The following is a 144,179-nucleotide window of genomic DNA, read 5'->3' on the forward strand; positions in this document are numbered from 1 at the left end:
GCGGGTACCGCGGCAGCATTATTCCCGGCGTCTTCGTTGTCAGACATACTCGTATTAGTAGTTCGGTCACGTCGGGGTCACCAATGTGGAGTTAGAAAACAACGAGACAGGAGACGTGAGAGTAGACGTAGTCGAGGTAGTTTACTAGCTCCAACTTAGCACGTCATACATCTGACAACGACACTGAACTGACGGTGAAGCGGAAGTGCATTATCTGACCCCTCGCCTCGTCCCTTAAAGGTACACCGTCCTCTTAGGGTGAATGTCTCTCGATATATAGATGTGGGTCACCACACCCCGCTCTGAAGCTGTATTAACTTTCTTGACGTCACCCCCAGAACGTAAATCAGCCAATCACAGCAGCTCCCTAACTGAGATCCCGGATGCACGCATTTCTCGCCAATAGAATTTCGCAATAAAAGTCCTTATCAAGCACACAGAAATCACATACAATCGGAACTGGAATAAATCTCATTATTATTATCAATACTCAGATTCACTTATGTAACTAACAATTCAAACAATGTTACAATTTAACTACATGTAAACGAAATAACTTTCACAAGTTTGTACTTAAACTAAACAAAAATCTCTGACTAAACACAACTCAAATCCAACCACCTCATAGAAAGTAACACACACACACAGCTAAAAGCACCCAAGAATGGATAAGAAAACTTTGGACTATTCTGAAGTGGCCTTCTATGAGTCCTGATCTGAATCCTATCGAACATCTATGGAAAGAGCTGAATCAAACCTTAGACAACCGCAGCAGTTTACTCAGGAAGGGTGGGCCAAAATGCCTGTTAACAGGTGCAGAAGTCTCACTGAGAGCTGCAGAAAATGTTCGATTGCAGTGATTGCCTGTAAATGTTGTGCAACAAAATAGTCGGTTAAGGGTCCCATCATTTTTGTCCATGCTATTTTCATTCGCTTTATTGTTTACAATTAGGTTCAATCAAAAATCAAAAGCAAAGTGATTTCTGTGAAATATGGAACAAGCAATGTGGATGCCAGTTACTTTCTGTCAGTTTCCAGAATTTAAAGTTTCAGAGAAAATTGTGCATTCTTCGTTTTTTTTTTGTGTGTGTGGAGGGTTACCAACAAATTTGAGCACATCTGTATGCTGTAAAATATGTCCCATGTTCGTTTGTTGAGATCATCTGTTTGAATTATGGCCTTATCATCCTCTTTTCTTTTTCATTTCCTCCCATTTAGATTCGAAGCTTATTTTGACTTCACCCTGGAGTCTTGCATCCTGAAGAAAGCAGAGGAAATGACTAGACGTTGCAAATATAACCAGCATGGCACGCAACATGTCTCTTTGAGGAAATAAGGTATTCAGGATAATCGGGGTTACTGCTTTAACTAGCAGAGTACACTCAGTAGACTGCCAGGCGTACCTCCCCATCTCTGGTGCTCGACAAACCAGCTAAGAATTCAGCACTCAATTGCGGCATAAAACAGGTTTTTTAAAAGTTTTGAGTCCCCACAGCCACAAGAGGTCCATGATCATACAGTCATAACGGCGCAAACATTATTATTAGGCTGATAGGCCGGACAGATACACACACACGGACAGAAAAAAAGTGCCATTATAAGACCTGTGCAGTGCCCAATTCGATTAAACGGGGGGGGGGTTAATATGCAACGATCAAGCTTTAAAAGAAAATCTACCTAAAAAAACCGTTTTGCTCCAGCATCCCCGTGACCCTGAGAGCAGGAATGAGCGCTTTGGATAACGGGCGGATGCCTGTCAGTCTGTGGATGTGAAGCCTCCTAAGATCCTCACTCAAATGTGACCCGGTCCAACATGAGCTTGCACTTTTCAAAAAGAAAAGGTTTGCTATGCGACCGTTTTGGTCTAACCCTAACCCTGTCTTTATTTTCATATTATAATAAAGCTGAGTAAACAGTTTACGCTCAAACATGTGCCACTCATCTACGGTTGGCTCAGATCAGGCAGCGACAAGTATATGCATCACTTCCTGTTTTGTTTTTTTGAGGGGGTTTTTCTCCCCTTTTTTTCTCCCCAATTGTACTTGGCCAATTACCCCACTCTTGCGAGCCATCCCGGTCGCTACTCCACCCCCTCTGCCGATCCGGGGAAGGCTGCAGACTACCACATGCCTCCTCCCATACATGTGGAGTCGCCAGCCGCCTGTTTTCACCTGACAGTGAGGAGTTTCGCCAGGGGGACGTAGCGCGTGGGAGGATCACGCTATTACCCCCAGTTCTTCCCCCCCAATCAGGTGCCTCGACCGACCAGAGGAGGCGCTAGCGCAGCGACCAGGACACATACCCACATCCGGCTGCCCACCCGCAAACATGGCCAATGTATCTGTAGGGACGCCCGACCAAGCCGGAGGTAACACGGGGATTCGAACCTAAGATCCCCGTGTTGGTAGGCAACGGAATAGACCGCTGCACTACCCGGACGTGCAACACTTCCTGTTTTGACTGCAATTTAGAGCACGTTGTTCCGTTATAACGTTCTAATTTTTGGGATAATCAACATTTTGTTTTAATTACTTTTGATCATGTCACTGTCCAGTCTGTCAACCATAGGTAGATGTGAGTCGCGCATGCGTGAGCACAAACGGCTTATTTCAAAATGTAATTCGAGGATAAACCCCTTGAGATGCACCGTCTTGTTTTTCAATGAGGTTTACCCAGCTTTGTTTTTTCAGATCCCTCCCCCCCTTCTCCCTAATTGTATCCAGCCAATTACCCCACTCCTCCGAGCCGTCCCGATCTCTACTCCACCCCCTCTGCCGACCCGGGGAGGGCTGCAGCCGGTACTACTTGCCCTACATGGCCTTGCTCTTACTTAAATCACTGATTTACTCACACCTCATGAGCCTGGTCGCTGCCTGCCCTCCAGGCGGGTCCTTTTTGCCTGTTCCCTCAGCCAGCCTCCTTACTAAAGGTGACCGGGCGTTTTCTGTAAGAGCCTCACAGCTCCCTACCTGAGGAAATTAGGCTAGCATACTCACTGCCTTCTTTTAAATCACTTATTAAAACTTTTACAGGAATGCTTTTTTTATAGTAAATCCATTGTTGTCCAATTTTTATTTATTCATTTAGTGTGTGTGTGTGTGGGGGGGGGGGGGCGTGACGGCCTGGCAGCCTGTCCAGGGTGTCTCCCCGCCTGCCGCCCAGTGACTGCTGGAATAGGCTCCAGCATCCCCGTGACCCTGAGAGCAGGATAAGCGGTTCAGATAATGGATGGATGGATTTTTAGTTTATATTGTTTATGTCTTGTACTTTTATAATTTTACATTTTAATTCTTTATATTTTTGTGTTTTTCTTTCATCACCTTTTGTTTTCGTCATAATCCTTGTTTTATCGGCTCTAATTCTCTTTGTTTTGATTATGCTCTTGTGACTTCATCCTGACCGTGTTTTACCTTGTTCTGTGGAGCGGATCTGGCATTATGTCCTATATTCTCATTGTATTTTGTTGTTTTATCTTGACTATGTGCGTTATTTTATCCTGTTGAGTAAGGCACCTTGTAATGTTTAGAAAGGTGATATATGAAGAAGTTTGTTATTTTTATTATCTGCTTTATTTTCATGATCAGATGCCCCCCCCCACACACACACACACATACATACATCTGCATAAACACACAAGCTCAGACATTGCTCTTTGTTGGCTTTTCCCAGTTCTATTTATTTTTATTGTATTTTATTTTATTTTGATTTATTTCTTATATAAAAAAAAAAGTCCACCGAGCCATGATCCCATGCTGCCACATGGCTTCTCCCCCACCCTCTCCTCCTCTCATGGCTCCAAATACAAAGGATTCAGTTGTCTATGGATAAAAAAGGGCACAAGCCCCGAACTATCTATCTACCGGGTTCATGAATAAACTAGACAGTCAGCTGAGACTGGTGAAGTCACTTAGATGAGTGATCAAACATTTCTCCCACTGTCCAGATAAGCTGATTCAACTTTGTGGGATCATTCCTATTATTGGCTTGTTTCTATAAAACATTGGAAAATTGGAATCTGAAACGTTCCTGCCATGGCGGACGAAAAATAAACCTAGATAAATCTTACAGTGAAGTGAAATGTTGACTTTGACTACTATGACTACTAGAGTTAAAGAAATTGTGTTTGAGTAGACTGTTCAACAACGGATTCTTCTGGTTTCCGTCTTTACATAAGCTTGGGGCTCACTGGTCCTATGTCAGACTCACTACATTAAAGACTTGGACTTGACTTGAACTCGTCCCCCTTAAGACTTGGTCTCACCTTGGGTGGTTTTGACAAGGCTAGTAGTTCCTTTCTAATAGTCTGATGACTTTTGTGAGTAATGACAGTGATACTGGCTTCACTCTGCCACCAGATCCTTTACTCAGGAGGCTTCTTCCATCATTAGCCATCTAACCCCATGGTGGGCAGCCTGCATCACTGTGCTCCCCGATTCAGTCAGCACCTAGCTGCAGTCAGCGACGGTTGTGAGATTTTCTACACTTTCCAGTCAGGATAGTGTGCTGAAGGTCAGCTGGTACCGAGTCTCATTTAACCTCCACAGGTTTGCATGTTAGCCTCCAATTCAATCATGCTGATGTCCAAAGAGAGCTGAAGCAGGATTAGGGTTGTAAAAATGGATATGGATATGGAGGATGACTGCAATAGGGGATATCCAAGGACACGGTCCAAATGCTTTCCCCTGAATCTGATGAGCTATCTTGGGTAAAGGCAGGTGTAGGTTTTAGTGTGGGCGGTCTTGGAGATGAATGCTTATTGTTCAGAAAAAAAGGCAGAAATGTAGGTAGGTTCAATGAGGAAATGACAGAGGGACAGAATGTAAATGTGATTGAGAATTATGGAATCCAGCGCTCAACCAAAAAGCTCAAGTGACTCAACTCAAAAAGGCAGACAACCCACAAAGAATAGATGTTTTAAATCATTCTTTTGTGAGTGTGTCATTTGAGTTGATCTCTCATTTATTCAAAAATAATTTGTACAATGTTTTGATTTTCTTTTTTCTTTGGAGTAGATAGTAAGAATTACTAAACATATGTACTTGTTCATTGTGCCTGAATATCATTGTGGCAAATCTATGCCACAGCTGGGGCTATCCGTCACAGAGATACATACAGACCAAGGTGGAAGCGGAATGCACAACAGCCCATTTATTGAAATACAAAGACTAGAAACACTTGATTAAACTCAATTAAGACAACCAGACTGTCTGTCTGTTGGGGAAAGAGCTAAGGCGATCCAAGTCCCTGCAGCTTTCAGCTCTTTCCCAGTCTCTGGGTGGGGTGTGGGGTCAGTTTATCTGCTCTAAATTCATTAAACTAACTCAGGACAGCTAGTCTACACCCCACTCCACCACAATTACATATATACAGTTTGTTTTTTATTTAGTGGGATATGAAACATGGAGCCTAAATTTACAATCATTAACACTTTCACGAGGCATCATGACTTAAGTGTCCCACTGTGGATCAAATATTCTCAAGTCTCTGTTTCGAAAATGGGAAAAATCTACTGATAACTCAAAACTGGTAAAATTATGGTAGCATTCCACTTGTTTTATATGAGTTCATCAGTTTATTAGATTTATAGGGGGATTGGTGGGGGAAGCTGACAGAAAAAAAAAGTCCCCTATAATTTATGCAATTGACTGCTGGGCGTGAAGGTCACCCTAATGTAATAGTTATTTTAATCAGTACTAATCCAATGAACACCTAATACAATCGTGTAAACACAAACAAGAATGCATCCTAATACAGTAATTACTCAACACTGGGGGAGTATCGTCCACACCTATGGCCCGTTAGGTGGGGGTCACATATCACGGTGTAAGTGAAATAAAGAATACCTTTGTTCAGCTGACAGCTTAGCGAGTGGGTTCCTCGCTCGGGGATGACTAAACATCTTCCGATGGCATCATTGTAAATCACATCAATGTCCCATACCTCAAAGTTCAGCTGGTGACCAAGCTCCACTGAGCCAAAGTCATAAGTCACGTTCCATACCGGGTCATTGTCATCCATTATTGTCTCTGTCTCCTCGTATAACCCATTAAAGAAGACCTTCACGTACGCATCCGTTTTCGTGAACGTATCTGCCTTAAGACCTATGGCTCTGTGGATCTTGAGCTGGAGAGTTCCTCTGCCAGCCCGCAGAGGACAACAGTTGTGGTCCAGATTGGGGGTCGGGGAACAGTTCTTAAAACGAATCTGGTCCTCCTGAAGCTGGTTCTCCTTAATGTACTCTGTGACAGTCACCCTCAGATTATCACTGATATCTTGGTCTTCCACCAGATGATGTAGAGGGAAAATACCATAGGAAACTATATCCGGGTTTTCATGGAGGCTGTTCATCCAGCTGTGGTATGCCTCAGATGGATCCTTCTGATTGAGGATATCCGGGAAATACCTCTCTCCTCCGATCACCTCGATCTTATGGGTCATGAATCCTTGATAGAAGCCCATGCTCATATTGCCCTTTATGAGATTATCACATTTGCTGGAGAAGGATGCATTGACAGGGAGGAAGCCCAGTGCCATCCGAAGTTCGACGTTGAGACACTGTTTGATGTTTGTCTCAGAAAAGCCCTTCAACGTTGCCAGGCAAGTTCTGAAGGCAGTGACTCGCCTCACCTTACCACCAAGCTGGATCTACAACAAGAACAGACTTTTCATTTTATTCAAAAGAAAATTTGGTAGTTTTTAACATAAACTCTTTTATCCAATCTTTAGCGATCAAACCAAGCAATGAGTAGGATTGATTCAGTACTGAGCAAGCTCGTGTTATCTGACTGCAGCGCACCAAGCTGCAATGTAATCCTTCATGGCAGTAAAACTCAACAAATAATGTCTATCAAACGAGCTCTTTTTTGGCCCTAACAAGCTCACAGTGTTTGAGAAATGTATGATTATGAAAAAACAAACCGAGTATAGTCAGTCAGCGCAGGGGCCTTGTTTCTTTTTCTTTTTTTTTTGCATTTTTTTTGTACTTCTCTCTAACTCTACTACTTTCACTGTTGTTTTTCTGCAACAACTCACTTCTCCAGACCAGAAGTCTTGCTATCTAATTGCATGAGGCATGCCTCTGGGTTAGAAATGGATTGATGTCTATATTTAGATATATAAACATATATAATTCCATGGTTGATTTCGAGGCTAAGGCTTTTTAGACTTCTCTCATATTATTCTGAGCCTGTTGGTGCCAAAAAAAAGCTCTTTTAATGGCTGTTATTTGGCGAGCATCATTGCCGCAAAGGATTACATTGCAGCTTGGTGCATAGCAGTCGGCTGACATGAGCTTTCTCAGTACCGAATCAGTTTGAAATGTTTTGCTACCCATCAAATGGTTTGACTCTTAATGATCATTGTGATAGTCATGAGGATAAGTTTTTCAGCCTCTCCGGGCACATTTTGCAGGATTGTACCAACACCACTGGGTGTAATGTTCAGTGTTAGAATGCATTTTTTGCATCGGATATCCTGCCCTGAGCAAGCCAGTGACAGTAGACAAAAAGTTGGTGCTGAAAAAAAATCAAAAAGGTACTCTATAGGTGCAAGAGGTAGGCCCGGTCTGCACATGGTTTATATGTTTTGACACAAAGCATTCTGACCTGGTGTATGTAGTGTGTCCCATAGGTGTCTATGAGCCGTCGGTACAGCGCTTTGCTGTGACGCGTATCGATGCTCCGTGGGAGTCTCTTCAGATGCTTGGTGAATTCTGCACTGAGCTGTGGGTGGTCAGCCAGTCTGTAGCTGAGACAACAAAAAACATGCAGGGTTTCAACCAAAATACACTGGAAAAATAGTCTTAGATAAGCGGTTGTGTTGCTCAAAATGATAAACAACTGAGTTTGCTCAGGTCTCAGCTTTTTAGATGATGTAATTTGTTTGAATTGGTACCTGGATCAACTTTTGTGTTGTTTTGATTTGTTGTTTTTTTTGTTTTTGTTTTTTTCCCATGTCCCGGTCACTGCTCCACCCCCTCTGCCGAGCCAGGGAGGGCTGCAGGCTACCACATGCCTCCTCCGATACATGTGGAGTTACCAGCCGCTTCTTTTCACCTGACAGTGAGAAGTTTCACCAGGGGGACATAGCGCGTGGGAGGATCACACTATTCCCCTCATTTACCCGTACCTCCCAAACAGGCGCCCGACCGACCAGAGGAGGCGCTAGTGCAGCGACCAGGACACATACCCATATCTAGCTTCCCACCTGCAGACACGGCTAATTGTGTCTGTAGGGACGCCCGACCAAGCCGGAGGTAACACGGGGATTCGAACCGGCGATCCCCGTGTTGGTAGGCAACGGAATAGACCGCTACGATACCTGGACGCCCTTCCCTTCTTTTTCTATATCATACACATGTGTGAGCTAAATAGTAGTAGCTGGTGCAGAGGAGAGCGACATTGTAGCTAGCTTGTTAGCGTTACCCTTCTCCAGATGTGCTTTCGGGGAAAAGCAACAAATGATTGGAAAAGGAAGGCCAGCTCTCGCTCTTGTCTCGCCTGTGCTTCATCACCTCACCTGTCTGGTGTTAGTCTGTGTATCCACCTCTTCAGTTGAGCGGCCTTTCACGGCCCCCTAAAGCGCATCAAGACGCACACCAGAAACACGACGGGACAGGGTCGACTGGGAGCTTTGGCCCTGATAGAACTTAGATCCAACTTAGATCCAAGGACAAACTGCATGATGCTGCCATTGCCCACTTCACAAAGAAGGACCGACGGATGGACTTTATATTCAAGTAGCCTAATAAGGTCAGCTGCCTAATTTTATTTTACTCCAAATCAAAGCTGGTGTATTCATTTTACATATTGTTATGGCACTTCATAGCTGGTTAATACCACACTTTGCTCATGTAACGTTAGGCCTACAATACTCAATATCATGGCGTAAGGTTTGGCATATTTTGCATATGAAGTATTGCAGCTTTGCTCATGGCATATTCTGCATGTGAGGGTTGATTTTATCGTTATTGCTATTCTTTGCTCATGAATTGCTTTGACTTGGTTTGGTCAGTTTGTAAAAAAGAGGTTTTATGATGCTGCATGCTAGCGCTGTCCATGGTGATGCTATGGGCCAGAAGCAGAGGCCATGTCATGTGCATTTTCATTGTTTTCCAAGTATGGAAACCCAATGGATTTGAATCGGTGTGTATATGTGTGTGTGTGTGTGTGTGTGTGTGTGTGTGTGTGTGTGTGTGTGTGTCTTAGAGATTTTCACCCTGTGGTGCTGCGATGGGTGCACTTTGTGTGTGTGTGTGTGTGTGTGTGTGTGTGTGTTAGAGCTGTGTCGGAGTTGTTCACATATTAAAAAATACCCCCAAAATTTGGCTAATTACAATATCATTGCGCCGTTGAAGGCCCACTGCCAGACCCCACGGTTCGCTACTGATCCATTTGTACACATGATCTATGTTTAACAACACCAGGCCTCTATAGGCGCTATAGAGGCCCAACCTAAGCTAAATTGTCACATTTTGATTAATGTACTATACACACTTTTTTAACAAGTTGCACACTTTTATCAGAAAATCGTTATCTATCTATCTATCTATCTATCTATCTATCTATCTATCTATCTATCTATCTATCTATCTATCTATCTATCTATCTATCTATCTATCTATTTGTATGTGTGTGCATGTGTGTGTGTGTTTTTGTTCTCTACCACAGTCACCTGTAGTAGGTGCAGCTGATTTCATGAATAGCGAAGGTGGCCTTGTCCAAACTGTGCTGTGAACGGGCGAAGTTGGCCATGTCTGAGCGGCTGCCTCCCATTACTCCCCTGCCTATGTCATCCAGACTGAGTCCCAGACCCCAGTTGTTGTTGACTAGGGAGTTGGAGCTCCGCAGCAGGGAGTCCACAGAGTGGTGGAGGGCACTGGACAGCTGCTTGCTGCAGCGGCTGAATGGACGCCAGTCCAACACTGCAGCTGGGAGCCGCTGAATCTGGGAGGGAGATCAGGTTAAATGATTTTTTTGAAAAAAAAAACAACATTGTGATGGGGGGGGGTTGTGACATGTATTACAATATTAATTGCAATATTAAAGAAAAACAGGAGTTGCATTCTGTGTTTAACTGCATTACTACATTTAGAAAGAATTTATCACCCAGTGGAGGTTGCAGTTCTTTTCACCAGCAATTCTTTTTGACTGTTTAATTCTTCTCCTCACTCATTTTAAGGTTATATCGCACAAAATTGTGCACGAGACACTTAAAGATGCTACGAGGAGTTTTGGGATTTTTCTTGACTTTGCACGACCCTGCGGACAAACGCGTTAGTGTTATGTTGAAGAATGACTTCATTGTCACAAAGATCTACATTCACCCTCTGGTAGCTTGAGCATTTGTTTTTGAAGAGAAGAGTGAGAGATGTAGTGGTGTTTTGGAAAGACACGTGTTTGTAAGATGTACAGTGATGAGGTGATGCATCTCTAATCGTGGCTATGTATCCCGCCTGTGTGCCGTAAATCGTTTTGGCGGATTTCTCAGGGAATCTGGCCTGGAGACAAGCATTTAAAGTCATAATAGAGCGATGTTTTAATCCTCTTGCTGATGAACTCATTTGCTTTTGTCAGTCAAACAGAGGCATCAAAATTGAATTGAGACTGACAAATGATTAGTGAAAAACTCCTAGTAGCAACTTTAACTTGTTTTTTTTTCATTGTTGCCATCAATTAGTATGTTAATGAGAGCAATTGTGATTGTCCATTTGCTGTATAAGCAGAGCATGCATGCAAGAGCGGTAACCAAGGAGTCATGAAATCAGACCAAATGATGGAACTCATCAGCTGATGCAGACCAGTTTCCTCAAAGGATGACCATGAAAAACATGAACCTTGTCCGGGTTTCTTTTCAATCAAGCAGTGAAAAAGTTTTAGCATAACGTGACTAACGGGCCCAATTTGCCTTTCACTGCATCCTTTGCAATTTGACTGTTGCACATGCAATACCGTTACGTTGAGGCTGAAAAAATATGTTATTCAGCCGAAGAGGGGAAGAGGGGGGAGCGGGAAGGAAGGGCGCATTAGTAGAGGGAGGAAGTTTGGAAGAAATGAAAGGAGTCAGGGAAGTGCAGGTGGGAGAGATTAAGGAACAAATGTTGCTAGGAAAGGACGACAAAAGGAAAAAGGAATGGAGTCAGATCGGACGTGACTAAAGAACTGAGGAAGGATAGACTGAATGGAGAAAACACAAAAAGATGAACAGCCGGTGCTTCTTAAGTCTCTCACAGTCAGCTGTTCCTGACCTGTCCTTTTTGGAAGCGGTTGGTACAAAGTGTGCAGGTATGGTTGTCAGTGGGCTGGGCTTTGACGTTGATGACGTATGCTCCTGTCCGACGCATCCGCACCACATCAAAACCTTCCCCGGCCAGGTTGTGGCCCGGGACAAGAGGAGCTTTGTCACACTCGGACCCTGAACCAATCTGACAACACCCGGTCCCACGGAGCTCCAACGCGATTGTCAAAGTCAACACAAACAGGAAGAAGGGACTCGGTCGGATGACCTCGGCTGCCATGGTTACTGAAATGTAAACAACATAAGAAGAAGAAAAAAGCTCAAAAGTGAATACACCCTGCAGCTCTATCCAAAGGAGCTGAATCAAGTGCAACTGGACTTGGTGTTGCACTTGATTCAACCCCTTTGGATAACCATGACCTGGATGAGTGAGAACATTCACAGGCACCCTGCAGCTCTGCTTATATCTTGGTCCTAACATTTACATTCAGTGATTTGCCAGACACTTTTATTCAAAGCGACTTCCAAGGGAGTCAGCGACTAGCAGAAGAAGACGAGTGAGTGTAGGCAGCTGGCATAATAGAGCGATACACAGTGATTATATTATAGCCAAGAGTGTACACAAAATCGTGACGTTAAGTCTATGTGTGCTGCAGATTATGAGACAATAGCACAAAAGGAAAAATCAAAGTGCAAAAAAAAAAATCAAGTACAAACACCGATAAAGCAGTGAGGCAAGCAAGTGCAAGTAGAAAAGGGGTTTAGAATAGACGCCAGAAAATGGTGTGTAATATAATACTTGGCAAAATGACATCTGCACAACTGAAATATCCCTTTTGAATGAATGGAGTGCTGGTTGTCATTAAAAGGCTCCATGTATAAATCATTGATGCAATAGTTGCTTTATGAAGAAAATAGGATGTAGACTGTCAAGGGTTGTGGGCTCAAACTGTGTCCATTGCAGAATAAACGAGGGCACAGCTCTAATCCCCTCGCTCGCTCGCTTTTAACAAAGTGGATCATGCAGTCCACCACAGCTGTCAACATGACAACTGGGCACGAGTCAAACGTGCGCTGGAAAATAGTTAGTGAGAAAACGTGCAGCCTTACCTTGGAATGTATCTGACTTCTTCTCCTGGTGTTCTTCTGCATCAGCCCCCCCCCCCCCGTTTTTCTTTTTCTACAGACAGCCAAAGTGTCACGCTGTGCTCTTCTTCTCCCACAGAAGTGCCTCTCAATGGCTGACAAATAAGTGTTTGTTGTACGTCTCCTTCTTTACATGTGGAGCGGCACACTATAAATGAAACAACGAAGGTTGGACTACAAACTGCCTGAACGCCCTTCCCCCTGTCACAGCTGACAGAATTTGGGTTTTGGCTTGCTGGCCATGCTGAAAGCCTGCAGACTGTATTCTTTTGTGTGTCCTCCTCCTTATGAAGGGAGTGCCGTCCGGCTCTGTTTCTCCAGTCACCCCCCCTCCCCGCCCGCTCGCATTCCCTGACTTCCTGAGGTCAGACAGATTTCCTCAGCATGACTGCCTTTATTTGATGTTCAAGAGGCTGCTGGATGAATCCCCCGCCGCTGGGTGTGTGTGTGTGTGCGTGCATGCATGCATGTAGGGGGAAGGGGAAGATTGAACAGTCACGAGAGATGAGATGCAGATTGGCATAAGCATAGTGCGGGAAATAGATGTGCATGTGTATGTGTGTATGTGTGTGTGTCTATGTGACTGGGCACGTGTGTGTTTCTAATGTCTGAGCCAACCTGTCTGTGTGCTGATAGCCTAACAAAACTCATAGTGTCAGCCTCTCTATTGTCTATTTATGGATGAGGGTAGAATGTTGTGGTTTTGTGGACAAGGTTGGGAGAGATAAGTGGTACTCTCCGTATACAGTGCATCCGGAAAGTATTCACACCCCTCCACTTTCCCCACATTTTGTTATGCTACAGCCTTATCCCAAAATGGATTAAATTCCTTTTTTTTCCTCATCAATCTACACACAATACCCCATAATGACAAAGTGAAAAAGGTTTTGTAGAAATTTTTGCAAATTTATTAAAAATGAAAAAATGAAATATTGCATGTACATAAGTATTCACACCCTTTGCTATGACACTCAAAATTGAGCTCAGGTTCATCCTGTTTCCACCGAACATCCTTGAGATGTTTCTACATCTTGATTGGAGTCCACCTGTAGTAAATTCAATTGATCAGACATGATTTGGAAAGGCACACACCTGTCTATATAAGGTCCCACTGTTGACAGTGCATGTCAGAGCAGAAACCAAGCCATGAAGTCAAAGGAATTGTCTGTGGACCTCCGAGACAGGATTGTATCGAGGCACAGATCTGGGGAAGGGTACAAAAAAATGTCTACAGCTTTGAAGGTCCCAAAGAGCACAGTGGTTTCCATCATTCATAAATGGAAGAAGTTTGGATCCACCAGGACTCTTCTTAGAGCTGGCCACCCAGCCAAACTGAGCAATCGGGGGAGAAGGGCCTTGATCAAGGAGGTGACCAAGAACCCGATGGTCACTCTGACAGAGCTCCAGCGTTCCTCTGTGGAGATGGGAGAACCTTCCAGAAGGACAACCATCTCTGCAGCACTCCACTAATCAGGCCTTTATGGTAGAGTGGCCAGATGGAAGCCTCTGCTCAGTAAAAGGCACATGACTGCCCGCTTGGAGTTTGCCAGAAAGCACCTAAAGGACTCTCAGACCATGAGAAACCAGATTCTCTGGTCTGATGAAACCAAGGTTGAACTCTTTGGCCTGAATGCCAAACGTCACATCTGGAGGAAAGCAGGCACCTCTCATCACCTTGCTAATACCGTCCCTACAGTGAAGCATGGTGGTGGCAGCATCATGCTGTGGGGATGTTCTTCAGCGGAAGGAACTGGGGGACTAGTCAGAATCGAGGGAAAGATGAATGGAGCAAAGTACAGAGAGATCCTTGATGAAAACCTGCTCCAGAGCGCTCAGGACCTCAGACTGGGGCAAAGGTTTACCTTTCAACATGACAACGACCCTAAGCACACAGCCAAGACAACGAAGGAGTGGCTTCGGGACAAGTCTGTGAATGTCCTTAAGTGGCCCAGCCAGAGCCCAGACTTGAACCCCATTGAACATCTCTGGAAAGACCTGATAATAGCTGTGCAGCGACGCTCCCCATCTAACCTTACAGAGCTCGAGAGGATCTGCATAGAAGAATGGGAGAAATACCCCAGTATAGGTGTGCCAAGCTTGTAGCTTCATACCCAAGAAGACTTGAGGCTGTAATCGCTGCCAAGGGTGCCTCAACCAAGTACTGAGTAAAGGGTGTGACTACTTATGTACATGCAATATTTCAGTTTTTTATTTTTAATAAATTTGCTAAAATTTCAACAAAACCTTTTTCACTTAGTTACTATGGAGTATTGTATGTAGATTGATGAGAAAAAAATTGGATTTAATCCATTTTGGGATAAGGCTGTAACATAACAAAATGTGGGGAAAGTGAAGGGGTGTGAATACTTTCCGGATGCACTGTGTCAGTAACAGGCCTCTTTTAAACAGGACCAGAGAAAACGGACACATATTCAGTCTTTACTTCTTCGCGTAAATCAATTTGAACAGGAAAGGAGTAAGTTTTCAGTAAACTATGGAAGTAGTTCCCGGTTACCACAGACCTTGTAATTTAATGAATCAAATGTAGAGAAATGTTTCCAAGATGTCAGTGTCTATCCACATTCTGCTGATCTGCCAAACATTTTGCCAAGTTTTATTTACACAAATGAATAAAATTTGACTGAAATGTTTGATAGCGAGAAAACAAAAATGTTGAAAACTAAGAGACTGCCCCAAGTATTTCATTTACTTTCAGTTCACTCCTATGAAGTTGACTGTATTCTTCCTCTGCGTCTAGTATAGCTGCATATGATTTCCAGAGGTTGTAAAACGCCATCTGATCACAGGGAAAAAAAGCGTCAGCTCAGTAATGACATTTTCTGACTGACAACGCTGCAGTTTAGCCGTCCCCTTCCACTTTCAGACTTCTTGCTATTGGTTTCATTACGTTGTTTAGGTGATTATTTCCCAAGCTGAAGTTGAGAATTTGAGATGTTTTCAGATTTTGTTGTTAACAGGCATGTCCACCTCCATATAGGTGCACCCTACTTTTCATCTTTTGAAAACTGGGACGGTTACATTGAGTTTCTGCCAGGTGAAACTCAAACCTCTTTTGCTGTTAACATAAGAAAGTAAAATGACAACAAATATAGTGTCTGACTCCCGTAATGTCTGCGTAGGACTTGGTACTAACACCGTAGTGGTTGGGTTAATAGTTAAAATGTTAACAGATATTTGAGTATAACCCATGAGTTATTTTGAAATCAGTGGGGCACAGTAGTTAAGCAAAAAAACAAACTTTATTTATAGTACAAAATTATAGGTTACAATGTGCTTCATAAAACAAACAAGCAAACAAGAAGAACAGGCAATTAAGAGAATGAACACATTAAAAGTCAGGTTTTTAAGATGAATAAGGGCCTATAGGGAGCTTGTGACACTATCTGGACCATGAGCCAGCAGCAGTTGGATGACCTAAAAGTCCATCCATCCATCCATTATCCAAACTGCTTATCCTACTCAGGGCCGCAGGGATGCTGGAGCCTATCAAGTCCTTTTATGTTAATTTCATGTTAATCACAAGTAAATCCAACTGTCATTTTAGCAATGAAAATGTGCAATGCAATGCTATTTGCTCACCAAAGGGATTCTGTGTGGCACATTTAAAGTGCGAGGTTTTTCAAATCTTAACATCAAAGTAGTTCAAAGTCAAAAAGAGAGCGCTTGCTAGGCAGGCTGCCACATGAGTGTGTTCACCCTCACCACCAGATGGCGCTGTTGGCGTGCTGCCCGGCACCTGCCTCTCTCTTTTACCTAGGCTAGGGTATTCGTTTCCCTACAAGCACACAACTTTTTGGATCTTTTCTAGTTATACTTTCACCGTCTGTTATGACATAAGTGTAATATAAAACAAAATTTATAACACAAAGGGTGAAAAATATGGAGAGTTAAAAAATATGCATGGCAAAGAATGGGTATAGGGGGAGAAATTCTTCCAATATGTTTATCTCTAAAGCTTAAAAATTGGAAATAAGCGTTATTTGTTATGCAAAGCAGTGAGCACTCCTTTTGTCAACGTTTTATTGGTATGTAAACATTTCAAAGGAATAATAATCAATGCAAATTCCAATAGATTTAAATTATTCATTAAAAAAATTATTTCAAGAACAATTATTAATTAATACATTATGCTGATGCTCTTATCTGCTCTCACATCAGGATACTTTCATTCTCCACAAAAGTAAAGAGTAATGTTTGAAATGTGTTTAAAACAAGCTACCAGAGCTATATCATATTCAGCTCTAATTCTGGGGGAAGAACCTCTATGTTGTGTATACCGCTGAGGTCTCCTCCTCTGTCTCCTCCTCTGTCTCCACCTTTCCTTCACTATCATCCACCTCTCCTCTTATTTCCATATAGCTCCTGTTCCTCATGACTCCAGACAATAGCCTCTGCTTCTTCCTCAGCAGCTGCACCACACCTACAACCGCCAAGACCAACAAGGCAATAACACCAAAGGCAATTCCAGTCTTTGCTCCCTCAGACATCTGACCTGATGCTGAGCCAAGTCTCTGTATGGTCTCCTTGATTTCCTTGGGGCTCGCTAGTTTCCACATCTTGGTCTGTCCTACTCGGATCCAGCTCTTCTCTCCCTCAGTCATTACCATGACCGTGTTCGTGGCGAGGCTACTAACCAGTGGGCGTCGGGTGAAAGGAGGCAGACGAATTGGTAGCAGTTGCCCACCAGTGAACAGCCCTGACTGGACACAGTAGAGAATCTCACAGCCATCACTAACAGTGGCCATATGCTGACTGAATTTAGCTGGGCAGCGCCGCTGACCACCAGCCAGGGGGTTGGTTGACTCGCAGCTGAAGAGGCCTCCAAACGGCACTGAGTATTTGGTGCCAGCCTCATAGTCATTACTCACACAGATCATCAGACCATCAGAGAGGAACTGTACTGGAATAAAGTTAGCAGGGCAGCTCTTGGCTTTGGTCAAGGGATTCTGAAGGGAAGGGCCATAAAGGCCTCCAAACAGGTACCCTGAGTCCTCTGGGGCCGTTCCATTTACAGAGCACCAGAAGGTATTGATGTGAGCAGAGCGAACATAGTAGTTGTTCTCACACACTTGACGATGGCATCTGGACCATCCAAAGAGCCCACAGTGATGACTCTCATCATGGCACTCATACAAATTATAACCCTGCTGTCTCACTTCTGATCGCAGCAAAGTTGCTCGGTAAGGCTGACGGCATGAGAAGTCACCTGTAGCTGGGTTCTTCTGGGCCAGGGCCTGGCACAGGGGGTCTGCATCTGCGCTGAGTTTTGTACACATTTGATAGACACCTCCAAAGCTGAGGTTGGTGGCAGGGCCCTCACAGGAGTTGTCATCCACATTAGCCTGGAAGTTGAAGTTTTGGGAGTTAATATCAACACATCCGCGGTGGGTGTTGACTCTGTAGTAGCACTGTATGGCCTGACTCACTGACAGAGCCACCTTACCAACAGTAGGTTCTGGCAGATCAGGGAAGGTGTTGGTGTTTATAAAGTAATGTAGCGGTAGTCCTGACCGATCGATGCCAACCAGGTTGTTCCTGATACTCTCCTGCCACTTCTGCAGAGTGATGCCAGGGTAGAACGGTGAACCTCCGTGGCTCTGGATGACAGAGTACTGGATTTTAGACTGGTATGTTTGAAGCACTGAGCTCTGTTCTGCGTTCTTGCTGCTGATGTCAAACTTGAGTTTGTCGAAGAAGTTTAAGCCAGCCAGTGATGTGACAGAGGAGCTTTGTGACGTGCTGTCAGACACGTAAGAGGTCTGCAAGTAGTCTTCTTCCACTAATGAAGCCCCGGCATCGACACTGGTTATTACATGGGTCCCATAATCAAGCACCATCTTCTCAGAAAGGTATGCCGCATACTTGGTGCGGTTGTTTTCAATGGCATCCGAAATCTCTGCTACTTGCTGACTAAAACGGGAGTCCATGGTAAAGTCAGGATAGGCCTTTACTGTATAGATGAGGTTTCGAACCTGGGAAGGAAAGAGTTAAACATCATCATATTGTAGAGAGGCACTTTTGTAGATGCTGTGCCTTTTCCGTTCATTAAATATCCATTTGAATTACACAGGATTGCTGACTCAATTTGCATGGAGTCACAAAGGACCTAATTCTTTATCTAAATAAAAATTAACATTAATGCTTTTTCTGTGAGAGAAAGACAGGTTTATGATACATCCATCCATCCATCCATTATCCGAACCGCTTATCCTGCTCTCAGGTTGCGATTATGCTGGAGCCTATCCCAGCAGTCATTGGGCGGCAGGTGGGGAAACACCCTGGATAGGAAAATTATGCTTTACCTGATACTATTGATTTTATTTTTTCCCCACCAATTGCCTAGTGAGCACAGCTTCACTAAAACCTCTGGTAGCATTAGCTAATGCATGCCTCATGGACTGCACATATTCCACGCAATGAGAGTCCACTTTCACTTTTATTCAGTCAGTGTCAATTTCCATCCCATTTTCCTACCTATAAATCCACACCCAGGCTTGTAATGGGAATCTCTGGTTAAGTAAAAATGTTAGAATGCTCCAGTTGTAAACAAATTCACCAATTTTGATTTCATACAGAGATTCTCCCAGATGGCTTTAAAATCTATCTGTCTATCTATCTATCTATCTATCTATCTATCTATCTATCTATCTATCTATCTATCTATCTATCTATCTATCTATCTATCTATCTATCTATCTATCTATCTATCTATCTATCTATCTATCTATCTATCTATCTATCTATCTATCTATCTATCTATCTATCTATCTATCTATCTATCTATCTATCTATCAGTATATTGTGGAGGTTAAAATGTCTTTGGTTTCCTTTCATTACTTTCACATTGTGAAGTAAGCAAAGACAAGCTGGTCGGAGACACACAGTCAACATTGAAATCTAATGTGTGGGCACACTTCGTGTTATATTCTGCTGAATGAACTAAAAACCTCAACAAAATAGTTGATTGCTTCAATTGTAAGGACTCAGGCTCTGCATTATGCACTGCTCTGTTGCCATGCTTTTTAGAGAGCCGGCCATCGGTAGGCTACTAAAGCTGTAATAGTTCATGAACATATTTTCATCTTTGCAACTCAAAGTCAAACTAAATTGTGCATTTTCCAAATTATGAATGAATTCTCACTCACTTGAATGTCATACATAATATGGCTCTTACAGACTTACCTGTACTCGGGCTGTTGTGGTGGACAGTTTAACCTGATGGGTTTTCATCCTCTGATTCTCCACAGAGTACTTGGCATTCAGTATCGAGAGGAAGGATCCATCGGAATTTATCGTGTAGGATGTGGAGCTCTTCTGGTCCAGCCAGGAGCTAATGATATCTGAGTTGGTCTCCACACCCGTCTCCTTCTGGGGGATGACAAAAACCTCATCTGGGATGAGGTAGAGTCCGTCCTCGGTGGTCTGGCATTGGGAGTAGCTGAGGTTCATAACACGGCCCATGTCCATGTTGCGCAGGTTGTCCCAGCCTCCACCTGGCAGCACCTCCAGGGCCAGGATGGAGAGGTTAGAGGAGGCACGACAGTTTCGGAGCCAATTGGGGGGGCGGATGAGAGGATGAGGGAGGCAGACGTGGAGAACAGAGAGAACCAAGAGTGTCACAGCTCTTTGAGCCATGGCTGTGTTAGAGACAAGAGCCGGGTCTGCCGAATCCAAAGGTTTATACAGTTCAAGCCAAGTTCCCCTTACTGAGTCATTAACACATGACAAACAGGAACTGGTTTGGCAGGTTGGTTGGAGTCAGGATGAACTGAGATTGTTTTGTTTCAGCTGTTCGAACACATGCACTTCCCCTCTGCTGCCCACAAAACAACGATAAAACGATTTAATGATAAAATGCGAGAAACGAACGATAAGAGACAGGAGTTAAAATGTACTTTATTAATCCCCAGGGGGAAATTCATCTTATGCATTTAAACTCCAGTTCCTCCTTCCATTGCTTTGGTCAGGCTCACAGGCAGGAGTATTAACCCTAACATGCATGTCTTTTTGATGGTGGGAAACTGGAGCACGCGGAAGAAACCCACACAGACATGGGGAAAACATACAAATTCCACATGGAAAGGATCTGGGATTTGAATCCAGGACCTTCTTGCTGTGAGGCAATAGTGCTAACAATTGGGTCACCATGCTGCCCAGGTCGGTTGTATTCGGTTCATTTTGATCATGTAGTCTGGATACTCTCCTTGTGCGTGTCGTAACTCCTGTCACCTTATCACAGGGGCATGTTACCTCATATCACATATATCCAGAGTTGTAAAAACCAGGTCCAGAAATTAAATATCCAAACCGTGTATTTGCTCCAACCATGTTACTAAACCAGCTGATTTCATTAGCTAGTTTCCCTACCTAGTTGAGGAGTGGTGTAGACTAGACTCTGCTGGTGTAGTGCATGAGTGGAGCAAATACAAACCCCAATTCCAATGAAGTTGGGACATTGTGTAAAACGTGAATAAAAACAGAATACAATGATTTGCAAATCCTTTTCGACCTATATTCAATTGAATACACTACAAAGACAAGATATTTAATGTTCAAACTGATAAACTTTATTGTTTTTTGCAAATATTCACTCATTTTGAATTTGATGGCTGCAACACGTTCCAAAGAAGCTGGGACAGGGGCAACAAAAGACTGGGAAAGTTGAGGAATGCTCAAAAAACACCTGTTGGGAACATTCCACAGGTGAACAGGTTAACTGGGAACAGGGGAGTGTCATGATTGGGTATAAAAGGAGCCTCCCCGAGAGGCTCGGTCGTTCACAAGCAAGGATGGGGTGAGGCTCACCACTTTGTGAACAACTGCGTGAGCAAATAGTCCAACAGTTTAAGAACATTTCTCAACGTACAACTGCAAGGAATTTAGGGATTTCATCATCTCCAGTCCATAATATCATCAAAAGATTCAGAGAATCCGGAGAAATCTCTGCACGAAAGCAGCAATGCCCAAAACCAACATTGAATGCCCGTGACCTTCGACCCCTCAGGTGCCACTGCATTAAAAACTGCCATCATTGTGTAAAGGATATTACCACGTGGGCTCAGGAGCACTTGGGAAAACCCTTGTCAGTTAACACAGTTCGTCGCTACATCTACAAGTGCAAGTTAAAACTCTACCATGCAAAGCCAAAGCCATATATCAACACCACCCAGAAACGCCGCCGGCTTCTCTGGGCCCGAGCTCATCTGGGACGGACTGACGCAAAGTGGAAAAGTGTGCTGTGGTCTGACGAGTCCACATTTCAAATTGTTTTTGGAAATCATGGACGTCGTGACCTCCGGGCTAAAGAGGAAAAGGACCATCCAGATTGTTATCAGCGCAGAGTTCAAAATCCAGCATCTGTGATGGTATGGGGGGGTGTTAGTACCCATGGCATCATGGGTAACTTGCACATATGTGAAGGCACCATTAATGCTGAAAGGTACATACAGGTTTTGGAGCAACATATGCTGTCATCCAAGTGACGTCTTTTTCAGGGACGTCCCTGCTTATTTCAGCAAGACAATGCCAAGCCACATTCTGCACGTGTTACACCAGCGGGGCTTCGTAGTAAAAGAGTGTGGGTACTGGACTGGCCTGTCCGCTGTCCAGACCTGTCCCCCATTGAAAATGTGTGGTGCATTATGAAGCACAAAATACGACAATGGAGACCCCGGACTGTTGAGCAACTGAAGTCATACATCAAGCACAGTATCTTCAAATGAATGGGGCAGCGTCCGAATTTTGTCCCAGCATCACGGTCGCTATGGACGCGTCACAGGAAGTCAGACATGCGGAGCACATTGGACAGTACAGCAGGGCTGTGTTAACAACACCAACTCACGTATATGCTGCTACAAATCCGATAATATTAACCCCAAATATTATCCCCGCAAATTACAACAAGGTGCTTACTTCTAATGTAGTCTAGTGCATCAGATGTCTGACTTGCGGTTGCTGCGAAGCTTCCACTTCCACTCGGGAAGGGCTGAAGAATAGCTCATGAAACACACAACAGCGGTTACTTAAATGCGGATGTAGTCTTTTTTTAATGGTCTCGTTCTTTTGGGAACACACACGAAACAACATGTAAGAGTCTCATGCTTTATGTCAGCAAAGTACAGTGGATAACACTTGACCAACTTCCTCATCAGGAGTTTTTGCTGTCAGTTTCCAATGTGTGGACAGAGAGATTTGCTGAAGGGGAAGTGTATTCAGGGTCCTGATGTGTGTGGGACAGCTTTCACCCGTGCCGGAGTACGCGACTGGGAATTTCCCACAGCCACAAGAGACACTTATGGAAAGTACCAAACCTGACTTCAACTCACACAAACAGAGAGATGAATGGAAGAGCAACCGTTTAGAAATTGATTAACCAAAATAAATAAATAATTGAGTTTTACATCCATTGCCACTTTGGTCAGCGTTCCTTCAGTGAAAAAATTCAGTTGACAGAAGTATTCGTGCTTAAAAGCTGCAGACCTCAGTGTACAAAGTACAAAGGATATATGGGATTTTTTATACAATCTTGAATGTTAGCTGATTTATTTATATTTATACATATATCTATATATTTCAATATAATATATATTGTGGCAGGATGAGGAAAAAACACAGGAGACGAAGGCGAGTTTGCTGTTTATTCCTCAGCTCCAAAACCAAACTACAGCAGGAACAACCCTGCACCAGCAAGCCCGGGAACGTAAACCACGCCCCCAGCTCACAGTCCTCCTGGGTGAGAGGCATAGCCCCTAGTGTCTGCCACAATATATTAATATATATAAAATAGGGTAGATCAAAAATACGCAGGGGGTCCAGGACCCCAAAAAGGTTGAGAACCACTGCCCTAAATAAGTCGTTGGTATCGCGAGATCGTGCGTACGTTCACTTTAAGCGGAACCAGATCGCTGCAATCCATTTCACGTAAGGCGATGGAAAATAGCAATAACAACAAAACAAAAACAAAAAAGATGATTCAAACAACATAGATGTTGTTTGAATCATCTTTTTTGTTTTTGTTTTTGTTTTGTTTTTTTGTTTTTTTACTAATCACAAATTGTTATCCCGGTTTTACAAACTAATTACCGAAAGGACAGGCGTTTTATAAACTGCACTTCACTTGCTACTTTGTAAAATCACGTTGATCATGGACTGTGTAAAAACATCGTAGCGAATTCGGGGGGACAACGCAACCACATGAACTGCCGCGGCCGGGAAGCGAACCCGTATCGCCCGCACCGAAAGAGACATCGCTAACCGCTCGACCAAAGTGTTAACTGCGCTAGCCAGCGCGCTAGCGTGTCTTCTTATGCATGCGCGTTACACTACTAACCAAAAAAAAAAAACGTGTTTCTCATACAGCGCCGCGCTCGCTCCCGCGGTGCCGTGCCCGTATGGGCTACACCAGTGTTTCTCAACCGGGGGTCTGCGGACCCCTAGTGGTCCGTGGTGTAATTGCAAGGGGTCCGTGAAAATAAATATCTTTAAAAAAAAGATCCTATGACATTTATAGAAATAGGATTATTTTACTCAAATGTGACTGAGACCTTTATCTACCTAAACTATAAAGGGTAACAGGACTTTTTTCTCTAATTACATCTCTTTCACAAGTGTAATTTATTGTATTTTAGTAAGAGATCTCGCTCCCGTTTGCATTGTGAAAAGTTACTGCATAAAAATTCTGTTGTTACATATATCTGAAAGTTACTGAATACATATTCTGTTTTGTTACATATATCTGAAAGTTACTGAATACATATTCTGTTTTGTTACATATGTCTGAAAGTTACTGAATACATATTCTGTTTTGTTACATATATCTGAAAGTTACTGAATACACATTCTGTTTTGTTACATATATCTGGAAGTTACTGAATACATATTCTGTTTTGTTACATATATCTGAAAGTTACTGACTACATATTCTGTTTTGTTACATATATCTGAAAGTTACTGAATACATATTCTGTTTTGTTACATATATCTGAAAGTTACTGAATACATATTCTGTTTTGTTACATATATCTGAAAATTACTGAATACATATCCTGTTTTGTTACATATATCTGAAATTTACTGAATACATATTCTGTTTTGTTAACTATATCTGAAAGTTACTGCATAAGAATTCTGTTTTGTTACATATATCTGAAAGTTACTGTATAAGAATTCTGTTTTGTTACATATATCTGAAAGTTACTGAATACATATTCTGTTTTGTTACATATATCTGAAAGTTACTGCATGAAAATGCTGTTGTTACATATATCTGAAAGTTACTGAATACATATTCTGTTTTGTTACATATATCTGAAAGTTACTGAATACATATCCTGTTTTGTTACATATATCTGAAAGTTACTGAATACATATTCTGTTTTGTTAACTATATCTGAAAGTTACTGCATAAGAATTCTGTTTTGTTACATATATCTGAAAGTTACTGTATAAGAATTCTGTTTTGTTACATATATCTGAAAGTTACTGAATACATATTCTGTTTTGTTACATATATCTGAAAGTTACTGCATAAAAATGCTGTTGTTACATATATCTGAAAGTTACTGAATACATATTCTGTTTTGTTACATATATCTGAAAGTTTCTGCATAAAAATTCTGTTGTTACATATATCTGAAAGTTACTGCATAAAAATGCTGTTGTTACATATATCTGAAAGTTACTGAATACATATTCTGTTTTGTTACATATATCTGAAAGTTTCTGCATAAAAATTCTGTTGTTATATATCTGAAAGTTACTGCATAAAAATTCTGTTGTTACATATATCTGAAAGTTACTGAATACATATTCTGTTTTGTTACATATATCTGAAAGTTACTGCATAAGAATTCTGTTTTGTTAACTATATCTAAGTTACAACTGAAAGCTCTTATCTTTGCCCCAAAGAGTGAATAAATGCTATAATGCAATTTAAAATGCAGTTTCTACTGTTTCTATCAAATTGCAACCCCCCTCCCCCAAGATCAGGTGGAGGGGTCCTCAGGGTAGATCAAAAATACGCAGGACCCCCAAAAAGGTCGAGAACCCCTGGGCTACACATTCTTTCCGCGGTACACAATTGTCGGCAACCCGCCCGTCGCCGTTACGCGGCGCTGTGAAGCGCGTGACCGCTGACGCCGGGCCGCGTGACGTCGCGCAGCGGAGCGCGCCTCTCGGGAAACTTGTGACCGCGGAAATCACGCAGCTCGACGCGGCCCCGGTGCGCTTGAATATATTTGGGCGCACAACTCCGCCGCCCCGAAGTCTCCACTCTCGCTCCTTCTCCGCCGGCCGACATGGACTGCGGGATTATTACTTCCAAGACGATCCTGCTGCTCCTCAGCTTGACTTTCTGGGTGAGTGGGCGTAGTAAATGTTGGCCGTGTTACGGGTCGTGAAATGCGGGGCTTTCCGGTTGCCCGGGGCGCGGCGGCGCGGAACTGGTTTGACCCGCTTCGCGACAGGTGCGGCGCGAGCGGCGGTAATGGCCGACTCGGTTTCGTTGGTTCCTCGCACAGCCGGAACCCTGGTCGTATCGCCGGTGGGTTGTTGGTAGTTCGTCCCGGGTCGTGGGGGCAGTGTGGGAGGATTTGACCTGAGTTTCATGAAAGCGCCAACTAGAGTTTAGCCTCCTGGGTGCGTGTTGAGTTGGCCATTAAGCCCCCTTACTCGTTTCCTCTTTTAAGAAAGATGGAGTGCGTTTGCTCCACTTCAAGGGACCCTGGCCCACATACAGACTTAAGCCTGGTTCCGGACTGGAATGAAAATTGGTTTTGGATGGAGAGCCTCCTAACAATACTGCGGGTTCTTCATACAGAAGTCTGTTTTAAGACCTAAACGGTGTCGTGGGAAACCGGCCCGCGTGTTCCCCGAACCTCTGGGATGTCTGGTTCTGTTCGGGAACGGCCCATAAAGCCACGTGGCTGCTGCTTTTTAGTTCCTTGGTATTTAGACAGTTTATCTGTTGTTTTAAACAAAACAAAAAAAAGTTTTTTTCCTCCTTGTGCGCCTTTTCTGGAGAACACGTGACCTCAATTCATCTCCTGTTTCCCCTGTCCTCCCTCTTCTGGTGGTGCGCTTTCTCTCGGAACCGGTCGGAGGTCGGGCTGGTTCTCCCTCCATGATGTGTTTGGACTGTGAAAATAGGAGCAATCGTGTGGTGGAGTTGGTCACCAGCGCTCATGAAACTTGGTTTAGAAACCCTGCTGAACAACAGTCTGTCTCTCTCTCTTTCTCCCTCTCTGTCTCTGTCTGTCTCTCTCCCTGTCTGTCTCTCTCTCTTTCTCCCTCTCTCTGTCTCTCTCTCCCTCTCTGTCTGTCTCTCTCTCCCCCCCTCTCTGCCTGTCTCTCTCTCTTTCTCCCTCTCTTTCTCTCTCTCTGTCTCTCTCTCTCCCCCTCTCTGTCTGTCTCTCTCTCTGTCTCTCTCTGTCTGTCTGTCTGTCTGTCTCTCTCTTTCTCCTTCTGTCTCTCTCTCTGTGTCTCTCTCTCTCTCTCTCTCTCTCTCTCTCTCTCTCTCTCTCTCTCTCTCTCTCTCTCTCTCTCTCTGTCTGTCTGTCTCTCTCTCTCTCTGTCTGTCTCTCTTTCCCTCTCTCTCTCTGTCTCTCCCTGTCTGTCTGTCTCTCTGTCTGTCTGTCTTTCTCTCTCTCCTTCTCTCTCTCTCTCTTTCTCTCTCTCTTGCGCTCTCTCCCTCTCTCTCTCTCTCTCTCAAAATTCAATTCAATATGTGCTTTATTGGCATGACATACGTTTGTGTACATATTGCCAAAGCATGTAAAACAACAACAACACAACAATGTTTATAATAATAACTGCAACAATGATTATGATATTAAGCAACAACAGTAGCAATAGGTGCCGTCACCCACTGTCTCTCAGGTTGTGGCAAGATAATATAAATCTTGCTGCAATGCTCGCCGCTGGCCCCCCTCCCAGGACCACCCGCAGCTTACCTGGGTCGTCCATTTCCTGGTTCTCTCTCTCTCTCTCTCTCTCTCTCTCTCTCTCTCTCTCTCTCTCTCTCTCTCTCTCTCTCTCTCTCTCTCTCTCTCTCTCTCTCGGGACAGCCCATACATAAACCATGTCTCTGACCGATAAGGTCATTTGATTAGAGCGCATTAGAATCCGTGTCTCTGTTTATTTATTGTGGAAAACAAGGAGTTGGTTTACTTTTTTCTTGTCAAAGCCACGTTTCCGTTCCTGACATACTCGCCACCTTCCCCGTTTCTCTCCCTGTCGGAACATTATCTCGCCTCATTTCTCATTTGACCCCTCTAAATTGAAGTAGGTTTACCGTGTACTGTCCAATGGCTTGCCTCGTCTATCACTATCTTTCAGTGTCAGTCCAGTCTGCTCCTCTGTCTTGCCCAGCCAGTCAATGCACACTGCTTTTATCTAAATTTCAACTGCACCCTGTGGCCAAAGTCCATTAAACCAGATTGTAGCTGAGTTTGTGTGGAAACAATACGTTTGTAGATAACAGCGCTTTCATATTATAGTTGATCAGTTCTTTCGCCTCCGGCTTATTACAGCACTCCTCCTGGACACTATAAAACACATGGCCACCAGCAGTGTTTTATTAACAGCTGTGTCTGAGACAAAATTTTAATCATCACACACCCAGTTCTGATACACAATCAGCTGACTCACTATCTGAAGAACGATGTTGCAAAATGTCAGCTGTAATCTAGCATCTGAGAAGCTAAGACTGCATTTGATAACATTTATAGTAAAAATACAAGGCTAGTGTCCATTACTTGGGGTGTCCAATCAGTTCAGTTAGGTTTTGTTGTGCACTGAGTAAGTTGAAACACAAAATGAGTTTGTTTTGGTGGGATGCTCAACATAAAGATGAGACGTGATCAACATGTTTTTAAAGTAGAAAAAAACAAACTGCGAAGAACATTTGAAATTAAGTGTAAAAGTATATGGACATATCTAAATATCTAAGTAGGGGTTAATCGTGAAGTATATTGGTCATTCCTTCATATTGCAGTATTGGAGTGTACAGTATTCACATTTGGTTTTACACGTGACATTATTGTAATGATAACAAAACATCTTAGCATAAAACTAAACGTGGGGATGCGCTCCCTTTTTATCAACTAAAAAAGTGTCTGGGTAGACGAAGAGTCTCTGAGGACTAGTGCTGGTGTATACAGTGGGATCACATTTGTCTTTCTCCTTATAAAGCACACTAAAAACTACCACATAGTTGCCCTAAAGCTTTCCTTGCATACCAGAAAAGCGACTTAGTACATGGACGGCACTGCTATACGCTCTGTTAGCTCCATTGTCCTGTTTTCCAGGCACAAGATCGGAGTTCTTGGTAAGATTAAGGATGAGAGAGGTTGAACATGATGGGGGTGGGGGTTGGGGGTGTAGGGTTTCTACTCCTGAGAGATCCCGTGACTATGGAGTGATTAAGAGTCATGCGGTACAGCAAAGGAGGGGTTATAATTCAATGAAAGAGAAAAGTGACTATTAGGTTGCACATCCATGCCTATACATACACAGTCATAGCGTTTATCCTGCCATAGGGGCAAGTCATTTAGTAAGTGCTGCTGACTCGTATCCTCTCAGTTGAAATGGTGACTTGTAGTCCGCTTTGGGGCGCTCCGTGGCAAAAGTTACAGTTTCACAACAGTACGGCCTGAACTCCCCGCTATTCATTTCATGATGCCCGATTACGAACAGGGAGCCAAGCCTGCTGTGCATTGTGACAAAGTGTGACGGCACCAGGGTGCACGAAAAAAGCTTTTCAACCCTGACCGACTGATTTGAATTTGCCTTACGATATGACAGAGGCCATGCAGTTAGTCCTGTGGTGAAAGCCGGCTGCAGTTGTCATGCACAGGCAGGAGATATTGACTTAATTAAGGCCAGTGGCATCTCCTGCTTGCAACAAATCATGAGTTTGTCAGTGAGCAACTCGAGAAGTAGACAGGGGAAATGAACTGCTTTTCCACCATGTGTTTTGGTAAGCTTGCTTATTGTTAGTTTCGTATAAGAGATGGTGGTGGTGGGAGTATTAGCAGTTGTTGCATCAGTAAGATGTTGTTGTAATAGTAGTAACGTGATGCCATCTGCTGAGACTTGCTTCAACAGGATGTGTTTACGCCGTGGATGCAAATACAGGGCCAGCTAGCATGTAAAGTGCAGGCTACATCCATTAAAAGCAATTTCATTTTCAGTTCAGATGATATGGTACGCCACGAGTGAGTTAGTGGTTAAAAAAAAAAGGGTGAGCGTGTTTTTTCTCTCTCATTGTCTTGAAGCCGTCAGTGACTTTATTTTCCATTTGTCAGGTCGATGTGTGCGTAATTGTTTCATGCGGTGAGTCTTAGGATTTATTGGGCAAGTTCCCAAAGCATGACATTATGAAAAGCGCTGATAATGTTGTGACTGGACCCACCCACTCTTGACTTGTGTAATTCACAACCACAAGGTGTTCTTATTCATATGAGAGATGACGAGACAAAACGGTGGTGAATAGACCTCTGTCTGTTTTTCTCTCAATGTTATCACAAGCAGTTTAGTTTCCAATTTCATTCAGTCATGTGATGGCATTCATAGAAACACTGCCGTCCTGTGTGCCCTCACAGGAAAAACACCAGGGATCTCTGTGTATGTACAGTAACGGTGTTTTCATCTCCAAAGACATAGTGATGGTCACCACAAAGCCGGATGACTGACACGTGTCCCTTGCGCCATGATTTCTAAATATGTTTGGTCTCTTTAAAAAAAAAGATTCTAAAAAAAAGGTGGGGGGGTTTTGAGGGAGTTGTTCCTTTAGCCGATGCGAGGGTCTGAGGACAGGATGTTGTGTTGCTGTAAAGCCCCCTGAGGTAAGTTTGTGATATTGGGCTATACAGATAAATTTGACTTGACTTCTGAAAAGGCAAAAAAAAAAAAGGCCTCTTTTTTCCGCTGCTACTAGCTATTGCTGTCTTCTGGGAAAACCAGTGCTGATTCATTTTACAGCTATACCAAAAACACCCAAATCTGAAGTCCCCATAATGAATAGCATTCAAGAGTATCCATCACTGAGATCCAGTTTGGATTTCCGTGCTTGATAAAGGTCGCCTTTTCTTTCTTCTTTTTTGGATTACCCCTCTCCCCCTTTTTTTCTCCCCAATTGTATCTGGCCAATTACCTTACTCTTCTGAGCTGCTCCACCCCCTCTGCCGATCCCAGGAGGGCTGCAGACTACCACAGGTCTCCTCCGATATGCGTGGAGTCACCAGCTGCTGCTTTTCACTTGACAGTGAGGAATTTCGCCAGGGGGACGTAGTGCGTGGGAGGATCACGCCATTCCCCCCAGTTCCCCCTCACCCCCAAACAGGTGCCCCGACTGACCAGAGGAGGCGCTAGGCGCAGCCACCAGGACACATACCCACATCTGGCTTCCCACCCGCAGACACAGCCAATTGTGTCTGTAGGGATGCCTGACCAAGCTGGAGGTAACACAGGGAGTGAAACCGGCCATCCCCGTGTTGGTAGGCAATGGAATAGACCGCCACATCGCCCAGACACCCAAGGTGGCCTTTTCTTGCATTATCATTTATCACACAGAGTAAAAAAACAAGAAGACTTTCTCCTGTATCATTGGATATAATAGATAATCGAATGCAAAGTCTGGACATGGCCGCGGTTCAGCTACACTGTGACTTATATGTATTGATGCATCTGATACAGCGCTGGTCCATCGATGATCACAAGAGCTGGAGGCAGCAGTAACCTAACATCAAGTGTCTTCTTTCACAGGAGCAACATGGGGCTAAAGTGTGTGGGGGGGGGGGTTGTTTTTTTTGTTGTTGTTTTTTTTTTTTTTTTCACTGAGTTACAGTGGAACAAAAGAATCTCCGGGCTTATATGTTGTTCTGGTTTTTGAGAGCCAAGTCTTTGACATACAGGTCAGAGCCCAAAGTGCTTTCAGTGGTCCTATTTCCTGCACAGAGAAAAGATGAGAGAAACGAATAGGAAAAAAAGTTGTTCTCTCGTCGGTCTTGATAGGTGTCAAGGGTTAAACCATGTTTCTGCACTGGCAGCGAAGAAGAATATCCTGCGTCTACTGCCCCAGTGCTTACAGTATTGACTGTATGTCAAAGCTGACTTGTTTAACAAGCTAATCCATCTCTTTCACGATACTTGACCTGTGTTTTAAATGTAAAGGATATAGCTGGGATACATGGTTAATGGTTATCCTCCAGTTGAAGTGTCATCTGATGGTATTGTTTTTAAAAGATGACATGTCATTTATATCTTGCTGTTTTTTCTCCAGCCCTCTGTCTCCTCTTAGAACAAAGAAATCAGCAGTTATAGATTAAAACCCTTCTCTTGACTCAAAAGAAACTAACTGATAGTGAAGTGACAACCCTTGAGCCTCATCTTAGTTTAGTCTGGTTAGGTTGCATCATTGCGTGGTCGGCGTTATCCTGTTTAAATGCAGTATGCTTGACTTGAATGTCTGAGAGACCTGTACACAGAACCTTAGTGAACAGGTCATTTGCACATTTACACATGTGCAAAATGTTATGTCATCGCCATTAAATGGATAATAAACCACTTTACAGATATTCATGAAGGGCTTGTGCTGTTGTATGAAATGATAGTGTCAGTCATCCAGTCCAAACCCCAGCTCACTGTGGGGTGACAATCTACTCATATATTTTCGGAATGTGTGTGTGTGTGTGTGTGTGTGTGGTGTTAGTGTGTGTGTGTGTGTGTGTTAGTTAGTGTAGATAGCGGGACCGAAAACTAAAGCATTTATGATCCTAATTCTTTTTGGAGGTGCTAGGTATTGTCTCAGAGAGTAAGGGAAAAATCCCAGAAAATTAAAATTATGCATAATTATGCATAAATGTGCAAAATATGCATTTTTCTAAAAATGGCTAATAACCACTTTTCTCGGCATTTCAGATGATTCTGAGCATCTTTGATTTTTTTTCACCTATATAAAAAAAAATTCTGGGACAAATGTTTTGGCATTATGCAAAATAAATGCATTTTTGCAAAAATGTACTTATGATCCTAATTTTTTTGGAGGTGGTAGGTATTGTTCCAGAGAGGACCAGAAAAATAGCAGAAAATTAAAATAACTATAATAATTATGCATAATTATGTAAAATATGCATTTTCTAAAAATGGCTAAAAACCACTTTTCTCGGCATTTCAGATGATTCTGAGCATTTGAGGGGAGGGAGTTGGAGTGGAGGGGGTTTAGGGGCAGGGGGAAGGCGGTTAGCTGGCAGGATGAAGAGGAGGGAGATTTAGACGGGTGGATAACCAAACCGCTACATTGTAGCGGGGTTCTTCTAGTAAGCATTATATTGTTCAGTTTATTTCTGAAATAGCAACTCAAACGTTCAGCAAAAATTAGGAAGTAAGTGTGGCCATGATAAGTTTAAAGACATTTTGTATTCTGTTAAAAAAAACCATTTTCTAAAATATTGCAACTATCTTTGTAACCATAGCCTATTTTTGATCATATTAATATAAAAATGCTGTCTTATCCATATGTTTTTTTTTCAATCTGATCAATTCTTCATACATTCCTGGCGCCCATAGCACCAGCTGTAACTTAAATGTTAACCTTTACTTGTTTGTTGGTATTAATGCAAACTTGATTTATTGACTTCAAGTAAACTTTTTTTTTTTTTTACTTTTTTCTTTCTGCAGGCTGCAGGAGCTGCCCTGGCCTATGTAGGTTGCTATGTGATAAAGAGCTACAACAACTTTGGCAGTTTCCTGGAAGACAAGTACCAAATGATCCCAGCCGCCATCATTCTAGGTTCTGGCATAGTGATGTTCATTTTTGGCCTAGTGGGATGCTGTGCCACAATTCGAGAGTCCAAACTCGGCCTCGGCTTCGTAAGTATGATAACTGTATGCATACACCTGTATGTCTGTGGTGGCGGTGAGGGAGGGCAGGTCAGTTTTAGTTGTTTAATAAGACTTTCTTGTCTGCTGGGACAAAATATGACATGTTTTGATTCTTACCTGCCATTGTGGCATTCTCAGACCCTGTGTAGTGTAGAAGGAGAAACTAAAGGTTGCTTTGTTCAGTCACTAAAACCAGCAGCAGTAAGCTTAGGTCTTTCGTTATTTTTTTCTTTTAGCCCTCTAGTTTTCCTTTTGATTCTCCTCAACTTTTCACTCTCTTTATGTTCTCTGACTCTCTGTGTCTCTCTCTCTCTCTCTCTCTCCAGGTCTCTTCATTTCTCCCTTCTTGTCTCAATCTGTATCTAATGGTCTATCTATGTGTTTATTCCAGTTCTTTCTGATCATCATGATTATCTTCGCAGCTGAAGTGGCTGCTCTGGTACTAGGTTTCGTCTACCAAGGCAGGGTGAGTCATGTCTTTTTTCCACATTATTTTTCATTCATTCATTCATTCAGAGACTACCATTCTCCTAAGATCAAATCTCTATCAAAATCAGCTTGTAAAATGAAAAATAAAATAGAGTTTGAAATAGTTGTGATATCAACTTTCTCTAAGGTTAAATTCATGGACTTGGGAAAATATTCATGTATTTAACTATGCTCATTGAGGGTTTTTAACTTTGCCAAATATATGCTAATTCGGGCATCCGGGTGGTGTAGCAGTCTATTCCGTTGCCTACCAACACAGGGATCGCCGGTTCGAATCCCCGTGTTACCTCCAGCTTGGTCAGACGTCCCTACAGACACAATTAGCTATTTCTGTGGGTGAGAAGCTGGATGTGGGTATGTGTCCTGGTCACTGCACTGGCACCTCCTCTGGTCGGTCGGGGCACCTGTTTGGGGGTGAGGGGGAACTGGGGGGAATAGCGTGATCCCCTGTACCCCTGGTGAAACTTCACTGTCAGGTGAAAAGAAGCGGCTGGCGACTCCACATGTATCAGAGGAGGCATGTGGTAGTCTGCACCCATCCCCGGATCAGCAGAGTGGGTGGAGTAGCGACCGGGATGGCTCAGAAGAGTAGGGTAATTGGCCGGATACAACTGGGGAGAAAAGGGGGGGGGGGGGATCCAGGAAAAAAACAAACATATATATTTATACACACACACACACATATATGCATGTCATTATTTGTGACTCCACAAGTGATCATTGTGATCCTTAAAACCATATTTTAAACATAAACAATCTAAAATATACTCGTATTCAATCACTTGATGTACAGAACTACCAAAACCACTTGTAACGTTTTGTTTGTTCTCTTCCTGCCCAGATAAATGGAGACCTGGGACGCTCTATGAATAATACGTTCATGAAGTATGACGGAAAGGACACGGAGAGCCAAGGTGTCGACTACCTGCAGACCCAGGTCAGCAGCACATGCCACTGTTACACATCTTTGTTTCCCCAATTTGCGTGTTTGAACTTAAGAATCTCTGAAGTCACACATTCTTACTTCCTTTCATTTTTACTCCACAGCTGCAGTGTTGTGGTGTGCAGTCTTATACCAACTGGACCAACACCCCCTGGTTCACGAGCCATAACAACACCGTGCCTCTGTCCTGCTGTAAGAATGCTACCAACACCGAGTGCACTGGCAGACTGGATCAGCCCGACCTGCTTAATACAGCGGTATGGTCCATTTTACACTGTTTAGTCTACTGGAAAACAGTTTTTCATTTTTGATTGCTTAATATTCACCAATATATAAGTCTTGACATACAAAACCCATTATTATTTGATTCGATGTTTACTTTTGCATTCTCACGGCCAAATATTACAAACTAAGATGATACAAATACTACTAATGGATTGATTATTGTACGATAGCAACAACTTCTCAAAGACGAAAATTGAAACACTAATATTTTCTAACATGATTTATAACTTTAATTGTCATGCATTTTGTACATGACTTATAACTAATCATCATGCATTTTGTACTCTGTCTTTCTATGTTAAAAATAAGTATGAAAGGTAGAGATCAGTTTTTCTATTATTCTCTTTTTAAAAGAGCTCCCCCAATTCCGTCTCTCCCAGCCAATCTTATTTCAAGTCAAGATTTCATCAGCCACTAATTTATATAGTCAAATCAGAAGATGAAGCCTCGCCCACCCTTACTGCCAACCCTTGCTTGTACTTGTAACTCAAAGCTTATGAATATTAGTATCAGCTTATGAATGTTAGTGAGGACTAGACTCCTTCATTGTGCCTGAGGTGGTTGAGAACAGTAATGGATACATGCATAAAAAACACAATATTAGACATTTACAAGTGGGAAAATTTGTTGCTGATTATTTTATTATGCTGTGTTCAAGGTCCTTGGGCATGAATGATAAAATCTGATTAGTGATTTCGGTCCGGCTTTAAGTATTGTGTATTCTACCTTTTAGCTTTAAGGCTGAAATCTACTACTACTGCTTTTGGCTGCTCCTGTTAGGGGTCGCCACAGTGGATCTTCCGTTTCCATTTCTTCATGTCCTCTGCATCTTCCTCTGTCACACCAGCCCAACTGCATGTCCTCTCTTACCACATCCATCAACCTCTTGGGCCATCTTCTTTTCCTCTTCCCTGGCAGCTCCATATTCAGCATCCTTCTCCCAATATACCCAGCATCTCTCCTCCACACATGTCCAAACCACCTCAATCTTGCCTCTCTTGCTTTGTCTCCAAACCGTCCAACCTGAGCTATCCCTCTAATATAATTGTTCCTAATCCTGTCCTATTTCGTCACTCCAAATGAAAATCTTAGCATCTTCAACTCTGCCACCTCCAGCTCCTCCTCTTGTCTTTTCCTCAGTGCCAGTCTCAAAACCATATAACATAGTTGGTCTCACAACCATCTGGTAAACTTTCCCTGAACCAAATAACTCTAAAATAAAAAGTATCCTGTCAATAAGTTTAACAGGTACTTGATTAAAAGACCAAAATCCCACTGAAATAGCGTGCCATAATGTGCTTGATGTAACTTAGCTAATGTTAGCTAACATTAGAACAACCAAGGCTGTCAATTTGATGGTTTTGGATTTTCCAAGTTTAATGACTTTGTGGGGGGGGGGGGGGGGGGAGATAAAGACCTGCTGCTCCCTGGATGCCCCTAAAATTGCATATATTTCCATTAAAATGAGTTTTAGATCAATTGCACACAAAAAAAGTTATAAGATCTATCTAAGACGACTGTGACTGGTCAAAATGACTGCATGTAATTTGCGTGTGATCATGCTAGGCCTGTCAGATAGCATTTGAAATTCGAATGTACATTCGAATTATGGTAATAATATTCGAATTTGAATATGAAAATATGAAATTCGATTTTTTTGTAATATATTTTTTTAATATATTTTTCCCCCTTATTAATATTATTATTATTAATGCACACACGTTTAAATGGAAATAAATGATGGTTTCGTGAAACGTATTTTATGAAAATAAGCATAGCCTACATCCGTAGTAAAACCGGAAATTAAAAAGCTCTTGTCAGTTCCCACGCCGAGCGGGCGGGCTCATAGAACACAGGAAATGGCGGAATCCGAGAAGAACGTTGGCTGTGACCCAAGCGCTAGCACTAGCACTAGCACATCTCCTGCGAGAGTCATTCATACTCCACAACATCTGAGAAGTTACGTATGGAAATTCTTTGGGTTTTGGGCTGTTAATGGGAAAATCGAAGAGAGAATATATCCACACCTCGGGAAGATGGCTCAGAGATACCTCGCCGTGCCAGGGACATCCGTGCGCTCTGAGCGTGTCTTTTCTGATGCGGGAAACATAGTCACCAAAAAAAGGAGCGCTCTCGAGTCTGAACACGTGGACGCTTTGGTTTTTCTCGCAAACCACTATTAGCACAACTTCTTATACTACTACAGTGAGTAGGACTCTTGATTTTATTTTTTTAAGCCCCGTGGGTCATGGATAATTTACTATGCCTATGTTACTTACGGTAAATTCGTTAACACCATCTGGCCTTTTCCTAGTCAGATTTATTTTACTTGTATGTTACTTAGAGTAGGCCCTAGTTAACATCATCTGGCCTTTTCCTAGTCAGATTTATTTTATGTTTAGGGGTGCTCAACAGTTTTTGGACTAATATGTGCGGACAATGTGCTGGAGTTGTATGTTGTCATAAATATGCTGTTAATAAAAACACGGGCTACAATAGACTTACTCTCTCTGTATTGATTTTTGGGGGTGATATGCAAATTCAAGGTATTCGAATGCCATTCGAACCTCAGTGTGTAATATTCGTTATTCGTTCGAGGCCTATTTTTGGCATTCGTTCACAGCTCTAGATCATGCACGTCATGTACTATTTATGATGTGTGTTGGTCGCATCATTTCCTTCGCGAGGTTCATTGCTCTGATCTAGAAACAAACTAGCGTTCTCCAGTGCAGAGTAATAGTCTGAACTTGATTTTTGATTATTGCCAACGTGTCTGGGTACAGATGCCGTTTCAGATGCACCATGACTACCACCGCAGCATTACAGTATTTACAGGCGTTGGACAGTGGTCATTTGAAATTGTTTGAAAAATAGTATTATAGTTGTTAAAATTTTAATTTTGGTGTCAGTCGTTCCTTAATAGACATACCAACATTTGTAATGCATTAATATCTCAGTTGAGTATTTATCTTGACAGAATAGAGTTTAAAAATGGTCGTTCTAGTAGTTTTTAAGTTCCGGTCGTTGTTTGAGACTGTTTCAATAGTTATTTTCAGTTCTTTTTTTACATTTCACTTTTTATAGACCTTGTTACATTTGTTAGATTAGCAATATGTATTTTCCGTTTTGTTTTTCAGGTAATATTTTCACTTTTTCAATTTTGCTATTCAAGTTCGACCATGTCTCTGAAATTTAAATTGTTTAAAAATAGTATTACGGTTGTTGAACTGTTAATGTTGGTGTCAGTCGTTTCCTAACAGGCATACTAACATATGTAATGCATTAATATCTCAATTGGGTATTTATCTTGACAGAATATACAGTCTAAAAACTGGCGGTCGTTTCGACCGCCCATGATCATTTTAGGTAGGAGTGAAATCCCGGTCGTTCTAGTGTTAACTCTTGCTGATACCCTTTTGTCATAAATCACTCCTGACATTCTTCTACACCCGCTCCACCCTGCCTGCACTCTCTTCTGCACTCCCCATTACTTTGGACAGTTGACCCCAAGTATTTAAACTCGTATGCCTTTGTCACCCTTGCATCCTCACCATTCCACTGTCCTCCCTCTCATTCACGCATAGTTATTCCGTCTTGCTTCTTCTGACTTTCATTCCTCTTCTCTCCAGTTTTCTCCAGTTTTTCTCCAGCTTTACAGCTGAAATATTTTCTCTAAATAGATGGTGGCACATACTTTAGATGAACATTACATTCGTAGTAGGCTGACAAGTGCTTGAATGAATGTGGCAGGTAACTGGGAAGGGGAAAAAGATCAAATTGACATATAAAACTGATGAAATGCCTCATAACAAAATATTACAATGTAGCCACATTAACATAAATTTCTTTTGTGTAGCCAGTATTCATCAACTTGAGCTGACAAACAGGAACTTGGTACAGTCAAGTTGAAAGCTGGTGTTGAACTGAGCAATATTAGGGCCTTGCAACATTAGTACAGTTATGGGCAGTGTAAAAGACTCATTATGCTGCATATATCCTGCATTGGTAGTGCATATTTTCTAAACTTCTTTTGACAGTAGTGCAACGAGTATTAAAAAAAACGGGCGTCTGTGTTGGGGTGGCTTGGTGTTTTGCTTAGTGTTTTGATGGTTAGCACTGTTGCACAGTGAGAATTTCTGTGATTTGATCCTTCCACTTGTGTGGGGAGTTCTAGCTGTTTTCTCATTGGCTTTCTTCCACAGTTCAAAGTTGGCAAATTGAAGAATGAACTCACAGTCACTCATTATAAAAGAGATAGCAGTGTGGCAAATGATGCCAGGTTTGGACTCTTGGTTGCTTCTTTTTTTTTTTGGAAAGAATAACTGATGTTCGAAATGTTGTGTGTGTGTGTGTGTGTGTGCATGTGTGTCTTCATGTGCATGTAGGGTTGTGAGCTCAAGCTGGAGCGGCTCATTCAGGATGTGTTTAGTTATGCCATGCTGGTCATCCTGGGCTTTGCCATCATCAAGGTAAGGATAACAACTGTCACTATAAGGGCTTTCACACTTGTCCAGTTTGTTACGGGTGTACTGCATTGTTCCTCTTAGCTTTCACACTATAAATCAGTCACTTGAATCCCAGAATTGCGGCAAGTGACTTATTCCTTTGTAATGGCTTGAATTGATGAAACATGGCAACAACCAGAGAGAGCGCCCACACTTGACAACAGTCCTTCATTAGATCTGTTTTCTAAACATGGATGCATCACAGTACTGAGGCCCTTTCCCAAAAGACAAGGTCGAGGAGGATATTGTTTTTCTTGTTCAAAGTTTTCCATTAGTCATTAGTGCCCCTGTAGATAGGGCACTGTGGGTAAAGCACAGTCCTCCATTTGGTGGGATTGCATAGTGAATAATGGGCCTCATTCATCAATCATTCATATGTACACATTTGTTCTTACATGCCCATGGAATTTTTTAGCCCTGAAGTTTGTCTCAGAGACCAGCATAGAGCCTGGATAACCCCTGAATTTAGACACCAATTGGGTAACATTGATGTCTTTGCAAGCCTGGGTGATTGCTCGTTGCAAGAGGTAGACAATAGATGTTAGGGGGTAGGAATTACAAATAACCATCTTCTGACTGTCAGACAATCTTGAGAGCTAAAAAAATTCCACTGGCGTATAAGAACAAATTTGTATGTACAAACAGTTGATGAATGAGGCCCATAGTCTTAAGCGAGAGAGACTGGTTGGAAAACTGGAAAAGGATGTCCGATAACTTTTTAATCGCCTCTGCAACACATTGAGACCTAAGATTGGAAAGAAAGAGACAAGATTTTGAAGGTTAGAAAATGTAGACATGCACTGATGAGCCAAAACATTATGACCGCTCACAGGTGAACCAGATAATGTTGATCATCTCCAAACAAGGGCACATGTCAAAGTCTGGGTAGATTTGATGGTAAGTGAACAATCAGTTCTCGTAGTCAACGTGTTGGATGCAGGAGAAATGGGCAGGAGTACAGACCTGAGCGACTTTGACAAGGGCCAGGTTGTTATGGCCAGATGATGGCGTCAGAGCATCGCTGAAATGGCAAGGCTTGTGGGGTTCTCCCGGTCAGCAGCAACAAGTATCTACTGACAGTGGTCCGAGGAGGGACAAACCGGCAACAGGGTGTTGGGTGCCCTAGGCTCATCAATTTACGAGGGCAACAAAGTCTCTCCCGTCTGGTCTGAACTGACAAAAGGTCTACTGTGGCACAGGTCATAGAAAATGTTAATGATGGTAACGGGAGTAATGTCCCACAACACAAGATGCATGGCACCCTGCTGTGTGGGGCTGCGTAGCTGCAGACCATTCAGAGTGCCCATGATGACCCCTGTCCACTGTCAAAAGTGCCTTCAATGGGCACACGAGCGTCGGGACTGGACCTTGGAGCAGTGGAAGAAGGTCACCTGGTCCAATGAGTCCCGTTTTCTTTTCGATCACGTGGATGGCTGTGTACGTGTGCGCCATTTACCTGGGTAAGTGCTGGCACCAGGATGCACTGTGGGAAGACAACAAGCCAGTGGAAGCAGTGTGATGCTGTGGGCAATGTTCTGCGGGGAAACCCTGGGTCTAGCCATTCATGTGGGCGTCAATTTGACACGTACCACCTACCTAAACATCGTTGCAGACCAGGTACACCCCTTCATGGCAATGGCCTCTTTCAGCAGGACAATGTGCCCTGTCACACTGCACACGTTTGGGAATAGTTTGAAGAACATGAAGGGGTCCAAATTCTCCACATCTCAATCCGACTGAGCATCTGTGCCATGTGCTGGATTGACAAGTCCAATTCCACAGTGGCTGCACCTCGCAACTTACAGGACTTGAAGGATCTGCTGCTAATATTTTGGTGCCAGATACCACAGGACACCTTCAGGGGTCTTGTAGAGTTCATGCATCGGCAGGTCGGCGCTTTTTTGGCGGCACATGGAGGACCAACAGCATATTAGACAGGTGCTCATAATGTTTTGGCTCACCAGTGTTATAGTCGCTAGTCTGGACTGACACTATTATTATTATCGTTATAGGTAATACAGTGAGCCTTTTGGTTGTCTTGTAAATATGCTTGTTTTTCCACACACCCCTTCAATTTTTTTTTACAACATCCCCTCCCAAGAATATCCAGCAGTATGGTTGTCTCCACGTGGTCCAAGAATCTGCAGCCATACCCGCCATGCCTCTTGGCTGTTTTACTATCAGTTGGTGATTTAAGGAATTATTCTCATCTGTTTATTGTTGCTAAGGAAACAAACATTCTACCGGACTCATCCGGGTACCATGCCATCCGGATGTGTTCATTAGCTTTCATTCTTAAAATAGCAGACGGTACTGGACCAATGTGGATGCATTCCATAGTGTGAAAGCCCTATATCACACTGCTCTCTAGTGTGAAACAAGCCGTAGAAGAACTCTGATATGCGTGGAACTGTAAACTATTGTGACACTTGTTTCTAGCTAACACCACAGTAATAGACGGACATTTTACCCTAGATATTTAGCTGGTGTGGTAACTTTATTTGAAAGGACATTAGAAATGATTACTTTGCAGGTCAACATGAAACGTAGAAAGTTACATGACGCCTACAAGGCTAACGTAAAATCTTTGTCAGGTTTAGTTGAGTAATGCTGTTAAATTTGTGTGTCGTTGACCTTTTCTTTATCTTTGCAGTTCTTCGGGATGCTGAGTGTGTGCGTGATCACATGTAAGACTGGCAGCCACAGGAGTGGCTATGAGCCCCTGTATGCCTGAACACCTTCCTGTTCAGTGGACAGAAAAGAAATAACAGAGGATGCTTCAGAAGATCAATTCACAGCACCTTAACTGCAACCCCATATCTCTTTCATCATTCTCTTCATCCCACGGCTGTGAGACAAGTACCGTCTACAGTCCAGTTATGAAATCTCTTCATACTCATGTAGTGATGCACAGAAACAACCATCCCCACTTTTCCTGTTCACTGTGTACATTTTTTTTATGCTACCATATTACTAATGTTACTTAAGATCTCACAAACATTATTTTAACCTAAGAGCACTCTAGTCTCCCTCCTCACTTAAACCATATGCTTGAATATTAGAAGACTTGAAATCCACGACACCGTCATTTCGCAAAGTCTTGGCTTTCAGTTCAGGGCAAAAGCAATAGCACCCCCCCCCCCCCTCCGCAGATTGGTAATGATAATGAATGTGTTGCAGTTAGGTTCTTCATGTTTTATCTTTGGCTTCTCTACTCCAGTATGTCCTTCTGTTAAATTAATTTAAACAATGATAATAATGCGTTTTTTTTTTTACAAATTGAATGTCAGTGTAGCAAGTTGAAATACATAGTTGTGCTTCTTGCATCACTGGCCGATTTTGGAAGTAGTGGCTGCACCATAAAACCAAAAAACGTCCTCGTAGTGAACAACATGGGACTCATCACTTAAACCAGTTAACCGGATATTGAAGAAATATTTTACACCAAACCGGCCGCTTGACAGTCCCATGGAAATTATTTGAATTATTTATATCTATTGTAGTTAGCTGGAATGAACCTTTACACTCAGATACTGGTAGATTCGGGTGATTTGCTTGATTTTTTTCTGTATGCTGATCTATGAAAGCTGCAATGAAGATAATGGATTTCCTCTCATGTAAGAAAGATGGACATTTAACCAACAGCTTTAACATTCTTGGTGTCCATGAGAGGAAAGAAGCAATTGACTTCTTTGGAAATTAAAACTTCATCACATGTAGGCTTTGTTTTAAAGGATACTACTGTGCAATATGTTATGATGGAGCTGTCTCAATGAGCTGTAGATTTTGATTGAAGGAATCCAATATGTACTATAGAAATATTGACCAAGGGCCTAGTTTTTAATGTTGTATAAACTGCCACCAGGTAAATGAATGACTAGCCGACATTATAAGGTCAGTTAACTCTGAGTTTGAGTTGAGCCACATGGAGTATGACTGTGTATATTTTATTCCTGTATTAATAAAGAATAAATTGCCATCAGAAATTTGTGGTTGTGTGTAGTTTTCTCAGGTCCTGCTTTTGCAGATACAAAGCATGTTATTTCTCTCTCTCTCTCGCTCTGTGACAGAGCTGATAGAGAGGCTCTGGCTACTGTACATTAAGATAATGTACATTTTCGATAAGCTGTTTCAGGACTGTAATGGCTACACGAGGAAACTGGCTCCTGTCCAGACCCTGAGGCCCGTAGCCCTCACTTGTTGTGTACAATGCCCCAAGCATGTCCCTCTGATGCTGCAGAGCGACAATGGGCTCAGTTTCCCCTGCACTCATTCTAATGTTAGTCCTTGATAGGTTGGTTTGTAGTGAACACAGGGTAAGATGTTGTTTTAGTCCCCTTCCTCACTTTCGTGGAAGTTCAGAAGCTAGAGAAAAGGTGTTAAAATTCAATCTTTAACCTTCCTTAGATGTTGGCTACTCCTGGCTAAATGGTGTTTAACACACATTTCTTCGCATATCTCTAAACTGCATTTGTTGCTCTGTGACTTTTTAATTGTAGTAGACAAAACTCACCTGCAGGGTGCGCTAAAGGCCCGGAACTAGTTTGAGAGGCTTCAGCGAGGTTCAACAACGTCCAAACCTGAGTCACCACAAGGTCTGTATGAAAGCATCTTCCTCACATCATCATCAACATTATTATTGGTTGAGATGAAAACTGTCCGTATGTAGAGAAAAACTGAATTAATTAGCAAAAAAACAAAAAACCAAAACAAAACACTGACTTGTCCTATATGTGTTCAAATAGTTGGATGTCCAGGAGTGGCTTTTTTTTTGGAAGTATCAACAAGTAAGTTTTTGATATCAATTGGGGGGGGGTAAATCATGTCTAAAACAACCTTTATATCAGCCCTTTTGAGAATACATTACCTTATTTACAGTTTTAAAAGAATATCAAGAATTCATGAGTCATACTGACGTTAACCCCCCCCCCCCATTCTATCTCAGGGCCACATAATATCTCATTCAATACATATCCTCACCGCTGTCACGATGTGTTGACATTTTGACCGGCTGGTCCTATTCAGAGAGGCCTGTTGGTGCACATACACGGCTAAATAACCTTGCCAGCTCTGAGGCCTGTCCCCCCTCTCGCCTGGCCTCTATTACGTTTCCCTCTCTGTCTGTTTATCTTTCTCTCTGTCTCTCTCTCTCTGTTTGTCTTTCACCCCTCCTTCCCTTTCTCACTCCTCTGTTGCTGTCTCTCTGTCTGATTTACTTTTGAAGTGTCTGCATGTCTATCTTTTACATACACACACACGTCTCCACTTCCTGTGTTGCTTTTCTCTGTCTACTACTGTGTGGTATCTTCTCAGAAGGTTGCGTGTTCAAGTCACGTCAGGATCGCCACTTCTCCTGGATCGCCACATTGTCGTGGTGGAGAAGCTTGCATGTATTATTGATCCCAAGAGCTATACCGTCCGGAGCTTGGCTCCAGGTAGGGCGGTTAGGTCAAGGGGGAGTTTGCAGACGAAGCGCGATCCAACAAAGATCTCAATGGAAGAACTGGCAGAAGACAATGCCAGTGAAGGTGGATGAAGGCTGCTTACAGAGAGTGGTCCCCAATCGTCTTTGTTCTCCATGCCATTGGACTCTGGCCTCCCCCTGCCAAGGACCGTGTGGTGGCTGCAGGCGCATCAGCCACTCCATGTAAAAAGCTGTCGCATGCAGGCATCCTTCCATTATGCAGCTCTAGGATCGGCCTCCACACCTACCCGAGGACCAAGAGGGACCTCCGAGTGACCGCCAATGAATGGTATCTTCTCAGCCAGTGTTGACCCTAGATACGTATCTGCTGGAGATAGCACCCCAATTCAATAACATTCATGCCAGCAGTGTTAAAGTTGCTCATGGAATTTATGCAGAGGGGTTTGCCTTGTGAGAGAAAAACACACACATGGACCTGGTTTAAATGTTGATTAACATCACAAACCGGGAGTAACCTCTGTATCACCAGACCTGGTGATCAAAGCACGAATTTAGAGGTTATGATGGTAGCAGTTATGAACTGCTTCCATTAATCAGACGTTTTGAAAAGAATTTACTGAAGGTCAGTTTATGTATTTAAAGAGAAAACCAGATGGTGGTCGATCGTGTTACCCAGCGGAGTCGCTAATTGAAGCTAATTCTTCAATGAGAACAACAATTTTTAAAAAGCGTAAAACGACATTTTCTGTCCAGCTGGCACATCCTTCTTCCAGCCCACTCATTTAACACTGATGACCATTACCCAAGGAGTGGACATGATTGATGAGGGGTTTCAGATAGTTGTGCTTTATCACATGAAGTTTTCTTTAAGAACATTCAAGTATTTTTCTATGCAGATCTACAGATGCTGCCCCCCTCTATTTTTTTTTTTTTGCTATCGTTTTTCTTGATGCAGTCAGCTTAACAATGAAGACACACACACACACACAGTGTAGTCAAATGTCCTCACAAGGAAAATTCAGCCCGACCTCTAATTTATTTATTTCCTCTCCTACTTAGATAGAAATGTTGAGGGCAGGTAATCCGAGGAGCACACACACACACACACACACACACACACACACACACACACACACACACACACACACACACACACACACTAAGCCGCTGCTGCTCACTCTGTTATTTTGTGCTGAGCCCAGACATAAACACGCTGCTCTTCCTGGCGCTGTGCACCGATCTATCGACTCTTCACACTGCCCATTTTTCCCACTACGCGAAAATTGCTTTGTCTCCCTCATGCAACATTTCTTAGAATAGAATAGAATAGAACTTTATTGTCCGGCTGAGGCCAGGAAAAAACCTTTGGTCTCTCCAGATACAATAAAAACATCACATTACGTCAGTACAGCAAATCTCAAGACATCACACTCAGTTGTTCAAGACTTAATACAACACACACACAGTGCACAGCGTACATTCAATGCAGAAGAGTGCAGATTAATGCAGTGTGTTCATGAAATGCATTGCAATAGGAATATTTAAAGTTCCTCTGTAGCACCCCCCCCCCCCCAGGGGAGCAGCTCCACCTCAGTATGGAGGGGATGTCTAGTGTTGCATCTCTCTCTGAATGACGTCTTCTCCTTTCTCTTCTTCTGTGTGTGTGAGTGGTGTGATGTGAGTCTCCCTTGCGTGCACATGCAGTATGTCCTCCTCCCAGGTCTCCGTTGGTCACCACCTGGACACTGCTTGGCACCCCCCACCCCCCAATCAGATTTATATATATATACACTACCGTTCAAAAGTTTGGGATCACCCAAACAATTTTGTGTTTTCCATGAAAAGTCACACTTATTCACCACCATATGTTGTGAAATGAATAGAAAATAGAGTCAAGACATTGACAAGGTTAGAAATAATGATTTGTATTTGAAATAAGATTTTTTTTTACATCAAACTTTGCTTTCGTCAAAGAATCCTCCATTTGCAGCAATTACAGCATTGCAGACCTTTGGCATTCTAGCTGTTAATTTGTTGAGGTAATCTGGAGAAATTGCACCCCACGCTTCCAGAAGCAGCTCCCACAAGTTGGATTGGTTGGATGGGCACTTCTTGCGTACCATACGGTCAAGCTGCTCCCACAACAGCTCAATGGGGTTCAGATCTGGTGACTGCGCTGGCCACTCCATTACCGATAGAATACCAGCTGCCTGCTTCTGCTCTAAATAGTTCTTGCACAATTTGGAGGTGTGTTTAGGGTCATTGTCCTGTTGTAGGATGAAATTGGCTCCAATCAAGCGCTGTCCACTGGGTATGGCATGGCGTTGCAAAATGGAGTGATAGCCTTCCTTATTCAGAATCCCTTTTACCCTGTACAAATCTCCCACCTTACCAGCACCAAAGCAACCCCAGACCATCACATTACCTCCACCATGCTTAACAGATGGCGTCAGGCATTCTTCCAGCATCTTTTCATTTGTTCTGCGTCTCACAAACGTTCTTCTTTGTGATCCAAACACCTCAAACTTGGATTCATCCGTCCACAACACTTTTTTCCAGTCTTCCTCTGTCCAATGTCTGTGTTCTTTTGCCCATCTTAATCTTTTTCTTTTATTGGTCAGTCTCAGATATGGCTTTTTCTTTGCCACTCTGCCCTGAAGCCCAGAATCCCGCAGCCGCCTCTTCACTGTAGATGTTGACACTGGTGTTTTGCGGGTACTATTTAATGAAGATGCCAGTTGGGGACCTGTGAGGCGTCTGTTTCTCAAACTAGAGACTCTAATGTACTTATCTTCTTGCTCAGTTGTGCAACGCGGCCTCCCACTTCTTTTTCTACTCTGGTTAGAGCCTGTTTGTGCTGTCCTCTGAAGGGAGTAGTACACACCGGTGTAGGAAATCTTCAATTTCTTAGCAATTTCTCGCATGGAATAGCCTTCATTTCTAAGAACAAGAATAGACTGTCGAGTTTCAGATGAAAGTTCTCTTTTTCTGGCCATTTTGAGCGTTTAATTGACCCCACAAATGTGATGCTCCAGAAACTCAATCTGCTCAAAGGAAGGTCAGTTTTGTAGCTTCTGTAACGAGCTAAACTGTTTTCAGATGTGTGAACATGATTGCACAAGGGTTTTCTAATCATCAATTAGCCTTCTGAGCCAATGAGCAAACACATTGTACCATTAGAACACTGGAGTGATAGTTGCTTGAAATGGGCCTCTATACACCTATGTAGATATTGCACCAAAAACCAGACATTTGCAGCTAGAATAGTCATTTACCACATTAGCAATGTATAGAGTGTATTTCTTTAAAGTTAAGACTAGTTTAAAGTTATCTTCATTGAAAAGTACAGTGCTTTTCCTTCAAAAATATGGACATTTCAATGTGATCCCAAACTTTTGAACGGTAGTGTATCTTAGAAATCCATATAATTTTGTTGTCCTGTTTCCATGTTATATCCTTCTATCACTCGGACGTGTCGTGTGACTAATGTGTCGGGTTTTTTTCCCTCCCTGTTAAAGGGATTTTTTTAGGGAGTTGTTCCTTATCTGATGCAAGGGTCTAAGGACAGGATGTTGTATTGCTGTAGTGCCCCCTGAGGCAAATTTTTAATTTGTGATACTAGGCTGTACAAATAAAATTTACTTTTTTTTTTGTGGATCCCCCCCCCCCCAATTCTGTCCGGCCAATTACCCCATTCTTCCGAGCCGTCCACGGTCGCCGCTGCACCCCCTCTGCCAATCTGGGGAGGGCTGCAGACTGCCACATGCTTTCTCCGGTACATGTGGAGTCACCAGCCGCTTCTTTTCCCCTGGCAGTGAGGAGTTTCGCCAGGGGGACGTAGTGTGTGGGAGAATCACGCTATTCCCCCCAGTTCCCCCTCCCCCCCTGAACAGGTGCCCCCACTGACAAGAGGAGGCGCTAGTGCAGCAACCAGGGCACATACCCACATCTGGCTTACCGCCCGCAGACACGGCCAATTGTGTCTGTAGGAACGCCGAGGGAACACGGGGATTCGAACCGGGATCCCTGTGTTGGTAGGCAACGGAATAGACTGCTACACTACCCAGACGCCCCAAATAAAACTGATTTGACCGACGATGAGCGAAGCTTTCCTATTTACAGATGTACTGGAAGGGTCATCCAACGACTTTTGTTGGCGGCCTACTAATTTCCCCGCTGTTTTGACCATCCCGGCCGGCTTGTTGTCGTTTGTTAGTGTCAAACGTCCATACAGACGGAGAGAGATGTTAAACACAGGAATACTCTCCATCAGGCTGACATACACTCCTTCCAAAATGTTATGGTTGACCCCAAACCCCTTCAATTTCCTGATTTAAAAAAAAAACAAAAAACAACCCATCTCTGACCAGATATCTTATTTTCTTATTCCCAGAAGGTTTTGCAGGCTCTGTAAGGATTGTGTGTCGAGCAGCTTTTAGGTCAGAGATGAGGGAAAGCTCTGTTGGATTCAGCAGCTGGCCTTTGAAGCGTTTTCCAGGCTTGATGAAAACGTTGGGTCGAGTCTCTGAAACATAGAGACATCAGTGTTCGCTGTTCCCAGGTACCACCCGAAAAATATGAAAGGGGTATTTTTCCATTTTTAGGATTGAATAACAACAACAAAAAACTCAACGGGTAACAAACTGTCAGTTTTGGAATGGTTTCCAGAAGGTCTGTGTTGCTTTTATTTCATCTTACTCATCGTTGCATAAGGATGACACATTTTCCAAATCAGCAATATATTGAACCACGGGATGCTTGGAAATACGGGTCTGAAAAGCGACATCCCTTTCTTTGCTCTGAATCAATTACACATTCACACACACACACACACACACACACACACACACACACACACACACACACACAGAACAATGTCGCAATTTTTCATAGCATTGATCTCCTTGGCCTTTTTTCAGGATAGACTGCTGAAAGATATTGACCACATGTTTTAAAGACCAGGTGCAGTTGACAGCCTATGTATGTTTGTGTGTTTGTGCATGCTTGTGCTTGTGGATTAGCGTATATAGCAGACAGAGAGAAAGAGTGTGAGTGTGTGTGTGTGTCTGTGTGTACGTGTGTGTGCTTCTGTAAATAGCCGCCCACCGGAGCCACTGATGTCTCCATTTGTCAGATGCTATCAGTGTTAATTAAAGAGGACACGCAGAAAAGAGAGAAACGGGAACAGAACTGTGCTGCAGACCTGGATACCAGAGAACGGCAGGAAGCTACTGAATAGGAGGCGTTTATTGTGCGACCGTTTCCCACCGTCTAATTCACCAGTAGTGTACGACTCCATGTGAACTCCTTCACACCAGTGAGAACCCAGAGTCTTGGAGAAGTCAAATCTCTGCTTGCTTCTCCCTCTCTTTTCATACTTTCTTTTTAAATGTTGTCCTTCTCCCTTTTTTCCCCTCTCTATTCTCTTTTTCTTCCTCGTGATCTTTTTCCTTCTCCGTGTCTTTGCGCGAATCAAAGCGTTTTAACTGTGGTACTGCAGAGAAGTGGCGGTTTTAGCAAGTTTTACCTGGGGTGGCAAAAGGGTGGCATGAGGTTCTAGCTTGGCGGTGGGGGGGGGGGCGCAGCGGTTATCTCCTCCAGACAAATGTCAATTTCAGAGACTCGATTTCGAGTGGTTTTTCTAAGCGTGTGAATCACCGAATAATGAGACGACGTAAAATCAGCTTTTACGTTGAGCACTTAACCTTGTCCTCTTTATTGCTGAAAGAAGTTTAAGCAACTATCGGAGATAACATTTATGTTTTGTCACACATGCTATAAAGACTCACAGTTTTTTCTGCCAAAACATTTTATTGAGTCTTTTTATAGATAGGGAGCTTTTTATTGTCCCCTAGGGGAACTTGCAGTCTGCAGCAGCGTCACAGGAAAATACAAAATATTCATCACAGTAAAAAAAATGCTATGCAAGTCCCAGATACTCAGATTCAATATGCAGCCCAATATACACAAGAAAAAAGAGATACACTGCATGTATATAGAACAATAATATAGCAATAATAGTCCACCCTCCCATTACCTCACCCCCCCCCACACACACACAATTCAATTCAATTCAATTCAGTTTATTGTCATTAAAAACAATGCAGGCACGTGTTAAAAATGAAATGAGGGCTGTGGCTTCACCAAATGGTGCAAGACAAACACAGTATAAGGTATACACATATGAAGACCAAAAGTTAAAAATAAGTTCACAAAAGAGCTGGAGTACAAAATATTTAAAAGAATATCTACAGACATTCAGTGGGTGGTCAGGTTCAGGTGGGCAACAGCTTGTGGAAAGAAGCTGTTTTTGAGCCTGGTAGTGCGGGCTCTGAGGCTCCTGTAGCGCCTCCCAGAGCGCAGGGGGGAGAACCGTCCATGGCTGGGGCGGGTGGGATCTCTCTGCTGATGCTCAGACCCCTTCGAAGGGGTCCGAGCATCAGCACGAATGAAGTATTGAAGTGTTTCTAACATCAAATACACTTCTGTCTTTGCTTTTTTTTTGTTTGGAAAAAGCTGGCTATGCTACAACAGTTCTTCCTTTTCATTTTTTTTTTTGCAAATATCTGCTCCTCTGACCTACAGTATTCAAGAAAGATTAAAAACAAGCACGAAACTGTCCGGACCCATGGTGCGCCTGTGCCGCACGTGAGTAACTGCGAGCTCGTCCTACAGAACGTCCCTCTCAGGCCGTCCATGAGTGAGTGAGTGAGTGACGCACAATTTGTGACGCACAACCGGTGGCGACAGTTGCGCGCACCGTGGGAATAATTTGTAGGTTGAACCCCATGCCATACATTGTATTGAGTACATGATTCATGAGATGAGCTGCAGCTAGGCTGTGAGCTGGCTATGAACAGTCAACCACCGCTGTTGTAGATGTTGTGATTTCCATTTTGTTTCTTACACAGGGCGGCAAACTCTCATGCGTCGAGCGTGAGACGCTTGCGGTTGAGCACTATCGCACATGTCACACTGTCAAATTCTTGTAAAAACATTTTAAACATAGATAAATGAATGAAAACACCTTACCTGTCGCTTAGTGCCGGCGGGAGCAGCTCCCATCTCACTGGTGGAGAGCGATCACGGAGAGCCAACGGGCACACAATGAGATGAAATAGCGGTGACATCGATGGGTGGGTTTTGCCAGGTCGGGTGGCAGTCACAACTGGCTTTGTTTTTCTTTACTCGGAGGGGCAAAGTGAATTCTAAACTGGTGAGTAAAGAAGTTTACACCAACTGTGGAGAAATAATCATGGCCTTTCAACGCCATTTTTTTATATATATTAATTGCCTACAAAATAGGGTGGGTGGCAAGACCTTTTCGGGGGTGGCAGCTGCCGCCCCTTGGAACCGCCACAGCTTCAGAGGCAATGTTGTTTGACGGATAACACCAATGTGCTCTAGTCGTAGTCTCACCTGCGGTGGCTAACGGCTTTCCACATACCCCCGTCAACTTTAATTTACAAGACATTTTGAATTGACGTTAACTCATATCTGTTGACACGTTGGCATGGTGTTTCGTACTGTTACCTCGCAGCAAGAGGGTCCTGGGTTCGAGTGCAGCCTTTCTGTGTCTGGTTTACATGTTCTCCCTGACAAGGTTAGCAGTAAACTATACAAATGGTTAGTGATTGTGTGGGTCTGGTGATGGACTGGTGAGCTGTCCAGGGTGTCCCCCCACAATGCCTATTGAGATAGGCTCCAGCCCCCCCCCCTGCAACCCTGAATTGGATTAAACAGATTTCACAGATAGATGATGGACAGCCTTACCTTATGAAACTGCTTGGAAAAAAAACACTCCAACGATAGGCTTCCCCCCCCCCTCATCTGAACAAGATATATCTTTCTTTTCTTTTTTTACCATTGTTTCAGTTATGCTGTAAAGCGCATGCTGAAGAATCCCTTGAAAACTGCTTTGAAAAATGATGGGCATCCCAAACACAACAAAGCTGATATGAAGTCCATGCATCTAGGCATGCAGTTAAAAAATATTTCATAATTACAAAACAGCTTCAACTGCCAGTGTCTCAACTTTGATTATCAATAAAGATAAGTTGTTATGTTACAAAATATAAGACAATAGTTTTGCACAGTGTAATTGTAGTGCACACCAAATGTAAACTATTGTAGGTGATTTTTACATGCTGATGCTATTGCAGATACACACAAACTGCATTGCAAAGCAAGCCTACTATCACAAGGCTAAATCTCCCACACACACTGCGGGTACATTAAAATAGTGAACCTCGGATGCTGACATCATTCTATGACACTTGTATGTCACATTAACGATGATTGTATTCTTGATACTCTTTTTGTGAATGAGATTTTATAGCTGTGCTTGCTGAAAGGACCTGGACTATGCACATACAGAGTTGTGAGTCTGATTCTGAACAATGACCTGTAGTGACCTCGAGAGCATGAGTCAGAGTAAATGCCCATCCAAAAACAAATAAATTACAGGCAGTTTCTTGTTAAATAACAGCCACCATGCCTTGAGGAGCACCTTAATTGAATTCCCCTTGTACAGATGTCGTCGAGCACTTCAGTATGAAATGGTCTCCTTCGTGCTTTCTGAGCCTCTCCAGCTTACCAACATAAAATGGGGAACAGCCATGAAACTATTTGACAATATCCCCTCAGCTACAGTCTCTCTTTAACCCTTACCGTGCCTCCGACAGTGAAATGCAACAGCAGGATGAGTTGCACTGCCACACACACCGGGGGGCGGGGGCTGTGCAGCAGGGCAAATACCACAGCTTTGTACCCTTTGCCGTCAAATTGGTTTAATTTGACTTTTGGCCATCTGACAAAAAGTTTTTCTGCCAAGCCATCGTGAAACGTTTGCTACCAGCTTTCCAGTTACAAAATTGCCCCTCTATTCACAAGGATGCCACTGTTCCCATTCACGTTTTATTTCCACCGATGATGAAGAAGAAGAAAAGGAGGAAGAAGAAAAAAAATCTAAGGAACCAAGGTTACACCAAAACCCAAAGCATTAAAGGAAGGTAAAGCACCTTAGAAATCTATGAGTGATTTTACATGAATTATTGAAGCAATTGTATTGATTTAACCTTCTTAAGCTGTGCAGGCAAATTGTGAAGTCTGGGAGCCCTAATGGCAAGGGCCTGAATCACCTCTACATTTCAGTGTCCGCGTCCTCTGCTTCCAGTCACATTTTGACGATCGAAGAAGAGAAACGTCCAGGCGAATGCTTTTTGGATGGCCCAAGATGAATCACATTTTGAGCTAAACCAGATAGCCATCTACAACGCCAGCAGTGTCAACGTCCTTCTAGTGACCCATCCATCCATCCATCCACCCATTATCCAAGCCGCTTATCCTGATCAGGGTTACGGGATGCTGGAGCCTATCTCAGTAGTCATTGGGCGGCAGGCGGGGAGACACCCTGGACAGGCTGCCAGTCCATCAAAGGGCCCGCACACACACACACACCTAGGGACAATTGCGTACAGCCGATTCACCTGACCTACATGTCTTTGGACTGTGGGAGGAAACCGGCGCACCCGGAGGAAGCCCATGCAGACACGGAGAGAACATGCAAACTCTGCACAGAGGGCGACCTGGGACGACCCCCAAGGTTGGACAACCCCAGGGTTCAAACCCAGGACCTTCTTGCTGTGAGGCGACTGCACTAACCACTGTGCCACCTTGTCGCCTCCTAGTGACCCTGGGACCTTAAGTATGGTCTATTACCTCTGATACATGTTTCCCATACTTAATGATTTGTCTGCCACCTTGTAATTTCTTTTATAAAATCACAATCCTCCCCTTAACTATTCCTCTAGTGGGGTCACTGAGAGCCATTAGACCTCCTCTCACCTCTCTGTCCATCCTTGTAAACTGTACCACTTCAGCATAATTATTATCTTATCTCTCCCCCGCTCTCTCACATACCAAATATCTGCCCAGGGCTCTGAAATTTTGCATGCTCTCATGTGAAGCAAGATCCTGCGCCCTAAACCTGACTGTTCACCACAGGCTATGGTGAACAGCCGAGACTTTGGACAAAATTGCACGTTTTAGCCTTAAGTAGGTCGTTCTGGAGAACAAACAGGAAAGTTGAGCACCCTGTATCGGTTTCATTCTCGGAGTCAGTCAGGTTTCTATCCCGATCAAATATTTGGCCACAGATCGTAGGACTGATATTGTTGTACCTGAGAAAGACTCTCCTTTCAAGCAGAAATGCGTGTATCCTTCATTGTAACAGGAGTCATTCACACTTGCAAGGACTTACTGTCTCCTCCTCTTGGGGTGTGCCCCAAACTCAGAAATCCTATTTTCCGCCGGAGTGAGACGGCTGTGCCTTTCGAGCTAAATCAGGATTCACTCAGCTGCAGGCTGGCTATTCTTCTAGATGAGTTAGTGCTGCTGACTGATGTTGCTTCAATAACACGTTACTGGCATCGTCCCATTTTACTATATATGCTGGAGTGACAGCAAGGTGTCTGAGGATCCCTGGAGAGTTGAGCTGAGGAGGAACCCCTAGTATAATAGCCCAGAGAGAGAGAGAGACAGAGAGGGGGGGGGGGTAGAGAGAGCGCGAGAGAGAGACGTAGAGACAGAGAGAGGGGGGGAGAGAGCGCGAGAGAGAGAGAGAGCGCGAGAGAGAGGTAGAGGTATGTGGGCACTTCATCATTCGTGGTGCAGCGTTAAAGGCAGCCCGTCGCTGGGTGCTGCGAGCACTTTAACATCTAAGTCGTGCTGTAATCTTCATTTTCTTGTCTCTCCCCGGATAAATGAGCGGTACAGGCTTTGAGCGAGCCAACAGTTGGACTCGCTCCCAATATCCACAATTGCCAGCCGTCTCTCCCCCCCTCCTCCTCCCCCCCACCTCCCTCTCTCTCTCTCTCTCTCTCTCTCGGCGTGTCTCCCCCATAGTGAAAACCCTGTGGTTCGCTTATCATCCGAATCAGGCGGCGCGTTACTTTCTGTCGCCGATCTGTTGAAAGCTGAAGACTTGACGACTCGCCCCCCTGCCTCCTACCATCCCGGGATGTGTGCTGGACGGCGGGCTGCGGCACGCAGCAGCGGCGGTCCGGTGAGTGCTGCTTCTTGCTGTTGTTATCTTTGATCCTAGTCTCCCCCCCCCTCCCCCTTGACGGGCCGATAGGTTGGGATAGAGGCGCAGGGTTAGGCGACTCCAGTAGGAGATAGCGGTACTTCTCCCCCTCCGTCCCGTTGGCACTTCTTGCACTTCCCCTGCAGGGCGCACGGGGATCTCGTGAAATGCGCTCGCGTTGATCCGATACGAAGGGCGCGCGATGTTTTTGTTCCCGACACGGGCGCCACGGCGCGAGCACACAAAGGCGGCCGGGCGAGCCGCCGGGATGCAGCCGATCCCCCGGCAACGGCGCGCCGCCTCTCGTCAGAACGGGGAGGCGGCGTGCGCGCCGGCGTCCCCTCGGCCGCCACGCGAATCTCATGTTCTCCCGTTTTGAGGGGTACACCCGAAGCCTTTCGCGAGCCATTTTCAAAGCGCGCGTGTCTCGCCTGTCTAGAAGTGCTGCCCCGAACAGCCGGCGAGGCTGTTTCATTGTCGGGCAGCGGCCGCTGTTCTTCTCTCGCGGCGCGTGTCCGTGTTGCGTAACCCGCACACATGCGGAGGGTAAAGCCGCACCGCAGCTCACCGAGCGCCATGTCGAGTGTTGATACATTATTTATAAAGTTACCCCAGCGCCGCACCTCCCACCACTGTCAGCGCTCCCCCCTCCCTCCCTCTTTCTCTACCCCTCTCTCCCTCCCTCTCTCCCTCTCCCTCCCTCTCTCTCTCCCTCTCTCTCACTCTCTCTCTCTCCCTCTCGCTCGCTCGCTCCCCCCTCTCTCCCTCTCTCTCTCTTGCTCGCTCTCTCTCCCCCTCTCTCTCTTGCTCTCTCTCTCTCCCCCCTCTCCCTCTCTCTCTCTCTCCCTCTCGCTCGCTCCCCTTCTCCCCCCCCCCTCTCTCTCTCTCTCTCTCTCTCTCTCTCTCTCTCCCTCTCGCTCGCTCTCTCCCCCCCCTCTCTCCCTCTCTCTCTTGCTTGCTCTCTCTCCCCCCCTCTCGCTCTCTCTCTCCCCCCTCTCTCTCCCTCTCTCGCTCGCTCTCTCTCCCCCCCTCCCTCTCTCTCTCTCCCCCTCTCTCTCTCCCCCCTCTCTCACTCTCTCGCTCTCTTCTCTCACACGCTCTCTTCTCTCCCTCTCTCTCGCTCTCTCTCTCTCCCTCTCTTCTCTCCCTCTCTCTCGCTCTCTCTCTCTCTTCTCTCCCTCTCTCTCCCTCTCTCTCGCTCTCTCTCTCTCTCCCTCTCTCTCTCTCCTCTCTCTCTCTCTCTCTCTCTCTCTCTCTCTCTCTCTCTCTCTCTCTCTCTCTCTCTCTCTCTCTCTCTCTCTCTCCCCCTCTCTCGCTCTCTTCTCTCACGCGCTCTCTCTTCTCTCACGCGCTCTCTCTTCACTCTTCACTTAACACTTGAAACAAGAAACAAAAAGACAGCCTGATAGAGAACAGGTGACATTGTGTACACGCACACAAACACACGCACACACGCACACACAGAGTCATTGTAAGGCTAGAGAGAAATGAATATTATTCAGTAGAATTTGTTTGAAGAAGACTCGGCTTCTCACACCCTTTAGATATAGCGGTGCAAATATCATTGCAGCAGCTTAATAGTACACCCAGCACCCAGACATCATTGTACCAGCTTGATGATCCTTTCTAAGCGTGTTATGCTGCTGATTTAGATTAGGTTGCGCTACCACTCAGTTATGTAATATCCTATCACCCCCCCCCATTTCTCTCTCTCTCTCTCGCTCTCTTCACTTAACACTTGAAACAAGAAACAATGAAAGACAGCCTGATAGAGAACAGGTGACGTTTTACACACACACACACACACACACACACACACACACACACTCGCTCTCTATTCTCTGAAACTTTCCTGACTTTGTCTCTGCTCTCTCCTATCCCTCCCCCTCTTCTGATCCCCAGGCCTCTCACTTACACGGCCCGCTGCCCAATCCACCATCCACACCTCACTACCACCATCCCAGTAGCAGCAAACACAGCAGATGTGTGAGTGACATGTTGATGATGCTGCTAATAACAGCTGGCTTACTCTGGCTATGTGTCTCTTCACAGCAACAAGGACACTCTGCCTACATGAGAGGTCATCACGAGGCAGAATACTGAGGGATTACAGACACATGCACTATACAATATGCCAGCGCAGGCGGGACCACATAACACCACGCTTCTGGGATTTGAACGCTTTCCAGGAACGAGTCCGATTGTCAACGCATTACTGTCCATCTGCGCTTCTGTCTCGCTTCCTGGCCGTCCGACTCCACCGAGACTCCCCCTGGTGTGATGGAAGAGGAGGAGCTGTCGGAGTCTCTGTGAATTGAGTTCAGTAAACCCCTCCTTCCCGTCCCCTGCCTCGCTATCGGGAACAGCTGTCCCGTGATGCATCTACATGTGTAACAGCAGGATCAGCGCATGCAGGACTGTTGCTATGGAAACATTTGCCCCGTCCTCCGGCGGAGAGCTGTTGGTGTCTCTGTAGTCAGTTTGAACAATGGTAGCGCTGTTATCAGTGCTATCTACGATCAGAGGCGACACGTAAGCCCAGACTGGAATTGCCCGATGGGTGCGCGCAGCATTCTCGCTCACCAGCAAATGACAGACTCGCCACATCTCATCTGAATCACAGAGGAACATCATCGCCAAGATCACCAGCGAGCATCGGGACGACGATGTTTCCCAACAGAAGCGTCACAAGTAGATTTAAGTGCAGGACGGCCTCCACGCGGATAACTTACTAATACCTCTCGTCCCATATTTCAAACCTGTAGATTGCAAGTCATAGAGCAACCCTACACCCACCGAATCACAGACTCAGCCAAATGTTTTATTTCTTCCCCCTTGGTTTTATTTATTTCGATCCTTTCTGAGTACTCTTTTGCCCCGCTGAGCACCGAGAGCCCCCCCACGTCCTAGACAAGGAAATAATGCTTTTTGTTTTTTACTGAGATTCCTCGTTTGTCCTGTTTGGGAAGTTTCCGTGAAAAGGGGGAAGGCTGGAGGACCATTGGGTCTAGTCGTAAAAGCTCGGTGCGGTGAGCGTTTTCCTGCAACAGGACTAGAGGAGGAGGTGGGAGACGTTTCAGGAGGACGTTTATAGTGCCCGCAAGGGAGTGTTTAACTCTCCGGGCAGCATCTAGTAAAAAACAAAAACACTACTGTAGAAATAAAAAAAATTTGCAGAAAAATATCGGCTGATACCTGCAGTCGGCCAACAGATCGTTGAAACTCTGATAGTGGTCCCGTCTTGGACGCGCCAAAAAGATGTGACACTGGGAGGATGAGACCCTGAGACCCCTTAAACACTTATAATCCAGACTTTCCTCCATTATTACCCACCTATCTCACCCCCCCACCTCCACCCCTCCCACCTCATCATCCTACCGTGCCTATACTTTTGAGTTCCCATGGCTAGACAAGACAGACAAACCACCCCTCTCTTCCTGCACGGCTTCGACCTCGGGGGTCACTTCGTTGACCTTCAACCTCTCGGCACAGGCGTCACGGGCCTGGTCCTCTCAGCGGTGGACCAGCGCACCGGGCAGCGCGTTGCAGTGAAAAAGCTGGTCATGCGCGACACGATGACAGTGAAACACGCCCTGCGCGAAGTCAAAATCACCCGCCGCCTACGCCACGAGAACGTGGTCCGGATCCACGAGGTCCTGGCACCGTACGGTCTGCCACTTCCCCGAGACCCAACGCAGCTCAGCGCCCTGTACATCATCCAGGAGTGCATGGAAACGGATCTGGCCCGGCTACTGGAACAAGGACCGCTACCCACAGGTATCAGAGACACACAGGAAAAGAGGAAATACGGCGCTAAAACAGCTTTCCCTTATGTTTGCATTTGCTGTGGAGAAAAGCTGACTTTTATTGTGAGATATAATTGGTTAAATTCTCCGTTTCTTCAATAATATATGAATAGAAGCAGTTCATATTTGTTTATAGTTTGCATTTAGGTTTTGTTCTTTGAAAAAAAAAGTCTTCAAAATTCAACTGCAACGCCCTTAACGATGTCCCAAAATGAGAAATGATATCAATTTCGTGTAAATTGACTTTAATGTCACTGCAATATAACTCTGTTGGATGAAGCCTCGTTAAATTGAATGAAGGCCGGAGAGCTTTGAGTTTTTCGTGCCGTTCCCCGTTATTTTTAGTCTAAATAATGAGCGTGAATAACACCGAAACAATTTAAGTCGTCCCTCCATCTGTTGACGCCAGAGGGGAAGTTGGTTGTGTGGTCTCAGAAGGAATTAAGACTCTGAATGTTTGGTTTGAGCTTGTAAAGGCTCGTGAGCTGAAGAGCCAAGATGAACTCTTTTGTTCCCTCCATTATTAACAGGTCACGCTACTTTGCTGTTCTACCAGCTGCTGAGGGGACTGAAGTTCATTCACTCGGCCAACGTTCTGCACAGAGACTTGAAGCCCGCTAACATCTTCATCAATACAGACCAACTTCTGCTCAAAATTGGAGACTTTGGGCTGGCCAGGATCGTTGACCCTCACTACTCTCATAAGGTAAGACAAGTGAGACATGTTAACACACACACACACACACACACACACACACACACACACACACACACACACACTTGGGGGGAGACCCCAGCATGTGTGTAGGTACCACAGCACACATTCCTCACACACACACACACACACACACACACGCAGAGCATTGCGGCACCCCAAGTATTTGAGAATCAGGAAAACGAGAGATTTTGATCTCAACATTGATCATTGATATTTCACATGGTACAACGCAGAGGGATGAACAGCATGAAAAGGATGCTGGTCCTATGACTCAGGCTGGCACCGGTTCCCTCTTATCAGCAGTTTAGTGTCACTGACGTTTCCCCCCCCCCCCTAAGTGGTTCATTTAGACATTTATATCATGATTAAGTTCTCCTTTAATAAAGTCATTCTCTGTAAAGCTGACAAGGTCAGTGAAGACAGTGCGTTAATTGTCATTCCCTTTATGTTTTCCAAATGGTGTGGGCACACTAGACAGTAAAAGATGAACGCAGGAGAATCACTGTAACATTAAATAATTTCTCTCTCTCTCTCCCTCTTTTTAAAGTGGAGATATTGTTGGGGTAGATAAAATGACTTCTCAGTTCGTGGCCTTGTGCAGTTGCCAGGCAGCCTTGTATAACTCTGGAGGAGGATGTTTCTTAAAAAGAACTGCAAAAGCTTTATCCACTTTTGTGTTTTTATCTGACAGCGCTCCAAAGTGCTACAGCATACATATACATGCGCACGTGTAGTTGTCCATATGTCTAACTCGTGGTCTTCCTGGACCTTCTGAGGTCTACATTAGAAACAATAGGCGAGCCTTTGCCTTTGCCATTACGGCTCATAGGCTTTGGAACGACCTGCCCGAGATCAGGTGCGCAAAATTATGATCACCTTTGAAATCACTTCTTAAAACTCGACCTTTATAGAATCGCCTTCATCACTTGATTCTTTGCACTTCTAATTAAACCGCTGTTTGGTTTTGTCTTGTAGTTTGGTTGTGCTGTATAGTCTGTACTGTTGCGATATGTTTCTCTTGCTTTTTAATTTTGTATTTGTGAAGCAGTTTGTCACCTTGGTTTAGAAAACTGCATTATTATTATTATTATTATTATTATTATCATCAACTGTTTGTGTACATGTGTATATCTGTCTCTTGTTCTATTGCGCATGTGTTTGTGTGTATGAATTCTTGCCCCCTCTCAGATTGTCTCTCCTTTGTATGAACGAAAGTGACCACCCCTTTATCCCCTAAACTGAGTTTGGCCCGAGCAATGATGTGCTTGTAGTGAAACCTGGCCTTTTTTTCTCTCCCTACAATGGGTCATCACAATTAATATCCCAGTGACTGATGCCGCCAGCCTTTGTCTTTCACAATAGGCCTCCTCTTCGTCCCAAACCCTGGTATTAAGGGTTCTTCTCAACCCTGGTATCAAGTTATGCACCAATCAAACCCAGTGATTAGCCTGTCCACTGCAGATGAGGAGCTCTGAGAGATTAATGTGACAGTTTACTGCTCCTTTGTGCTGCTTTATTATGGGACGAAGATCTCCGCGCAATACTGTAACACTAGCAGGCCAGGATGTGCTTGTTTATCTGTGTGTGTGTGTGTGTGTGTGTGTGTGTGTGTGTGTGTGTGTGTGTGTGTGTGTGTGTGTGTGTGTGTGTGTGTGTGTGTGTGTGCGTATGTGTGTGTGTGTTGTAGTGGAGAGGCGCTGCACTGAAAGGGGATCTTTGTCAGCTCAGAGCACGGGACTGTGCATCACTAGGGTGCAGACGCAGTGGGTAGAGTTGGTGGCGGTGGTTGCTGGGGGGGGAGCAGAAGGAAGATGGGGTAACAGGGGGTAGAGACACTGAGTCATCAAATACTGAGAGAGAATTTAGACGGCACGAAAATTGAGCGGAAGAATGTTGAAAAGGAAAGGAGGGAGAGAGAGAGAAGAATGGCAAAAAAAGGGACATAGAGAAGAAGAGAAAAAAAGAATGGAGGTACCTCGGGGTGTGAGGGGCAGCAGAAACAAAATGTCCCAGACCACAACAGGGTAATAAAAAAGAGGCCATCCAAGGCTATCTACTCTATAACATCAGCTCCTACCAAGTCCTGCTGCTTGTGAAATAAGAAAAACCTACAGGGGTACTTTTTTGATTCTCCCTTTCTGTCACTCCCTTACTTTTCTTTTTTCCGATCTTTGCTGAAAGAGTGAGCACTAAAGTGTGTGTGCGTGCGTGCGTGCACGTGTATGTGCAACATATGTGTGAGTGTGTGAATCCAGAGAGAACAGAATGTTCAAACCTGAACTGCACTAACAAAAATGTTGATTCATACAGGAGGGGTGATAGAAAAAGGAGCGAGAGAGAGAGAGAGAGAGAGAGAGAGAGAGAGAGAGAGAGAGAGAGAGAGAGAGAGAGAGCATTATGTAGAGGTAAATAGAAACTGACAAAGTCCAACCAAACAAATACATAATTAGACAGACAGTCACACACATATACAGTGATAGGAAGAAGTCAGGAAGAGCAAGTAGATATAAAGTACGGACTGGAAGTCTGGGACTTCTCCCTCCTCTCCTCTTTCTTCGTCTCCTGCTCCCTCTGTCGCTCTCTCACTCACAGACACACCTGGTCCCCTACCTTCTACCAGACGCACCCTGCAGAAGACTGCATGCATATTTACCAAAGAATAAAAGGCAAAGACGGCGAGATAGAGGGATAATTACACTGCTTCTGTCGATCTATCTATCTATCTATCTATCTATCTATCTATCTATCTATCTATCTATCTATCTATCTATCTATCTATCTATCTATCTATCTATCTATCTATCTATCTATCTATCTATCTATCTATCTATCTATCTATCTATCTATCTATCTATCTATCTATCTATCTATCTATCTGTCTATCTGTCTGTCTGTCTGTCTGTCTGTCTGTCTGTCTTCGTGTTGTTTGTAAACCCTAGCAAATTGATGTGTATTTTCACTTCCAGTGAGATCTGAATGTTATTTTGAAAATGTTTTCAACTGGCGTGTGTACATGGTTTGTACAGGCATACACATGCTATATACTGTGTGCAATTTACCTTAGCGGAGCTTAAGACCAGGTTGTCCTGATAGCTTGCAATCATTTTCACATGTTTTACCTGTTGCATGGAGGACAGCTGTGACATAATGTGTGATGTTGATGTGTGACAGTACAGATGTTGTTGAAGCAGATATTTTGAAGTGTATGTGCCTGCCGTATACAGCACCTCCCTTAGATGTTGAGAAAACGATGCAGAGAAAACACTTTGAAGGAATGCAGATGTTTAAAATGTGCCTTCATGCATGGGTACTGGAAAACAGTTCAGACATCCCTACCAAGCTTCGAACACTCCCGTCCATATTACACGTAAAAGTGTTGGCATGGTGGCCCAGTGGTTAGTACTGTTGCCTAACAGCCAGAAGGTCCCGGGTTTGAACCCAAGGCTTGTCGCAGGTCCTTTCTGTGTGGAGTTTGCATGTTCTCCCTGTGTCTGCGTGGGTTTCCTCTGGGTGCTCCGGTTTTCTCCCACCATCATAAAGACATGCATGTTAGGGTTAATACTCCTGTCTGTGCCCCTGAGCAAGGCAATGGAAGGAAGAACTGGAGTTGGTCCCCAGGCACTGCATCTGCCCAATGCTCCTATACAATAGGATGGGTTAAATGCAGAGAACAAATTCGTTGTAAGAATACAATGTCAAATAAAGTGGATTTCATTCGTTTTCATTCAAAATGTGGCCGGTGTACTGTATCATGGCCAATCCAAATTCAGATGTGACAATCAAGCCTAGATCAAACCTCTCTCAAAGCTAGAATATGACCTTTCTTAATGACCCCTGCTTACCTCTCCTCATCAGATTATATCCTCTCTCCTCCTATCACTCTAATTGCTTGAAACACCTCTTATTGGGGGGATTGTAGATGATATCAGGACATTAGACTGGTCCGTGGCAAGAATTAAACTAAAGAGGGGACTTCCGGTGATGTCGGAAAAACCTACAAGGGTACCTCCGCTCTCTCTCCACCACTGCTCTTTCTTCCTCTGTTACCTCTATCCTCCCTACACCCGAATCTTTCTCTCTCCTACCCCCTGACACTGCTACTGATCTTCTTCTCTCTACCCTCTCCTCTTCTCTGGACAATCTCTGTACCCCCACCTCCAGGCCCGCACGCCCAACTCCACCTGCCCCTTGGCTGACCGACTCAGTACGTACTGACAGACAGAGCCTGAGAGTGGCAGAGCGCAAAAAGAGAAATTGCAAACTCCCAGAGGACCTTCTCAACTTCCAGTCTCTTCTTTCTACTTTCTCCTTCTCCCTTTCTGCTGCTAAGGATGCCTTCTATCGCTCTAAAATACTATCCTCTGCCTCTAATCCTAAGAAACTCTTTGAAACCTTCTCTACACTTCTTCAACCCCCACCTCCTCCTCCTACTTCCTCCCCTCTCCCTAATAACTTCGCTAACTTCTTTGACAAGAAGGTAAACGACATCAGATCCTCCTTTTCTCACCACCCGGTTAGTGCTGCTTGCACTATCCCACCCTCTGCACCCTCCTTCACCTCTCCACGTCCCACTCTATTCCACCTCACTCTCCTCTCCCCCGACGAGATTCTAAACCTCATCACATCCAGTCGCCCCACCACATGCTCCCTTGACCCGGTCCCCTCTCCTCTTCTTCAGTCTATAGCACCTGAACTCCTTCCCTATCTAACCCACCTCAACAACACCTCCCTCCAGGCAGGATGCTTTCCATCTGCCTTCAAGACTGCTAGAGTCACCCCCCTTCTCAAGAAACCATCATTTAACCCCTCTTATGTCAAAAACTACAGACCAGTTTCCCTTCTACCCTTTCTATCCAAAACTTTCGAACGTGCTATCTTTGACCAACTTTCTTTGTACCTCCACCAGTACAACCTCCTGGACCCCAACCAGTCTTGGTTCAGGGTGGGTCACTTGACAGAGATTGCCCTCCTTGCAGTGACAGAATCACTGCACTCTGCAAGAGCAAACTCTCTCTCCTCTGTCCTGATACTCCTGGACCTGTCTGTTGCGTTCAACACAGTGAACCACCAGATCCTCCTCTCTAACCTCGAGGGGCTGGGTGTCACAGGCTCTGCACTCTCAATGTTTGCCCCCTACCTGGCGGGTCGCTCCTACCAGGTGACATGGAGGGGATCTGTGTCAGAGCCTCGCAGACTGACTACAGGCGTTCCACAGGGTTTGGTTCTGGGTCCTCTCCTTTTTTCCCTGTACACAACATTCCTGGGTTTTGTTATTCACTCGCATGACTTCTCTTACCATTGTTATGCCGATGACACCCAGCTGATCTTGTACTTTCCTCCCTCTGACACACAAGTAGAGACACGCATTGCTGCGTGCTTGACTGACATCTCTGAGTGGATGGCGACACACCACCTGAAGCTCAATCTGGACAAGACAGAGCTGATATTCCTCCCGGGGAAAGGTTGCCCACACCGAGACCTGGCCATCACCATTGACAACACCGTGGTGACGCCAAATCGGACTGTGAGGAATCTGGGTGTGATCCTGGACGACCAACTGTCGTTTGCTGAAAACGTTACATCGGTTACTCGCTCCTCCAGATTTCTCCTATAACATCAGGAGGATTCGCCCATTATTCACCAATGAGATGGCACAGGTGCTCATCCAGGCTCTGGTCATCTCCCGGCTGGACTACGGCAACTCCCCCCTTGCTGGTGCCCCGGCGTCGGCCATCAGACCTCTGGAGCTCGTTCAAAAAGTTGCAGCTCGTCTGGTGTTCAACCGCCCTAAGTTCTCCCACACAACTCCCCTTCTCGTGTCCCTACACTGGCTCCCAGTAGCTGCTCACATCCAGTTTAAGACTCTGGTGCTAGCCTAAAGGGCAGTGGAAGGAACAGCGCCTTCCTATCTCCAGGCCATGGTCAAGCCCTACACCCCCGCCCGACCACTTCGCTCTGCTGCCTCGGGAAGCCTGGTTGCCTCGTTGCTTAGAGGCCCTTGCTGCCGATCGACCCGGTCACGGCTCTTTTCTGTCCTGGCCCCACAGTGGTGGAATGAACTCCCCACTGATGTCAGGGCAGCGGAGTCGCTGCCCATCTTTCGGCGCAGGTTGAAAACTCACCTCTTCAAGAACTACTACCCTGTTACTTGCTCTTAGCAATTATTGTATTCAGTCATTAAAAAAAAACTCTTTCTTACACTTTTACTTTAGCACTGGTTTTGCTCTTAGATGCTTGTTTAGATGCACTTATGACCTCTGATGACTAGAGTTCTCCTGATTTCCTACATTAAATGCACTTATTGTAAGTCGCTTTGGATAAAAGCGTCGGCTAAATGACTGTAATGTAATGTAATGTAGAAGATGTGTTGGTCTCCCTCTCCCATGAATTTACTTGAAAATAGTACTTTTTCATAACACCTGACAATCGAAAATATATCCGTGAACATTAACTGTTATATATTGTACATACCGAGATAATGTCAAAATCAGCGAAGTCATCTCTCTAAGAGGGAAGACAGAAGTTTCGACCACACCACGTGATAGCCCAAGTATGGCTAGCATAGCTAGCCTGCTAGAACAGCACAGAGCTAACATCTCTGCCAATTTTAAAGCGGCCTTTGCGGCTCTTGAGGAGAATTTGAACACCCAGGCTACAGTAGCCGAACACGGTCAGCGTGTCGAGTCTCTGGCGACGACGGTTGACCTACATGATAGCGAATCAAAGAGCTGGAGGAGCGATGCAAGGTCTTAGCCGATAGCAACGCCAAGCTGATTGCCAAGGTGTGCAGACAAATGCTCACAAGACAAATGCTCACAAGACAAATGCTCACAATACTAATAGAAAAAGAGACAAATGCTCACAAATTGTTTTACAATCTTTATTTTTCAAAAAGTCAACTGAACATTCTGTTGTATGTCACATAAGACATATCACATAGGCCTAAGCATGTGAGAGGGATCACATCTCCCTGACAAATGAAATGGTGATCTTAAAGGTAATCATGATAATGAGACTATCAATTACTGTTTGGTAATACATAATCTTAATTAACCTTTATTCATGGAAAAATATTCCATTGAACAGTCTGTTGCATGTCACAAGAAATATCGTAATAGGGATCACAGTGACCTAATTAAGAGATTTTAAAGCAGTGTCTATAGAGTCTTTTGCCAATTTGTGAGCATTTGTCTCTTTTTCTTTTAGTGTTGTGAGCATTTGTCTTGTGAGCACTGGTCTTGTGAGCATTGGTCTTGTGAACATTTGTCTTGTGAGCATTTGTCGTGGAATCGATTGCCAAGACAGCGGATTTGGAGAGCTGGAACCTTAGGAACTAGTTTAACCGCTAAATTGGGCTGGGCTTATCACCAGCCATCACACTACACTTCGTACATCGCCAGGTTTTTGTGCTGTATGGAGAGCCCATGGTTGTTGTTTTTTTTCTTTCGGAGATTGACCCACATCGTAGCTACGACTAGCTTGGGAATTTAGCAGCTAACAAATGGCGGCGGCTTCGCTGGCCATACTCCACAATATAGACGGTGACCAACTTTTCATTTCTATTGGTGTTTCCTCAACGTTTTATAATGCCTTTTACCTTTTTATGTTATCTGGTCACGCCATGTCCGTTACTGTTTCTAATAGAACTAGTTTAATATTGATAGAGGCTCTTGGTAGGTTTACATTATTGGTGGTGTTGTGCAATGTTTTGTATTGTGGTTTGTCATGGGTAAGCACATGTTGTGCTCTCAGAGCTCTCTTAGTGCTACATTTTATATATTAAATGTATGTGTATGTATGCATATGTATATGTGTATGTATGTGTGTGTCTGTAGGTGTATGTGTGTGTATGTATATGTGTGTATGTATGTATGTATGCACATATGTATACATACATAAATTTAATTTATTTTCTTTTTTCTTTATATTATATTCTTGCTTTTGAATGTATGACTAAGATGTGCCGCAGTGCGACCATTTATTTCCGTATCATTAATGCATATGCAATATACAAAGATTATGTTTGTTCTTATTTTACTTTTTAATTAAACTGGAGAAAATTAAAGTTACACTAAGAGGTTCCTCCGATAGATTTTACTCTCACTGGAGACCATTGTATGTTTTGGACACTCGGGTGAAGAGAGGAGCAGAGCTGTCAACTGATCACCGCTTGGTGGTGAGTTGGATCGGATGGCAGGGAAGGCTGCTGGACAGACCTGGCAAACCCAAACGAGTAGTGAGGGTGAACTTGGAACATCTGGCGGAGGCCCCTGTCCATGAGGTCTTCAACTCCCACCTCCGGAAGAAGTTCTGGGGACATGGAGTCTGAGTGGGCCATTCAAAGCCTCTATTGTCGATGCGGCAGGCAGGAGCTGTGGCCATTAGGTCATCGGTGCCTGTTGAGGCGGCAACTTAAGAACCTGCTGGTGGACACCGGTGGTGAAGGAAGCCGTCAGGCTGAAGAAGGAGGCCTTTCGGACTTGGTTGGACCAGGGGTCTCCCGAAGTAGCAGACAGATACTGGGAGGCCAGAAGAGCTGCGGCTTCGGCGGTCGCGGAAGCAAAAACTCGGGTGTGGGAGGAGTTCGGTGAAGCTATGGAGGAGGACTTTCAGCTGGCCTCAAGGAAGTTCTGGCAAACCATCCGGCGACTCAGGAAGGGGAAGCAGGGCTTCACTCAGGCAGTGTTCAGCCAGGGAGGGGAACTGTTGACCAGGACTGGGAATGTTGTCGAGCAGTGGAAAGAACACTTCAAGGAGCTCCTGAACCCAGCTAACATGTCCTCAGTGGAGGACTCGGAGGAAGCCCCACCCATATCCCTGGCAGAGATCTCTGAGGTAGTTAAAAAGCACCTTGGTGGCAAGGCATCGGGTGTGGATGAGATTCGCCCTGAGATGCTGAAGGCTCTGGACATTGTTGGGCTGTCTTGGTTGACACGCCTCTTCAGTGTCACGTGGAGGTCAGGGACAATACCTGTGGAGTGGCAGACTGAGCTGGTGGTTCCCATATTCAAAAAGGGGGACCGGAGGGTGTGCTCCAATTATCGGGGCATCACATTGCTCAGCCTCCCTGGGAAAGTCTACCCTAGGATGCTTGAAAGGAGACTCCGACCGATTGTCGAACCTCAGATCCAGGAGGAACAATGCAGATTCCGTCCTGGCCGTGGAACAACAGACCAACTCTTTACCCTTGCGGAAGTGCTGAGGGGGTCATGGGAGTTTAACCAGCCAATCTACATGTGTTTTGTGGACTTGGAGAAGACTTACGACCATGTACCCCGGGGCACTCTGTGGGGGTTACTGTGGGAGTATGGCGTACCGGGGCAGTTGCTACAAGCCATCCAGTCCTTGTATAACCAAAGTGAGAGCTGTGTCCGCATTCTTGGCACAAAGTCAAACATGTTTTCGGTGGGTTGTCCCTTGTCTCTGATTCTGTTTGTGATATTCATGGACAGGCTGTCAAGGTGCAGCCAAGGTGAGAAGTGTGTCCGTTTTGGGAACCTCAGAATTGCATCTCTGCTCTTCGCAGCTGATGTGGTTTTGTTGGCTTCATTAGAACACGACCTCCAGCGCACACCGGGGTGGTTTGCAGCTGAGTGTGAAATGGCTGGGATGAGAGTCAGCACCTCCCAGTCTGAGGCCATGGTTCTCTACCGGAAAATGGTGGATTGCTCCCTCTGGGTTGGGGATGAGTTGTTGCCTCAAGTGAAGGAGTTCAAGTATCTCGGGGTCTTGTTCACGAGTGAGGGTAGGATGGAGCAGGAGATTGACAGGCAGATTGGTACAGCATCAGCAGGAATGCAGATGTTGTACTGGACTGTTGTGGTGAAGAAGGAGATGAGCTGGAAGGCAGAGCTCTCAATTCATCAATCAATCTCTTCATTCCAACCCTCACCTATGGTCATGAGCTTTGGGTAGTGACCGAAAGGGTGAGATCGCGGATACAAGCGGCTGAGTTTGTAGGGTGTCTGGGCTCAGCCTTAGAGATAGGGTGAGGAGCTCGGACATCCAGAGGGAGCTTGGAGTAGAGCCGCTGCTCCTTCGCGTCGAAAGGAGCCAGTTGAGGTGGTTCGGGCATCTGATTAGGATGCCTCCTTGGTGCCTTCCTTTGGAGGTTTACCGGGCACGGTCAACTGGGTGGAGACCCCGAGGTAGACCCAGAACTCGCTGGAGGGACTACATGTCCAGTCTGGCCTGGGAACACCTTGGAATCCCCCAGGAGGAGCTGGAGGGCGTTGCCGGGGAGAGGGACGTCTGGAGTGCCCTACTTAGCTTGCTGCCACCGCGACCCGACCCCGGAGAAGTGGCTGATGAATGAATGAATGTATGAATGAATGAATGGAGACTATTGATCAGTTATGTTGACCAGCTTCCCCCTGGCAGGGTGTCGCAGTAATGGAATGCCTTGTGTCTACCTGCATCAGGCGCAGGTTTCGCTACTTGTCTGCCACACTGCCCCCATAAAAGATCCCTGTATATAAAGGGGTATACGAAGGCTGTGTGTGCAGTAGTAGTACGCATGTTGTGTCTTTCTGAGCTTTGGATCTTCAATAGTCCAGCGTAACGGCCTGAATGTCAGCAACTACCAACTCTTCTTTTCTAGTGTTTGTTTATATGTCTGTATTATTATGATTTTTACTTTTTGTTTGCTCATGTGGCTGTGTGTGAGAGTGCTCGATTTGACTTCATGCTTTGCACACTGTTTCAATCCCATCAAGGAGGACTGTGGGGTGGGAATCATAGTTGGCTCATAGGGGCCCTGGTTTGAGAGAAAGTGGGTTTGAAATTGTAAAATACGAAAATACCTGTTCTTTTGTGGTTGTGCTGTTGTGTTACATCCTTGTCCTAATAAAATGTTGGGGGAAAAAATTAAACTAAAGTATTGTTATAAGATATAAGCGACTCATTCTGTTAACTGTCAAAGACAGACTTCAGTTCACTGTTATAAGCCTCAGGATTTGTCTCTTGATTTCATCATAGATTTGACTCCTTTGTCCACTGTTTACCTGCTGTGGGAGAGATTAATCACTAATACCACATGCAGAGTTGTCTGTCATGAGGGAGGGGCTGGCTTGTGAGGCTGCGCTGTAGAAACTATGGTATGCACTGCAGGGCACTGCATAAAACGGGTCTTTTAAAATGCATTGAAACGAGTGTATTTCAGGGCTCTGACTGGAAGTGCACCACTCTGTCTGCACAGACAAACATTTACCGAGGACGGAGGGGATACGGGGAGAGTGAGGATAAATACAAAGGCAAGGCAAATATTGTGTTTGTGATGTGGCTTGCGGATATTTGCGGACAGTCACTGGTCTAACCTTTTATGTTTGTGAGTTAGTATGTGTGTGTGTGTGTGTGTGTGTGTGTGTGTGTGTGTGTGTGTGTGTGTGTGTGTGTGTGTGTGTGTGTGTGTGTGTGTGTCTGTTTGTGTTAATCTAACCCATCACCTGCAGAGACGGGCCCCAGCTCAGCCCAGAAATTATTCATGATGTAAAGGAAGGATGGCAAGAGAGAAGAGGGAGGAGGAGAAATAAGCAAGAACAGAGAGAGAGGGAAAGAGAGAGAGAGAGAGCGAGAGATTGAAGGGGGGAGGTGAAAAAGGTGAAAATGAACAGAGGGAAAGCGTAAATTGTCAAGAGAAAAAGTAAAAGAGCTGCGATGAGCCGAGTGGTGGGGTGAGAGCACAAAGGAGGGGTAAGGAGTGAAGGGAGGAGGAAGAGGAGATGTAGGTGTGAGCGATGACAGACGAGACCAAAAAAGGGTTGAAGTGAAGGAGAGCTGCCAATGAGCCAGTCAAATAACAGAGAAGTAAGCTGTGGGGGAGAAAGGGTTAGAGGGGATGAGGGGAGGACAGGAAGGCATACAGTGGCAGGCTTAGAAAGGAGAAAAGTGATGGAGGATGGTGAGCAGGGAGCGATGGATGGAGAGATAGGTGTGTGGGTAAGGTGGAGGGGAGGAAGGGGGGTGGGTGTATGTTTTTCCTGACCCCTTATCACACTATCATCTATCAGCACACAGCAGATGGGGGGGGGGGTTGCGGGGGAGGACGCGGGGAGCGACGCAGAGAGAGTGGGAGCAGAGAAGGAGAGATGAGAAAATGAGAGGAAAAAAACCGCAGCAGAGCGACGCGAAAGGCAAGGGGAGGCATGGAGATGACAAGAGATGGGGGGGGGGGTCAGGTCAGGGAGAGGTAGAGAGGGAGACATGGAGGGAGGGAGAGGGCAGAGTAAGAATGGAGGGGGGGAAGGGGAAGAAGAGGTGGAGAGAAGAGGAAAGAAGAGGAGGACTGACAGGGAGCAGAGAGGAGGGAGAGGGAGGTGTGATCAGCAGGGTGGGGGGGGTGGAGAATTTTTGAAAGAGGAGACATGGCGAGAAGGGGGAGGACAGTGGACGGAGAGGGAGGAGAGAGAAGCAGGGGGGAGAGAGGCGAGAGGGGGGAACAGGAGAAGAGAGGAGAGGGAGGCGTCGCAGAGGGCAGAGGAGAGATGAGGAGGCCAGGCACAGCAGGGTTGAAATGACAGGGAATAAATAAAGTGCAGTGTAGGAGAGACGGAGCAGGGAGCTGATGGTGTATGGATGCAGATGGCAGGAGAGGCTTTGCATAAAGCAACAAGGAAAATATCTGCATGAGTGCTTCTGGTGTGTGTGCTTGTGTGTGTGTGTGTGTGTGTGTGTGTGTGTGTGTGTGTGTGTGTGTGTGTGTGTGTGTGTGTGTGTGTGTGTGTGTGTGCAAATCTAGCTGCAGATCACCTACCTGCACAGAAGCTTTTTCATTGGAGGTGAACCCATAAAAGTAAGGCAGCCATGAGCCTTGTCAGAGTGGTCCTAATGAGTCAGTATGCTGTTAAACAGCGGAGCAGAGCTCCACGTCAAAAGGCATGGTGAAACACAGTAATTGGAAGCAGAGGAGCAGGATTTCTAACTCTTGCTACAATGGTTTTCCCCCTCGGTGTATACAGAAATCAACTTGTGCCTTTATGTCGCCGGCAGGGAAAAAAGAGGTATTTGCTTTTTGTTGCTCGTGTTTCCTTACCCTGTCCACTAGACAACAGCATGATCCCTATACGCAAACACAAAGAAACACGAGACACATGCACACGCATGCCATTGCTAGCCTGAATTGCTATTTCTCCCACTCTCTCTCTTGCTCCTCTTCCCCAACACCTCTATCTGTTTAGGGCTATCTCTCGGAGGGTTTGGTGACTAAATGGTATCGATCTCCTCGTCTGCTCCTCTCCCCAAACAACTACACCAAGGCCATAGACATGTGGGCCGCTGGCTGCATACTGGCTGAGATGCTGACTGGACGGATGCTCTTTGCAGGTACCGTCATCGTGTCCTCGGTGTCAGGACTGCAGAGCCACAGAATGTTACTAGCTGCTGACGACATGGCATAATGGCATAACCTTGTTTTTTTGTTTTTGTTTTTTTGTGTATTCTACAGAGACCTAATGAAATCTCCACAAAGGCACTGTGACACAAACTGACAAATGTGGATATTTCCAGTTCACATTCTTCAATTCTGAATGCTTTTGTTTTACATATATTTCTGCCTTTGTGTGGTGCTTTTGCCTTCTTCCCCAGTCATGATATCTACTACTTGTGGGGAAACGGCGATGCTTATACTAGAGAGATCAAGAAAAGAAACAATGAGAAAAAATAGATATACAGATGTACAAGAACGGTGAAGTACAACATTAACTGTGCTATTTGATAATGACCTGGCCCTATATACCAGGTGTGTTTCACCAAAAGAAAAAGACCCATCCTCGAAAATTAAATGTCTGCAGAAGTCGATGAATATTCAGTAGTATAGAAAAAAACCCAATGCTTTCTCTTAAGCCACGTGTGTCCGCATATAAATTAAGCTAATGTCATGAGGGGAAATGCAAAATTTGCCCGGTACATTTCCAAAAAAGGGAACTGTCGCATCAAGTGTGTGAAAAGGCTCGTTTTTGTCTTTCCTGAATGTCCTCCTCCGAAGATGCGCTGTCTCTCTGCAAGGCTTTTCTTTGCCTGACCAGAATAGCAACGATGATAGTGAAACGCTTGCTGTCTGAGGCAAATTAAGTTCCTCCCAACAGGCTCCGCTGACCTCCACAATGTGGTTCTGTTCAAAATGTCAAAGACTAACTTTCCCTTACTCCTACTGAAACTCTAGAGTTACTGCGCATGTCTGTTCATGTGGGGGGGGGGGGGGGGGAGTCGTGTACTTTCTTACCCTCTCAAAACCCTGCAGGGTCTCCCTCTTTTTCTTTGGCGGAAAAGTGTTGTTGTAGTGACCCTCGCTGGTCTCTCGGAGCAACGGCAGTGTTCGACAGACAAGGCAGTTCGTCAGATATGTAATTGCTTAAAGACATATAATAAATACACGGCATACATATGCATAGAATATTATGTACGCATGTTATGTTAGGGTAATAACTAGGATGACTATTGACTTTATTCACCTTTTTTGGTAACACTTTAGTATGGGGAACGTAGTCACCATTAATTAGGTGCTTATTAGCATGCAAATTAGCAACATATTGGCTCTTAATTGGTCATTATTACGTACTCATTAATGCCTTATTCTGCATGGCCTTATTATACAACCAGTAAGCCATTAACTATGAGTTTTCCCTCTATAACCTCAGAAGTATTGCTTATTAGTAGCACCATCTCAATATGCTTTGCTTAGTATGGACTTTATAAGGTGGTAGTACCACAAGAAGAGTTATTCTCCCTTACTAACACTTAATGAATATGTTCTGTTCTTACATAACAACACACAAAACTACAAGTGTTCATAGTGTTACATTACTGTAAATTAAGTTTTTGTTACTTAGAATATGTTCCCCATACTAAAGTGACATCTTGATCATTACTAATTCACTAGTAATTAAGGTTTTTATGTTCCCCATACTAAAGTGTTACCCCTTTTTTCTTTTACTTGCAACTGATTTTGACTGTTTTACAGCCCATCTCGAGCTTAGTTTCTCTCCCTGGGCAGCGCTTAACGTCTAGTCGGTATCTGCTGATTTGGTAGCCCATAGCTGGTGGTCCTCGTTGTTTGTTTCAGTCATTATGGCCCTTTGTCTCTTATGCTTGCCTCTGTTTACCCTGTGCCTTTACTCAGGCGCTCATGAGCTGGAACAAATGCAGCTGATTTTAGACACGGTGCCCGTGCTGAGAGAGGAGGACAGACAGGACTTGCTACAGGTGATGTTTCATTACGGTCCAGGCCTAAAAATATTTGCTTGCAATTGTTTTAAGTGGCAAACGGGTGCGTGTCGGCTACGCAGTCACTGCCACACAAACACTTTTTTGGATTAGCTGTTGTATGTTATTATCCGGCGTGTTGCCGTTGCGATGTCAGGGTGATAGTCACGCTTACTGCCTCTCTCCGATCCCTCCCCAGGTAATGCCGTCCTTCGTCTGTCAGGGCTGGAGAATCAGGAGGACCTTCGCTGAGCTGTTACCTGAGGTGGATGCTCAGGGTGAGTAGAGGAACAAAACGGAGGAAGAGAGAGGGGAGCAAAGAGAAAAAAGGAGGAAGTGAGGTGGGGAAAGCGAAGGGACGTTTCTCAGTCTCAGCCTTGATTTGCAAATGACTACACATGTAACGGTGACGACTTTCAGATTATGGTAATACGTCTAAACGGAATAGAAATGCTCGTGACGTGAGGTTTTGTTAAAAAAAACAAGACTGGCCAGGCGTACGTGCCAAGTGAATACAACTTCAGAAGGGCACAAAACAAAGAAAGGGAAGTCGGTCACATCGACTGCTTTTGCTTCTGAAACGATTCACTGCAGAGTCTTTACAGAGGCATTTACGCTTTTGACTTTCTGCTCTGCTCTCCTCCCTCACGCCTGTTGTTCCAACCCACTCTTCCCCCGTCCACCGTCATCTGTCAGCTGTGGACTTCCTGGAGCGAATCTTGACCTTTAATCCCGTGGATCGGCTAACGGCTGAAGCAGCGCTGTCCCACCCCTTTCTCAGACAATACTCCTGCCCGCAAGACGAGCCCGTCTCCCAGCAGCCCTTCCACATCGAGGACGAACTGGAGGACAGCCTCGTTACTGAGCACAGCCACAGCAACAGCATCAGCCAGGCTTCCAGCATTCACTGGGATAGGTGGGCAACCTTTCACTCTTTGATTCAGGGTTGTTTGTTTTTTTCAGATTTCGATCTGTAAGAAGAGCGGTGTTAGATTTTGAAGCCATAAATATAATCTTTTACCCGGATTGGTGTCAGATGGAAACGGAGTGTAACGAGTTATCAGGTGTCGTGGCAATTATTTGATCCCGCTCCGACGTAGAATGAGGAGCAACACAAAAATCTCTTACAGTATTGTCACACTTTAATTTGTTCACGAAGAAAGTCCGCGGTGGCGTAGCGATCTAAGCATCGGCTTGGTGTCGATGCAGTTGCCCACTGGGGACTGGGGTTCGCGCCCCGGTCTTGTCAGATCCGACTATGGCCGGACTCGATGAAGCAGCAATCATTGGCAACGCTGTCTTCGGGAGGGGGGCGGAGTCGGCTCGTGTTCGTCATGTGAATGCGTCTCTGTGTGTGTCGGAAAAACAGTGGTTCGGCTTGGATTCGCCTTGTCACGAAAGTGGGGAGGCGTCTCCTTCGAGACTGCCGGCCGGAGAGATGCAGTTGGCGAACGCATGCAATACGAGGGTGGGTGTTTGAATTAAAATAGGGATCAATTGGCCACTAAATTGGGAGAAAAAAGGGAAAAATCAGAAATAAATTTAGAAAAAAAAAATTGTTCACGAACAGACGCGCAAGCCTAGATACTCGAAAGCGTGCCGATCAGTACGGTACAGTCTCTCTTATAGCGCAGTTGTCTGTTCTTCTCCTCCTCTCATCTCATGTCTTCCAGTTCACATCCGCCGAAGGCCATTTCCCCCATTACTGTGTACAGACTTGCTACACTCTGTGACTTTCAGTTAACGTCCATCCATCCATCCATTATCCAAACTGCTTATCCAACGAAGGGTTGCAGGAAGCTGGAGCCTATCCCAGCAGTCATTGGGCAGCAGGTGGGGAGACACCCTGGACAGGCTGCCAGTCCATCATAGGGCCGACACATTCACACCTAGGGACAATTTTTAGTACGGCCGTGGGAGGAAACCGCCGCACCCGGAGGAAACCCACGCAGACACGGGGAGAACTTGCAAATGCCACACAGAGGACGACCTGGGATGATCTCCAAGGTTGGACAACCCCGGGGCTCAAACCCAGGACCTTCTTGCTGTGAGGCGACCACGCTAACCACTGCGCCACTATGCCGCCAACAGTTAAAAGTAGGCCTTTATTTGTTCACATGGAGAAGACACTTTATAATACTACCTTTGTTCTGTTGCACATGAACTTTAAGAATCTATCTCAGCAATACAGACTAAAGTTAAACATGGTATGGTCATACATGGTCAAAGATTGTAAGTCAGCAAACATCCCTGTATGAATTGCCTTCACACAGGCAAGAGGCTGAACTCGTGTGTATTGCAACCTGCAATGTGCCTCGCTAAACCAATGCCTGACTGAGTGTTGAAGTTCATGATAGACATTTTTTTTTCCTTTTGAATTCCCCCCCCTTTTTCTTTCTCCACAATTTTACCCAGCCAGTTACCCCACTCTTCTGAGCCATCCCGATTGCTGTTCCAGCCCCCCTGCCGATCCGGGGAGGGCTGCAGACTACCACATCTCCTCCGAAACATGTGGAGTCGCCAGCCACTTCTTTTCATCTGACAGTGAGGAGTTTCGCCAGGGGGACGTAGCGCGTAGGAGGATCATGCTATTCCCCCCAGTTCCCCCTCCCCTCCAAACAGGCGCCTCGACCAACCAGAGGAGGCGCTAGTGCAGTGACCAGGGCACATACCCACATCCAGCTTCCCACCTGCAGACACTGCTAATTGTGTCCGTAAGGATGCCCGACCAAGCTGTAGGTAACACAGGGATTCGAACTGGAGATCCCCGTGTTAGTAGGCAACAGAGTAGACTGCCACACCACCCGGATGCCCTAATGATAGAAACTTGATCAAGATGCTCAATATGTCTCACAGCTTGTTAGCTCTCAACTCTCAATTTTCCTGTCAGTCAGACTGACAACTATCACCGCACAGCACTGCTGCCCCATGCCACGACAAACTGGGTTGAGTTGCCATGTGGACATAGTATGTGAAAGTGTTTGTGTGTTGTTTTCGCAGTTGTGGGAGTTAAATTTAAGTGTGACTACCACTCTTCTTACAGATGTTGCCTTGTGGTGACCTGATATTGAAAGTGGTGCAGCAGTGAGGATAACCACCTTCTAAGGAGTTAACCTGGGTATTATACCTGGCCCCTTTGAGTGATGTTAAAGTCGCAGTGTATCCTAGCAGTTATGGGGACCATTGCAAAACCCATTGGTCAAATATGGGTCAAATCCAAGCAAAAGCCGCGTGTCCTTAAGCCAGACATCAAGTTTTTAGCAGCTTCGTGAGGTGCTCTGAAAAACAGCAAGTTGCACGTGATGAAGGCTTGTTTCTGTCTCTTTTACTTATTAATTGATGACATCATTTGTTCCAGTTTTAAAGTGCAATCTGATAAGTAATCTGAGCAGAAAAAAGTATGTCAGTTAACTTTTCCAGGCATATTATATCTACACTTTTGTTTTCTAGAAGTGACGTTATTATGCGGTCAACCAACATAGTAAGATGGAAAGTCTGCCTTAAATTCCTTCAGACTGGCTGCTCCCCCTTATGTCTGTCTAATCTCTATGTCTTTAATACATTGAACTGGATTGATTGACAACAATTCAGAATTCAGTGTTTTCTCTGAATTCACCTTATTAGTCTGTCTCTTGGATCGACTAGATAAAATACTGTAAAATCTGTTTAAAAAAACACAAAATTTGCACAAAAATGAAATAATTCTTGAATCAGAAAATCTTATTTCAAGCGGTTGCCTCTTCAGGCATCCTGAAACTAAATTTAAAAAGGAAGAAATGCATTTTTGCTTCAACACTTTGTCTCTTATTTGCCAAAAACAGTCTTTCAGTGGATGCGTGTTGGCGGCAGGCAGGAGAGAGATGTCGCTGTATGCCACCGGGCTGTATTGCCTCTGATCTGGGAGACACCACCGAGGACGAGGAGGTGCAGAGGGATCCCCGAGCCACTTCCACCTCACTGTTGGAGGAGGCACAGGTGGGATGTAAACTCAACCCTTTGCTCTGATTCTTTGCCAAATAGGGTGACCAGATGCAACCGGTCCAAATGTGGGACGAACAGTGAGGATTGTGCGGGACAATGTGGGACAGATTTATAAGGTCTACTCTTTATAAGTTACCAGCTCTTAAAAGTACAGGTCTTTTGATAGAAAGCATATTGGGCTTATTAGACACATAGCGCACAATACAATATGCTTAATATGCTTGACATCCCCAACACGGGGATTCTGGTTCGAATCCTTGTGTTACCTCCGACTTGGTCAGGCATCCCTACAGACACAATTGGCCGTGTCTGCGGGTGGGAAGCCAGATGTGGGTATGTGTCCTGGTCACTGCACTAGCACCTCCTCTGGTTGGTCGGGGTACCTGTTCAGGGGGGGAGGGGGAACTGGATTGAATGGTTTGACCCTCCCACGCGCTATATCCCCCTAGCGAAACTCCACACTATCAGGTGAAAAGAAGCGGCTGGCGACTCCACATGTATTGGAGGAGGCATGTGGTAGTCTGCAGCCCTTCCCAGATCGGGGAGGGGATGGAGCAGCAACCAGGACGGCTCGGAAGAGGGGTGTAGTTGGCCGGATACAATAGGGGAGAAAAGGGGGAAAATAAACCCCCCCCCCCAAAAAAAATGCTTGACGCCAAAATAACAAATCAGAAAATAGTGTGCTATAGGTATAACTTACGGTAAGTAATGAGAGTGGTCTTTATTAAGTCATAGTTTAGAGCGAACATGTAATTCAAAAAAAAAGAAAAAAAAAGAATGGTCATTCAGCAAAACCAGAATTAACAGGGTGGCTCAAACACGTTCTTCCAAATCCTGACCTGACATTAGTATGTTAAGAGACAGCAGGGGTGTCTAAACTGGGAATGCCAGAGATTATTATTGGATGATAATCAAACCTGGTGATTTCATATTTAAGTAGAGAAAGTGTAGTTGTGTTATTTTACATCAAAATGTGGAACGTTGTTTCAATTTGTGGGATGCAGGATACAGGGTCAAAATATTGTGTTGGATGTAAAACTGGATGCCTGCTTATCCCATTGCCAAACTGTCACAGCTTACAGTCATTAATTTGTTTCTATAATATAAAATAAATAGTCATTGTCAAATTGCTGAAAAACTGATATTGCATTTCGTGCATTCATGCAGTTTGTATATTTCATACAAAGAATGCTGTTCAAATGATCTTATCATTACTATCTGCTCCTTGTCACCTTCACCCATCCTGCCCACCTTCATCCTTTATACAGGTCGACCCACGCAAATATTCCCATAGCAGCTCAGCTGAACGCTTCCTGGAAAACTCTCACTCCTCTCTGGAAAGGATGTACGGCATGGGGTATGGGGAGATGGACTGTGGGCGCTCCTGCGACTACAAAGTGGGCTCTCCCTCGTATCTAGATAAGATTGCCTGGAGGGAGGGCAAGCCCCAATACTACTCTGAACCCAAGCTGATCCTAGATCTATCTCATTGGAAGCGTAATGGCAGCACTCTGCCGGTCTCCGCTGAGCCGTCTGGAGGTAGTATGGAGGACCAAGGAGTGACAAAGGAACTGGAAGGGCAGGAGGGCGAGGAGGAAACGGGAGATTTATTCCAGGAGATTTCTCGCTGGGTGGAGAGTACTCAGTCTCGTCTCCACTCCCCCAGCCCACCTCTGGAGCCAGCCTTTCCCTCCTGCTTTACCTCCTCTCCACCTCTCCCTCTCTCTCCTACTGACTTCCCCTCCTCTGTCTTCCATTGCTACTCAGACATTGTTCGGCAGCCATCGGCTGAATACAATGATGGCAACAGACTAAGCCCCCTTCCTCCTGTCACATCTTCCTCCAACTCTCTGCCCTTGCTTTTACCCTCATCTCCCACCTCTCCCCGCCCCCCTCAGTCACCTCAGTCAGCCTCTCCACCCAACTCTCCTCTTTTTCCCCCTTTAGAGCGTTCTCCCTCTTCCTCGCACTTCCAAGCGATTAGTGATGATGCTGTGAGGTCACTTCCTGTCAACCAAGCAGAGAGGCTATTTGACCTGGATGTCTTTATCTCCCGAGCGCTGAAACTGTGTGGACAGAGTGAGGAGAGAGGTGCAAGAAAAAGAGAGAGAGAAAGCAGGAGTTTGGAGCAAACCAAACAGGCTAACATTAATCCAAGGTTCCCAAAGCTTTCAGAACACAGACATCCACCACCACAGACTCCCAACTCTTGATATCAGCAGTCTAAGTCCAGTAGTTGATCTTAGTTTCAATCCAAGGCGCTAGCACAGATATGGCATAATAACGGAATGCTTTTCCAAATGCTCAAAGTGCTTCACATAGCAAGGTGTCTCAAATGATTATGCTGCAGAAATTTTCTTAAGCCTCAATACCTATGGTCTTTAAGTACAAGGTCTATAGCAATGCTTACACGACTTGTTTAGCAATGTGTAATGTTGCCAAACAAGCAATTTGCTGAGAGGTGATTTCAGGCAATAAACAAAGGAGGTTACAGAAATTTCCATGTTACAAATACACTTAGGTACAAATGCTGGTGTATTGTAAAGTTCTGCCAGCATATCTGCTGCATATCCAATCACTGAAGAACTCCAGGTAAAGGTTTTTAGACTGACAGTGCTTGTTTTTCTTTTCTTTCTTTTTTTGTTTTGTTGGTAAAGACATGCTTAATTATCGGCATCAGAATTGCTTTATTTGACAGAACAAGGTACACAGGAATTTAACTTGGCAGTCAGTGCAAGGATGTACAATCCCAAATGTACCAAGATACAACATATGTGCAACAACATATATCTCATCCACAACAATATAGTACTCCGTCGTCGGACTAGTGACGTAGTGAAACTGGGAAGGCATAATTGGGGGGCGAAGAGCAGGGCTATCCGATAGATATAGAGTAGTTTTATAAATAATTGTGCTGGCAAAAAATAGATGGCTGTGCACAAGGACATTACACAGAGTAAAGTGGCGAGGTTAAACCAAACAGTACAGTTACAGTCTGGCATGTTCTAGGGGTTGAAAGTGATCATGAAAAATGAAAGAGTGTGAAAATTACTGGAAGAGTAATCCTTGAGTGTGTCCTACCTGCCTACCTGACCAGGGTGAGCAGTTGAAGAGGGGTGTGTGTGTGTGTGTGTGGTGTGTGTTGGGGTGTCATGGAATTGGGTGGCTTGGTGAGCAGTGAGAGTATTTTTAGGAAGAAACTGTCGAAGTGATGCGTGGAGCTGGTTCATGTAAAACAAAACTTTTTGTCCTAAAGGAAGTTTCTGAAATATGTGGTTGCCTTGGATGTGTGGGGTCATTGGCAGTCTTTCCGGCTTACATCTTGGCCCTGGTATCATGGTGCTCTGAGTTCTCCTGCTGGCCAGTCTACCCTCTCCACATGTGGACAATTCGTTGTAGTCTCGCCTTTGTGCGGGCAGGATGTGAACTGAATCACAATGTGATTGATGAAGTTAGAATACTGTCAATGGTGGATCTGTAGATCTGTATCAGGACTGGCTCCGTGAAGGTTGAGCCTCTGCAGCTGCTGCAGGGAGAACATCCTCTGACGGGCTTTTTCGATAATAACTGTAGTCTTTTCTTCACATGTGAGGTTGTTGAATATGGTGGTGCACAGGAAGTGGAAAGATTCTACCACATCCAAGGCTGTGGCATTGATTACTGAAAGGAGATGGAGGGATGGGTTCTTCCAAAAGTCGATTCTCATCTCAACTGTTTTTTTTGTGTGTTGAGCTCCAGGTTGTCATCCGTTTAATGGAGGGGTCACTGGAGATGTTGGCATACGGGGAGTAGAAGAGAGGCAACGGTGCACATCCATGTGGTGCACCACTTCCGTTGGTTAGATAGTTTGATAGGTAGCATCCCAGCAGCATGTTCTGCCTCCTGCCAGGAAGTCACTAATACACCAGCAGATGGAGGGGTCCATGATAAACTTGATCGGTGTGCTCTGTAGGCAAACTGTTGTGGGTCCAGAAGGGGATTGGTGGTACAGCTGAGCCAGTATAGGACCAATCGCTCATCGCATCTCACAACTATAGATGTTAGGGCAACCAGCTTGTTGTAATTAAGGCTAGTTATTTTGTCTTTCTTTGGTGAAGGGAAGGTGGTGGATGACTTTAAGCATGCAGAAACTTTGAATAGTGCTATGGAGTGGTTGAAGATTTCATCAAAAACCAGGGCTGACTGATTTGCACAGCATCTCATACCATGTCCACACTAATCCCATGTAGCCAGACCTCCATCTCATCAAGCTCACAGAGAGCTGAAGAAATATAAACCCGAAAGTTGGTTAGAAAAGAGCGGAGACACAGTGGGCTGTTATTATATTTCAAACCAATAAAATCATGCTAAGCACAACTGATGGATGAGCTGGTGCTAGTGCTCACTTAGTTTTTGTTCCATGCTAGTTAAACTCTGCAAGCACAGTCTCAAACTTTGGCTCAGGCAAGAAGACAACTGCAAAAACTCAATTCGGAGACAGAAAGGTTTGGCTTTGCAAGATTATGTCCACACTAGCACGGATAAATGTGAAAATCCGTCACTTTTTTCCTCCATTTTGTTCTTATATTCATACTAAGCTGACGTTTTTGACCCCTGAAGAAGTGGATAGAGTAGAAAATACCATTCTTGTGTTGTAGTGTGGACAGAAAACGTAGAGCTTTTTTAAAATGCCGATATATGATTGTCATGTGATCTCAGGTAAAGCTGCTGGCCGAAGTGGCTTGGCATGCCCATAGGAGAGACTTAAAGGACCATACCAACCATACCATACAGTTCGTCTTATCGTGGCAAGAAAAACTGGAGTTGGTTCCCTTGGCATGCCCATAGGAGAGACTTAAAGGACCATACCAACAATACCATACAGTTCGTCTTATCATGGCAAGACAAACTGGAGTTGGTTCCCTTGGCATGCCCATAGGAGAGACTTAAAGGACCATACCAACCATACCATACAGTTCGTCTTATCATGGCAAGACGAACTGGAGTTGGTTCCCTTGGCATGCCCATAGGAGAGACTTAAAGGACCATACCAACAATACTATACAGTTCATCTTATCATGGCAAGACAAACTGGAGTTGGTCCCCTTGGCATGCCCATAGGAAAGACTTAAAGGACCATACCAACAATACCATACAGTTCGTCTTATCATGGCAAGACAAACTGGAGTTGGTTCCCTTGGCATGCCCATAGGAAAGACTTAAAGGACCATACCAACCATACCATACAGTTCGTCTTATCATGGCAAGACAAACTGGAGTTGGTCCCCGGGCGCTGCACGGCAGCTGCCCACTGCTCCTAGCTACACAGCTAGGATGGGTTAAATGCAGAGGAAGACTTTCCCCACAGGGATCAATAAAGTAATGAAATAAAAACTAAATAAAATATAGACCAAGGACCAATCAATTGGTCCACTTACTAAAATTTCTATGTCCTTTATATTACTCCTGACCATTTTCCAAAGCATACCATGCAGACAAAGCATGCCATGCATTTTCATATATATATATACTTTTTTAAATGTATTTTTCCTCCTTTCCACACAGGTATTGGTTTCCTTTCATTTTAGTACAGGATGAAAATTAACTTGCAGAAACTTGAAATTTTTCTGAGTAACCTGCTTGATAACATATCTGTCAAAAACATAAAGGCAACCACTTTGGTTGGAGTAACGGAAAATGGAGTAATTTATAAGTATACAGAATTTGTAGTAAACGGGCTAACATGCAAAAACACCAGTGCGGTCCTTTAAGCTTTTTTTCTAATCCTTTTTCTAATCTTTTGGCATCTCCAATGTGTCCAGCTGACTTTTCAAAAATAGTGTGAAAATGCTAGTGTGGATGGAAAACGTTCAATGCCTTGTCAACCTGAAAGCGGCATTTTCCAATTTCTCTGGATAAGTGTGGACATGGCTTCAGTGTCCCAGATGAGCTTCATGCTGGCCCTGGCTTTCCTGATGTTCTGACCTTTGAATGACTTGTAAATGTCCCATCATACAATGATAGGGGGTTGGGTGGCTGGGGGCCCTAGCTGTACTTTGCAGTCGTAGTTTGCTGCTGGTTGATGGGAGGAGAGGGGGCTGGGTAAGGAGTAGATCTTTCACAACATAAAAGGATTTCTTCCATCATAAGAGTCCAGAAATAATATCCAGACAGCAATTAAGGTGATATGTTTTGTCAAGGGAAAGTCAGGCCTGACTTTGACTTACAGTAATTTAATTTTGAGCAATTTCTGCAAGACGACTGGCAACGATCTGGCAGCCTGACAGGGAAATTGGGATATTTTGTTTTGTGCAACAATATTTATTTTAGGGGTGTAAGGTTCAAATTTAGCTGCTTGGTTTTGGTTTTGTTCAAATCTGTTGTTCTTTTTTTTCCTTCTTCGTTCCTGTTGGGCTTCAATCAGAATTGTATAGTATAAATTCGTCTTCCTGCAATGACTTGTCAGCAAATTCTGAAAGTGACACGATTTTATCGGTTAGTAAGAGCTTTGTCTTGCTATGAGGAAAATAGAGTCTGAATGTACTAACTGACAAATAGTCGGTTAAAAGCCACCCGCTGGGTGAACATGAAGAAGTTTGTTGTCATATTTGTCAAACCCAAATTTGTTTTAACTGTTCCACAGTGCTTACTGAGCTTTGCCACTAGGGGACGCCTTGTAAACTTGTGTAATATTCAAAACTTGATTTGTGTGTTGTGTAATGCTGAAGTATATAGTTTTAAGGCTTTTATGGCTATTTTTTTCTTAGTGACCGCGGAATTACACGTTTAGTGTTCTCTTTGAGTGGGTTTTATTTTCTTGAATGTGGCGTGTTACATGGAAATAATTTATTGATATTCAGCAAATGTTTTTAGCTTCTGTTCCTTTTCGATGGTTCACCGTTTTATCGATCACACAAGTGCAAATCCTATCTGTTTGATGCACCAAACAAGGTCATCTTCTGCTGTATTCTCATAGTATGTGTGAAAAGATGCTGTTCGGCTGACTGCATGTCAGTGCGACGTCTCACTGTTTTGGTCACACATATGTTAGCCAGAGGAGTTGCAGGCTAAATGCACCATACTGGTACATATTTGGTAAACTGAGATTTCACTCTCTGGACAATGTAGTCCCTTTACAACCTCTATAGAGAATGGTTAAGATGCTGCATAACTGATGCTTCTGATTATACCCAATATAACAATGTTGGGATATGGGCTACGTACTAAGAAAACACATATTTCTACTTTTCTATCCAGACTGTTAGAGAGCGGAAACACAAAATGCTAATCATTCTTAGGCCTGACGTCTCATCAAATTACTACAATAAGTAAAAAGGAACAAATGCAATGATTTACCGTTTTCCTGGGCCAGTGAATAATATACATGCCTGCTAGCCCATGGATAGCACTTTTTAAATTGGGCCTCTAGCAAAATTCCCCTCGCCCAATTCATTTTTAATAAGCGCTTAAAGTTACTGAGGGGGAGATGGCAGCAAAACACTCCTGCTGGTGTAGTGCTGAAATTTATCTACCATTCAAAGTTTAATTCTTGTGCTCCAGTAACCTGAATTTAACATCCAGCCACTCAGGCCTATATTATTTCTTCTCTCACTGCTTAACAAGTTAAGCCACCTGATAGCCACGGCCGGGGCCCAGCTATGGAGGGCTTCAATCGCAGAATGAATGTAGAGGAAACACTGCCAACACAGCTACAACACCTCGAAAGATGTTATGTATCATCTGCACAGTGGTATTTTAATCCAATATATCATATCATCTAAACAGTGGTATTTTAATCCAATATATCATATCAGATGTGAATCAACCAAACCTGTACTAAGTTGGCACCAACGCTGTATGATCCTCTTACCTTGTCATTTGTATCCATAAGCTATATAAGCTACATACAGAACACTTGGAATGCAATAGCCTTATAGACAGCAGCAAGCCTTGCACATTATTTATTACCTAAATTGATAACACACAGCCTCAGGATCTTATCCATCTTTACAATTCAAGAAAGCCCGAGCTGATGATGGAATCAATTATTTTACAAACCCCAATTCCAAAGAAGTTGGGACGTTGTGTAAAACATAAATAAAAACAGAATACAATGATTTGCAAATGCTTTTCCACCTATATTCAATTGAATACACTACAAAGACAAGATATTTAATGTTCAAACTGATAAACTTCATTGTTTTTTTTGTAAATATTCACTTGTTTTGAATTTGATGCCTGCAACACGTTCCAAAAAAAGGCTGGGACAGGGGCATGTTCACCACTGTGTTACACCACCTTTCCTTTTAACAACACTCAATAAGCGTTTGGGAACTGAGGACACTAATTGTTGAAGCTTTGTAGGTGGAATTCTTTCCCATTCTTCCTTGATGTACGACTTCAGTTGCTCAACAGTCCGGGGTCTTCGTTGTCGTATTTTGCGCTTCATAATGCGCCACACATTTTCAATGGGAGACAGGTCTGGACTGCAGGCAGGCCGGTCTAGTACCCGCACTCTTTTACTACGAAGCCCCGCTGGTGTAACACGTGCAGAATGTGGCTTGGCATTGTCTTGCTGAAATAAGCAGGGACGTTCCTGAAAAAGACGTCGCTTGGATGGCAGCATATGTTGCTCCAAAACCTGTATGTACCTTTCAGCATTAATGGTGCCTTCACAGATGTGCAAGTTACCCATGATGCCATGGGTACTAACACACCCCCATACCATCACAGATGCTGGCTTCTGAACTTTGCACTTATAACAATCTGGATGGTCCTTTTCCTCCTTAGCCCGGAGGACACGACGTCCATGATTTCCAAAAACAATGTGAAATGTGGACTCGTCAGACCACAGCACACTTTTCCACTTTGCGTCAGTCCGTCTCAGATGAGCTCGGGCCCAGAGAAGCCGGCGGTGTTTCTGGGTGGTGTTGATATATGGCTTTGGCTTTGCATGGTAGAGTTTTAACTTGCACTTGTAGATGTAGCGACCAACTGTGTTAACTGACAAGGGTTTTTCCAAGTGTTCCTGAGCCCACGTGGTAATATCCTTTACAGAATGATGTCGGTTTTTAATGCAGTGCCACCCGAGGGGTCGAAGGTCACGGGCATTCAATGTTGGTTTTCGGCCTTGCCGCTTCCGTGCAGAGATTTCTCCGGATTCTCTGAATCTTGTGATGATATTATGGACTGGAGATGATGAAATCCTTAAATTCCTTGCAATTGTACGTTGAGACAGGTTGTTCTTAAACTGTTGGACTATTTGCTCACGCAGGCATTCACAAAGTGGTGAGCCTCACCCCATCCTTGCTTGTGAACGACTGAGCCTTTCAGGGATGGTCCTTTTATACCCAATCACGACACTCACCTGTTTCCAGTTAACCTGTTCACCTGTGGAATGTTCCCAACAGGTGTTTTTTGAGCATTCCTCAACTTTCCCAGTCTTTTGTTGCCCCTGTCCCAGCTTCTTTGGAACGTGTTGCAGCCATCAAATTCAAAATGAGTGAATATTTGCAAAAAACGATAAAGTTTATCAGCTTGAATATCTTGTCTTTGTAGTGTATTCAATTGAATATAGGTCGAAAAGAATTTGCAGATCATTGTATTCTGTTTTTATTCACGTTTTACACAACGTCCCAACTTCATTGGAATTGGGGTTTGTACATGCAGCAAGTTATAATCAACTCACCTCATGTATCGCATGATATTTCTTTCCCAGGAGATGGAGTCATATGTACTGTAGACATATTATATACACTGTAAACTCAGTACGCAATGGGAAATATGAAAAAATAACTAGCACTGCAAACTATTGTGATAGTAAAGCAAGGTCATTTATCTAGCAACAACCGACTTAAAGCACATAGAATTTCAGACTCCATGTCGAAGAACACAGTATACTGTTTTCCTCAGTCACAATCAATACATTTCTTTTTTCTCTCTGAGTCCATACTGAGACATTAACTTTTGTGTGGATGTCTCCATGTGATCCATGAGGTCTGGGCTGGATTCTTGCATTGAATGAGGTTTGGAGGGATGAATTTGTACTCATTGTATTATACAGAAAGTGCAAATACTGTCCATTTCATGCTCCGGAGCCACAATCTATTTTTGGTATTTATATCTCTGGTAACGATACACAAAGCTTTGCTGTTCTCGTGGCAGACTAAAACACTCGGTTATTGAAAGGAAATAAACAAGTGATGTAGGTTTGGTCACATTTTGTGTCAGACAGTTTCCTTCACAGGTAACCTAACAGCCAGCAACGATATCAGTGACACCTAATACAAAAGCAACACATTGCCGAGCCTAAGTAATTTATTTTAAATGTGTGAAGCAATGTAGAAAATGTGCCTCAGTAAGCCTTAATGCTTCCAGCTTGCTGAACGTAAGCCACTCTACCCTGCATGGCTTTCTGAACTATCAAAATAGCTTCAGCTTTGCTGTTTTTATTGTCTCTGTATCACTTGGGGGACCAGTCAAATATTTGTGGGATCTGCTTTTGTACTTGCATGCTTCAAGGAGGCCTCAGCTCCTCACAGGAGAAGAGCTGTGAGGCTTTCAGTGCAGACTGATTGACAGCATCCCCTTCTGCTGTTTGTGTTTGCTGAAAAGATCTAATAAAAGGTCACTAAGACTACTCTTGAAGTGTGAACTCTTATGTACTGGTGTATTACTGTTCAGTGCTAAAGACGGAACTGGCAAAACCTTGTGATTAACAAAGTTTTGAAAAGCTGGAAGGGGTGAAGGAATTAAACTGTGCTACAGTCAATAGGTGTAACTGGCCACCTTGCCTTTACAAACTAATCATTTTATTTAGTCAATTTCTTTCACCTAGTCAAGAAACTCACTTTAAGTAGATTTGATTCTTCTATTTAGGAATACAAACAAACAAACAATGTATAGGCGAGCTCTTTCCTCTCAATCTTTTTCTTCCCCTGTGCATACATGTGTAGGGAGTCAGTTTATTAAGAAAAAAAAACTATTTGGATGACCTTTTCAGGCCCCAGGTAATCGTAGCGATAACAGACTTCTGCTGCCCTCTAGTGTTGAACAGTAGACACTGCTCTGCTGCAGCAGCCCTGTTGCTCCTCTCCCGAGAGGAAAACAATCTCCTAAAGAGCCAGGATGTTTTACAGTATCTACTGCTACAACTATGGCAATGAATCGTGCACCATATCGAACAATTGAGTGAATCATGCATCTGAATGCCTTTGAGTAAATAAAGACTTCTGGTCTTAGTGCTCTTTTTTGTGTGACAGAAGGTTTGTCCAGGGGAACACTTGTCTTGTAGTTGGCTACACAGAGGGAGGAGAGTTTGATGGGGCCATGACTGCTTGTGCATAGTATGTTCCGATACGTGCAGTAGGTACGTTTTCTCTCCAGCAAACAATGGAGGTCACTAATGTAGATTTAACATGAACACCAGCAACACAGGACTATATGCTTTCCTGATTTTTCTCTTGAGCAAAACATACACACTGTTCCTGTAAAACTCGACTGTACATCTTATCTGTATGCCTGTTTAATCATATGTATCAAAATGTTAAACTATTACCCATGTATTTACTTTTTTTTTGCGTTGCCATTTGTTTAAAAAAATGCATACAAAATGAATGGGCAGCATCACAAGAACCAATAAGCATGGAATTCAAAAGCAGTGTGCAATTATGGTAATTTAATATGTTGCCCCTGGCTGCAGATTCATCTTCTTCTCTTTTTTTTTAATGGTGTATGAATTGCTATTGGGAAATTGGGGTCCAAAACGCGTATTTAGGCGGTCATTTTAAAACATATCTCCTCTTGCCAGGACGGAGAGATTCCAGCTATTGTTAGCGAGCCAACATCTTTTGGCTCAGCTCACCTGGAACCAGTGGTGGATCTAGAGATTTTTTCCTGGGGTGTCAAAGGGGTGGCAAGACTGTGTCCCAGAGGTGGCAACTGCCACCCCTTTGCCACCCCGTAGATCCGCGCCTGTGAGGGGGAGGGGGGATTCTAAATCGGCGACTTCTGTTTGAGATGAGTTTGGTGCGGGTCTCATTGACCTTCACCATGCATGTACATAAAATATACTTTAAAAACATATCATCTGATTTATAAATGGGGTGGCAACAGGGGTGGCAAGACTGTGTCCCAGAGGTGGCAGCTGCCACCCCTTGCCACCCTGTAGATCCGCCCCTGCCTGGAAGAAGTGACACTTAACGGTTCCTAAACCCTCAAGCTCCCCCCCCCCCTAAAGCCGTCTCAAGCTTTTCTTTTTACTTGGCACATTTCCGGTGCAATTTTGACCCATTGAGAGCCGCCGTGCACGCCCATCACTGCAGATGTTAATGGACTCTTACTTTGATATTCTGCACATCGATATCCTATCAGCCAGTGGTTCTCAACCTTTTTCGGGTCCTGGACCCCCTGCGTATTTTTGATCTACCCTGAGGACCCCTCCACCTGATCTTGGGGGAGGGGGGTTGCAATTTGATAGAAACAGTAGAAACTGCATTTTAAATTGCATTAGAGCATTTATTCACTCTTTGGGGCAAAAATAAGAGCTTTCAGTTGTAACTTAGATATAGTTAACAAAACAGAATTCCTATGCATTAACTTTCAGATATATGTAACAAAACAGAATATGTATTCAGTAACTTTCAGATATATGTAACAAAACAGAATATGTATTCAGTAACTTTCAGATATAGTTAAGAAAACAGAATTCTTATGCAGTAACTTTCAGATATATGTAACAAAACAGAATATGTATTCAGTAACTTTCAGATAGATGTAACAAAAAACAGAATATGTATTCAGTAACTTTCAGATGTATGTAACAACAGAATTTTTATGTAGTAACTTTTAACAATGCAAACGGGAGCGAGATCTCTTAATTAAAATACAATAAATTACACTTGTGAAAGAGATGTAATTAGAGAAAAAAGTCCTGTTACCCTTTATAGTTTAGGTAGATAAAGGTCTCAGTCACATTTGAGTAAAATAATCCTATTTCTATAAATGTCATAGGATCTTTTTTTTAAAGATATTTTATTTTCACGGACCCCTTGCAATTACACCACGGACCACTAGGGGTCCGCGGACCCCCGGCTGAGAAACACTGCTATAAGCTGCATCGTTGGGACGTGCATGGTAAATGTGCTTGTGAAGGTTGGGACCCTGAAAGGACAATGTAATTCAACCTTGTCCAAGTTGCTGAAACACGTCCAAATACGACTTCGTCAGCGTGCGCTACTCGTTTCATGTCGTTAGTGAGTTATTATCGTGCGCGCTGTTCACACAGCTGGGAAGTTAGTGCGCAGTTCTGCAGCGATGAAAGGAAATGCTCTCTCCTGATTGGCTGAGCTGTCCCAGCCCCCCCCCCCCCCGCCGCCGCCCCCATCCACTGTGCATCCGTCAGTACGCTCAAGGAACCCGATAGAGGGCTTGTATGGCAGCGGTCCCGACGCGTCCAGGAGAAACGATGCTTTTTTTATATTAAACTAAAGAAGAAGAAGAAGAACCCCCCCCAACGCAAAGCAAAGCGAAGCGGCGGCTGCTCAGCGGAGGTAAGATTTGCGCGTCGCTTTCTAAGCCACGGCGGGTCTCGGGGGAGGGTTCGCCGACTCAAGCCGGCGTCGGTTCATTCAGCGGCGGCGGCGGGTTAGCCGGCATGAGGCTGCCGAAGCATGGCAGCGCGACGGAGTTCAGTAATGAACCCCGGCCGGGGGCGGGGGGTGGGGGGGGGTAAGCTGTCCGTGTCCTCGGCAATTTATTTACCGAGCCTTGCCCTCGGAGCTCGGGTTTTGTCGCTCGTTCGCCAGCTAGCGGTTAGCTAGCGGCTGCCGGTGTATCGTGGATTTGTGCTACCTGTCGAGACGTGCTACTCAGCGGTTCTGCGCATGCGCGCATGCGGTTGAGGAATAAATTAAACGTGTGTAGCGCTTTTGTAACAACGTGGCTTTACAATAGACGGGGTGAAACAAGACGACGGATAAGCGTAACACAGACATAGAGGGGTGGATGGGAAGGGGGGCTACGAGAGGGAGAAGAGGCAGCCGCACACACGACGCCAGTACGGTATAGAATGTCCTATTATGGGCACTGTACGCCAGCAGTACCACTCTCCCTACTCAGACAGATAAAACAGGGGGGAAGACAAATAAACGTCATAAAGCACAGATGAAGTCTGCAGAGGTGGGTCCTGGGTGGTGACTGGGATGCGGGCAGATCGCAGCAGCGTCTCGTGCTGGGGGACTTGGAGCTCCGAGGCTGGGTTCGTTTCGCACCACGGTAGCGTTTTTCGACAAGGCAGCATAAATCGTCACAACACCGGCTGTGTGTGAGTGTGTAGGGTTTGACAGCTCGTGCTGTCACTAATCTACTCATATAACCACTTTTCTGGGCATTTGGGGGGAGGGAGTTGGAGTGGGGGGGGGTTTAGGGGCAGGGGGAAGGCGGTTAGCTGGCAGGATGAAGAGGAGGGAGATTTAGACGGGTGGAGAACCAAACCGCTACATTGTAGCGGGGTTCTTCTAGTCTACTCATATATTTTCGTAATGTGTGTGTATGTGTGTGTGTGTGTGTGTGTGTGTGTGTGTGTGTGTGTGTGTGTGTGTGTGTGTGTTAGTGTAGATAGCGCAACCGAAAACTGAAGCACTTATGATCCTAATTCTTTTTGGAGGTGGTAGGTATTGTCTCAGAGAGTAAGGGGAAAATCCCAGAAAATTAAAATTATGCATAATTATGCATAAATATGCAAAATATGCATTTTTCTAAAAATGGCTAAAAATCACCTTTCTCGGCATTTCAGATGATTCTGAGCATCTTTGATTTTTTTCACCTATATAAAAAAATGTTCTGGGACTTAGAAATGTTTTGGCATGATGCAAAATATATGCACTTTTGCAAAAATGCACTTATGATCCTAATTTTTTTGGAGGTGGTAGGTATTGTTCCAGAGAGGACCAGAAAATTAAAATAATTATGCATAATTATGCAAAATGTGCATTTTTCTAAAAATGTCTAAAAACCACTTTTCTCGGCATTTCAGATGATTCTGAGCATTTGGGGGGAGGGAGTTGGAGTGGGGGGTTAAACCACTTTTCTCGGCATTTCAGATGATTCTGAGCATTTGGGGGGAGGGAGTTGGAGTGGGGGGGGGTTTAGGGGCAGGGGGAAGGCGGTTAGCTGGCAGGATGAAGAGGAGGGAGATTTAGACGGGTGGATAACCAAACCGCTACATTGTAGCGGGGTTCTTCTAGTCTTACTATATTAGTGATGAGGGTTTTACTGTTAGTTTGTTTCTGTTGCTGGTTCGAAACACCATGTCCAGTACGTCTATCTGATTATTACCCCCCAAAAAAAGGAGTTGCCCCGTTAGATTTTCACCCCCTTCAGAATTACTTGTTTTTGTTATCACCAAACAAGAATGGCTATTTTTATTCTGTCTGTATGTGACAATTTACATGGGAAATAAACAGATTCGGATAATCCTTAAAAAGAAAAAAATCCTAGTGTCGTTCTTCGGGACATCCCCATCCCCCTTTTGACCTTGAGTGCGTTCTTTTGCCTCTGAAGTCAGTTTAAATGATGAAAAACTATTTGAATTCTCTTTTTAAATCGAGTATAGGTAAAATGTGTTATTCACTAAAAACCACCGACGCGCCCCCCCCCACACACACACACTCATGACCCTTTCTAGATCACCTCCCAAAGAAACTTGTCCAAATCCTTTAAAGGTGTTTTTGCGTAGCAGTACTGAAGGTCGGCAATTGTGCTTTGTGCTAAATACAGGGGGCTTTTGATTAGCAAAAGTAGAACACTGCAATGGCAATTTAACCTGCCGATGAAGGTTAAGGTGGGTTAATGTGTATGAGATACAGTAAAAGTGTGAGATTGTTTCAGACACAAAAGACGCACATCAACGTACGTTCTTGCGAGAAAAAAACCACACCTGCCTCACCCATTTGTGTAAAGACAGTAGGCCATGTCAGATTGTAAATTTGAGAAAACATAACCTGTAACATTTAGTTATGAATACCATAAACATAATCATGTGATGTGAAGAAACCTGTGACTATGTTTGTGTGTGTGTTTATGTGGTTGCTAGCGAGCTGTAGAGAGGATTTATAGCTCATTTAAAGGAAGAGGAGTGGTTTCCTGTTTGTAGAGTGACTTCCAGAGTGAAACTTGTTTGCATTTCACCTAGTAACTCAACAGAGACGCTGTTGTCACAACCGTTCACACCATTGGAGTTACTTTGGAGTCAGTAGTAAAAGCTTAGGAGTTTGTTAAAGTTGTACTACAGGTCACATGTTGCTATTCATCTTCTGGAATTAAAGAGTTAGGTTCAGCATTGATTAAAAACATATAGCGTAGCCACGGTGAAATCTTGAATGGAAAGGTCGTAAGGGTGGGTTGCTGAGCCTAAATAGCTACAAGGGAAAACTTCTGTGGTATTGCCCAGGGTGCTTCTGCCATTACCTGAGTGTTGTAGAGGGAAAGTTATCATGTTAAGCCGAGGACACGCTACACATTGTGAGGCTTGATTATAACCCTGATTTGGCCATGACAACTGATTGTCAAGATTGCGGAGAGTCTGCACCGGTTTGTAGAAAGTAGGGCAGTTCACTATAGACAGTTGGTACAGTTTTTATTTGGTAGTATGCGGGGGGTTTAGGACTCAAATCAAATCACCCCCCCCCCCAACTGATTCTTTGACCAGTCGGAGCCGTCACAATTATGTAACACGTTGGATTTTTATGATTCAAATCTACGCAAGTCTTGTAGTGTGAGCTGGTGAATGAGCAAAAATATTAATTGTGTACGGCTCTAAGGTTGGTAAGACTAGAAATCTGTAAATTTCAATTGTTAAGTGTGCAGTAATTTATCTTTTCGCAAAACTGATATGATTACACATGTTGTGTAGTCTGTCCATGTGGAGCACTTATTCAGAGCTTTGCAAGATAGATGGACTAATTTACCTTTTCTTTTCTCAGTGTTGAGGATGGTTATTTGACTGATTAAAAACCAAACCAACAAAACAAGAGTCAGCTGCAGACAGTGCTCTCACCTAGACCGGTGTCATTGTTTTATGCTACATTTGAACAGCTTAATGAAGCCCCACAGTTTGAAAGAGCTACAGAATGATATGTATGAAATAACTTTATCTTTCCATGGGAATACTATTGCAATCAGGCTTTCTGTTTAAACACTGACAAAGTTGACTCATTATTGCCATTGCTTCAGTTCTTTAAATCTGCCTTAAGACGCAGAAACAACAACCTCAGTTCACCAGACAGTCACTTCCTCATGAGATGGCTTGTCTGGGAAATGGAAAGAAAAAATGTTGAAGCTAAAGAAGTGATTTCCAAAAACCATAGTGGGAACCAAATATGGAAAATGGTTCACTAAAAGAAAACAGGCTTTGGCTGTGAGTCCCAGGTCACCACTATATTGTCATGTTGCCAAAGCTTTCCTGAAATGCTGGAATAAAATATGAATCAAATAATGACAATGCTGAATTTTGCTCCATTTGTCAGTTGCCCACAGAATCAGTTTACTGTCTGGACAATAAAAGGCCCATGACCCCTTAGAGAAAAGCCATGAGAACCACTGGGCTTAAGCATTGTTGCTGGTCATTCACCAGACTGGAAATAGACTGGAATCCAAACTGGCAGTAGATTGACTCCTCTCAAAATATCGAATCAATGGAGCATAAAAATGTAGATTGTGTTCACTGCCATTGGTACAGGCTGCTATTTGGCCCTGCTGTAGTTTTGCTTTCTAGGTTCAGCTGTCTGGAGATGTGACCAGGCCAGTTGACTGTACTTGTTAGGGGGTTCATCAGATGTTTTTATCAAAGGCCAAGAAACATGAGCAGCTTTTTGTACTTCCTCTGAATTTATTCTTCACAGACAAATTGACTATTGGAAAATTACTGAGTAACTGTAAGGTCAATGAAAAGCTAATCATACATTTACCTTATGACTCATGCCAGACAAACGTAGTGTAATTACATTTCGTGATTGCAGTTAAATTAATCAAAGTCAGTCTTAATGTCTGATGTGGCCTTTCTGGAGTATCTTGTTTGAATGCTGTCTTTGTTTTATCTTATCCCTTTGCTTAATTTATTTGATTCTATTTACATCTGCCTAATATTAGTATGGTGTGAATGAAGGGGTTTGCATGTTGCAGTTAGGGTGTAGAGAGGTAATTTTAGGGCAGACATTGGGGTGTTTTGGCATAAGCATTAAGAAGGGTGGAAATGGGACTGTCAGCTGTCCAGGTGAGTGTCATTTGTTAGTTTAACCATGGTTTTACTTTGTTCTATAGTTATTTAAGCTCGGCTACCCATTGTGTGTGGCTCCATTCTTCAGAGCATGAAAGCACCCATTTGAGTCGGGCTTCAAGGCTTTTCTCCAATCAGCCTGTAGTTCAATTTTTTCTGGAAACCGAGGCACTGCAAATCATGTCTAACTGCAACAGAGACATGGCTTATTAACAGTTGGCTGTTGGCCTTTTATCCTTCCTTTTTAAACACAGAGGCCTACCTTTTCTGTTCTGGTAATTAAGTGCAAAGCTGACTTAAACTCTGTTTTACTCTGCTTGCAACACAGCCAACCTCAGGTTTTTAGCTAACCCCTATTACACCGTGAATGGTCTTTTGAGTCACCTTTCAAATAGCAAGAAATTACGGTAACACTTTAGTATGGGGAACATAAAAAAACTTAATTACTAGTGAATTAGTAATGATCAAGATGTCACTTTAGTATGGGGAACATATTCTAAGTAACAAAAACTTAATTTACAGTAATTTAACACTATGAACACTTGTAGTTTTGTGTTTTGTTATGTAAGAACAGACCATATTCATTAAGTGTTAGTAAGGGAGAATAACTCTTCTTGTGGTACTACCACCTTATAAAGTCCATACTAAGCAAAGCATATTGAGATGGTACTAATAAGCAATACTTCTGAGGTTATAGAGGGAAAACTCATAGTTCATGGCTTACTGGTTGTATAATAAGGCCATGCAGAATAAGGCATTAATGAGTACGTAATAATGACCAATTAAGAGCCAATATGTTGTTAATTTGCATGCTAATAAGCACCTAATTAATGGTGACTACGTTCCCCATACTAAAGTGTTACCAAAATTACATGCTGTGATGCACATTTTTGTTCCACAAATAACTTGCTTGCTGCTGTAGTTGCATTTCCCCTTGGCTTCAAAAGAGTCAGGAGACAGGACCCATTATTTTGTGAAAGAAATTAACTGTGCTTAAGGGTGTTGTACATTGCACAGAGTGTAATGTGATTGTAAAGGCTTCTGGCTCTAAATTGTGATTGAGGGCTATAAATACATTTGACTGGCTTGCTAGCTAATGTTTCACTTGCTATCAAACCTAAAAACCATAAAGGTACATCCGTAATGGCAAGCACTGCCAGGGCTATGTGGAGTACTGCAACAACTCGTGTGCTCTACCAACAAGAAACGTGATATTACTCGCCATTGGGTCAACATTGTGTACCCCCCCCTTCCCCCTTTTCTCCCCAATCGGCTTTGTGCATAACTGTAGTCCACTGACATGCGGTTTCTATTGCAGCGGTCATACCAGTTCCTGTTGGTTGGCGTGTGGTATTGACAGTGGCATATTTTTCACGATGCCTGCGAGATTTACCATGGATAAATGTCAACGACATGCACAGAATTGCTGGCAAACTTTCACCTTACATAGACACGTTGGTCCTTGACTAACGGGTCGGAGCCTTTAGTCGACTGGTTAACGTTGTCGCTTGCGGAGTGGGAGACATGAGTTCGCGTCCCGATTGTGACGACGGTTCCCGGATTGCCCCCCAAATTCGCTACAATATCAAGTTAAGCCCACAATTATGAGGATGAGCAGACGGACGGACGGAATTGTGGACATAACTTGATATGTACAACTTGAAACGTTTCGCCCCTTTATTGGTAGGCGCAGGTGAAAGTTTGCCGACAATTCTGTGCATGTCGTTGATATTTATCCATGGTAAATCTTGCAGGCATCGCGAAAAATATGCCACTGTCAACAGCGCATGCCAACAAACAGGAAACTGGTATAACCGCTGCAGTGGAAACCGGAAGTCAGTGGACTACAGTTATGCAGGGTCGATTGTATCCGGCCAATTACCCCATTCCTCCGAGCCGTCCCGGTCGCTGCTCCACCCCCTCTGCCGATCCGGGGAGGGCTGCAGACTACCACATGCCTCCTTCAATACATGTGGAGTCGCCAGCCGCTTCTTCTCACCTGGTAGGAGTTTTGCCAGGGGGACGTAATGCGAGGGGGGATCACGTCATTCCCCCCAGTTCCCCCTCTCACCCGAACAGGCGCCCCGACCGACCAGAGGAGGCGCTAGTGCAGTGACCAGGACACACACTCACATCTGGCTTCCTACCCGTAGACATGGACAATTGTGTCTGTAGACGCCCGACCAAGCCGGAGGTAACACGGGGATTCGATCTGGCCATCCCCATGTTGGTAGGCAACGGAATAGACCGCTACGCTACCCGGACGGCCCAACATTGTGTATTTTTTGAGAAATGGAGACAACTAAAAGCTTTAAAATTAATTGAAAGCAATGCGGCATTGGCTGGTTTTCTCATTAGTAAGTAATGAAGCAAACAACGGAAGTGGGACGGACAGCTTCTGTGTGCGTAAGTCGTGGATTGTACCATCTAAATACAAAAAACTATGGCATGATTAGAAGAAACTGTAAACACACCATAACCTCAATAGATTAGTAATACCGGTGTTGTGAAAAGAATTTAAACTGGACAACTAAAGCGGCACCAAGTAAATGTTTTGCGCCACCATATCATTAAACTCATTTCGGTTACGTATATACCGTATTTCCCAGACTACAAGTCGCACTCAGCAAAAAACGCTTTATTGCGAGGGAAAAAACATAAATCGCTTCAGTGTATAAGTCGCATTTATATGGCGGTACAGCATAGAGCTCTGCTCGGGAGCGTCCTCTTAATCCCGTTCCCACTGGATTTCTGACCATTACTGCCCGCGATGAGTGTGTCCACTCCCACCTGCACCCGCAAACAAACACACCCACAATGAGTGTGTCCACTCCCACCTGCACCCGCAAACAAACACACCCGCAATGAGTGTGTCCACTCTCACCTGCACCCGCAAACAAACACACCCGCAATGAGTGTGTCCACTCCCACCTGCACCCGCAAACAAACACACCCGCAATGAGTGTGTCCACTCTCACCTGCACCCGCAAACAAACATGCCCGCAATGAGTGTGTCCACTTTCACCTGCACCCGCAAACAAACACACCCGCAATGAGTGTGTCCACTCCCACCTGCACCTGCAAACAAACACACCCTCAATGAGCGTGTCCACTCCCACCTGCACCCGCAAGCAAACACACCCACAATGAGCGTGTCCACTCCCACCTGCACCCGCAAACATTCTGGCCATTCACGCCTGCACAGTAGAGTTCCATTGATTTTGCGTGTTCTCCCATCCCGCAGGAGAAACCTGTTATTTTTCTGTGTAGTATTAATAAAGCGATGCATGCCTGTCGTAGTGACGAAATTACATTCTTGTGCACAATTACATTCATACTAGTGTAATAATTACGGTTATTTTAGTACAATAAGTACACTTATTCTAGGGCAACATTACATTGTATTTATTTTACTTGTCATACGGACGAATGTCGCTATAGCAAAGTGAGACACGTTTCTCGGCGGTATCTTGTTTAATATGTGCAGGAAGAAGTGCTTTATCTTTGACCAGGGAGAACGGATCAGGTGTGTCGCTTCAACCCTGAGGTGCCAGATTTGTGCCTGTTGTAGATCACCACTTTTTGCACACGTGTCGCAACTAACAAAGTCCAGTTCATTTCCATCTTTGTCAGTAACAACTGAGACAAATTTCCAAATGTCAGACTTGCCTTGCTTAGCTTTTGTATTGTAATGACCTGCTTTGACCTTTTTGAATTCATTTGTTGCTTCCATCCTTCAGGTTTGCACTAGCTAAATCCCGGGACCCGCGGTTTATTTTTTGACACGCCGCTCCCACCCGCAGCGGAGTTAAAACTGCCCCGTCCCGCGAGATTTGCATTGGATTCCCAATCCCAATGCAGTCCTCTAGTACAGTAAATTGAGTTACAAGATTAAACTTGATTGATAATGCAGTGTGACAAAATTACGTTGTATAAATCGCAGGACCGGCCAGATGAGTAAAAAAAATCAGCGATTTATAGTCCAGGAAATACGGTAGTGTGATGGCAATGGAAAAATGACAGTCACTTCCCCAGAATCCTTGTTTTTGTTGCCATGCATTTTGTCTGCCACTGGGCAGAAAACCCCTCAGGAAGCAGGGATTGCTTTCCAGCACACATAAGTATAGCAATTTAACTTTTCCTCATCTGTGAACATACCTCCTCTTCTTCTGTGACAGTCTTTTGAGCTACGGCTTGTAAATAAATCCACATATCTTTTGGCTACAATATGAAAAAAAAGCCATTTGGTGGTCTGTAAGACAGTTGAGGTAAAATTCATTTCAGAAAATTCAAAATTTTACCTGGTTCTGAGTGAAACAAAAGCAAGTTTACACCGAGTAATAATTGAAACAACAAACAGGTGAGTTAACAGTACTGTGAACCGCTGTTGTCCTGAGAATTTGGAGGCTTTGAAAGCTTCGCACAGCTGTAGTTTATTTTTTCTATTGCTGTACTTAGGTTCTCAAGAAAACAATGTCCTTTGAGATGAAGAACTGGAATATCACAAAAAAACAAAACCAAGAACAAAACGAAAACTAGAAAGGTGTACCTGAGTATAAAACAAAACAAACTGAGGGAGCTGACACTGACCTCGTTCTGCACTCGATGCAATATATGTAAAATTGCAACAAACCACAGCGCTATGTGCATTATTAGTACGCATGACATACCAGCCATCATGACTGAATTGTCTTTGTGTATGGCTGCTATTGTCAAACCAGTCACAGGTTTAAGTGGAAAAGAGGCCCGGATGGGAATGGAGTATGAATAGTCCTTGTTGTCCCCGAGAGCAGGATAAGCGGCTTGGATAATGGATGGATGGATAGTTCTTGTTGTTGTCAACGGTTTGATGGAGCAGCCAGGCATGATTCTAAATCTCCATTCAAAATCTCATTGTATCATGAAGACATTGTAAATAATCTTCTCCAGGTCATACTTGTTGCCGATCTGTGATCGGGGGGGGGGGGACAACAAAACATTATATAAATTATAAAACTGGTTGAAAATAGTTTCTACTCACCTGCCAAATACCCTGAACACTTATTACAAGGTGGGCTAAGGGCTAGCACTGGGAATTGGCAGTACTTTCCGATTAGATAGAACAATATTTTATGCAGTATACAAAACAATATTTACAATACATACAATTAATATGTATACATACATATGAATATTATATACAATACAATATCTTAGTGCTAATTCGATACGGAGTGCAATTTTTCAAATATCACTATTATAAATATTGAGGTTTTTGTTATTATAAATACATCAGTTTTATTACAGTTTTTAAGGCCCCATCCCCTTATTATCTACCGTAAAATGTGGAAATTGCCACAATCCTAGGAAAATGTGCAACAAAATACACATTTTAAGCGCTGTGTATTACAGAAACCTAAAACATTAATTAACCCTAAGTAAATATTTACACTTTCCAAAATTGAAATATTCAAACATGTAGATATCATTAAATCAAACCTCTTCACAGCATCTGCTAACTGTGCTTCAACATTGCAAATCAAGGAAAATGCTGCGATATTATAATCATTACAGTTTAGTATTGCAATTTTGTACTGAATCGATCTCCCCCTCCCCCACCCCTACAAAGGCTGATCAGGAACAATGCATGCATTTTATTTTCTGCATGGCTCTCTCCAGTACCTTGAATTCATTAACCGCATGCATTTTATATTCTGCATGGCTGTCTCCAGTACCTTGAATACATCAGCCCCTTTGGTGTATATTGGGTCTGTGGGAATAGTACAGACAGTATGTTATGCAATGCCGAAGTGTAGTGGTGGCTCAGCTGTCAGTCACATTCCAAGCTGTTAAATGTCAGTTTCAGGTTCAGTGTCGCTCGCAGCCTGTCATAACTCATCCTTGTTTCTATCCCATATTTTCTATTTCTGCACCGTTCACTAGCAAACAAATCCAAATTGCCAGAAAATAAAAGTTTAGGCTTATTCTATGCATTATTAAATCAATATCTAGCTAAAGGCTTAAATTATTTTATAGTTATTCCAAGTAATTTGCATTTTCCAATACTTTTATTACTTGTGTTGTTCAAATGTCTTTTCCACTTTTTCTTTTGTGAGCCTTGCTAAGAACATGGAAATCTACATTACAATCTTTTCATGGCATTATTTTGGATTAAACACTAAATTGCTCTTGTCTGCACTCAGATTACTGAATCTGAACCTCTGTCATCATTAATAATCCCTCTGTGAGTGCGTGTTTTGAAGCGTTCAGATTAAGTCTTCACAGATTGTGACTGGATGTCTTATCAGGATGTGATTGGGTGTTGATGTCAAGAGTCGATAGGTCGGGGGACATTGCACTGAGATTTGTTCTCTCAGGGTAGCCTTGCTGTAAAGCAATAAACCAAACAATTACAATCTGGATTCATTCCCTTGGCACTGGCAGACATCAAAATCAAGTGCGTTTTAACTTGAACTCTTGTTGGTTGAAATGGTAACGCATTTTTACCTTATCTCTGTGATTCTCCTTTCATCTATAACATCGAAAGTCCTCTGCTGTGCAGTTAATTTTAGATATGCTTCTATCTTAAACATAAACACTCACGTTTATGTTTAAGATAAAAGCATATCTCTCTCAGCCAAGGTGAGAGAAATGTGCTTATACTCTCCCAGCCGATCCAGCTTGGTCTACTGCATCCTGTGGGCCCAGGGGCCACAGTCCTGCCTCGAGCTGTGCCCGAAGAGGTAACACTGAGGGGGGTCTGACAGGACGCGGAAGTGGGGCAGGCTAAGCTAACTGCTAGCCCATGCAGACCGGCAGTTCCGATAACACTGCGGGCAGTCTGGCGGCGACCTCGCCTAGCCTTGACTGTGTTTTAGTGTCATCCTGTGGAGTGCAGGAAGGTGTGTCAAATGTGTCTGGCTGGGAGAGCTGGCGTTGGATCAGCTGAGGGAGCTTGGTCTGCTACATCCTGTGGGCCCCAAGCCTTGACCGGAGTTGCACCCGAAGAGGAAACACTGAGGACGGTCTGACAGGACACGGAAGCAGGGCAGGCTAAGCTAACTGCTAGCCCATGCAGACTGGCAGTTCTGACAGTCATCTTGGCTGGCGTTCGTTCTCCTTGACAGTGATTTTTTTTTTTTTGTAGTGTAGATATATGGGTTAGTTTGGATATATATGTTCTGGTAGTTTTTGGATGTGTGTTTTTGTCTTTGTGTTGCACTGCTGTGGGCTGGGGAAAAACGTTTCCTTTAATTTCATGTGTGCAAGTGCATGACATGAAATGACATATAAAGTGTTTCTGATTCTGATTTCTGATCATTTAATCTAAAGAACTCAAGTTTATGTCCAGAAAAGTGCAGTTAATATTGCTGGTGATGTTCTTGCTTGTAGTATTTAGTATTTTCAGATTGTAGTGTTCTCATTCGTTTTTCTGTCTGGCTGGAAAAGCTGTGATTAATTTATGTTTTTTGGCCAGGCTATTTGTTAAAGATATATAGCCTATATAATCAGAAAAAAAATGTTGCATGAGAATTAAGGAAAGCCAAAGTTTGGAAAGTGATCTGAGTTCTCTATACACCTTAAATATACGATTAGGCACATTTTAGAGTCCATTTTATTTTCAGGCTACCCTATTAAACCTTTACAAAAATGGTCTAGTATTACTTTTTAAATATAGTTTCTTTTTCTGTCCTCAGAGGCTTTTCATCAGCGTGCTGACCAGGCCAGTGACTGTCTGTCATGCTGTCCAGGTTAAGGACAACCTGGTCCCTGCGACCATGTGTCTCTGCTTACAGATGGGCACACACCAAAGAAAAGGGCAAGCCCCTCATGCTCAACCCTCGCACCAACAAAGTGAGTGAACCTGTGTGTGTGTGTGTGGGTGTGTGTGTGTGTGCGCACGCGTGCACATGCATGTTAACAAGAACATATGTCTGCACTTAAGTTAAGCCATCAGACCATGTGTTACTAAAATACGAATGAATTTTCAGTAGGGAGGTAGTGCTTCTAAGCAGGGGATGGGGCTCACCCCACTCTGGTAAATGGCAGGGAAAACACTAGTGTGCAAGTGTTTTGCTGAGAGAAATGACATTATACAATTATAAACGCCACGGTGGATAAGCAGATGGAGACTTTCATGAGCATGTGTTGCAATATGTAAGCCAATTGGATCTAAATCCATGCCATTTGAGCAATGATATAAAGTAGGCTAATTGGCATAAGCTATGTGGCTTCCAGAGAGACCCACTGGGTAGTGGTTCATTGGTTTGCATTTAATTTCTCTGTAATACCCTTTTGCACCAAGACAAGCATCACAGCAATAGCACTGTAACACCCAATAGTTGTCATTCATAGCGGTCATTTATAGTAGGACTTATACATTTGAATAGCAAGTCACAATTTTAGATATTCTATTAGATGTAACCCTGAAACACACACACACACACACACTCCAGCCAGCACCCCCATCCCACCATCCCTAGCATCTACAGTTCAGCAGTAGGCCTTCAAATATTTTTTTCTTGTTTTTTCTCCATTTGATTTAATTAATGTAACATAATATAATAATTGTCAAAGTGGTCTTTGGCAAGATTAGATATCACCTGAAGGCCTCTAACTGTACTGTGTCATATGTTTTGTCCTTCCCTCATTCAAGCTAGGTCTACTCACTCACAATGGAAGCCCACACCCTTATGTCTCTGAAGAGGTGGCAATTTATCTAATTATATCACAGGACAGGAATAGTGGTGAACATTCCTGTGTTAAGGACTGGGTGTAGTGTGTTTACATGCTGTCCATCTTCAGCTAGCCAGTCAGTATTGTATGGGTAACACTTATGTGTAACCTTTAAATTTTGCATTTTAGGTATTGGACTGACACTGTCAACCAAGTACAGTATTCCATCACATAAAGTGATTAGGTTGTACAGAAGTCTATGACAGCAATGTGAAACTACGAACAAGAAAAAAGAATGTCAAAGAGGATACAAATGAATCTACCCAAGCTGAAATCTAATTCAGTCTCTATTTAAAGGGTTTAAATATATGCTTATTGTGAAAATAAGAGCTAGATTACATACCTTTTAAAAATACTTGACTTCTGACAATGTTTAATGAGCTGAATGATGTCCTTTTAAACAAGCTTAAAGCTACATCTTGCGATTTTTTTTTTCCTACCAAAATTAGTGTACAGATTTTTTTATTTTTATTATTATTATTATTATTTTTATTTTTGGGGATTTTGATATACTATATTAATCCCCTTGGGGAAATTCCTCTCTGCATTTAACCCATCCTAGCTGTGTAGCTAGGAGCAGTGTGCAGCCGCCATACAGCGCCCGGGGACCAACTCTAGTTCGTCTTGCCTTGCCTTGGTCAGGGGCACAGACAGGAGTACTAACCCTAACATGCATGTCTTTTTGATGATGGGGGAAACCGGAGCACCCGGAGAAAAACCATCGCAGACACGGGGAGAACAATGCAAACTCCACACAGAGAATGACATGGGATGACCCTGCAAGGTTGGACAACCCTGGGGTTTGAACCCAGGATCTTCTTGCTGTGAGGTGACAGCGCTAACCACTGACCAACTGTGCCACCCAAATGAAATCTGGCCCAGATGAAATTGCACCCACCCATGATTCAAGACACAAAAAATAAAACATAAAACTTGCCTGAATGACTACCAACCGGTGGCCCTCACCTCAGTGGTCGTGAAATGCTTTGAAAGGCTGATAAAAGACCACATCTGCACCTTCCTCCCCTGCTCCATGGACCCGCTGCAGTTTGCTTATCGTCCAAACAGATCCACAGATGACGTTGTCTCCCAGGTACTGCACACCACACTCTCTCACCTTGACAGCCGGAAGGGGGGCTACGTGAGACTGCTGTTCGTTGACTATAGTTCAGCTTTCAATACCATAGTCCCCACCAGGCTGGCTGGCAAGCTGAGTGAACTGGGACTGAACACCCCCCTGTGTGCCTGGATCTTGGACTTCCTAACCGCCAGGCCCCAGGTGGTCAGGGTGGGTAGTCACACCTCCAGCTCCCTTACTCTGAATACAGGATCCCCCCCAGGGCTGCGGCCTCAGCCCCCTACTGTACTCTCTGTACACACACAACTGTGTGGCCAGGTTCAGCTCCAACTCCATCATCAAGTTTGCGGACGACACAGTGATGGTGGGTCAGATCTCCGATGACGACGAGAAAGCCTACCGGGAGGAAGTCGCTGCTGTATCACTCTGGTGCCAGGACAACAGCCTCCTCTTGAATGTCTCCAAAACTAAGGAGATGATTGTGGACTTTAGGAGGGCACAGCAACAACAGAGGACGTACTCACCATTGAGGATTAATGGGACTACTGAGGAGAGGGTGAGCAGGTATAAATACCTGGGTGTCCACATTACAGAGGACCTCACATGGCACTCACATACAGACACTGGTGAGCAAGGCAAGGCAGCGCCTCTATCACCTCAGGCAGCTGAGGAAATTCAAAGTCTCCTGGAAGATCCTCCAGTCCTTCTACTCTGGGGCAGTGGAGAGCATCCCGACAGGATGCATCTCTGCCTGGTTTGGCAACAGCTCCGCCCAGGATAGAAAGGCTCTGCATAGGATAGTGCGTTCAGCTGAGCACCCTGCAGGACTTATACACCAAGAGGTGCCGAACCAGAGCCTACAGGATTATGAAGGACCCTCACCACCCCAACAACGGACTGTTCCAGCTGCTGTGGTCAGTCAAGCGCCTCTGCAGTCATGCTGCAAATACAGAGAGACTGAGACAGAGTTTCTTTCCTCAGGCCATCAGGACTATGAACTCTGACCTTACCAAATAGTTTTGCTGCTACAGCCTCAAGTTTTTTGGAGCAGCAAGCCTTCTGACTCGTCTAGCATATCACTTATTCATCTGGTCTCACAATATTGTCAGTAACAACAAAGGGCTCTCAAACACTAAGGAAGGACAAGCTCTAATGTATCTTCAGTAGTTTTGAATAGGTTAATACATGCGGTTTGACAAAAAGTAGATTTAGTTTGGGTGTCAAACCTTTATTATTGTATGCCTCGCGATAAAAGCACCGAGGAAGTAAAATTACTTTTTACAGCCAACAAGCACCGCTACTGTGCCAAACTTCCATAGTGAAGCTTTAAATTTACCTTTTGCACATTGTACACCCCTTTTATTATTAATTTATCAGTTATTAGCTTTTGGACACAAAAAGTTGGTTAACTTTTTGAAATTTATATAGTCCTCAAGGCTCTTTTTCTTTTTTCTTTTTTCTTTTTTTTTTTTGCTATCTGGGACCCAATTAACAGTCAATATGTTAGGGGAATTACAGGTCTACGTGGATTTACACTTCGATGGCAACCCAAGACTGACTCCGGGCCAGAGGTACAGTCACATTAGACTGCTGTGTTCTGGATTGTAGTCTGGCTGTCATGCTTTAGTGACCACAGAGGAGTTTTCCCTGTTTAGTGTTTTCCCCATGCTTGAAATTTATTCTTCTGAGGTTCTTCCCTTTGCTGTGTTTTGCATTTTGAAATAATCTGATTTAGAGTGGTATGGTGCCTATTGACACTGAGGGGTAATCTTTAAACGAATCAGTGTTGGTAGATGGAACATCTCCATGATGTCAGCTCGTAAGGAGGTCTGGGGAAAAAAATGGCTAATGTGCTGTTTGATGCCACACATTTTAGATATTGGACAGTGTGTGTTAAGAGGGCAGCATTGGCCTCTAGCTAATGAAAGCGGTGCACCATATTACAGCTGTAAACAGCTAAGTTTTCAATTTTCAAAAAAGGAAGCAGAATATGTATTCCGTGGTTTGTATATGTAATAACAGGTCTTTGGTGGGACAACAAAGATGTTTAGTGTATTTTAGTTTATACTGAAAGTGTGAAGTGAAATAACATCGTCAGCATGACTCAGCACTACAACAGGGGAGGCCCCCCTATACATTGCACCCACCATACTGGAGCTAGCTTGAGCCTCATACTTGTGTATATCCACATAGAGACACGTAAAACTGAGCAAGCTATGGCTGCCATGTGTTGCCAGTTACGGTTCATATTTCATTCAAGGCTGGGGCATTTCACACACACATACGTACACATTGCACGGACATGAAAATACTTTGCACATGTTTCACATCCTCTAACCCCTGGTCCCACTTACTACTCTCAATGTGTGTGTGTGTGTGTGTGTGTGTGTGTGTGTGTGTGTGTGTGTGTGTGTCTCGCTCGCGCTCTCTGTCTCTCTCTCTCTCTCTCGCTCTCTTTTCCTTCAGTGGGGTGTTTCTACCTAAGGTTTTCCTTATTGGCTTCTTGGAACTTATTCCCCACTTTCATCTCCTTTCCAATTCCCCCGCCTACGCTCACCTACAAAATTACTCTCTCCCTCTCCCTCATGTTAGAGTTGAATAGGTTACCTTGGTATGAAATATTCAGATCTGACCATATACAGAGCTTCAGTACATCTACAGGTCAGGAAGCCATGTCACAAGTGCATGTAGACTTCTTAACTGCAGTGTTTCGGGGAAATTCCCAGATTAGGACCCAAACTTCAGAGGGTCACTTTATCTTTTCCCCGGCCATTTGGGCTGTTTTCAAACCTGAAGGTCTGAACCAAGGTTTGTGTTTTTGTTACATTGTATACATTTGATCCGGCTTGTTTTGGTTTCACATTGCAATTATGCGAGCACACTAAAGAACTTTACATGACATACCTACGTCCTGCTGTCATCACCTACATGTGCTGCGTCTCCCTGTACTTGACATTGATTGGTTTGTAGACAGGCATGCATCTGATGTTGGCATGTTGTCAATTCAGCAGACAGCCTTCTATCGCCGTTTGAATTAATGGAGAAAATGAATGAATAGATTCATTTCATTGTCACTATAATAATATTGAGGTGGCATTGCTCTCCCATTCTCTCATATCCTCTCCGAAAATACCTGGAAAGTGTCAGCATTTTTGTGAGTTTTTTTCCAGTTGACTTTTTCTAACTTGGTGGCACAGTGGCCCAGTGGTTAGTGCTGTTGCCTCACAGCAAGAAGGTCCTGGGTTTGTACCCTGGGGTTGTCCAACCTTGAGGGTCATCCCAGGTCATCCTCTGTGTGGAGTTTGCTTGTTCTCCTCATGTCTGCGGTGGGTTTTCTCTGGGCGCTCCGGTTTCCTCCACCTTCAGAAAGACATGCATGTTAGGGTTAACACTCCTGTCTGTGGCCCTGACTGAGGCATGGCAAGACGAACTGGAGTTGGTCCCTGGGTGCTGTACAGCGGCTGCCCACTGCTCCTACACAGCTAGGATGGGTTAATGCAGAGCAGAATGTCCCTGCAGGGATCAATAAAGTATATTTAAAAATAAATAAATAAATAACGTCGTCGGACTGGCTCATATTTCCTTTTTCCGGTTCTGACGGTAGCCTGCCAGAACTTCCTGTAATTGGTCCAAAAGTCCGAACCATCCGAAAAATGTTTTCACACTGGAAACGAACCGAACCATGGTTCCCTTTGATCCGGACTGAGACCACCTGTTTTCGTGGACCAAGGTTCAGTTGTTTGGTCTGGACCGTAGTCTGCGGGAGATTTCATGCCTGTAATTTTGGTTCTGATCAAATCGAAAAGTCAGAAAGTCTGGAACAAACGAGGTGGGCGTGAAAGCCCCCTTAAACATACTTGCGCTGGTGCCTGCCAGGAAAAGTCTGTTGACTCCCATTGTGTTCACGTCCATACTCCTAGATTTCTTGGAAGTGATGCCTTACCTTTAATGGAATATGATGAAGCCTTTTAGTGAGGGCACAGTTTGGGCATTGTGAGTTAGACGTATGCTAGATGTTTCAACGGAATATGAAAGCAAGCGTTGGCCCTAGCATTAAGGATTCAGCAGTACAGGCAATAGAATTAGATTTTCATCATTAACAGCCAGTGGATGAGGTTTTCAGTTGATGCCGTGATGGCACATTCTATAATTTTCTGACATATTGGGAGAAGAGTGTGTTTGCATACTGAAGCCTAATGGACAGAAATGCACATTTGCACTGAAGATACAGAAGGCCTTGAACGTTGTGTTACATTCGATGTAGACATACAGAAAGTTGTTTTGTCATTAAGGTTATGCAATTAATCATGTTTAATTGTATATCTCTTTTTGCCTTTATTGCATATCTTCAGTATTGAAAGAGAAGAAGAAGTGGGGTAGTCAGAGAGATGAAGAAAGTAGACAGGAGTACAAGGAGACGCAGCATAAAGCGAAGAGAGAGGTGGCAAAGGAAAAGGCGTATGGTGAGTTGTATGAGAGGTTAGATGCTAAGGAAGGAGAAGAGGACTTGTACCGATTGGCTAAACAGAGGGGCTGAGCTGAGAAGGATGTGCAGCAAGTTAGGGCGATCAGGGATAGAGATGGAAATGTGCTGACAAGCGAGGAGAGTGTGCTGAGATGGTGGAAGGACCAATTATGTTTTACTACAGAATTTAATCATTGCCACCAACAATTACGCAATATCATCACCAAACACTGGCATATTCTGCAAGCTGATCCTACGCTTTGTGAACAGACTAAAACTCTTCCCCTCTTCACCTTTCGAAGAGCACCTACCATCAAGGACAGTGTTGTTCACACCTTTAAACCAAACACGCCACAACCGTCTTGGCTTGACTTAAAGGGTAACTGCAGATGCGGTAGATGCAGCCATTGCAATAATACAACAGATGTGAAGTACTTCACACACCCGCATACTGGGGAAAGAGTTCTTTATAAAACAGCTCATTAACTGTAGCACCACCACCTCTGTGGTGTATAAACCAAACTGCCCTTGTGGAAAAGCTTATGTTGGCCAGACAAAACGCTGTCTGAAGCAAAGGGTGTATGAGCATAACACAGCTATATGCACTAGCAACATGGATTATGCAATGGCCAAACATTATCATGAAGCCAGCCAGCAAGAGTTAAAGGGAAGGTTTACAAGATGGTTGTGAGACCAGCTACTATGTTATATGGTCTGGAGACAGTGGCCCTGAAGAAAAGACAGGAGGTGGAGCTGGAGGTGGCAGAGTTGAACATGCTAAGATTTCCATTAGGAGTGACGAAGAAGGACAGGATTAGGAATGATTATATTAGAGGGACTGCTCAGGTTGGATGGTTTGGCGACAAAGCAAGAGAGGCAAGATTGAGATGGCTTGGACATGTGTGGAGGAGAGATGCTGGGTATATTGGGAGAAGGATGCTGAATATGGAGCTGCCAGGGAAGAGGAAAAGAGGAAGGCCAAAGAGGAGGTTTATGGATGTGGTGAGGGAGGACATGCAGGTGGCTGGTGTGACAGAGGAAGATGCAGAGGACAGGAAGAGATGGAAACAGCTGAGCCGCTGTGGCGACTCCTAACGGGAGCAGCTGAAAGTAGCAGTAGTAGCAGTAGTAGTAGTAGCATATCTTCAGTATTGAAACACTTTCCTTTTAGTATTTATCAAATGCAACAGGGCAGTAAAACATTTTATTCCTCAAGTCTTTGATAACTGTAACAATCACATTATCTTGCAGGATAATTGTCAGTATCATTTTAGTCTTGGTCCTGCAGCTTTAGTTTCATGCCACACATACCCTAGTGAGGAAATATTAAAGATTTCGTAGCTGTCCATCTCATAACAAATTACAAACATATACATCCACTTAGCTGCTCTTAACTGATTTGAGACTAGAGGATACAAGCCATACTGTCCTGAGGCAAGCTGCAACCTCAGCACTGTCTTGTGTTGTTACAACCATGCATTTGTCATTTTGCGAGTAACACCATGCTGGTGCTGTCTCGTGTGTGTGTGTGTGTGTGTGTGTGTGTGTGTGTGTGTGTGTGTGTGTGTGTGTGTGCGTGTTCCTGATGTTGCAGTGCTGTCACGATGGAGCTTTGTATATTTAGCAAGATGATTCTCTTTTTCTCTCTCTCACTCTTTCCCTCTCACAGATGGGGATCAAAAGATAATACAGTTTTCTTGACCACACAACTGTAACATCCTCATTTCTCTCCATTATTTTCACTCCCACTAATGGCCTGTACTGTGGGTTTCTCAAGGTAGAAAACTTCCACCCCACCTCTCATCCCTCTCGCTCCTCTTTTCTCTCCTCCAGGGCATGGCTTTCTCCTTACAAGAGCGCCAGATTTTGGGGATACAGGGCCTGTTGCCTCCCAAAATTGAGACCCAAGACATTCAAGCCATGCGCTTCCAGAACAACCTCAAGAAGATGACTGACCCCTTACAGAAGTAAGATCATAGTCAGCTCAATACATGGTCTAATTTAGCCTTAATAATACCTTTTTGGATTTATGGAAGTGTGTTCTCTCCATCTAAAGCACAATCAATCAATTGCATTATTTGCATCGATCTAAAGCACCCAATAGATTCTTGAGCATACGGGGTCCATTCATTGACTATCTGAAAGAAAAATAATTTTCAATTACAGTCTGTAGTGATGCAACCTGGTACTCTTTACCATTTATCTGTACTCTTGTAATCCCTGCCTGTGTAATTTCTTGAAAACTGCTGTGAACCAAATTATATTATATATACCTATATTGTATGTCTGGCAGCTCTTTTTTTCCCTTTTTGTTGTTTTTGTTTTTTGTCTGTTAAATGTTGTTTTATTTTGTTTTATCTTGTTTGCATGTGTCTTGAATATAAAACTGAAAATAAAATACCCTTTTGGATGTTGCAGTCATTATCATTTTAATATGATATACCTTATGCCCTGTAATGGCCTGGCAGCCTGTCCAGGGTGTCTCCCCGCCTGCTGCCCAATGACTGCTGGGATAGGCTCCAGCATCCCCGTGACCCTGACAGCCGGATAAGCGGTTTCGATAATGGATGGATGGATGGATACCTTGTGTATCGGTCTTGTCTTTTTGTGCACATGCTTATTGTTCCACAAATTATTGACTTGCAGCAAATGCTTTGGTTAACCTCCCCCTCTTCTCTTTTCTTCCTCTTTATCTTTTCATCCTTGTCCCTACCCTCTTTATAATCCTCTGTCCACCTTGCCTCTGTCTTTCTCTCTCTACACAGATACATCTACCTCATGGGCATTCAGGAGAGGAATGAGAGGCTGTTCTATAGAGTGTTGATGGAAGACATTGAGGAACTGATGCCAATAGTCTACACTCCAACGGTTGGCCTGGCCTGCACACAGTATGGGCACATCTTCAGGAGACCCAAGTAAGAATGTGGTAGAAGCAATAGGAGCTGTAGCAGTGCAAGTACAGTATATTTTAGAGGAAGGTAAGGATAATGGGAATAGATTTAGAAGGAGAATGCCCAGTATCGAGCAGTAATGATGGTTTTCTGTGGAACTTTTAATATTGGTGGCATGAGATGGAGGAATGAATAAAATATATCTTCCCCTAAGAATTTGCATTAGAGTAATTTGGACACATCTCAAGGTGTCTCAAGTTTAAATGACAACATAAAAACTGAAGGTTCAGTAGCAGGAGGAGTAGTAGCAATGTTGGTGCTTTATGCTATGGCTGCTAATGAACAGGCTGATTTACATTAACATTAATTAATTTACATTATTGAGCTTGACTTGCTTACAACGAGCAGGTACCTTTAGGAGTTCCTGCTAAAAGACATAGTTGGAAATGCTTGAAGAAACATGGACTGGAGGCAATGAAAAACATCTTTTGCACAATATTTTATGTTTTCTAGAAACTAGGGTTAGCCTGTTGTCAGCCCTTGACAGTCCTTGGTAATGATGGAAGGTGGTGCAATATTAAAATGTATTAATATTCTTTCCCCAGTCATTGTTGATAGAACCATGCAAAGAGTTTCAAAACTACTCAGTACCCAATCACCATGTTGTTTCTATAACCAGAGGCCTGTTCATCTCTATTCTGGACAAAGGCCACATCCGTTCCATCCTGGACAACTGGCCAGAGACTAATGTTGCAGTGAGTACCTCACTACCCTACCTTAGAGACATTGCCTCAGTTGTACTTTGTAGCTGTGCATAATCAATCCTTAACTGTAACTTTCTAAGGCAGAATGGGACGCTTCCTTATTTTATAGATGAATGGAAGTATGAGTAGGGTCTTGGATAGAAGCATACATTTTTAAGAACTCTACAAGCAAACACCAGTGAAAAGATAGAAATCAGAATTACTTACGTTAGCCCCACAGTGTGTTTCATCCTGCCCTACGCTATGCATTATGCCCTGTTTAACCGGTTGTGGGTTAGTTTGTTTTTCTCATTGTTAACATGCTTAATTGTGTGGCTGTACCTTGAAAATATGCTATGATGCTAACAAACCCATTTTCTCTCAACCCTCCTCTCTGAATAGGCTGTAGTAGTAACTGATGGAGAGCGTATTTTAGGTTTGGGTGACCTTGGCGTATATGGAATGGGCATTCCTGTCGGAAAGCTTTGCCTGTACACTGCCTGTGCTGGCATCAGACCTGAGAGGTGTCTACCAGTGGTGATCGACGTTGGCACAGACAACGAGGTACTAGTGGGTGTGGGTGTGGTGGAGGGAACTCTGTTGGCATTACCTCATCACCCCATGTCTTATTCAATCTTAAATGTCCTGCCAGCATGTGTTGTGTTTTCATCCCTAGCTATGTCTTTGTCTGTCTTTTTATATGTAGTAGAGTCTGCTTGTAAAGTCTAAATTGAATTCACTCCCTGTCAGACCCTCCTGCAGGATCCATTCTACATGGGCCTGTACCAGAAGCGGGACCGGTCCCAGGTGTACGATGACCTGATTGATGAGTTCATGGAGGCTGTGGTGGATAGATATGGTCAGGACACTCTAATCCAGTTTGAGGACTTTGGGAATCACAATGCCTTCCGCTTTCTCAGAAAGTACAGGGAGAAGTACTGCACTTTCAATGATGACATTCAAGGTTTGTATGTAACCCTGACTTTTGAATGTAAGTTATGCATTTAGATGTTGACACTTGATATGTTTCAACTGAAACATGTGGCTGTGTATGTGAGGGACAAGTCATGACAAGGTATGCATTAAGGCAACCATCCTCCACTTCACGTTGGGTGGTTCTTTGCCTCTGCACTGTGCGTTAAAAACCTTTAAAATTAGAATAAAAACATTCAATTATTTTTTTGAGAATGTTTTGTACTCAGAAATAGGTTGTGAATCAAAAGTTAGCCGAATACGTGAATGTTTACTGGGCTTGCCTACTGATTCATTGTGTTACTATGATTACGTCGCAACTTTATGGCAAGCGCATCAATTTAGAACAGTGATTGAACTTGAGCCAAACTACGTTTGCATTGTATGGTTTTAATGCATACCCTTCAGCCAATCAGAGACGAGTATTCTTTGTGACCATGGTATAATCGTGTTTAAAGTACCACCCACAAAGACCACATCAAAGGTTTCTTTTTATCGTTCTAGTTGGGAGAATTTATCTGTTTTTTTATTTTTTATTATTATTTGTTTGTTTGTTTTGGACCATCACTGTACAGTATGACATTTCGGAAATACTTTCTTTATTTGAATACAACTTTGTTCACATCAGTCCCCCTCTGCTGAAGATGCTCTGCTCCCTTTTAAGATCATATTTGATAAAAGTAAATTCACTGTAGTCTTGTCTAAAAGAAGCTTAAATATTTTGATTTTTTTTTTCACCCCCTGAGTTCCAAGAGTCTTTATTCTCTGCTCTCACAAAATGTATGTCTATTTGTATGTTTATATATGTGTATACGTATATGTGTGTGTTTATGCTTCCAGGCACAGCGTCAGTGGCCCTGGCTGGCCTGTTGGCAGCTCAAAGAGCCATTGGTAAACCCATCACCGAACACAGGGTGCTTTTCCTAGGAGCTGGGGAGGTAGGCCATATACTGTAATTCATCTGTCCTTCAATCCCTCTCATTTGCTGCATTGTTTTGCTTTTTTTCCTCAGTCACTTTCCCATCTTCAGTGGTCGGCAACATGTCGAAGCATGGTACCCAATGTTCAAAATGAGGGAATGCCACTACAAAAAGCTATTAACACAAAAAGATTATTTTAAGAAGTTAAAATGATGTACTGGTGGTTAATTATGTTAAAATCTGTGTAGCAAGAGTTCCAGCCTAAGTTTCTGAACCCTTGTCATAATATGTATTAATTTATTTCCCTCTGCATTGAGCTAATATTGAAAGGTTCCAGGTGTAATATTTCTTTTTCTTTTGGATTCCCCCCCCCTTTTTTTTTTCCCTCCCCAATTGTATCTGGCCAATTACCCCACTCTTCCGAGCCGTCCTGGTCGCTGCTCCACCGCCTCTGCCGATCCGGGGAGGGCTGCAGACTACCACATGCCTCCTCCGATACATGTGCGGTCGCCAGCCGCTTCTTTTCACCAGACAGTGAAGAGTTGTGCCAGGGGGACATAGCATTTGGGAGGATCACGGTACTCCCCCCAGTACCCCCTCCCCCCCGAACAGGTGCCCCGACCGACCAGAGGAGGCATTAGTGCAGCGACCAGGACACATACCCACATCTCGTTTCCCACCCGCAGACACGACCAATTGTGTCTGTAGGGACGCCCGACCAAGCCGGAGGTAACACGGGAATTTGAACCGGTGATCACCGTGTTGGTAGGCAACGGAATAGACCGCTGCGCTACATGGACAATATGTCTGCTTTCTTAAAGCTTGATAAGACTAGTAAATATCAACAAGGTTTGCACAATGGTATTGATTGATAAAGTTGATTGGAAACAAAATATTGAAAGTGAACAACTCATAACCCCCTGACTCCTCAGATTTTGCCTTCATTAGACCAGGAGCTGCACCAACCAGGTGGTGGTGGTGGTGGTGTTTTGTTTGTATCAAGGCTGTCTTGAGGAAGCCATGAACTGCTTCTCTCCTTTGTTCTGTGGTTGTATTCACATTGCTTACTGGTAAAAGTCAGTATTGTTGACACCTAAATCTAAAGAAAATGGCACTAAACTGAGGACTTGGTTAGGATGTAGGATTTAATAAACTTTAATGATTTTAATTTAGTGAATTTAATTTATCAGATACTTGGGGTCAACTGTCCAAAGTAACGGGGAGTGCTGGAGAGAGGTGAAGAAGAGAGTGCAGCCAGGGTGGAGTGGGTGGAGAAGAGTGTCAGGAGTGATTTGTGACAGAAGGGTACCAGCAAGAGTTAAAGGGATGGTTTACAAGATGGTTGTGAGACCAGCTACTATGTTATATGGTCTGGAGACAGTGGCACTGACGAAAAGACAGGAGGCGTAGCTGGAGGGGTGGCAGAGTTGAAGATGTTAAGATTTTCATTGGGAGTGACAAAGGAGGACAGGATTTGGAACGATTATATTAGAGGGACCGCTCAGGTTGGACGGTTTAGAGACAAAGCAAGAGAGACAAGATTGAGATGGCTTGGCCATGTGTGGAGGAGAGATGCTGGGTATATTGGGAGAAGGATGCTGAATGTGGAGCTGCCAGGGGAGAGGAAAAGAGGAAGACCAAAGAAGAGGTTTATGGATGTGGTGAGGGAGGACATGCAGGTGGCTGGTGTGACAGAGGAAGTTGCAGAGGACAGGAAGAGATGGAAACAGATGATCCGCTGTGACAACCCCAAACGGGAACAGCCAAAAGTAGTAGTAGTAGTAATGATTCTAATTTAATGAATGAATGAATTTACTTTTTGAGATAGAGAAAGTACATAAAGTGTAGAATTAACTGCTAGTTATCAGTTCTTTCATACTCTGTAACACCATGATCATCAGTCATATGTGTATGCCTCACATTTCTCTAACCTTTAGGGTTGCATTGCTGAGTTCAGGGAAGGAAATAACATCTGCAATGTCTTTGCTCCTTTTGCGTTTAACTTTTTTTAGTTTTACTCTGTTGGTGAAGGTGACATTCTCCTTTTTGAAGAGCTTTTACCTGGGATATTCACTTATTCCTCTGCTTTCACTTGTTACTGGAGCTGCTCAGTGACCAACCGTAGAGGACTGTGGTTATAACACCTCCAAGCTATGAATGTGCTGTAGTCTAAATTTTTGAGCTGAACGTTGCTTAAAAAAGCAACAAGTATTTGTTTTGATTTAACGATTAACAAACTCCAAATATTGTTTTCTCCTTAGGCTGCCCTGGGTATTGCAAACCTGATTGTCATGGCAATGATAGAGTCAGGGATGACACAGGCTGAGGCAAGGAACAAAATCTGGATGTATGATAAACATGGACTACTAGTAAAGGTTAGTGTGTGTGTGTGTGTGTGTGTGTGTGTGTGTGTGTGTGTGTGTGTGTGTGTGTGTGTGTGTGTGTGTGCACATGATCATATTGATTGATAGGTTATATAAAAGATGTTTGTATGCTATCTACAAACTAGATTGTTGTAAAACTATGCCCTCCAGGTAACAAATAGTAACTAGAATGCATCTGTTTGCATGTTTCTGTCTATGACCTGTATACACGTTGTAGTTCAATATTATGTCACGCCACTGTCTCCAGTGCATATCCCATGAGAGACAGGCATTAAGCAGAATGTAATTGTCTTTCTGCCTTCCTGTCTGTCTTTCTGTTGGTATTTACCTAGCTTATAGTAATTATGTTAAAACGTTAATGTTTTTTATTTGCCTGTAGGACAGACCCCAAGAGATAGACGGTAACCAGGAAGTATTTATCCATGACAGTCCAGGGAATGTTCAGAGCTTCCTAGACGCCGTCAACACCATCAAACCCACTGCCATCATTGGTAGGGAACTGTTTTTTCTATAATTGTACTGTTTGTTTGGGAGGTACATCTTTAAGAAATTAATTTAAGAACTATGGATGTATAAAATATCAAGTAAGCCACTCTCCACTATGAATATCAAATAAGAGCTAAAACTGGCAAAACAGTAATCCTTGAGAAAAAAATAAAGTTCACTATTTCATCTGAATTTTTGATTTTTCCTAGATAAAAATGGATTGAGTCATTTAGCCAAACATCTATTTATTTTGTAAACCAATGAAGTCCATCCCCAATCGGGGTTGCGGGATCCCGGGACTTATCCCAGCAGTCATTGGGCGGCAGGTGGGGAGACACCCTGGACAGGTCGCCTTGGGATGTACGTTTTATTGGTCTGTTTGAAGACTTTTGACCAGCTGGAATATTTCTTGTTGCCAATTCAACCTAAATAATTGACTGTGTGACTTAATACCTACCAACATTAAAAACTTTATTGTCTTAAAGGGAAATTCTTGCCGATTTTCAACCTTATTCCATGTTGGCATCCCTACATCATACACAATACTTGCCGATGTTGTTTTTATTTCTGTATCTGGTAAAGCAAACTTTACTTCCACCATCCATTGACGTCAGTGCATGGCGGAAGAACTAGAAGGCTAATTGACTGAGATGTTTGTTTTCTAATCTCCACTGTTGAAAAACTCTTGCACAATGCATACTGGTACTTGTAGAACAGCTCTCTAGGCACCAAAATGTCAATTACTCTGTCAAAATGAATTTGCTTTAAAGCGATATAGGTTTAAAAGACTAGATAGACCACCTGCACTTACTGGCTGTGCAGGCTATTAGCAGTGAAGTGGCCCTTAAACTATGAATTAATACAATGCTAACGCTTAAAGTGATGGTTATAACTTTTGAAAATGAAGAGATTTTAAAATGTACTTCATAGTCTTTTGTCTGATGGCTTTTGTGATATTGGGCTATACAAATAAAATTGACTTGACTTGACTTTATGATAACACAGAACAGACAGATAACCAGCCTTAAGTAAGCCTGCATTTTCTCTTTTCTTTTTCAGGTGTGTCAGGGGCTGGACGGCTTTTCACCCATGATGTTATAAAAGCTATGGGAACCCTGAATGAACGACCAATCATCTTCGCCCTGAGTAACCCCACCAACAAAGCCGAATGCACTGCTGAGGATGCCTACACACTCACTGATGTAAACACAATTTCATGTTTTCTCTCTCATTTGTTGGTTGGTTCATTTATTTTATTCTCACTCCTTCAGTATCGTACTTTTTCTCAGCACCCACCTTCTAAAATATTCCGTTTTTGTATCCTCTGTTCCCTATTCTCTCCAGGGCAGATGTTTGTTTGCCAGTGGTAGTCCATTTGATCCAGTGACTCTGAGTGATGGTCGTGTCATCATTCCTGGACAAGGGAACAATGCTTACATCTTCCCAGGTGAGAGGGAATGGAAAATGAATGCACATATTACATACCTATTACAGTGATTTTTATTAACTCAATAATTGTTAGAGAAACACCTTTTAATGTGTAATAAAGCAGTAAAAATATTCCTACTTAATAAACATATTTTATGCACTAATGATTCCAAAACTATAGGAGCCCTCACTATGTGAGAGTGTATCTATTTTTTTTTTCACAGCCAGTCTTCAGTTAATGAATTGACAGCAAATCAGACACTGGAGGGGAATGTCACCTCCAGTATCTAATTTGCCACGTATGATGAATAGCAGCAGTATATTTATTAAAAAGTTGATCTTGATTTTTGTGATGTTCCTCAATGGCAACCAATGTGATGATAGAGAATAGCAAATACAGTAGATATGTATATGTTTAACAACCAGAGATTAGCAAGTGGCAAACAGCTTGACAGTTTTGCGGGGTACAAGTTTTGCTTAACTATAAAAGGGAAAAATAAATTAAAGGGACATAATTTAAACCAATGAAATAAAAAATCCCAATGTAAAACATGTTGGGATTTTCACTGGAGTAGGCCTGTGAAGAATGTTGAATACATTTTTGTTGATGCAAGATTTATTATTTACTGGTTGTGAACAGTCTGTGGCTGTTCATAACCACTGTAGTGTTAACAAATGATATGTCTTACAAGTAATTATTTTTTAGTGCAAAAAGAAGAGAGAAATCAGTTTTGTCAGTTAGACAACATGTAAGAAAATATTTAGACCCTGTAATGCCCTTTGTATCATATTTGATATACGAATTTCTGCGACCTCTGTCATCCACATTATTAACACTTTGTGATATTGATACAAAGAAAATTGACTTGGCTTGACTTTACTGGAAAACCTGTTGTATGCAATCTGATACATGTTATCTGCTCCCTGGTGGATCATCCATGCACTGCTGTCCAGACCATCCAACCTGAGCTGTCCCTCTAATATACTCATTCCTAATCCTGTCCATCGTCGTCACTCCCAACGAAAATCTTAGCATCTTCAACTCTGCCAGAAGTGATTTGTGACAAAAGGGTACCAGTAAGAGTTAAAGGGAAGGTTTACAAGATGGTAGTGAGACAGTGGCACTGACCAAAAGACAGGAGGTGGAGCTGGAGGTGGCACTCTTCTCCGCCCACTCCACCCTGCCTGCACTCTCTTCTTCACCTCTCTTCTGCACTCCACGTTACTTGGAATAGTTGACCCCAAGTATCTTAACTCATCCACCTTCTTCACCTCTCTCCTTGCATCCTCACCATTCTGCTGTCCTCCCTCTTGTTCACACATATATATTCCATCTTGCTGCTACTGACTTTCATTCCTCTTCTCTCCAGTGCATACCTTCACCTTTCCTGGCTCTCCTCAACCTGCTCCCTCCTCTCGCTACAGATCACAATGTCATCCGCGAACGTCGTAGTCCACCAAGAGTCCTGCCTGATCTTGTCCGTCAACCTGTCCATCACCATTGCAAACAAGAAAGGGCTCAGAGTCGATCCTTGATGTAATACCGTCGCCATCTTGAACCCATCCGTCATTTCTATCATACACCCCACCACTGTCACACTTCCCTCATTCATATCCTGCATCATTCTTACATACTTCTCTGCCACTCCCAACTTCTTCATACAATACCACGCCTCCTCTCTCGGCACCCTGTCATATGCTTTCTCTAAATCCACAAAGACACAATGTAACTCCTTCTGGCCTTCTCTATACTTCTCAATCAACATTCTCAAAGCAAACATAGCATCTGTAGTGCTCTTGCTAATCATCACCTCTCCTCTTAACCTAGCTTCCACTGCTCTTTCTCATATCTTCATGCTGTGGCTGGTCAACCTCTGTAGTTACTGTAGCTCTGCACATCACCCTTATTCTCGAAGATCAGTACCAGTATACTTCTTCTTCACTCCTCAGGCATCCTCTCATTTTCTAAGATTGTGTTAAACAATCTCGTTAAAAACGCCACTGCCATCTCCCCTAAACATCTCCATGCCTTCACAGATATGTCATCTGAACAAACCGCCTTCCACTCTTCATCCTCTTCATAGCTTCTCTTACTTCCTCCTTGCTAATCCACCGCACTTCCTGATTCACTATCCCCACATCATCCAACCTTCTCTTACTCTCATTTTCTTCATCAGCCCCTCAAAGTACTCCTTCCACCTTCTCAACACACTCTTCCTTGCTTGTCAGCACATTTCCATCTCTATCGTTCATCATCCTAACCTGCTGCACATCCTTCCCAGCTCGGTCCCTCTGTCTAGCCAATTGGTACAAGTCCTTTTCTCCTTCCTTAGTGTCCAGCCTCTCATACAACTCACCATATGCAATTTCCTTTGCCTTTGCCACCTCTCTTCACTTTACGAAGCATCTCCTTGTACTCCTGTCTACTTTCTTCATCTCTCTGACTATCCCACTTCTTCTTTGCCAACCTCTTCCTCTTTATACTTTCCTGTACTTTCTCATTCCACCACCAGGTCTGTCTTCCTTCCTCTGTCCAGATGACACACCAAGTACCTTCCTAGCTGTCCCCCTCACTATTTCTGCAGTAGCTGCCCAGCCATCTGGCAACTCGTCACTACCACCCAGTGTCTGTCTTAACTCCTACCTGAACTCCACACAAGTCTTCCTTCTTCAACTTCCACCATTTGATCCTTCGCTCTGCCTTCACTCTCTTCTCTTGATCTCCAAAATCAGCTTACAGACCATCATCCGATGCTGCCTAGCTACGCTTTCCCCTGTCACCACCTTGTAGTCTCCAATCTTTTTCAGATTGCACCTCCCGCAAAAGATATAGTCCACCTGTGTGCATTTTCCTCCACTCTTACACATCACCCTGTGTTCTTCCCTCTTCTTGAAATACGTGCTCACCACAGCCTTTTCCATCCTTTGTGCGAAATCCACCACCACCATCTGTCATTCCAAATTCCTTTCTTTGACACCATACTTCCCCAGCGCCTCTGTTCCTTTCACCAACATGCCCACTGAAGTCCGCTCCAATCACCACTCTCTCCTGTTTGGGTACACTCTCCACTTCATCCAATTCACTCCAGAATTATTCTTTCTCTTCCATCTTACACCCAACTTGTGGGGCATATGCGCTGATAACATTCATCATCATACCTTCGATTTCCAGCTTCATACTCATTACTCTGTGTAACGCTCTTCACCTCCAACACACTCTTAATATACTCTTCCTTCAGGATTACCCTTACCCCATTTCTCCTCCCATTCGCACCATGATAGAAGAGTTTGAACCCGCCTCCGATGCGCCTGGCCTTACTCCCCTTCCACCTGGTCTCTTGCACACACAGTATATCTACCTTCCTTCTCTCCATCATATCAGCCAGCTCTCCCCCTTTACCAGTAATAGTGCCAACATTCAAAGTTCCAACTCTCACCTCCACAATCCTACCCTTCCTCCTCTCCTTCTGCCTCTGGATATGCCTTCTCCCTTTCCTTCTCTTTCGCCCAACAGTAGCATAGTTTCCACCGGCACCCTGCTGGCCAGCAGTATCTGGTGGCAGTTGTTGGTAACCCGGGCCTCGACCAATCCAGTATGGAAATCTGATTTATGATTCGCATATTTGATTTGGCAAAGGTTTTACATCGGATTCCCTGCCTGACACAACCCTCCCCATTTATCCAGACTTGGACCGGCCCTAAGAATGCACTGGCTTGTGCAGCCTCAGTGGTGGTGTTAGTAGCGGTCCTTTGAATACAAAAAAAAAAAAAAGGCCACCCCCATTCACTGACCTGCAGATTTTTTGCACGGAAATCTTTCCTAAGTTTGAAAAAGTTATGTTAAGAATAACATTTATATTGTTACTAATATTTCAATACTAATATTTGCTGGACTGATGCAATTTATAATTATTTAATATTTTTGTAGCTTATTTTATAGTAAAATCGTGTTGAAAATGTATGTATCAAATGTGATACTGCTGGTATTTAAGGTAATTTATCTGTATCTCAGTTATTTTAGTGCATTTTTTAATCCAATATGCATTATGGCTACCACAATGCAAAATTCACTGTTTTGATTGTTTAATTAAACTGATTAAAGATTGAAATGTCCTCTTAATTAGATATATTTAAAGAGGAAATTGAGATAGTTATATTTATTTTTTATATATGCAACCTGCTATATCATGAAAATTACTTGGATGTGGCTCACTTGCCAGTCATTTTCTTTTTCTCATTGATTTTCACTAAAACAATGCCTTGGCTATCATAATCTTTGTTATATTGGCCATTTTAGAGAAGAAATTCTGAGTGCAAAATAATTTGTTTTTGTGTGTATTTTTAAGAATGAAAAATAAAAAGGTGGTAAAAAGGTTCATGTTTGGGGAAAAAAAAACCAAATCAGTTGAAATGTTCTAAATGCAATGGCAAATGTCTATCCTTTCAAAAAAAATTTTTGTGATCAATTAATTGCCATAAATGCCTGACGTATCAAGTACAAAAAAAATCATATATGCAAATTAGTTTTTCAAATTAGTTTTTCTCATTAGTCAAAAGGGCCAATAGATACTTCACTTTAAAAAAAATGTATTATTTGATGGTTCAGGATTTACAGGGTTAGATCTTTTTTTTTCTTCATGTAAAGCTGCAGACACAGAAAGTAAACTTATGGCAGCAAGGCAACAATGGTTAACACATTTTGCAAACAATACCTTGCCTAAGTGTTGACACTTGCCATTGAGGAAAGAGACATGTGTCATGTGTGTGTGTGTATTACAGGTGTGGCTCTGGCAGTTATCCTGAGTGGAGTGAGGCATATCAGTGACTCAGTCTTCTTGGAGGCTGCCAAGGTCTGGATATACAGTCTCAACAACAACCATCCCACAAACTATATCTTCTCAAAGTGAACTGAATCATTTATTTCTCTCATTTACCCACCTCTTACCAGCTTTCTCTTGTTTTGTGCCAACACAAACCCCTTCTAATTCTCTGGGCTCTTCTGTTTCTATAGACCCATGTGTAACAGCTAACAAATGAAGCACTAGCAAAAGACTGGCTCTGCCTCTCTCTTTTCTTAATTATGTACTTCCCTCCTTGTAATGTAGTGGTTGAGTCTGGTCTTGGTTTCAGTTGAAATTAACCTCACAGTACTAAACATTTTGAAAGTCTTTGTGAAATCTACCTGATTGTATCTCTGGCTTGTTTTTAACTGAGATGTTTTTGTAGGCAATCTTGTGGCCAAAACTGATGCAGTTTACCTTAAATTAATATTGTAAATGTCACAAAATGCTGAAGGGTGACTATGAGTGATAGAGCACACAGAAAAAATGGCACTACCAAGTACCATATGCATAATATGCATAGTGGGCATAGCTGCTGTGGGCAGTCAGCAGAGTCCAAATATTAGGTGGGATGGGTAGTTGGATGTGAAAGGAACTGTTATACCCTAGAATGAGTTGAAACCAATCAAAATCTTTAATGCTGTTTTTTCCCCCTGCCAGACCCTGTCAGAGCAGCTGACCGATAAAGAGCTTGAGGAGGGCAGACTCTACCCACCTCTTTCCAACATTCGGGAGGTCTCTCTCCAGATGGCTGTCAAGGTAGGTCTCCAAAAATCATTCATTTCTTGTTCAAGCTGTCATGAGGAGTTAGGGTTTTTGTTGACTGTGTGCACCGCTGTGGAAAAAAAGTGGTTATGTTTTGTATAGAACAGGAGATACTGGTGTTTTGGGAAATCAGTTTGAAACATATAGCGATTGATGTATCTCTAATTGTGGCTATGTATCTCCTCTGTGTGCCATAAGTTGTTTCATCAGATTTCTTGGGGAATCCTATCTGGAGACAAGCGATTAGGATCGTCTTGTTGATGGTCTCATTTGCTTATGTTGGGTCATACCGAGGCATCAAAATCAAATTGAGACTGATAGATAATCAGTGAAATACTCATTGTAGCAGCTTTTAATATTCACTTTGATAGAACATCTGCCATTAAAAGACCTAGTTATTTTAGTTTTTTATGTGGACCAGTATCAGAAAACACTTGCTTCTATATTGTTGGGTCTGTATTTTTTTTTATTTTAAGAAAAGAAATGTGAAACAAAAGCATGGAGCAAAGCTTTTGCCAACAAGACCCAAGCTACATAATTAATATGCAGCCTTGACCATGTCTTTGGTTAATAGTACTCCTAACCGTAACCATTTTGTTATTTGTACTTAAACTTCACCTTTCTATTTTCTCATTTTAAACCTTATCCCTTTTCTTGCCCAATTAATCCTAACCAAGCAGTCTTGATTAGCTAGCCTGATAATTTTATAAAGTTAGAAAAGCTAAAATAAACAAATCTGCCCAGAAGTTGTCATTGTGATCACGTGACATATAATGCCTGACCACATGCTACTGGAGAGCCATTTATAGGAAATGGCCTTCAAATCTAATTTGCCTATCAATAACCCATATCCTTGAGGCCTTAATTTCTAGCAGTTTATCTCCCTATGGTATTACTGTCTTACCTTCACCTACATCTCGCCCTCTATGTATGAGCCAATACTACGTATACTGTCTGTGTCTCTCATTATATAGGTGGTGGAGTACGTCTATGCTAAGGGCATGGCATTCCGCTACCCTGAGCCTGTGGACAAGAACAGCTTTGTGCGCTCTACTGTGTGGAACACCGACTATGACTCCTTCCTACCCGACATCTATGACTGGCCCGGAGTCAGATTCAACCCTAAGACTGGCTAGAAATGGAACAGATTAGATCCCGACTGTGCACCTTTTCATCATATTGCCCTCGTCATAATTTCTCCCTCCCTCACAAATGTTCCCAAGCATCTTTGTGCAAACTTCAGCTAAGGTTAACAACCATCTCAGCCTCTTGTTGTTGTCACCTTGTGTTATTCACTCTCAGCCATTCTCATTAGACCTGAAGAGGTCAGACCAGACGATGAGGGGAATGGTTTGTCTCACATCCCATCCCAGCTCGGTATCGCCACTGCTCTAAATGTTAACCAACCTTGGCCTGGTGTAAGAAATATGGTGGAAGCCTCCTTTAACCCATGCTTACATCAGTCCACACTGTTTGGTTTTTCTGAGAAGGCAGGGCAGTTCCGCTAGAGCAGAGGGGTTAAGACCTGCGAGTCTGTGTGTGGGGGAGCAAATGAGGGAGAGAAGAGGGGGCAGTGTAATTCAGAGGGAATAGGATTTATATTTGAAGAGGTGCCTCCTGAAAAAAAATACAAGATTTTTTTTTATGTGAAGGGATGAAAGTACTGTCAAAGTCCTAGAATCAGGCGCCATTTGAGAATCTAGTATCTACTGTTTTTGTTTGTTTTATTTTTGTTCCAAGGCTTTTATTGCATTTTATTTATTTACCTAAGTTACTTATCCAGCCTGTTTATGAGGGCTTTTAGTTGTTTTGTTTTTTTGTTTTGTTTTGTTGTTTTTTTTTGCCATTGTGTTGCGTTTATTAGTGCCCTCCAGCCCTATATATGAGTCAGTTTGTCAAGATAAGTATGTCATCAGCACTTTTTATCCAGGTTGCAGCTACTCCAGCACTGAAATAACACTCCTAATTCTGGAAACGCCAAACAGCCGTTATAACATTTAGCAGTGTTGTTAAGGTACGTATATACAAATTTGATTTTGATTGCACAATACAAATGTATTTAAGGAAAAAGGATGTGCGTATTACTACTTTAAAAGTATATCAGCATTATAATATAAAAAAAATTTACCTTAGTAATATCGTTTTAACGTGCACATTGAAAAGGCAACAATAAGGTAGTTTAAAGTATATCTTTTAGGGAATTTGCGTGTCTCCTCTGACAATATTCAACCTGAGTGATTTTTTTTTTTTTGGGATGCAGAAACCAATTACTGTACTTTCAGTTGTGTCCAAAATGTGTTTTCCCTACATTTCCTCCAAGTTTATATGGCCCTCGATCAACCAGTATGATAATGTGTCAGTTCCTCTTGTCTAGTTGGGGTTAAGACCTTTTGCTAGCTGACTTACTCATGGCTAATAACACAAAATGTCACAGTGAAGAAAAGAAAAACCGGTCTATATTGTAACTGTAAAGAAATAGCAACCAGTTAGCCATGTTTGCATAGTAGTTAATTTTAACCACTATCTTTAACTACTTTAACTAAATCCTAAAAGTGACACCACATTACAGCTTTTATAATGGCACTTGCCTTCACCAGGCACTTAACCCACCATCATTAGAACTAGATTTGGCTGCAAACTAATGTGCCAGCTTGCATGGCTCCTAGTGCAATTTTGATTTTCAATACAAAACAGCTACACTGACAAGTCACTTTTCAGTGAGAGAAGTTGCTGATACAGAAAACGGTCTCTGAAATGAAAATACTGCATCATCCCTTTCGACATGCCATGTCTTGTCTTTGGCATTGAAAAATGGAAAAACGGTTTTGGAGTTTAATTTGGTGACCCCCCCCCATAATGTAATCAGGTATTAAGTATTGGTCTGACTTTTAACAACCCTCATAGTTTTTAGTTTGCATTCCTAAAGGTTAAACCTTCAGAAGTGTTTCTTTTTCCACTGGTATACATTTTTAAAATCTGGATGGTAGGTTTTATTTCAACACTCCAATTTGATTCCCTTTACTGAGTGCAATGATCTTTTTGTATGTGAGCTAAATGGACAAGGGAGCAAGCTTAATCTGACAGTTATGAGGATGGCACATTTCTTTATTTTCTTACAGACTGTAATCCTCTAGGACAGATTTAAAAGTCAATAGTTGGATGTCGAACATGAGAGAATTTGAATAATCTGGGAATTAAGATAATCTGACATGATACACAGGACAGACACAAACCCGTATGACAGATAAGTAATCCTGTTTGTCAATCAGAAAAGGCTGCCAAGGTGTACGAACACAAGCTACTTATCAGGCTTTTTGTGTGAAGAATCGTGTGTTGTTGTTTGTGGTCAAAGCTTTGTCTCACCAGCATAGTCAGATCAATATATAAATGTCTTGGGTAGGTGGCAGAAGGTTGTTGAACTGGGCCTGTGTCGAACCGTAGACCTCAGGTTGGCAGCTTCTGACCACCTGCACTGAAGTGCCTGCACATTTTTAACATGTCTTCTCATGTCATACAGTTCATAACCCGCTGCAAGCATATCCAAAACACATCTTAGAAGAAGTTTTGTCCATAGAGTATGTTGCATACTGTTGTTTAGTATGAAGTAAATATGTAACCATGTGTTTTATCTTCATTCTGTGTTGGCATCTGTTATTCAGACACACCAAACTGCTTTTGAGTGTGATCAACCTGACATTTATTTCAATCGAGTTTGTGCTTCAACAAAGCGAAATTCATTTTACAACCTCAAACCGCTGAGAAACCATTTTGTCCCGTTGTCTCGAGAGTGTGTTCGTCTCTTTAGCCAGTGCCCCTTGTGACTTGATGCATTTGGTGAGTAGCCTATGTTTTACCAGACACAGCTCGGTGATTGTTATTTACATCTGACATCCACTTCTCTAAGTGCACACAAGGTCTGTACGGTGTTAGCTTCTTCCTGTGTCTGTGAACCCATACGAGATTAGGCTTGTTTGTTATATGTATTTTTTTTTTCATGCAGTAATTATGCCTTTGCATACGTACGCACAAAACAGTTGCTAGTACTGCTTCATCCTTACATGTGCAGTCAAAAGTGCAGAATAAAAAAAAGTTTGACTTTTCCTTCTTCTTTCCTTCTTTTGTCCAACAGGTTCTCTGGTGCTCATGTCTTAACCAGTTTGTACTTAATTGTCTGATGTTAAAATTAACTTTGGTATGAAACAGCAGCCTCTAAGCTATTTCATGATGATTGCAAAAAACATCTTTTGCTGTTGGGTGGCACTGCCCAGTGGAGCTCCCTCGCCATGCTGCCATCTGCCCAAACAACTCTTACCTCACCTCCCCTCACAATCTGAAACTGGCCATTTCCAGAGCCAGAGCACTTCATGTTTGACTTAGACGGGGGGGGGGATCAAGATGTCACTTACTTGCATAGTTAAAATGCTGCAAATGCTGCGTCGCTTGTGAACCCTCTTTTGGTTTTAACGTATCTCCATTTCAGGAAAGCATATCTGATATTTATATGACGATGGGGACGGTCGCAAGCTTGTATGCTTTCCCAGTGAGGATGTTCTCTGTCCACCATTGTGAAAAGTGTCCTCCGACATGCTCATAACGCCTCCCCTATTCCCACTCAAACACACCCACGTCCAGACAAAAGACCTTGGGCAGCACAGCGGCCCAGTGGTTAGCCTTACAGCAAGAAGGTCCTGGGTTCGAACCCCAGGCCATCCCAGGTCCCCCCCCCCCTTTCTCCTCAATTGTACATGGCCAATTACCCTGTTTTCCGAGCTGTCCTGGTCGCTGCTCCAACTCCTCTGCCGATCCGGGGAGGGCTGCAGACTACCACATGCCTCCTCCGATACATGTGAAGTCGCCAGCTGCTTCTTTTCACCTGACAGTGAGGAGTTTCACCAGGGGGACGTAGCGCATGGGAGGATCACGCTATTCCCCCAGTTCCTCCTCCCCCCAAACAGGCGCGCCGACCGACCAGAGGAGGCGCTAGTGCAGTGACCAGGATACATACCCACATCCGGCTTCCCACCCGCAAACATGGCCAATTGTGTCTAGGGACACCCAACCAAGCTGGAGGTAGCACAGGGATTTGAACCAGCAATCTCTGTTAGGGGTTTAAAGGTTTTTTTTTTAGGGAGTTGTTCCTTATCCGATGTGAGGGTCTAAGGACAGGATGTTGTGTTGCTGTAAAGCCCCTTGAGGCAAATTTGTAATTTGTGATATTGGGCTATACAAATAAAATTGACATGACTTGACTTAGTAGACCAAGGAATAGACCGCTGTGCTACCCGGACACCCCGTCCCAGGTCCTTTCTGTGTGGAGTTTGCATGTTCTCCCCGTGAGCGTGGGTTTCCTCTGGGTGCTCAAGTTTCCTCCCACCATCAAAAATCCATGCACTTGGGTCTGCGGTGGTGTAGCGGTCTAAGCATCGGCTTTGTGTCGATGCAGTTGCCCACCGTGGACCGGGGTTCGCGCCCCGGTCTCGTCAGATCTGACTATGGCCGGACTCGATGAAGCAGCAATAATTGGCAACTCTGTCTTTGGGAGGGGGGCGGAGTCGGCTTGTGTTCATCACATGAATGCGTCTCGGCGTGTGTCGGAAAAAGCAGTGGTTTGGCCTGGAGTCGCCTTGTCACGAAAGTGGCGAGGCGACTCCTTCGAGACTGCCAGCCGGAGAGATGCGGTTGGCGAATGCATGCAGCATGAGGGTGGGTGTTTGAACTAAAATAGGGATCGATCGATGTATAGAAGGATTGGGCCTAGTTGGGGAAACCCTGGGTAACATTTGCCAGTGATGAAATCTGTTCTACGGTAGCTGCAGAAAAAAAAGTTGTAGACAACTGGTCAAAAAAGCATACAACACTCCCAAACAACGCCGGCGCAGTGTTTGAGAAGCTCAGATAGGAGGGAATCGTGAAATGTCAAAAGCTGCACTAACGACTAACTATAACTCTAATGCCTCGTCTGCTTCTTCATCATGACCACTGTAGACTAACAATAACAAACTCATTCATATCACACACTGCCTCCTAGACAAATGGCCTTCCCACTCTGAACACCTCAGACTGATCTGTCTGTCTCCGACTGCCCGTCTCTGTCTGTCTCTCTGTCTGTCTGTCACTGTCTCTCTGCCCGTCTCTGTCTGTCTGTCACTGTCACTCAGCCTGTCTCTGTCTGTCTGTCTGTCTGTCGAGCCTTACAGAAAGCCATCTAAAAATGAGAATAAGGAAAATTAAAATTGGTTTAAGGTTTGGAAAGGTATGAGCTTTAATATAGAGCAATGAACAAAAAAACACCCCAACTATATAATGAAAAACTATATCACTGTTAATATATCCATAATATAACCTGCACACTCCTTATTGAATTCCTGCCCGTAAAATGAAAGGCGTGGCAGTAAAAACCTTTCAACCTATTAAAATCATGTTGGTCATTGATGAAACATTGTTTGTCTTATGCCATTTCTTAACATGGGATGTAGAGACTTACTTTTACATTTACTCAGTTGGCAGACACTCTTGTCCAAAGCGAATTAGAAGACAGCTGGCATCTCAGGGAGCTACGTAGTAGCATATCAATATTATAGCAGTACTATATGAAGTAGTAGTAGTAGTAATACATTTGCTACACAGTAATCATGTATACATTGTCAAGTGGATTTAGTGTAAGTGTGCCTTAGCTCATCAAGCAGGCGTGAATGTAATCAAAATATTGCCACTTAAGAGCATAAAGTGAAACTAACAGGAGGGTATAACAGTAGAAAACAATAATGGCATTAGATAATTACAAGTCTGAAAGTCTGGGACCATTTAAGGATAAAGGTAGGCCTGGAGGAGGAAAGTTTTTAGGCTTTTTCTTGGAGGAAGGAAGTGAGTTCATAGCTCTGATGGAGGCTGGGAGTTTTTTCCACCGTTATGGGGCCAGCTAAGAGGAAAGCTGATTTTTGACACATCCAACTCTGAGTGCACAATCCTCTGTAAAGCAGTTTCGACAATGGTGTTCAGACACTTTTCTAGATCTGAATGTAAAGGGGGGGGGGTCCACTTGAAACATCAAACTACTGGAGCCAGAACAATAGGGAGAGTAGAGCAGTACAAATATACCTGGGTACCACCACAGACAGACAAAAGGCCTTTGGAGCCTGTCATCGAGTGCATCCTTAAGCGTCAGTCAAGGCTGTTTCTCTTTAACAAGCTCAGGGAGACTAAATGTGAAAGCTTCAGTCCTCCCTTGCTTTTTGTTTTTTTTGCATCAGTACTGACCTTCAGTTTAACATAGTGAAACAATGATGGAAAGGGCCCGTGTGACAACTAGTATGGGGAGATAAAAGCGGAAGGGAGTTATGGTTCGGTCTATGCTGGATGCTGGCCACCGCAAACAAGACAATTTGCCAGTAAGTCTCTCTCTCTCTCTCTCTCCCTCACACTCCCTCTCTCTCACTCCCTCTCTCTCTCTCTCTCCCTCGCTCTCTCTCCCTCTCTCTCTCTCCCTCGCTCTCTCTCTCACTCTCTCTCTCTCCCTTGCTCTCTCCCTCTCTCTCTCTCCCTCGCTCTCTCTCTCACTCTCTCTCTCTCCCTTGCTCTCTCCCTCTCTCTCTCTCACTCACTCTCTCTCTCCCTCTCTCCCACTCTCTCCCTCTCTCTCTCCCTCTCTCTCTCTCTCTCTCCCTCCCTCTCTCACTCTCTCTCAATCTCTCTCTCCCTCCCTCTCTCTCTCCCTCTCTCTCTCTCCCTCTCTCTCTCTCTCTCTCTCTCTCTCTCTCTCTCTCTCTCTCTCTCTCTCTCTCTCTCTCTCTCTCTCTCTCTCTCTCTCTCTCTCACACACGTTCCCATGCTTAACCAGCAGGCGTCATGAAACGTTGTTTCCGCTTTCTCCGTCGTTTCCCTGCCGCATGTTGCTGTCGTCATCTCTGTGCGACTCCTTACAGACGGACCAGCAGCTGGGCTGCGCGATGGCAGCGTGTGACTCCCACGCGTTTTAATGAAAGTCTCGTTGATTCGCTTGAAGGAACGACAATGGACCTGACTTTTCTCGGGACCGGATCGGCCTACCCGTCCCCGAACCGAGGCGCCTCGGCGCTGGTGTTCAGGACCGAGGGCGAATCTTGGCTGTTCGACTGCGGAGAGGGAACCCAGACCCAGCTGATGAGGAGCCAGCTGAGAGCCGGTGAGGGCGCAGCGCTCAAGAGGGTGGACTGCTTTACACTTGGCTGCCGCTCGGCTGTTTAAAGGAGCACGCCGGTGTTTTTGCACCTGCTGTTGACACGACTCCATGTTCTGGCGGGTTGCCCCGTCTCGTCGAACCCGTTAGGTTGCCATGTCGGTAACAACCTAGTCAAGTCATGTTTACTTTGAATGTGCAGTATATCCCTCGCCGCTAGGCGTCGCGTCGGGGAGTGCACACTCACCTAGACCAGTGTTTCTCAACCCAGTCCTCAAGGACCCCCTATCCTGCAGATTCTCATTGTAACCCTGCATAGGTAGCCCTACTTGTACTTACTCGACCAATCATCTCGCAGCACTTAATTATGCAAGGTGTGCAACGTCTGACAAAATTCATTGCTGATTGGTTGAATAACTACAAACAGGTTCCTATTCAGGGTTGCAAAGAAAATATGCAGGATAGGGGGTCCTTGAGGACTGGGTTGAGAAACACTGACCTAGAATGACTGAGTCTATTGGGCTAAAATTGTTTTATTTCAAAGAACTAAAATATTCCGACACAAATTTCAGTTTAGTGAACTTTGCCAGTGCCGATTGTCCAGATGCTGGATCTGATTTTCCCCAGCCTCACCAGCTGTCGGGAAGTTTCTGATCCACTGGCAGGATGGGGGGCCGGTACAGTGAGCCGGGTGAGTTTGGAGTGGAGGGTATCTGGGACGACGGTGCTGAAGTCCACAAGCAGGACCCTTGCGTGTGTCCCTGGGGAGTCGAGGTGTTGGAAGATGTAGTGCACTCCCATGTTGACTGCATCCTCCACTGACCTGTTCGCTCAGTAGGCAAACTGCAGGGGGTCGAGCAGGGGGCCTGTGATTTCCTTCAGGTGGGCCGACACCAGTCTCTCGAAGGATTTCATGACCACAGACGTTAGGGCAACGGGCCTGTAGTCACTGTGGTACAGGGTTTCTTAGGGACCGGGGATGAGAGTGGAGCTCTTGAAGCAGGAGGGACAGGGTGTTGTGTTGCTGTAAAGCCCCTTGAGGCAAATTTGTAATTTGTGATACTGGGCTATACAAATAAAATTGACTTGAGGGGAGTTCACACAGCTCCAGTGACCTGTTGAAGATCAGTGTGAAAATGGGGGCCAGCTGGTCAGCACAGACTTTCAGACAGGAGGGTGACACAGCATCCGGGCCAGGTACCTTCCTGGTCTCCTGTCTCAGGAAGAGCCGGCGCACATCCTCAACACAGACCCTGAGTACGGGTGGGGGTTTGGTGGGGAGGGGAGAGTGGCTGGCAGGGGGTGCAGGTGGTTGTGTTGCGGCCAGAGAGGGCGAGGGGTGTGAACGTTTTCTTATCAAACCTGCAGTAAAACCCATTTCGATCATCAGTCAATTGATGGTTCCCTGGAGTGGGGGGTGGGGGTGGGGTGGGTGATCTCCTGTACTTGGCAATGTCTTTCAAACCTCTCCAGACTGATGCTGCTGGGTCGTTGGCAGAAAGCCTGTTTTTCAGCTTTTCAGAGTAGCACCTTTTTGCCACTCTGATCTTTTTTGAGTGTATTTCTGGCTTTGGTGTACCTGAGCCTGTCTCCACCCCTGTAGGCTTCGTCTTTGGCCCGATGAAGCTGCCTGAGTTTTGTTTTTGTTTTTTTAAACAATATAATTTATTGGTTTTCAGTTTGCAAATCACATCAGATTATTCAATGAATAACAATTGTATAAAACACAAATATTTCCCCCCTGTTCTCCCTCCCGTAAGTCATCCCTATCAACTGAGTAGGGACAGAAAAGCAAGGAAAGAAAAAAATGGGAAAAAAATAAAAAGTAAATAGATAGATAAATAAATAAAGCAAATGGTATCTCTTAGATCAATGTACAAGATCTTGATGGTACCCTAATCCCTCAGTGCTTGTCCCTGCTGAAGAAGTGTCGTGGCAGTTTTTTAATTCCACTCTGACATTAAATGAGGAGCGAGACAAAAGTCTCACAGTATTGTCACATTTTAATATAATATTGTAATGTGCATGGATAAGTAGACACGTTGGTCCTTGACTAACGGGTCGGACCCTTTAGTTGACTGGTTAGCGTCGCTTGCGGTGTGGGAGACACGGGTTTGCGTCCCGGCTGTGGCGGTTCCCGGACTGCCCCCCGAATTCGCTACAATATGTTCATGAACATGACGCACAAGCCTAGATGCTTGAATGCGTGCCTTTCAATACAGTACAGTCTCTCTTATAGGGAAGTTATCTGTCCTTCCCCTCCTTATCTCATGTCTTCCAGCTCACATCTCACCAAGGCCAATTCTCTAATTAGTGTGTACAGACTTGCTACACTCGGTGAGTCTCCCATACATTCAAAAACCACATCCAAGGATGTAGGGTAGCACTCACCAATTTGAAAAAGGACAAGGACAGTGCCTCATTTTCACCAATTTATTTTGGCCAGCAAAACATGCTAACATGCAACTCCTCCATTACGACGTTAACTTCTCCCATACATTCCTCTGCTATCAACCAACAGTTATTTGTTCACATGGAGAAGATACTTTATAAGACTACCTTTGTTCTGTTACACATGGACTTTAAGCATCTATTTAAGCAATGTAAAATAAAGTTAAATATGGTATAGGTCATACATGGTCAAAGATGAAAAGTAAGCAAACATCAAATATGAATTGCTCTCACAACCCCCCCCTTTCTGATTACTTTTAATCAATAACAGATCGTCTAGATAAAACATTAAATGAAAACATGAAAATGGTTATACATCCTGGGGAACATCTTACCTCTTACAGAATAACTGAGGCCTGTCTGTCTGTAAGCCAACTGAAATGCACCAGGTTTACATCAACACTCCATATAAACTCAGCAGACAGACAGAAAGCACAACTATCCCATGTCATATCATCCCACTCTTTTTTGTTTTTTTTTTCTCCCCAATTGTATCTGGCCAATTACCCCACTCTTCAGAGCCGCTTGACTAGAAATGAGTAAGAGACTCGAGAAGTTATCTACACTAATCTGAGCAGACACATTGCACAAAAAAACCCCCCAATAAATCTAAAAATACCAGCTGTATTTTCAATTTCCATGGGGCTGAATACACCCCGACTACAATGCGACGGGTATATTCTGATTCAGTTATAGGCTCCCATTCTATTCCACTAAAACCCACAGATCCTAGCGCCCTAGCAAAGTTCACAACTTGCCTCTCTGACATTAAATCCTGGAGGTCTGAAAATGTTCTCAAATTTAATGATAAGTCTGAGGTCATTCTGTTCAGTTCCCCAAATCCCATCAGCCCTTTTGTTACTAATCTTGGGGGTCTGTCAGGTAGTCTTAAGCAGGCTGCTAGGAATCTTCGGGTAATATCTGATGCTAACCTCGGGTCAAACATCAACTCAAACATGTTATTTAGCCATGCTTTCTCCAGCTCAAGCTAATCTCCAAAAATTAGGTCATTTTTAGCAGTTGCCGATCTGCTAAAAGTTGTGCATGCTTTTATCTATTCTCAGCTTAGCTATTGTTTTTCTTTCAGCTTGTTCCTTGTTTTTCAGGGGTCGCCACAGCGGATTGTACAGTTTTCCTCGGTACCCTGTGAGGGCACAGTACCAATGGCGGCCGTTGTTAACCAGGGCCTCAGCCAATCCCATATGGAGCCTCGATTGATCCGGTATGGTCTTCTCAAGCCGCATAATGATTTAGCAAAATTTTACGCCGATGCCCTTCCTGACACAACCACTTACCCTATGGATGGGGGCATAAGTAAAGCGCTGGATGCCATGCCAGAATTCATGGACTTGCGCCCATGCCTGTCACTATATAACAATATATAACACACAATAGCTAAGCTGTCAGCTTACCTATTGTAACACACTTTATTCTGGTATCAGCAAGGGCTCCCTCTACCTCTGTTGGGGCTCTGCTGAGTCTGGAACTGTGCCAGCAGCGCCATTTGAGGCTTGTCAGTCCAGTCTACCTTTGGTTCGTTGTGCGTTTGTCTCTGAGAGTTTCATATTCTTTTCAGCATGGATGGCATGCTCTTAAACAGCGGCCAAACGTCCTCTGTCCCAGCCCACACAGTGTTTGTGCACCTGACTGTTAATTTCTTCCTCCCTGCCATCCAGGAGACAGTTCTTGAACTGCTGTTCATATGAGGAGTCATTTTATAGGCTGTAGGCTGGTGGTGCTAGACCGCTGTTTTCTCTGAAAACTTTACTCAATCTGACTAAGCAGCCTTTATTGTCCACGTGGCCAGGAAATTGGCTCTTATTCTGCCACACAGTCCCTCTACATGGCACCGATAGTCGGCATTGTCTGCCCAGTTAAGACGGTCAGTTTCACCCCAGCTGTACCCGCCAGGTGTGGAGGTGGGGCGGTCGCTGGGCTCCGCATGACGGGCTCTGCTGTTGCAGCCAGATGTTCTCGGGCCTCTTGATGTAGACGGGCAGGCTGTCGTCAGTCTGCAGCAGGTTGCTACTGGTCTGTGGGTCTCTGATGAGCGGCTGAGATGGGGAGGAGATCCAGGTCTTTCTGTGAAAGCTGAGGATAGTGATTACCCCCCCCCCCCCACCGCATCTCTTCTCACTTCTTTTGCCTAGCTTTTCTCTGCCTCCTCTTTCCACATCATCAACTTTCAAATCTACATTATTATCTTTCCCTGTTTCTCTTTCATATTTTTCTATCTTATCCTGCAGTTTGTTTGGTTTTTTTTTCCAGCTGTTTTACAGTAAAACTACCAGTTTCAGGAAATCCAAATTTATTTTCCCACACTGAAAGCGGTTTACAGGAGTCATCACCACATCTTTCACACATAATTTTCCTCTGCCTCTGTCAAGACAAAACTTGCCAGTTAAAAGTATGCTTTGTTTTTGCCCCCATTCTGTTAACCTGCAGTCACTCTTACCCGGAAATGTTCTGTCATGGCCATTCAATTGACATTATTCATTATTTCCTTTGCCGATGGGTCGTCACCCCTAAGTGAATGTCAATACCTTCAGACATCTTCCCGTGGTCTTCAATACTGTATCCTCATTTAAATAAAAAGCCTTATCACACAATTCCTTTGCCCAACAATCTCACAGTCTCTTCTCATCCTGGGAGTCGGTTGTGGTCTGTTCTCGGGGGAGGTAGAATTCTTGGGTCTTAGGCGATTTTGCAAACCCTTCACCATACTGGCTGGCCAGATTTAATCTGTTCAGAGAGTGGGTCAAAGAAAAATATGAGCGAGCCCCCAAATTGTCATGGCAATTATTTAATTCCACGCTGACATTAAATGAGGAGCGAGACAAAAATCTCTTACAGTATTGTCACACTTTAATATATGTTCATGAACATTACGCACAAGCCTAGATGCTTGAATGCATGTCGATCAATACAGTACAGTCTTTCTTATAGGGCAGTTATCTGTTCTTCTCCTCCTTATCTCGACTTCCAGCTTTCATTCAACCAAGGCCATTTCTCCAGTTAGTGTGTACAGACTTGCTAAACTCAGTGAGTCCCCCATACATTCCTCTATTATCACCCGAACAGTTCACAATAGGCCTTTATTTGTTCACACGGAGAAGATACTTTATTGTCATAAAGTATCTTTGCTCTGTTAAACATGAACTTTTAAGCAATGCAAAATAAAGTTAAGCATTCATACATGGTCAAAGAATAAAAGTAAGCAAACATCAGATATGAATTGCTGTCACAAGCAGGTTACCAACATTAACATTATGCCTTAAGAAGTACATAAAATGTCACCGGATATCAAAAATAGTCTGTTTACGTCTGACAATATATGCTATCTTTTCCATTGATATGTTTGAAGCTATTTCTTTAATCCACATTCCAATTCTTGGCCCATTAACATTTTTCCAATTAAGAGGTTTAGCTTGTAACATACAATTTAAATTCTTTGCTTTGTAAATATATATAACCAGTATAAAAAGCTTAGGATCTGATGGTAATTTCTTTGAAAAATTTTGATTAATCTACTCATATATTTTCATAATGTGTGTGTGTGTGTGTTAGTTAGTGTAGATAGCGGGACCGAAAACTAAAGCACTTATGATCCTAATTCTTTTTGGAGGTGGTAGGTATTGTTCCAGAGAGGACCAGAAAAATAGCAGAAATTAAAATAATTATGCATAATTATGCAAAATATGCATTTTCTAAAAATGACTAAAAACCACTTTTCTCGGCATTTCAGATGATTCTGAGCATTTGGGGGGAGGGAGTTGGAGTGGGGGGGTAAACCACTTTTCTCGGCATTTCAGATGATTCTGAGCATTTGGGGGGAGGGAGTTGGAGCCACTTTTCTCGGCATTTCAGATGAATCTGAGCATTTGGGGGGAGGGAGTTGGAGTGGGGGGGGGTTTAGGGGCAGGGGGAAGGCGGTTAGCTGGCAGGATGAAGAGGAGGGAGATTTAGACGGGTGGATAACCAAACCGCTACATTGTAGCGGGGTTCTTCTAGTCGTATTAATAATATTCAGATTTATTTTATTTCGAACACGCTAAAATAACAAAAATAAAATACACAGGCAGGAATACAAGAACAAATGGAAACAACAGTAAACATATTTTGCAAACTCTCTGTGACAACAAAAGTAATAACTGGACTATGTTCGAAAAGGGCGTAGGATGAAGTAAAGAACTTTTCTGGTCCTACCCCTTTCTTATACTTTATCAATCAAATCAAACCAAAACAGAACAGTACAAGTCAAACAAAAGGGACCTCATGACATGTAAGGTCATGACACGTGATGTAAGGTCCCTTGTTTGACTTGAATATCTAGTCAAAAGGACTTCACTTTCACACATTCCCAGCTGCCTGAGTTTTCCTGTAAACCACGGCTTATTGTTATTGACCGTACAGGTTTTGGTGGGCACACACATATTCTCACAAAAGCTGCTGTAAGATGTCACAGTGTCAGTAAGTTCGTCCAGGTCTGTAGATGCAGCCTCAAAAACACTCCGGTCAGTGCAGTCGAGGCAGGCCTGGAGCTCCAGTTTTGACTCATTGGTCAATTTCCTCACAGTTTTAACCACAGGCTTTGCAGATTTTAGTTTCTGCCTGTAGGTTGGGATAAGAGGAACCAGATAGTGATCAGAGAGGCCCAGGGCTGCACAGGGGGACAAAGCGATGGGCGTCCTTTAATATTGTGTAGCAACGATCCACATTGTTTCTGTCTCTGGTGGGACATTTAACATGCTGTCTGTATTTTGGCAGTTCGTGGCTGAGGTTTGCTCTGTTAAAATCCCCCAAGGATAATGAGAGGGGAGTCTGGATATTTGCGCTCCATCTTTGTAATTTGATCAGCCAAGCATTCATGCCTATTCATCACAGGCCCGGGTTGGGATATAGACACCGACCAGGATGAATGGCAAGATTCCCGCAGTTAATAGAATGGTTTACAGTCAATCATAAAAAAAGGTCTCCGAGGGCTGCATTATTTCTTCAACACTGTGACATCCGTACACCAACCTTCGTTTATGTAGAAGCGTATGCCCCCCCCCCCAGGGTCAGGGTTAGGGTTAGGCTAGAGTTAACCCTACGAATTTTAGTGCATTACTTTTCGTACGTTTTACCATGGAATTAGGAACAGCCTGGTCCGTTATATGCTCACTAAGCCAGGTTTCGGTGAGACACAGGGCAGTAGATCTGGAAAAGTACCGAGTTTTGTTCCCTTTAGGAGTAGCAGTTCGTCCATCTTGTTGGCCAGAGTGGACATTCGCCAGGTGGATTGACGGAAGCGCCGTCCTAAATCTCCGCTGTCGCAGCTTAACGAGCGCTTCGGCTTGCTTTCCCCTTCGGCGTCTTCGCGCAGTCCGCACAGGGCTGTACCAGTAATTCAATTTGGAAGAATGCTAGACTAGAAAACATTCTGAATGCTAGAATAGAAAACATTCTGAATTCTAGACTAGAAAACATTTTGAATGCTAGACTAGAAAACATTCTGGATGCTAGAAAACATTCTGTATGCTAGACTAGAAAACATTCTGAATGCTAGACTAGAAAACATTCTGAATGCTAGAAAACATTCCGAACGCTAGACTAGAAAACATTCCGAACGCTAGACTAGAAAACATTCTGAATGCTAGACTAGAAAACATTCTGAACGCTAGACTAGAAAACATTCTGAATTCTAGACTAGAAACATTCTGAATTCTAGACTAGAAAACATTCTGAATGCTAGAAAATATTCTGAATTCTAGACTAGAAAACATTCTGAATTCTAGACTAGAAAACATCCTTAATGCTAGACTAGAAAACATCCTGAATGCTAGACTAGAAAACATTCTGAATGCTAGACTAGAAAACATTCTGAATTCTAGACTAGAAAACATTCTGAACGCTAGACTAGAAAACATTCTAA

At 43.8% G+C, this 144,179-nt stretch overlaps 6 protein-coding genes across 6 annotated transcripts in view; 4 read left to right on the forward strand and 2 right to left on the reverse strand.

Annotated features, from left to right (window-relative positions):
* Positions 1 to 4,973: 4,973 nt before the first annotated feature.
* prf1.5 (perforin 1.5) lies at positions 4,974 to 12,577 on the reverse strand. The gene is made up of 5 exons (XM_056287683.1): positions 12,346 to 12,577; positions 11,246 to 11,520; positions 9,673 to 9,944; positions 7,605 to 7,746; positions 4,974 to 6,645 (listed from the first exon to the last, which is right to left on the reverse strand). Exons 2-5 carry the CDS (start codon positions 11,513 to 11,515, stop codon positions 5,758 to 5,760), a joined length of 1,572 nt encoding a protein of 523 aa, XP_056143658.1. The 5' UTR covers positions 11,516 to 11,520; positions 12,346 to 12,577; the 3' UTR covers positions 4,974 to 5,757.
* Positions 12,578 to 15,656: 3,079 nt separating this feature from the next.
* mpeg1.1 (macrophage expressed 1, tandem duplicate 1) lies at positions 15,657 to 20,037 on the reverse strand. Its single transcript, XM_056288815.1, has 2 exons — positions 19,585 to 20,037; positions 15,657 to 18,374 (listed from the first exon to the last, which is right to left on the reverse strand). Exons 1-2 carry the CDS (start codon positions 20,035 to 20,037, stop codon positions 16,665 to 16,667), a joined length of 2,163 nt encoding a protein of 720 aa, XP_056144790.1. The 3' UTR covers positions 15,657 to 16,664.
* A 5,516-nt stretch (positions 20,038 to 25,553) lies between these two features.
* tspan36 (tetraspanin 36) lies at positions 25,554 to 43,483 on the forward strand. Its single transcript, XM_056293648.1, has 7 exons — positions 25,554 to 25,757; positions 33,079 to 33,270; positions 33,674 to 33,748; positions 34,613 to 34,708; positions 34,819 to 34,971; positions 39,385 to 39,468; positions 42,158 to 43,483. Exons 1-7 carry the CDS (start codon positions 25,698 to 25,700, stop codon positions 42,236 to 42,238), a joined length of 741 nt encoding a protein of 246 aa, XP_056149623.1. The 5' UTR covers positions 25,554 to 25,697; the 3' UTR covers positions 42,239 to 43,483.
* A 15,933-nt stretch (positions 43,484 to 59,416) lies between these two features.
* mapk4 (mitogen-activated protein kinase 4) lies at positions 59,417 to 81,931 on the forward strand. The gene is made up of 8 exons (XM_056293595.1): positions 59,417 to 59,792; positions 60,352 to 60,527; positions 73,715 to 73,859; positions 75,655 to 75,737; positions 75,937 to 76,015; positions 76,434 to 76,658; positions 79,552 to 79,712; positions 80,987 to 81,931. Exons 1-8 carry the CDS (start codon positions 59,417 to 59,419, stop codon positions 81,929 to 81,931), a joined length of 2,190 nt encoding a protein of 729 aa, XP_056149570.1.
* Positions 81,932 to 93,132: 11,201 nt separating this feature from the next.
* On the forward strand, positions 93,133 to 131,743 carry me2 (malic enzyme 2, NAD(+)-dependent, mitochondrial). The gene is made up of 15 exons (XM_056293609.1): positions 93,133 to 93,247; positions 105,648 to 105,804; positions 114,063 to 114,196; positions 114,995 to 115,144; positions 115,800 to 115,875; positions 116,266 to 116,427; positions 116,614 to 116,827; positions 117,676 to 117,773; positions 120,017 to 120,130; positions 120,519 to 120,630; positions 121,685 to 121,827; positions 121,970 to 122,072; positions 126,833 to 126,903; positions 127,555 to 127,653; positions 128,634 to 131,743. The coding sequence occupies exons 2-15, from the start codon at positions 105,691 to 105,693 to the stop codon at positions 128,793 to 128,795; spliced, it is 1,752 nt and encodes a 583-aa protein (XP_056149584.1). The 5' UTR covers positions 93,133 to 93,247; positions 105,648 to 105,690; the 3' UTR covers positions 128,796 to 131,743.
* A 3,842-nt stretch (positions 131,744 to 135,585) lies between these two features.
* The window catches only part of elac1 (elaC ribonuclease Z 1), an 11,993-nt gene continuing 3,399 nt past the window's right edge, over positions 135,586 to 144,179 (forward strand). Inside the window, exon 1 of the mRNA XM_056293637.1 lies at positions 135,586 to 135,820. Coding sequence (XP_056149612.1) covers positions 135,670 to 135,820 — 151 coding nt within the window. The 5' untranslated portion in view covers positions 135,586 to 135,669. The remainder of the gene's footprint in view (positions 135,821 to 144,179) is intronic.

The sequence above is a fragment of the Lampris incognitus genome, chromosome 1, assembly GCF_029633865.1.
Source record: "Lampris incognitus isolate fLamInc1 chromosome 1, fLamInc1.hap2, whole genome shotgun sequence".
Classification (NCBI taxonomy): Eukaryota; Metazoa; Chordata; class Actinopteri; order Lampriformes; family Lampridae; genus Lampris; species Lampris incognitus.

Bases quoted from the DNA above. Each gene is read 5' to 3' on its own strand.
- prf1.5 (XM_056287683.1), bottom strand. From the start codon at position 11,515: ATGGCAGCCGAGGTCATCCGACCGAGTCCCTTCTTCCTGTTTGTGTTG. The intron at 9,945-11,245 runs GTCAGGAACAGC...TCTCCCTCCCAG, and splicing joins ACCGCTTCCAAAAAGGACAG to ATTCAGCGGCTCCCAGCTGC. The intron at 6,646-7,604 runs GTCAGAATGCTT...TTCTTGTTGTAG, and splicing joins GGACACACTACATACACCAG to ATCCAGCTTGGTGGTAAGGT.
- mpeg1.1 (XM_056288815.1), bottom strand. From the start codon at position 20,037: ATGGCTCAAAGAGCTGTGACACTCTTGGTTCTCTCTGTTCTCCACGTC. The intron at 18,375-19,584 runs GTAAGTCTGTAA...TTTCCTTCCCAG, and splicing joins CCACAACAGCCCGAGTACAG to GTTCGAAACCTCATCTATAC.
- tspan36 (XM_056293648.1), top strand. From the start codon at position 25,698: ATGGACTGCGGGATTATTACTTCCAAGACGATCCTGCTGCTCCTCAGC. The intron at 25,758-33,078 runs GTGAGTGGGCGT...TTCTTTCTGCAG, and splicing joins TCCTCAGCTTGACTTTCTGG to GCTGCAGGAGCTGCCCTGGC. The intron at 33,271-33,673 runs GTAAGTATGATA...TGTTTATTCCAG, and splicing joins CCAAACTCGGCCTCGGCTTC to TTCTTTCTGATCATCATGAT.
- mapk4 (XM_056293595.1), top strand. From the start codon at position 59,417: ATGGCTAGACAAGACAGACAAACCACCCCTCTCTTCCTGCACGGCTTC. The intron at 60,528-73,714 runs GTAAGACAAGTG...CTATCTGTTTAG, and splicing joins ACCCTCACTACTCTCATAAG to GGCTATCTCTCGGAGGGTTT. The intron at 75,738-75,936 runs GTGATGTTTCAT...ATCCCTCCCCAG, and splicing joins ACAGACAGGACTTGCTACAG to GTAATGCCGTCCTTCGTCTG.
- me2 (XM_056293609.1), top strand. From the start codon at position 105,691: ATGCTGTCCAGGTTAAGGACAACCTGGTCCCTGCGACCATGTGTCTCT. The intron at 114,197-114,994 runs GTAAGATCATAG...CTCTCTACACAG, and splicing joins ATGACTGACCCCTTACAGAA to ATACATCTACCTCATGGGCA. The intron at 122,073-126,832 runs GTGAGAGGGAAT...TGTGTATTACAG, and splicing joins CAATGCTTACATCTTCCCAG to GTGTGGCTCTGGCAGTTATC.